At 41.0% G+C, this 144179-nt stretch overlaps 1 pseudogene across 1 annotated transcript; it reads right to left on the bottom strand.

The window, feature by feature from the left end:
- Nucleotides 1-13445: 13445 nt before the first annotated feature.
- Nucleotides 13446-118998, bottom strand: LOC307108487 (ferritin light chain-like; annotated as a pseudogene). The gene is made up of 7 exons (XR_013815274.1): nt 118667-118998; nt 71415-71537; nt 36059-36127; nt 25106-25237; nt 20188-20225; nt 17594-17701; nt 13446-15315 (listed from the first exon to the last, which is right to left on the bottom strand). The product of XR_013815274.1 is annotated as a ferritin light chain-like (transcript).
- Between the last annotated feature and the right edge of the window lie 25181 nt (nt 118999-144179).

A 144179-nucleotide genomic window follows, 5' to 3' on the forward strand; every position in this document is an offset into this window, starting at 1 on the left:
TAATGATAAAAAGCATGTTTTTACTTGAAAGTCTAAAACATAATCTTCTACCTGAACTATCTGCTATAGTTCATTATTTTATTGTGTTATATTAAACAAATTTAGGACTCTTTCAATTAGTGCTTCTAAATTATATGTTGACAAGTACAGATTAACCTTACAAGAACATTTTCTTCTCTGTTCTCAAAGCATCCAGGAAGAAAATTTATATTGCAGTTGTAAAATACAGATGAAATGGTAGATAATGCTATTTCCCATGAGGTCAGGCTTCGGTGGTCAGCCCCAGGTTAACAAAATGGAGTGTGGGCAAACATTTCAGAGAAGATAGCTCCCAGTTCTTTCATATATGATAAAAATGCAATGATCTGACAGACACTTCATGGAAATCATCAAAGTAATAATAACAAATCAATAATAGCAAACATTTATATGGCATTGACTGTGCCAAGTACTATTTCAAGGACTTTGCATATATTAACGCATTTGATCGTTAGGCAAACCTATGAAATAGAAACTATTATTATTACCCCCATTTTACAGATTAGGTATTTGAGGTACAGAAATAAATATTTTTATTTTCACTGCTCAGTTTGAGGGGGAGGAAGGATGGAGACAACTGCTGTATTTATTGTTTCACAGTCACTTCCTCTATCCAGAAACCCAAAGGACACAGTTCATATAGGGAGGGGCATGTAAAGGGGGAAGATCCTGACTAAAGTACCTAAAGATGCTATAAATAGTTCAGGTCCACCTGCAGAGCAAACTAAAATTAAATAACAGGTTCTGAGTATCTGTTGCTTATCATGCTAGGTATTATTGGGGGAATAAAGATTATAGGATAAGGTTCCTACTCTAAAGGAGTCTTCAAACTTATACATAAAAAGAGACATGTAACACAAGAGAGTATATCTTAGGTGTTTCATGGATCATACAGATTGTGTATAAATTAAGAAAAGGGGAGAGGAGGAAAAAATGGCAAGAGAGAGAGGGGAAGACCATTTAGATGTTTATCCTTTCCAGGGGCCCTTTATTGAAACATGCTTACCTGGTTAGCAGCAGTTGGAAGAGGATGCTTCAGCTAATAGGTATACAGAATACTGTCCAGCCAGGAAGCCAAAGTGGTGTGTGGGGGGTCTGATATGTGATCAGTTTAAACATCAGGGATTCTTCTAGCAAAGGCTCTGGACAACACCAAAGTCTGTGAGTTAAAAAAAGAAAAAAAAAGTTTGTGGATTTTTATTGGGCTGCTTGTGAACTTCTTTGTAGTGATATTAATGAGGCAAACATTGTTCTCTCCAAATTACATGCAGCTAGGAGGGTACTTCTTTGTGTCAGAGGTAGGAGTATAGTACATGTGGGCAACCAGATAATGGGCTAACTCGATAGATGGTCTATATAGAAACAAAGCCGTCTTGGTGGAGGGAGGTATGCATACAATAAGAATTTTCAAGATCAGGAGACCAAAATGCATTTTGATGTGAGTGAGGGTTAACGGAGACAGCATGTGGCCAAAAATGTATTCATCTGTCAACAAAGGTCAAATCAGCTAGAACAAAGAACACAGTCTAAAAAATGATTAGTCCAGGAAAACAGAAAGGCTTTAAATTGAGGGCCTCTACATTTTAGAAGAAAACCACTTTAGCTTGGATGATAGAATGGGTCCAGAGCCCCATGAGAAATTCCCAAGGACCCTCAAGTTTCAAGGTTGGTATAGTCACCAGTGGGCCGGAGGAGGACATAAAGGAGTGCACTGTAAAAGAATGAGAGGTGTGTAAAGCTGCAAGGAAAGAGCAAGAAAATGAGACTGCACCTTTGTTAAGTTGAGCACAGATAGTTCATGCCCAAGTGGCTGTATACCAGCAATGAGAGGATCTGTGCTGTCTTGAGAACCAATAGATCGATGCTAACACAAAAGAAATAAAGAACAGCCTAAAAAAGAAAAAGTTTGTATTCCCATGGGGGTGGTATAAATGATAGGAAGTCTTCTCATTGGGGACACTGGCCTCTTTATTAATTTAATGTGCATATAAGTCAATTACCCTAATATGGTCTTTCATTTTGCTCTTACTAGGGTGCTTCTGAAACTCTGAACTCCATATAAAACTTGGACCCATGTCTAGAAAGTTCCTACATATGCCACCTCATTTTGTGCATTATAGCTAAGATATATACTAGATCAGCAGTTTTCAACAGGTGTGCTGCAAGAATTTTTATTTATTATTCTATTATTATTTTTTTAACTTTTTACCTTTTTTAAAAATATATTTTTTTATTGATTTCAGAGAGGAAGGGAGAGGATGAGAGAGACAGGAACATCAATGATGAGAGAGAATCATCATGCCTACTGCATGCCCCTACTGGGGATCAAGCCTGCAACCCGGACATGTGCCTTTGACTGGAATTGAATTGGGGACCTTTCAGTCCTCAGGCTGAGGCTCTATCCACTGAGTCAAATTAGCTAGTGTGCCGCAAGAATTTTTAAAACATGCAATACCTGACTGTTTAGTCAGGGGCACTGGCCTCTTTTCCCTGAGACTGTCAAAAAAAAAAAAAAAGAGAGAGAGAGAGAGAGAGAGAGAGAGAAGAGAAGAGCCAACATAACAATAGCAATCTGTTGTGAATGCTCTGTCTTGACCATAAATATCCTATCTAATAAAACAGTAATATGCAAATTGACCATTACTCCAACACACAAGATGGCTGCCTTCATGTGGACACAAGATGGCCACCACAAGATGGCCAGCAGGGGAGGGCAGTTGGGAGGGTCCAGGCCTGCAAGGGTGGGCAGTTGGAGGTGATCAAGCCTTCAGGGGAGGGCAGTTAGTGGTGACCAGGCCAGCAGAGGAGGGAAGTTGGGGGCGATCAGGCCTGCAGGAAAGGGCAGTTGGGGGGGACCCAGGCCTGCAGGGGAGAACAGTTAGGGGTGACCAGGCCTGCAGGGGAGGGCAGTTAGGGGTGACCTGGCCTGCAGGGGAGGGCAGTTAGGGGCAATCAGGCTGGCAGGGGAGCAGTTAGGCATCAATCAGGATGGCAGAGGAGTGGTTAGGGGGTGATCAGGCTGGCAGGCAGAAGTGGTTAGGGGCAATCAGTTGGGAGCCAGCAGTCCTGGATTGTGAGAGGGATGTCTGACTACCAGTTTAGGCCCGATTTCTGTGGGCAGTTATCCCCCGAGGGGTCCCAGATTGGAGAGGGTGCAGGCTGAGCTGAGGGACACACACCCCTGTGCACGAATTTCATGCACTGGGCCTCTAGTATGTCATATAATAGAGTTGCATCTTATTGGTAATATTGCACAATAAGGTTGCGTCTTATTGGTTAATTCTTTGTACCAGAAATCCTTATATACAAGTATAGGCACCTGATTGTTTAAAAAGTCACTTTGGAGCAAAAAGATTAGGTAATTGCTATCATTATTATTATTATTATTATTATTATTATTGTAAATCAATCAAAATTATATCTATTTTTTGGGTCAGATCAGCACAAAGTGTATTTTTTTAGTGTGACACAGAATTTTAGTAATTAGTTTATGTGTGCCATGAGATGAAAAGGTTGAAAATCTTGGCCCTCGATTGTTTCTCTGGTGCTGGGGTCAGTGTGCTGGGAATTACTGTAACATGATAGAGAGAACACAGGTTTTAGTATCACAGAGTTGTATTTGAAGCCAGTACCACCAAGTACTAGTTGCAATGCTCTGGATACATTTCTGATCTTCACTGAGTAACTATTTCCTCTTCTGTAGAACAAAAATAGTGAAATAGTAATACTTATATAATAGTTGGTGGTTATTAGTGATAATTTATAAAAAGTGTTTAGGGTAGCGCCTGATACCTATATAATACTCAATAAGCATTAGTTTCTTTGGAATCTCATCAGTACTACAAAACTCATACTATCTTGTGGAAATCTGTCATTCTTCACATTTCTTTCTTCATTGAGTACAAGGTGATATTTCCAAGACAACTTATAATGAGTACACTTTACTGTTTTCATGGTATTCTTTTTAATTTAAAAAAATATTTTCATTGATTTCAGAGAAGAAGGGAGAGAGAGATAGGAATATCAATGATGATATTCCTGCACACCCCACACTGGAGATCAAGCCCACAACTCGGGCATGTGCCCTGACCAGGAATCAAACCATCACTTCCTAGTTCATAGGTTAAAGCTCAACCACTGAGCCACGCCAGTTGGGCAGTTTTTATGGTAATTTTTTTTTACTTCCCCTGGTATCACTGAAGTTGGCTGGATTTTCTAAATTTTTTATTTATTTACTTACTTATTTATATGTTTTTATTGATTTTTAGAGAGAGAGAGGAAGGGAGAGGGAGAAACACTGATGTGAGAATCATTGATCAGAACCCTCCTGTACGCATCCTGACAGGAGATCGAACCCACAGCCTGGGCATGTGCCCTGACCAGGAAGCAAACCAGCAGCCTTTTGTTGCATGGGACAACGCTAAACCAACTGAGCCACATGGGCCAGGACTTTTCATTTTTATTTTGAGCTTCTTTCTACCAAGCATGTAGGAGCAAATTTTACTCCCCCTGCCTGAATAGAAAAATAGACAACCAGTATTGTTCCACTAAGGACTATATCAAATTGTCCTTTAGGTTCATTTTTTATATAAAGTATAATGGAGTATAATGGCAGTGACAAAACGTATATAAGAATATCAATAGAAAAATTTCTCTTCCCTGCTCAAAGAGATCTCCTGACTATAAGAAATCTTAACCATCACTCTGGCCAGTGTGGCTCCTTTGATTGGAGAGTTGTCCCATGTACTGGAAGGTCACAGTTCAATTCCTGGTCAGGGCACATACTGGGTTGCAGGTTTGATCTCTGGTTGGGGCATGTGTAGGAGGCAACCAGTCAATATGTCTCTCTTGCGTTGATGTCTCTCTCCGCTTTCTCTCTTTTTAAAATATGTTTTTATTAATTTCAGAGAGGAAGGGAGAGGAAGAAAGATAAAGGAAGACCATGATGAGAGAGAATCATCAATCAGCTGCCTCCTGCATGCTCCACACTAAGGACTGAGCCCGCGACCCGGGCATGTGCACTGACTGGGCCACACTGGTCTGGTGCGCTCGCTCTCTCTCTCTCTCTCTCTCTCTCTCTCTCTCTCTCTCTCTCTCTCTCCTTCTCCCTCTCTAAAAAAAGAAAGAAATCTTAACCATCTAACTCTATTCAAATTTGTCAATCCCACTTGTCAAAGTAATATGTCGACTGTTTCCATTTAACTGTGTCCCTTCTTTGATCAAGTATTCCACTTTTAATATAGTGACTTGTGATACAATTTAATGATTTTAAAAATCGCTTCTTGGCTTCAAGAAAAGGACTGCCACTTTATGCTGGTCATATTTCCCTGTACTCGTCTTCAGTGATAGAATGATGGTTGCTGCTGAAAGAGAGTTGTTATTTTGAGTGCCTCATGCAGATTGCAATAATTCACTTGTGAAGTGTTTAAACAAGGCAGCTGATAAATCACAAAATTCTTCCCTTTCCCCCAGGGATTAGCTCTTGAAACTCACGAGGAAACAGAAGGGATTACTTTCTGCTATCTCTTGGAATTAGGTGGCATCATAAGGTGCTGTTCCTCATAGGAGAAAAACAAACAAAGCTCTACCTATTTTGTGGGGGAAAAGAGCAGAACCATGATCAGACTTCCATCTAGTTAAGAATACACCTTGATTTATCACCGTATATTCATACATATTTTAAAATTTTCATTGCACACATATCCAGTTGCCTGACATTGAAGGAGTTTTTCTAGTAGTCCATTTACTACACTTTGCAGGCCCCAATAACTTCACTTTGCTCCAAGCAGTCCCACAGAAGTGAACCAAATTAATTTGACACTGAGCAACCAAGTTATTTCTGCCTTCTGCCAAAGAGCTGCTGAAGAGTTTCCACGTCAGGGCTGAGTCTCTAACGGTGGTTAACGACTCTGCCCTAACTAGACGTGGCCGTGGGTTACTGCTGCTCGGAGAGCGAGAAGGAAACCATAAGTCATCTGATGTGGCTTTTTTGCTGAGGAGCATGTTAGCATTGACAAATGGCAAACCATTGTGCAAAATCCCAAGTAAGTTGCATGTAACTAGAGAGCCATCACTTCCTCTGACACGTAGTCCTTTTGCACTGTTGAATGCAGAGCATGACAGATGCTAAAAATTAGGAGGTGACTGATTTCTTTACAAATAGAAAATGTCACTGTACAAACCTCATAAACACACACACACACACACTACAGTTGAATCTGGCCGATATGATCACTTACATTAAAATTATAGCTACCATAACTCTTTATTCTGAATGCTTCCTAATTCATTCAGACGTATAGGCACACACACAAATAATATGTATTAAATCCAAACTATGTGTAAATTATTGGACAAGGAACTTTGCAGCGTTTAAAATGGGTATGTGTCCCAAACTCTCTCCTTCCACAGACAATAGTGGAGATACAAGATAATAAGAGCCTGGGTCACTGAATCACCATGTGGAAGATAGCCACCAACATATGTGGAAACCTGCAGTAGTCTATAACTACATAGTCTCAAACTTCTATTAATAAGCTACTGAAAATCTGAGGTTTATTTGTCATAGTACTTAGCATTAACTTGGCCTTAAGATGTTATAAGAAAGATTATTATATGAGTTTCCTAAGAGTGCTGTAACAAAGTGTCAGAAACTGGATGGTTTAAGACAATAGAAATTTATTTGCTCATAGTTGTGGAGTCCAGTCTGAAATAGAAGTGTCTGCGGGGCCATTCTGCTTCCAAAGGCTATAGGGAAGAATCCTTCCTTGCCTCTGCCTAAAATCTAGTGGTTGCCAGCAATCTGCGGTGTTCCCTGACTGGCAAATGCATCACTCCCATCCGTGCCTCCATTGTCACATGGCCTTCTTTTCTCCTATTTTCTCCTATTTTTCCTCTGTCTCTGTGTCTAAATCTTTCTCCTTTGTCCTATAAAAATACCAGTCATTCAAATGTTGGGCCTACATTAACACATTAAGCGCCCAGTCAGTCACCGGTGACTGACACTATACTTTCCGTCCAGGAGACAAAACAGGCTGGGCGCTTAACGTGTTAATCCAGTATGACCCCATCTTAACTAATGACACCTTCAGAGATTCTATCCTCAAGTAAGGTCATATTCTGAGGTTCCAGGTGGATTTTTAGGGGGGGGGGGCATTATTCAATTCAGTACAGTCATCTAGTACAAAATGTGGCTCTGCAGATACCACAGGCATATTAAGCATTATGATCTACATATTTAGAGAAGTAACCCCTAAGCCAAACATTAAGAGAGGCTTGCCTTGTGTGTTTGTGCAAGTTGAGCGCTATACATTGTAATCTATGTGAATCATGCTCCTGGGTCTTTTGCAGAACACAGTCTATACATCTGAACATGGTAACCCTGCTTAATAAGGGATAAGAAGTAGATGGAGAATGTGAAGCAGATGTGTGTGTGGCTGGGTGGCGGTGATGATAATGCTGAGCAAGAAGACAGACACTCAAGGTAGAGGGAACAAGACTCTGATGTGGGAAGGCGCTTCACCTTCCTAGCTACCTGACATGGGAGAAATTATCTAAACTCTCAAAACCTCAATTACTGTATTGATAAAACTGGGGATACACTGGCAGAGTTATTGTGAGACATCAATGCTCTGTGAGGAAGTGCAGAGCCCAGTGTAGAATAGTGTTCAGTCTCTGTGTTTCCTTCTCTTTTATTTCCTAGAAACATGGTGAGCTTGGGTCACCAGTGTGACATTAACAAATAGCAGTTATGTCATTCCCACCTCTACCACCAACACTCAGGCTTTAGGGCAACCAATGATGACTAAATAAGGCTTTCTTTCCAGGCAGCCTGTGTGAGAAAGGAAGGCAATATCTACTAGTAGACAAAATGAACAAGTTATTGTAGGCTCAAGATGGCCAAAAAGGGAACTGAAATTATGACACTACACCTCCCAACAGCGCAGGCCACACCCTCCCCCTCGCCCACAGGCATCTGATATCTCCGACCCAATCTGGCACTTTGATCTTTCAGGAGCAGATTATGCTGCTCTGTTTCTATGCCCCCACTCTATTTTTTTTCAACATTTTAATTTCCTTTTACTGTGGCAAAATACATATAACATGAAACTTGCAGTTTAAGCCATTTTTAAGTGTACATCAGTGCTACTAAGTACATTAACAATGTTGTGCGGCTATCACCACTATGCATTTCTAGAACGCTTTCATCATCCCAAACAGAAACTCTGACCCATTAAACACCAACTCCCACTACCCCCTCCCTCAGCCCCTGGTAACCTCTATTCTACTCTGTCTCTATGAATTTGCCTATTTTAAGTACCTCATATAAGTGGAATCACACAACATTTGTCTTTTTTGTGTTTGGCTTATTTCACTTATATAATGTCTTCAAGGTTCATCTATATTGTAGCCTGACTGAATAATATTAAATTGTGTATACATAGAACATTTTATTTACCCCACTCTCTTTGTACAGTTATCTTATTGTGATGCTGTTGTTTGTCTGTCCCCACTAGATTACGAGCACCTAGATGGTAGATGTAATAGATAGAATTTCTACAATGGACCCCTACAATGTCCTGGTCAAGTCCTGGTGATCTGTGAATATGATAAGCTATCACTCCTGACTTATGTTTTGTTTTATAGGAAAATTACACTGGATTAGCTGGGGCGGTTCAATGTAACAAACTACCACAAACTTAGTAGCTTAACCCAACATCCATTGACTAGCTCCCAACTCTGTGTCAGAAGTCCATCATGGCATGGCAGGAATCTCTGCCCAGGATCTCACACAGTCAGACCCAGGTGTCAGCCCGGCTGGGACTTCAGGGGAGGACAAGACCAGTTGCAAGTGTGTTTATGATTTTGGCAGAATTCAGTTTCTGGTAATTACATAAACCAGCAATTTTCAACTTTTTTCATCTCATGGCACACAAAACTAATTACTAAAATTCTGCAGCACACCAAAAAAATCTTTTTTTTTGCCGATCTGCCCCCAAAATAGGTATAAGTTTGATTGATTCACACTGCACGGCTATTGTAGTGTTGGCTGTTGTCATTTTTTTATTTGACAATCTATGGGAAAAGTACTTGCTCCTGACTAAATAGTCAGATATTGCATGTTTTAAAAATTCTTATGGCATACCAGCTAAAATCACTGACATAAACCCTTAAAAGTAGAGAGTTTTCTGAAGAGGAAGCAGAGATATAAAAAGCATGAGTGCTATTCAACACACTGTTGCTAGCTGGAAGATGGAGGAGCCCTTTGAAAATGAATGTGGGTGGCTTTAAGAGCTGAGAGAGGCCCCAGATGACAGTAAAGAAACCAGAACGTCAGATTTACAAGAAACAGAATTCTGCCAAAATCATGAATGGTCTTGCAACTGGACTTGTCCTCAGAAGCTGTCCCTGAAGTCCCAGCCTGGCTGACACCTGGGTCTGACTGTGTGAGATCCTGGGCAGAGATTCCTGCCATGCCATGATGGACTTCTGACACAGAGTTGGGAGCTAGTCCATGAATGTTGGGTTAAACTACTAAATTTGCTGTAGTTTGTTACTGAGCAATTGAAAAGTACTATAGCAGGCACTTTGCCTTTTCATCTTTAATCCCCAGTATTTAGTCCAGTGCCTGGAACCAATTAGCTTCCCAGTAAATACAAAGCAACTAATTGACTGAAGGAGGAGGTGGGAAGAGGGGACAATGGAAGGAAAAAGAAAAATGAAAACAGAAAATAGAGAGGGATTTTAAAAAGAGAGAGAGATCAAGAAGAGGGAAGAGCATTTGAAAGGGAATTTTCACTGAAAAGTACATCATGAAAATATGTCCAAAAAATATCTATATTATCTTTCAACTCCAGAAATTCAGATTTGTCAATGATCTTTTTATTTTCACTAGATGTTTTGATTATTTAATTGTGTAAATCAGCCATTTGCTTAGTTTCCTGTTGGCATGCCTCGTGGCTTGAATGAACAGAAATCATATACATGATTTTACTTTAATTAAGCACAGTTCAGATTTAAGGCCCAAACATTCATTTTCTGATCTCTTATGTGCCCAGATAGTAAAGAATGGCCTGCTGGTAAAAGTCTGTGAGGGCAGTAAGTCAAGGGGAATTGGGACATTAATGTGTCTGGATTTTGAAGGAACTTGGCAGAAGTAATTGTAAATTATTTTTGTGAAATTATGTACCTTGTTCTGCTCTAAGAAACAAAGAATGAGTTGATATCCTGCATTACCACATATCTGGATTTTTAATAATATAACAAGAGCACAACCTTCTGGTACCTAAAATGTCACATTTACATCTCCCCATATGAACAGGAGAATAATTTCCTTGACACAAACTATCTTCCTCATCTATACATATAGTCCTTGTAATTTCACCATTAGATAAGCAATTTTTTAGATTAAGTATTGGTGCTAACCCTTATGAAAAATGGTTATCTTACTGGAAGGAATAAAATGAAAGTTAATTAACCTTTAAACATTAAAATGTATCAGATTATTTTTCTCTCCCTTGCACATACCAAGCAATGAGAACCTGTATGGGAGCACGCTGAAGAGAAACTACATCAGAGAGTCAACTTTACTTTTTGGAATTCTCTGTAGCAAGAGCCATGGAAGAAAGATTGTAATTGAGTTCCAATTTAGATTTCACAACCTAATCTACTGCATGGTCAAGGGCATGTCCAAATGTCAAGGCAAGGAAGGTTGCTATAGAGCTTAGTTTCTTCCTTTATCTGATTAGAAACATAAGGTGAATATACTCATCAAATGTTTACTTAAAAAAAACACCACTTTATCATCAATACCATTCCTTTATTGCCTCATTAAAAAATTATAAATTATAGCCCAGCCTGTGTGGCTCAGTGGTTGAGTGATGACCCATGAACCAGGAGGTTGTGGTTTCATACCCTGTCAGGGCATATGCCTGGGTTGTAGGCTGGCAGCCAATCGATGGTTTTCTCTCATCAATGTTTCTATCTCTCTAACCCTCTCTCTTCCTCTTTCTCTAAAATCAATAAAAAAATATCAAAAAATTGTAAATTATATTTTCTCCCAGCTTTATTGAGGTACTAGAGGCCTGGTGCACGAATTCGTGCACGGATGGGGTCCCTCGGCCTGGCCGGTGATCAAGGCCTATCAGGGGGCGACTGGCTGGGTGGAGGGGCTGTGGGAGGTTGGCTGTGGGAGCGCACTGACCACAAGGGGGCAGTTGAGCAGCTGCCCCCTGGTGGTCAGTGTGCATCATAGCAACTGGTTGACTGGTCGTTCTGGATGTTCCGGTCGTATTGGTTGCTTAGGCTTTTATATATATAACTAGAGGCCCGGTGCACAAAATTCGTGCACAGAAGGGAGGTGTCCCTCAGGCCAGCCTGCACCCTCTCCAATCTGGGACCCCTTGAGGGATGTCCGACTGCCCTGGTGGGATCGGGCCTAAACGGGCAGTCGGACATCCCTCTCACAATCCAGGACTGTTGGCTTCCAACTGCTCGCCTGCCTGCCTTCCTGATTGCCCCTAACTGCTTCTGCCTGCCAGCCTGATCACCCCCTAACCACTCCGCTGCTAGCCTGATTGATGCCTAACTGCTCCCCTGCCAGCCTGTTTGCCCCCAACTTCCCTCCTCTGCTGGCCTGGTCACCCCTAACTGCCCTCCTCTGCAGGGTTGATCACCTCCAACTGCCCTCCCTTGCAGGCCTGGTCCCTTCCAACTGCCCTCCCCTGCTGGCCATCTTGTGTCCACATGGGGGCAGGATCTTTGACCACATGGGGGCAGCCATATTGTGTGTTGGAGTGATGGTCAATCTGCATATTACTCTTTTTTTTTCATATTACTCTTTTATTAGATAGGATAGAGGCCTGGTGCATGGGTGGGGGCCAGCTGGTTTGCCCTAAAGGGTGTCCCGGATCAGGGTGGAGGTTCCCTTGGGGTGTGGGGCAGCCTGGGTGAAGGGCCTGTGGTGGTTTGCAGGCCGGCCACGCCCCCTGGCGACCCAAGCAGAGGCCCTGGTATCTGGGATTTATGTATCTTCTACAATTGAAACTTTGTAGCGTGGAGCGGAGCCAAGCCTCCTGCTCGCTCCGTGGCCAGCAGCCATTTCTCTTGGGACTTATGTATCTTCTATAATTGAAACTTTGTAGCCTGGAGCGGAGGCCTAGGCCAGCCAGGGCTGCAGAAGCTTTGCTTCCTCCATTGCTGGGGCAACCCTTGCCTCCTGCTCTTTCCAGTTCCGTAGCTGCCGCCATTTCTGTTTAGATTTGCTTACCTTCTATAATTGAAACTTTGTAGCCTTGAATGGAGGCTTAGGCCAGTAAGGGCAGGCGGAAAGTGTGGCTTCCTCCGTTGCCTGGGAAACCTTGCTCTCTGTGGCTGTAGCCATCTTGGTTGGGTTTATTTGCATATTTGCTTCTGATGGGCTGGTGGGCGTGGCTGGTGGGTGTAGTGGAGTTAGGGTCAATTTGCATATTACTCTTTTATTAGGTAGGATTGACTAATAAGGTGATTCTTTTTCACAGTGACAGGATGACCACCTCATCTAGCTGAAGAAAATAGAAACCTTTGCGCATGTAGCTGAAGAGTCCAGAAGAGCGAAGACTTTAGAGCGAAGACATTTGGAGGATCAAATGGCAAATGTTCATTCAAACCTTGGTCTCTCTGGCTGTCTCTTTCTTCTACACTGTCTCTAAGTTTCTCTTTTCTCATTCTTTTTCCACTTTCTACCCACTCCAATCTCCTCTCTCTCTCTATGGCCCAAATTTGCTTTTTCCTGTGTTGGTTTTATTCTCTGAAAATTTCTTCTCCCTGGTAAATTACATGGCATCATATGGTGCCCAGGGATATATTCTGCTTTATAGCCTATATTTCCAGAGAGAAAGAATGCAGCACAAATCTTGGGAGTGATCCTGATGGGCTAAGGTTGGGTGTCTTTCCAATCCCCAAACATGGAGATTGGTTCTTCATATAAGAGAGAGGTTGTCTTACTAGAAGAAGTGTGTGTGTGTGTGTGTGGGGGGGGGGGGGGGGAGTAGGCATATGAATCTGTAGCTTCCACAATATAATTTCTGGGGTCTGATTACATTGGTGGGATTAATCAACACTTGGCTTTATTTCTTTTTTAAAAAAATGTTTTTATTGATTTTAAAGAGAGAGGAAGGAAGAGTGATAGAGAGATAGAAACATCAATGAGAGAGAAACATTGATCGGCTACCTCCTGCATACCCTTACTGGGGATCAAGCCCACAAGCTGGGCATGTGCCCTGACTGGAATTGAACTGTGACCTCTTGGCTCATGGGTTGATGTGTAACCACTGAGCCACGCCAGCTGGGCTGGTTTTCTTTCTCTCTCTCTCTCTCTCTCTCTCTCTCTCTCTCTCTCTCTCCCCCTCTCTCCTCTCTCTCTCTCTCTCTTTCCTTTCTTCCTTTCTTCCTCCTTTCCCTTCCCTCCCCTTCCCTCCCCTCCCCTCCCCTCCCCTCCCCTCCCCTTCCCTCCTTCCTTCCTTTGCAACAAGCTTTATTGTTTCATTTGGTCTGATGCATGAGAGAGGGCTTCAGGGTGGTTAAAAGAATGACTAATTTCAGGATGAGGCTCAGGTAAAAGCCAGAGACACCAAAGGAATGCAGAGTGGCCTCTGAAAAGCCTCTGGGCTCCAATGGCTCCTAGTCATGCTTGAGGGTGAGCCTTTCAAACAGATACTCGCCCAGCCCAGCCTGGAGGCCGGCCAGCCTGCGGATGTTAGTCAGGTGGTCGCCCATCTTCTTGATCAGTTTTACCCTCTCATCCAGGAAGTGGTCCTCCACAAAGTCACAGAGATGAGGGCCTGCATGAGTAGAACCCAAGGCATGCAGCTCCAAAAGGGCCTGGTTCAGGTTTTTCTCCCAGGCCAGGGCAGCTTCCAGGCATCCTGAGTTTTGCCCTACTCGTCTTGGGAAGGCTTCAGCACATCCTGGAAGAGAATACGGCCACTGTGCTTCTTTTGCAACTTGAAGAGATGCTCAGCGCCCTCATGCTTCTTCCCCGCCAACTTGCAGAAGTGGCCCACACCCTCGAGAGCCACATCATCATGGTCGAAATAGAAGCCCAGAGAGAGGTAGGTGTGGGGGCCCACAGATGGAGGTTGGCCAGGCAGTTGACTGCAGCCTCCACCTCGGTGCAATAATTCTGACGAATTTGGGAGCTCATGGCTGTTCAGCAATAAGGAGTTAAGGTAGAAAAAAACCCAGTGTGTTGGCTGGTCCCAGAGGTGGTTCTGAAGGTGGTGACTGGATGAGACACAGGAGGGTGGTCGGAGACTGGAAGAAGAGGCGTCCCTGGGTCTGTTTCATCCAAACACTGTTGAAGCAAGAAACCGATCAGGGACCACCAAGAGCACTGCCTGGTTTTATTACTTTACAACAGAGGGCAAAGTTTTTATTTGATATGGTATGCTTTCAACTTATGCAGCGGAAGTGGAAGAGGAATAAGAAGAGGAGGGGAAAGGAACACTGAAATTTTATTATCTCTTCTATGAATACAACTGCTAAAACACTGCGCTTCAAATTATGAAAAAATAATTTCAACACTAAATACATGCACTATTTTTGATGAAGTTGGAGATCCAAATTCTACTTGGACTATTGTATTCTTAGAGTTAAAAGTTAGTTATATCTGTCAAAAATTAAGTGCTGGAATAAGATTTTTAAAACAAAAGAAAGAATTCTAGGCTTGGGTCTGACTCTAATTCTTTAAGAAATCTTTATTGCATAGTATTTTTTTAATATATATATTTTTGTTGATTTCAGAGATGAAGGGAGAGGGAGAAAGAGATAGAAACATCAATGATGAAAGAGAATCATTGATCAGCTGCCTCCTATACGTTCCACACTGGGGATTGAGCAGTAATCCAGGCATGTGCCCTGACCGGGAATCGAACCCTGACCTCCTGGTTTGTAGATTGATGCTCAACCACTGAGCCATGCCGGCTGGGCTGCATACTCTTTTTTTTAAGATAAAAAAAATACATAATACATAAACATTAGTGATTAGTTATAGGATTAATGAAGATCAAATAAAACTAGCAACATAACATTTCTAAAGAAATATGGATTTGAATCTTATCTTTTTCAAGTTAGAAGTGTTTCTTGTAGCCGTCAAGGAACGTTTTCAGTGTACTCCTGGTGTTAGGTACCAATATGTAAGTGCAAGAAGGCTGAGCTGTTCCCAGAAAAGATGAAGTCAAGTCAAATCTTCCCAGAGAAGACACAGCAGAACTCTTCCCATCATACTTCCTCAATTATCTTTTTAAAAAAGAAGCCCCAATTAAAAAATTTTTAAACCCAACAGAGCTAAAATTACTGATAAAAGTTTTTAAATGCTTATTCTCGTGTACTTTAAGTAGTAGTACAAAGAGCCTTGCCCTCTAATTTTTTAAAATGTTTATTTTGAAAGAATTTTAAGCTTCTCAAAATTACAAAAATAGTACTGGTTTTCATATATCTTTCACCCAGCTTCTTCTAATGTTACCATCTTCCATAATCATAGTACAAGGATCAAAACTAAGAAATTGATGCTGGATATAAAGTACAAACTTCATTTCTATTTTCTCAGTGTTTCATCTAATGTCCTTTTTCTGTCCAGGATCCAACTGAGGATCCACATTTTACTGTCATGTCTCCTGAGCTCCTCCAATCTGTGATGGTTCTTCACACTTCCCCTGTCTTTCATGGTCTGGACTAATTTGAAGAGCACTGGTAAGTGATTTTGTATAATGCCCCTTGATTTGGGTTTATCTGATGTTTCCTCATGATGAGATTGGGGTTATGTAGTTTGGGGAAGAATACAACAGAAGGTTTCCCTCTCAGTGCATCATGTCAGGGGGCATGGGATGTCAGTATGTCTTAATTCTGGCAATGTTACCCTTAATTACCTGGTGAAGGTGGTATCTGCTGGGCCTCTTCACTATTTTTTTGTCCTTTACAATTAATAATAACTACCTTGGGGGAGATATTTGAAGACTGTTGCTCCTCCAATTTTGCTCACTAATCTGGCATTCATTGGAGGATCTTGTCTACAACAATTATTACGCATTATTGATTGGAATGCTTCTGTAAAGAAGAGCTGCCCTTCTTTATTTATTTATACACTCAATTATTTATTTGCACTTGCATGGACTAATGGGTATTTGTTTTATTGTGTGGGTTATGATCTAACACTCTCCTTATCTATTTTGTTGCTCAACCTGTGCCAGCCTTGGCCTTTGATTCTCTTTCTGGTTATCCTGTTCTTCACTGCTTGTGACTCGGAGTGAAGGAAAGGAAGGGGCCACATGTATTTTGAACACTAGAAAACTAACTGGTAAGCATTTAATAAAGGTTTGCTATGTTTCAGGCATTGTTGAGTATAAGATTATAAGTGGGGGGGTCTCAAAATTTTAACCACGTAACCAGTTTCTTTACTGTGAGGTTGATTAAATTATCTGAGCCAGTCCAAGCAGTAGCCAGGCAGCTGGAGTTCCAGGACCTGGGATACAATAGTCAATGTGTTATATCTGAAATTTGCATTATGGGGCTTTTTTGTATTTTTTCATATATTATCATCTCAGTTTATTTTCACAAAACCCTATGAGAAAGATATGACTATTATTCCCATTTGACAGATGAGAATGTTGCAACTGAAAGAGGTCAGGTGCCTTGCCCATGGACATAGATCAGTGTTGTTTTCAAAGCTAGCCCAGATGTGGCTCAATCGAGAGTAAAAGCAAATTTGTCAGGAGCCCAGCCTGAGATTATTATAAACATGGGCCCAAATTTAGGGGAAAGCCCTCTCTTACGTCCCTAAAGCCAGAATTTTAATTCAGGGCAGCCACAGGGGCCCAGAAATCAGTACTGAGATGGGAAGCTGTTAAATCCTTTGTTTTTGTCAAGAATGACCAAGGAAATGTGGCCTCGGACCCTTCAGGAAGGGAAGTCAGTGCCCCTGAGGGGAGTTAGAAAACAGACCTGAGAGAAATGAGAAGATTGATAAGTCCATCAGTGCTAAAGACATTTTAAACCAGAGAGACATTGTCAGAAATAAAACGACTCCATATATCACAGCCCTAAACTCTCCTGACAATGTTTTTGAGGATTCTTGACAACTGCCCAAATAAAATTGATACTTGATTGTACATAATCTTCGTAATAAAAATCTGTTTAAATTGTGACATTTTAAAAGTTCTTTCTAGTACCTCAAGTAGCTTAAAGGGAGTTTTCTTTTGTACTAGTATAGCTACATCACAATAATTGGTTGTAAACTGAATGAAACACACTGATTATCAATGGGAGTGATAAAAATGCAACACTTAGCTATTTGTTTTCAAGCTTTTTCTTTATTCCTGAGATTCCACATTTATTTCTATCAATCTAGTGATTAAAAAAACAAAGTTCTGGTAAATGAAGAAAATGCTATATGAGTAAGAGCTACGGGAGCGAAAATTGTACTGGGCCAAGTAATGATGCTCTGTTCATTTCAGTGTGTTTGTCAGCAAGTGCACACAGCAATTTTCATTGGGAGCTTTTACTAGAAATAAATACGAACCCAAATTTAGGGAAAAGCCATTGATGATTTCTTCCTCCGGGAACCCCATTTACTGCATCTTCCAATGTGGGACTTCCACATTCTGTTGACACTGTTGGAGCCAGCAACCTACAGAGTAATTAGTTGAGGTTTTGTCTACACAGCACCAACATAAGCAATTGGAAAGTGAAAAATTCAGCCAAATAAGTGGGCTTTGTGTGTGGAGGTTCCTACATGACTAAACAGCCAGTTAACTGTTTTTGTTGTTGTTGTTCAGTGAAAGGAAAATGCATTTGGACTAACTGGCTCTTTCTTCGCCATGTGGACCACATTATCAACAATTGGCCCAGGAGAGTTAAGTAGGTTAGAGTGTTTCTTTGTGATGGAAAAGGGAAGAGAAGGAGGCAAAAGGTTGCTGAAAAAAAGGTAAAGAACCAGCGGGTTAGCTGAGGAAGACCAGAGGGAGGGTAGGAATGAAGATTATAAAGGTGACAAGCAGGGTCTACTCAAGATTTCACGATGTGTTAGCAGAACTATCCTTAGTTCTCTTTAGTGTTTTACATTTGTATGTTTCCCCCTCATTGCACCAATAGAGCCATGGTTCTTGAACTTGAGTGTGTATTACAGCCAGCCCACCTCCATAGTGTCCCAGGCCATAGATCTGGGGTAGGACTCAAGAAGTTGCATTTCTAAAAGGTCTCAAGGTATGTCAATTGAAATACTGAGGTTCATCTCATTTACAAAAAAATAGAGAAATGATAGTAAATAAGACACCTACTTGATGAGATGATTACCAAGAAAAAAAAAGGCTCTATTATGGTTGATAGAGAAATAACTCTTAGTAGAGTCACATCTGTCTTAATGATACCTTCAAGAAGCCCAAAGGACCCTGCTTCACCTCTCTGACATTGTTGTGTTGGCTGTTGTCATTTTTTTACTTGACAAAGTGAAAAGAGGTCAGTGCCCCTGACTAAATAGCCAGGTATTGCATGCTTTAAAAATTCTTGCGGCACATGGGTTCAAAATCACTGTTCTAGTCTCTTTCTAGAGCTCCTCTAATGATGTTACAGGCTACCTATCTGCCACAATAAGCCCCCTGATTGACACTAAAGGGGAAGTGAATCTGTTACCTACCACTCAGAACCCAGAGCTCACTACACTTGCTGTTTCTCAGTATGTCAGCTGGATCTACTGTGTTATTCATGTAACCTTGGCAAATATTATTGGAAATTATACAACCAAGCTCATCAAGGCAATAAGCTTATTATATACGAGAGGCCCGGTGCACAAATTTGTGCACCAGTAGGGTCCCTTGGCCTGGCCTGCAGGATTAAGCTGAAACCGGCTCTCCAACATCCCCTGAGGGGTCCCAGATTGCAAGAAGGCGCAGGCCAGACCGGGGGACCCCCCTGGTGAATGATCAGGGTGGGGAGGGATGCGGGAGGTTGGCCAGCAGGGGAGGGACCGTGGGAGGGCTCCAGGGCATGTCCACCCCATCTTGCCCAGTCCCTATCTGCCGGACCCTAGCAGCAAGCTAACCAACCAGTCGGAGTGTCTGCCCCCTGGTGGTCAGTGCACGTCATAGTGAGCAGTTGAGTGGCCTTAGCATATCATTAGCATACTATGCTTTGATTGGTTGAACGGATGACTGGACACTTAGCATATTAGGCTTTTATTATATAGGATCTGGGCATCCAGTTTAGTGGTGTCAGTTTTTCTCTATTTTTTTAAAAATATATTTTATTGATTTTTTACAGAGAGGAAGAGAGAGGGATAGAGAGTTAGAAACATCGATGAGAGAGAAACATCGATCAGCTGCCTCCTGCACACCCCCTACTGGGGATGTGCCCGCAACCAAGGTACATGCCCTTGACCAGAATCGAACCTGGGACCTTTCAGTCCGCAGGCCGATGCTCTATCCACTGAGCCAAACCGGTTTTGGCAGTTTTTCTCTATTTTAGAATACAGTGCATAGTTTTTTGTTATTTTTGAACTTTATTCTAAAATAGATTATCAGAGGTACAGTTCAGGGAACTGATGGTTAAAGATGTCTGGAAAGGCAGAAGTTAATATACATTGGAGATAGAATAGAGAAGTATACACAGTAAAACCCTCTAACTCTAAAAGGTAAGGAATTAGTTACATGAAAAAATTCAAAATATCCAAATATTTTCCAGGTTTTAAAATTTTTTACATGATTTTTAAATCTTTCCTCATTAAATATATCCTCTTATAATAGCATTATTTATTTTATCTTTATTGTTGAGTGTTACAGATGTCCTCCCTCCTTTTTCATTGCCACCCTCTACCTGGTTCCTATCCCACCCCAGGCCTTCACCACCCTATTGTCTGTGTCCATGAGCAATACATATCTACACTAATAAAAGAGAAACATGAAAATTGACCATCACTCCGCTACACCCACCAGCCAATCAGGAGTGAGTATGCAAATTAACGCAACAAAGATGGCAGCGGCCACGGAGCTGGAGAGAGCAGGAGGCTTGGGTTGCTCCCGGTATTGGAGGAAGCCAAGCTTCCCACCTGCCCTGGCTGGCCCTGGCCTTCGCTCAAGGCTACAAAGTTTCAATTATAGAAGATAAATAAATCCCAGATACCTGCTTCCAGCCGGCCCTGGCCTCTGCTCAAGGAGGTGCTGAAAAAAAAAAAAAAAGAAAGAAAGAAAAAAAGGAGGGGCTGGGAGCTTGGGTCGCCGGGGGTGTGTCCAGCCTGCAAACAGCCATCAGCCCCTCACCCAAGCTGGCCAGACACCCCAGTGGGGACCCCCACCCTAAAGGGGGTGTGGCCAGCCTGAAAACAGCCCTCAGCCCCTCACCCAGGCTGGCCACACCCTCATGGCCCAATCCTTGTAAACGGGCAGTTGAACATCCCTCGAGGGGTCCCAGATTGGAGAGGGTGCAGGCTGGGCTGAGGGACACCTCCCCCCCCGCCCCGTGCACGAATTTCATGCACCAGGCCTCTAGTATACATATAAGTTCTTTGTTAAATCTTCCCCTGCCCTTCCCTCTGAGATTTATCAGTTTGTTCCATGTTTCTGGTTCTATTTTATTCATAAGTTTATTTTGTTCCTTAGATTTCACATATACTAGTAAGTGAGATCATGTGATATTTGTCTTTCTCTGACTGGCTTATTTCACTTAGCATAATACTCTCCAGATTCCTCCATGTTGTCTCAAAGGGCAATTGATCCTTCTTTTTTTACAGCTGCATAGTATTCCATCATGTATGTGTACCACAGCTTTTATTTTTATAGTTTATCACAAATCTTATTCCATGCCACTGCCAACTAGTTATACATAAATTGGGGATGTACATTATGAGATTAATATTGAGAGTTAATGTCTGAGAACTGTAAATCCTAAATACATTGATATCAGTAGCTCCTAAGAGCTGTCTAGATTTCTAATTTCTTATTGAATTTAAACACAAAGTAAACATGGAAAAAACAATATGTGCTCAACATTTAATAACCAATTTATAAAGATGATAAAGATTAGGTATGAGTATTAGTATAAAAACAAAAAGGAACAAATAGAAAACTTTATAGGATAAATAAAATAGAAAACTTTATTACATAATTCTAATTTATTTAAGAAATACAAGCTTAATAATGATAATATGGAAAGTATAGGGGCAGCTATAATTAACTCTGTGATATGTTTAATTCAGTATTTATTCTATAGTGTTATACATGTATCCTATATAATAAAAGCCTAATATGCTAAGTGTCCGGCCAATCGGTTGGCTGTTCAACCAATCAAAGTGTAATATGCTAATGATATGCTAAGGCCGCTCAACCGCTCACTATGATGTGCACTGACCACCAGGGGGCAGACACTCTGACCAGTAGGTTAGCTTGCTGCTGGGGTCCAGCCGATTGGGACTGGGTGAAATGGGCCGGACATGCTCTGGAGCCCTCCCGCAGTTCCTCTCTGGCTGGCCAACCTCCTGTGTCTCTACCCAGCCTCAATTGTGCACTGGTGGGGTCCCTCGGCCTGGCCTGCATCCTCTCGCAAACCAGGACCCTTTGGGGGATGTTGGACAGCCGGTTTCAACCCAATCCCGCAGGCCAGGCTGAGGGATCCCACTGGTGTACAAATTCGTGCACCGGGCCTCTAGTGTGTGTGTGTGTGTGTGTGTGTGTGTGTGTGTATACATATATGAACATGGAAATTCTATGAGCTATTTCTTTTACTTAGTTTTATAAGCATACTAGAAGCCCGTTGCACGAAGTTTCGTGCAATAGACTTTCCTTCACCTGGCTGCCAGCACCAGTTTTCCGCCAGCACCAGTTTTCCTCTAGCCACCTGCCGATCAGAGCCCCTCCAGCCAGCACGATTGGCCACCTGGCACCATTTCCTCTGGCCACCCGCCGATCGGAGCGCCTCCCGAAGGCTGGGGGTGGGACTCGGGGTGGCCAATGGCGCTGGCTGGAGGTGCTCCGATCGGCAGGTGGCCAGAGGAAAACTGCTGCTGGCAGAAAACTGATGCCGTCAGCCATGCAATGGGCCACCCCGAGTTCCGCCACCGGCGCCTTCTGCCGGCCCCATGGGTCCTCCCGTAGCGCCGGCCGTTTAGGCCTGTGAGAGGAGCGAGTCCCAGCCCCCCGCTCCTCCCGCCAGCCAATCGGCCACCCTGAGTCCTGCCTCCCGCGCCTCCAGCTGGCCCAATCGTGGGCGTAGCGGAGTGATGCAATTTGCATATTACCTTTTTATTATGTAGGATTGTTTTTATTTTTACACAAGTCATGTAATGTTCTGAGTTCATAATATCCCCAGTTATCATGCAATGGTTTAAGTTCTCTTATTAACTATTACCAAACTTTGGGTTGTTTCCAGTCTTAGAGTAATATAAATAATTGCATAACAAACATCTTTGTGCATGCAGCTGTGTTTCATATTTAGAATTCTTTCCTTAGGAGAGATTCACAGAACAGTAATTAGTGAATCTCTTGATTAAAATTAGCTAAGAGCTTTCTGAAATGAATATTCCAAATTATACTCCATTTGAGGTACCAGGTCTTTTGATTAAAAACCCCAAGGATCAAACCAAACCACTGGGCGCAAAATAGGGTGGTGGAGGGGCAATGGAATGGCTTTAATTTGAATTTTGTAATTACTAGCGAAATTGAACATTTTCCCATGTATTTGTTACCTACTTGAAGCTTCTCCTTACAAATTATACTCTTTATACATGTATTAATTGGGGTCTTGGTGATCTTTTTAAAAAAATTTTTATGGAGATGAAATTACAATATGTGGCCTTAGTCACGGTCACAGGTAGTGGAAGGACAGGAAGATCCCAGAGTCCAAGTAACAAGCAGAGACACTCATGCTAAATAAATGGAAGTCAGAGCAGCCACAGAGAGCAAACAAAGATACAAGGAACAAAGTCCGATGTCAAAAGCCAGCTTCCTGGTATTTGTGTGGCCTCATAAAAGAGTTAGTTGAATTAATTCATATTTTGGGATGCTTTATTTTGAAGTGGCAATGTAGTATGATGAAAAAAGTGTGAGTTTAAAGACTTAGTACCAGGTATATCTTTCAGTCAAGGATCTTTATATGTTCGATGTCACCAATAGCCACACATTCTTTCTGTCTCTATAATATACCCCTTTGTAATGTGCTTTTGCAGCCCTTTTCATCAGAGATAGAGCCTGTTTTTCTAATACTTGCATTTGTACTTTGTCATGAGACTTGCTTTGGCCAGTGGGCCAAACATTAGCAAACAAATACGGGCAGAGGGAAACATTGTATGTTTTTTAATGGAAGAGGGACACTTGAACTGTGATTTTTAAGGCAACTCTGATAGTGGTATAAATGAGGGATTACAGAGGGAGAGATTGGAGGCAGGGGGATGCATCCATCCATTGGAGGTATAGGTAAAAGATAAGGAGAGTCAGCAAATGGGAAGTGTGGGTGGCATTACCACTGAGGGAAGACAAGTTATTTTGGAGCTAGGATTGATTGGGACTTAGAAAGTGATTAGATATGTGGGGTTAAGGAGAGCACTGAGCCAAAGACAACAGTGGTTTCTATATAATGGCACTGGGAGGGGAGTGCTGCAGGACTGAGGTGCTGGCAGGTCATTCATCTATAATAATAAAAGCGTAATATGCTAATTAGACTGGGCATCCTTCTGGACTAAGCCAGGGCTGTGAGGGAAGCCTGGGTCCCAGGTGCCAGAGGGAAGCTGGTGCTGGCAGCCAGGGGAAGGAAGGCCTACTCTTGCACAAATTTCGTGCATCAAGCCTCTAGTCTGTAGATAATTAGGAGGCACGGAAGATGAAGCCCTGGACATATCTTAGCCCAAGTCACATAGCTGCTCATGTTTCAACTGCTATGCTTGATTTTGTTATGGGTCTACTCCATGAGTTTATTCTAGGATTCAAAATGCTCAAAGGACATTTGTGGGGAAAAAAGCTATCATAATTTGAACTTATATTTCAAAAGTATAGAATTACTTTGTTCTATGGTTCTGATGTTATAGCTGATTTATTTTCTTCATTACTGCATAACACTAATCACCATATTTCCTGTTCTAATGATTATATGGTACACTAGAATAAATAAAATTGTAGTTATGCTTTAGAATTTCTCTTCTTGCATTTTATTATTCATTGAGTACCCACAGAAAGGAAAGACAGTAACTAGTAAAGACCAAGGTTAAGGTTATCAGATTTAGCAAATCAGAATATGGGACACCAGTTAAATTTGAAATTCAGATTAAAAAATACAAATAATTGTTCTGTTTAAGTGTGCCCCGTATAATATTTGGTATATACTTAAGCTTTATAGTGTGTTTTTTTTTTAAATCTGAAATTCAAATTTAACCAGAAGACCTGCATTTTACTGGCAGTGCTACCTGAGATGTGTTTTATGCAACATGTTGATGCATATTAAACAGAAAAAAATTATTCTATGGATTAAAATATTAGGGAAATGCTGGAAAAAGCAAGGTGAAACAGATTTCCTTCCCTTTAGGACTTCTCAGAACCTTTAATCAGCTACTACATAAAATAAGTCTCCCACAGGAAGCCAGTTATGAACAATTCCTACCTTTTATTTGACCAGATATTTCCTTGATGCTTTGTAGAAATTGTGAGAATGGTGTTAATCTATTTGTGTTTCCACCAATATAAATAACAGGAGGTCAACATGGCATAAGATACAGATTCAAAAATCTAGGCTCAAGTCCCTGGCCCATCAATCGCTGAGTATTTGAAACTGATTGAGTCTCCAATGACTGAGCATCACTATTTCCTCTAGGGATAACACAACACCTAATTCACAGAATTCTTCTGGGGCTTAGAAGACGGCACATGGAGAGTCGTTTGTACACCAAAAAGCACAATAATATTATAACTAGAGGAGAGAAACAAAACGAAGAATCAGACCCAAGGAGGAAAATCCCAGCAGGGGCTGGAGCTGCTCAGTTGGCAGCACACCTGCTCCTGGGGCCCCCCAGCCCTAAGATTCTAATTCACAGCTGCCTGACTCACTGCATTGTACTCACCCGAAGTCTCGCTAGTGGCAGATAGTGCTGGGTGTTTGTTGTCTGGGGGGAGCTGCCATCTTGCGTGGTGCCTGGATGTTGCTCCCTGGGAGAGGTTTCACCCAGTTCTGTCCCTGAACACGAAGCTGCATCCTAGGAGGATGGATAAGAGCACAAAGGCAGCAGTTGGTCTGAAATCCAATTTAGCTAATTTACTTGTTTTCATTATTTATTTAGTTTCGGCTGACTGCTTTTCACTGTCATAGCTATGGTAGTTATTTCTGTAAAAAATACATCATGAAATTTTGAGGGATGTTCAGTTTGTCATGCCCCAGCTTCTTCCTGCAGCTGGGAAGTGATGGGGAGGTGGGTAATGAAAAAGGAGAAAGACGGAGAAGGGACACAGAGGGATTAGTTGATTATGAGGGATCCCTATGGAACTATATTTCACGAAATTATTTTTTTAAATTAATTTTTCAATTACACTTTACTTTCAGTATATTTTGTGTTGGTTTCAGGTGTATAGCATACTGGTTACACAATCAAACACTTTACAAAATGTTCCCCTAGATATTTCCAGTACCCACTTGGCACCATACATATTTATCGCAATACAGTATTATTGACTATGAAGAGTTTTCAGACCTAATACTGGTAAATCAGTCATCTGTTAATGGTTTTTAGGAAGCTCATCTACAACCAAACAGAAACATTAACAAAGATTGTTGAGGGTTCATGTTTTCTGTTTTGGGAAAGCCTTTGAGCCTTCCATTTTGGTTTTGTTGAAGCCAGAATAAAGTCCAGGGAGTCACCAGAGGAAGCTTCTTGGCACTGAGACAGAGCGAGCAACAGCAATTCATATGTATGTACATTCTTAACCTTCTATATCCTTAACCAACAAAATCAGGAAGGTGTCAAGGAAGCATTGGTTCCCAAGTACATTTCTAAAGAGAAAGGTGGGCCTTTCAGGCTTCTGATAAGGTTGATACTGCTTATTTCTTGAAACTTTTCACATGGTGACTCTACTGCCATCTCATCATTCAGTTTTGACTCCCAGATAATTTTGGTCTCTGGTTCACTGTCTGTGGAATGGGTTTTTTTGTTTTGTTTGATTGTTTGTTTTTAAACATATTTTTACTGATTTCATAGCGAGGAAAGGAGAGGGAGAGATATATAGAAACATCAATGATGAGAATCATTGATTGGCTGCCTCCTGCACACCCCACATTGGGGATTGAGCCCCCAACCTGGGCATGTGCCCTGGCGGGAAATTGAACTGGTGACCTCTAGGTGCATGGGAGGATGAGCCACAGCAGCAGGACTGTGGAATGGTTTTTAATGGTGATACTCAATGGGGCTTCCTATATCTGAATTCTACTAGGTGACCTAACAGCAAAGGGCATGGTTTAACTTGCCAGCTAAATGCATAACTGTAACAACGTGGAACAAATGAATAGAGCATATGCTACAAGCTGCTATGCATGTGACCTTTAACATTTCAGTGATATACGGCTGCTGTGAACATAACTGAACTATAATCAAGAGAAAATAATTTATCTTCTCTCTTCAAAGTACCATACTCCTAAAAGCATTCTCTCATCCAATTTGGTAACAGTAAGAGCTTACAACAGTAAGAACTTGAAAAAAGAAGACAGAATGAAAGAATTTCAATGTATTTTGCCAAAGGGAAATTTACCATCTGCCTGTCTCCATGAATCACATATGCTGAGAATAATATTTTAAAAGATACTGACAACAAGACACAGTAATTTGTAAATGAATATTACTGATGCTGCCCTTTTTAAAGCAATCTGCAGAATAAATCAGGACAGCAAGCTATAGGATTACAAGTCACAGACTTGAAATAAGAGAATAAACTATATTATTGGCTTTTTATAATTGTAATAAAGATCCAAAATCTTTAAAATGTAAATTACTTTGATTCAAATTTTACTGTTCCCATATGCATCTTTTAATTCTGCCCGAGATAGGTAGGATAGGAAAATACATCATTAAGCCAAGACTACAATAAAGTCTTATTGGCAAACATTGTCAGACTTGCAATTAACAATCACAGAGATAAGTCACTGACTGATCTGGTTTTCAGCAAACATTCATTCCCCATGGCACAAATCTTAAAGTGTTATCAGTGGAAAACTTCAATTTTCGATGTGTAGAGCTAACTCAAAAGAAATGATTTTGACTTAAAAAAAAAAAGCAAAATTTAATTTAAAATTATGGAAATTTAGTTAGGATTTTGGGAATAAACAAATATTTTCTAACAATTGTCTAATAATGTGTTTGCTTTATAAACCATAAATTTAGAATGGAAACTATTCACAGTTGATGAAAATTAGGAAATAGGTATCCCCTCTTAAAAACTGGCTTGGAAAGCCCTGGCTGGGTGGCTCAGTTGGTTGGAGTGCCATCCTGCACACCAAAAAGTTGCAGGTTTGATTCCCAGTCAGGGCACATACCTAAGATTATGGATTCTATCCCCAGTAGGGGCGCATTCGGGACACAACCGATGGATGCTTCTCTCTCACATTAATGTTTCTCTCTCAATTTCTCTTTAAAACATCAATTAAAAACATATCCTCAGGTGAGGATTTTGTAAAAAACTTGGTTTGGAAAGAGGGTTAAAGAAAAATGGAAGAAAAGAAGTGTTATATAGACTGATAATTCTTCTATCATAAATCAGGTGATTTAAGCCTGATTGTATGTGGGCTGAGAAACCAAATTTTAAACAATTTGCTCTTCCCTCACCATGTCAGTGGTGGTACTGATATTGCCTTACTTTCTTGTTGGCTAGTAAAGGGTCTTAAAGCAGCTTTCCTAATGATGGAGAGGGACAGGAAAAGCAAGTCTGTGGGCAGTGAGGAAGAGGACCTTGACAACTGCCATTTTCCAGAACAAGAAGTAAATATTTTTCTTCTCTGAAAATTGAGTAAGAAGAAAACTTCTGCATTTTAGCAATTTTAATTCATGCTTCTTCTTTTGTTTCATTCTTCCATCAGGCTAAGTTTTTGTTTTTGTTTTTTTCCACAAAGAGTAACAGTGTGTTACATATATATAATGGAATCTTTTAAAAAATATATATTTTATTGATTTTTTTTACAGAGAGGAAGGGAAAGGGCTAGAGAGTTAGAAACATTGATCAGCCACCTCCTGCACACTTCCCACTGGGGATGTGCCCGTAACCAAGGTACATGCCCTTGACCGGAATTGAACCTGGGACCCTTCAGTCTGCAGGCCGACACTCTATCCACTGAGCCAAACCAGTCAGGGCTATATAATGGAATCTTACTAAACCATAAAAAGAATGAAATCTGGCCATTTGCAAAAACATGGATAGACTTAGAAGAGGGTATTATGCTAAGTGAAATAAATCAGACAAAGAAAGACAAATACCATGTGATTTCACTTACATGTAGAATCTAAAAAACAAATGAACAAACAAAACAGAAACAAATTCACAGATACAGAGAACAAACTGATGGTTATCAGTTGGGAGGATGTGTGAAAAGGTGAAGGGATTAAAAAGTACATATGGCCAATTACAAAAATAGTCACGGGGATGTAAAGTACAGCATAGAGCAGTGATGGCGAACCTATGACACGCGTGTCAGCACTGACACGCGTAGCCATTTCTGATGACACGCGGCTGCATGCCGAGGATGAAACATTTGCTGCTCCTGAGGATGAAACATTTGCAACTAGAGTCTTGGAGTTAGTTTTTTCCTCAAAGTGACACACTACCCGAGTTATGCTCAGTTTTTTGGCGAAGTTTGACACACCAAGCTCAAAAGGTTGCCCATCACTGGCATAGAGAATACAGACAATAATCTACCAAATAAAAGAGTAACATGCTAATTGACCGTACCTTTGCGGCGCCCACCAGCCAATCAGGAGTGAGTATGCAAATTAACCCAACAAAGCTGGAGGGTTAATTTGCATATGCAGGCCCCTAGCGGCCGGGGACAGGGCGGGAAGCTTGCGTCGTTGCCATGGCGACAACACAGACATTTTGCACCACCCCAGCCGCTCCGGGCCTCTGGGCAGCGTGGGAAGGCAGAAAGGCAGCTCCAGGCCAAAGTGGAAAGGCTGCTCCTGCCAGAGCGAAGGCAATGCCAGCAGCCAGGGGAACGAAGGCCCATTCTTTCTTTCTTTCTTTCTTTATTTTTTATTGATTTCAGAGAGGAAAGGAGAGGAAAAAGAGAGAGAGAGAGAGAATCATTGATCCGCTGCCTCCTGCACACCCCGCACTGGGGATTGAGCCCACAACCCAGGCATGTGCCCTGACCAGGAATCGAACCGTGACCTCCTGGTTCATAGGTCGATGCTCAACCACTGAGCCACGCCGGTCTGGCCGAAGGCCCATTCTTGCATGAATCTTCATTCGTGCATCGGGCCACTAATATTATAATAACTATGTATGGTGATAGATGGGCATTAGGCTTATCGGGGAATGACTTTGTAAGTTATATAAATGTCTAACCACTATGATGTACATATGAAATGAATATAATATTGTATGTCAACTGTAACTGGAAAATAAATTAATTAAAGTATATTAGATAATATTGATCTTGTGGAAAAGTCCTGCAGTTTCATAATTATCACTATAACATATGGTAGTATATGTGTGTACAGTTATCATATATCACATATAATTATAGTTTCTTTCTGAAAATAACCATTTGTATCACAGTTAAGTTCATTTTGGGATATATATTCTGTTTTCTTAGTCCCTTGAGTATGTATAATTGCCAATGTTTAAAAAAAAGTACATTCTCATTTTAGTTCTATTTTCTTCAAAATTGTAACTTTAAGAAGAAAAGATACTTAATAGCAAATGGATGTGGAATTGAATGGATTAGAATTTCAAGCTGTTAGAAATTCCAAAAGGTGTCAAAGTGCTTGTGGAGGTTTTTTCTTTTTTCTGAGATATAAAAAGTACTATATGAATGTTTGGGAAGCTTCAAAAAAAGATTGGGGGTTGGGGTGGGGGAGCACTGTTCCCACAGGAGAGTGTAAGTCTCAAATTAGTGTCTAAGATTATACTTTTTTAAAAAAAATGTAGGAACAGAGTTGTAGGAAGAGATAACCCAAATATGTTACTAATTATTTTTCATTCTGCTTATTAGTGAATATGGAAATATGGTCACAAAATTTAAGAACAGGCTTTGCAAGCATATGTGAGTTGTAGACTAAATCCTCAGCCAGTGAATTATTTATACTTATCTAAATCAGCACTGACAAGGGTAAAGATTAAATACAGTAGAAATACTATTTGGGGATTAATCTGGCATACGACAAGTATAGGCAGAAAAGGTAAAGAAAGAACAATGTAAAAAAATTGTGACCAATATATTGTGGTAAATTACAAGCTACTTATGATTTTGACATTAGAAGGCATGACAAATTGTTCTATTTTAAACTTTAAAAAGATGCATAAGTGTTTCAGAGTAATAAAATTGGATTCTTATTTGAGTCCATGCAATAATAAACTCTGCTTTATCCAGCAGCACCACAGGACACAATATTTAAATTGTAAGCTAATAAATAAATAAATTGTAAGTTAAGCATAAAGTAATATTTTGATGAAGCCATAATAAAACTATGAGGAAAATTAAGTGAATGTGTGATTATTTTTATGACTTTGAAGGTGTCCAAGAGCACATAGAAGACAAAAATAGTATGACCAGAATATAGAGCCCAATCAGGCAGTAAAGAAATTTGAAGAATCTAAATAAGGCCGATAGGAAATTATCTGCAAACTGAATAAAAGTACAGAATTCTGTTAACAGATATAAGGTGCTAAATTAAAAGAGATTATGAATGAATGAATGACTGATGAATGCTATAAACACTCAGGAGGCAAAGTTTATTACAATCACTTCCAGCTATATGGTATCAACTTGGAGTCTCCTGTTAGCACAATGACCTTTAAAAACAGTGTGTTATAGCCCTGGCCAGTGTGGTTCGTGGGTTGGGCATCATCCTATGCACTGGAAGATTGCTGGTTTGATTCTTACGGGTTTGATTCCCTTGTAGGGGGTGTGCACGAGGCAGCTGATAGATGTTTCTCTCTCCCTCTTTCTTCCTCTCTAAAAACATCTATAAAAATATTTTTGTAAAAAAACAGTTCGTTGTATTCATGTGACTCAGATAAAAGCATCCTAAAATTAATCTTTGATCCCATGTGCCGGTCTTAAATTTTTCACTGAGGAGTAACTATAACTAACCTTCTCCATGTTCTATGGGAAATATGTTTTCTTAATTAAATGACCTTCTATTCAGAGAAGATAAATATGAATAGAGATAAAATAGAAAACTGTGTGACATCTTTGTATTAAAATCAAAAGAATCTGGGTGGTAATTCTCTGAAGACATTTTAAAAGTCTTATCTATTTGAAGCAAAGGGTGTAAGAGAATTTTATTAAGCATATAAGTAGAATCAGAATCTTTGAAATAACATGAAATTTTAATTTCTAAATTAAATGTATTACATTTATAAGAGGAAGGCTTGCTTTTAAAAAAAAATTATTTTAGAGAGAGAGGAAAGGGGAGAGAAACGTTGATTTGTTGTTCCACTTATCTATGCATTCATTGGTTGCTTCTTGTATGTGCCCTGACTGGGGATTGAACCTGCAACTTTGGTGTACTGGGACAACCCTCTAACCAACCAATTAACCTGGCCAGAGCAAGACCTAAATGTTAAGTTTTAAGTTTGTCTTATCAGATATCTGCAGTCCTTAAAAAGAAAATGGTCTAACTAAACACAGTTTAAAACATATAACTAATTTAATTAAGTTTAGAAATGGAGCTTATTATATAACTAGAGGCCCAGCACATGAAATTCAAGCGCGGGTATGGTCCCTAGGCCTGGCCTGTGATCAGGGCCATCTTCCTTGGCTACCCACAACTGCCCTACCCTCCACTGCCGCCATCCCCCACCCCCACCCCCCGGTTCCCCATTCACCATTGGGCGATCAGAGCCTGACGGCCAGGGGAAGGGACCGAGAGGTTGGCGTTCCCGCCCACTTACTGGCCCGCCCCTACCGTGGGTTGCCCTCTGTGTGTGGGGTGACCAGCAGGGCAGGGGCCTTGGCCTGGTGCCACCCATGTCCCCTGCCACCTGGCTCCCTGTTCGCCATTGGGTGATTGGAGCCTGCTGGCCAGAGAAAGGGACCAAGAGATGGTCAGTGTGCCTCATGGTGACTGGTTGATCAGTTGTTCTGGTTGTTCTGCCGTTAGAGTCAATTTGCATATTACCCTTTTATTATATAGGACTAGAGGCTCGGTGCATGAAATTCGTGCATGGAGGGGGGTTGTCCCTCAGCCCAGTCTGTACCCTCGCCAATCTGGGACATCCCTCTCACAATCCAGGACTGCTGGCTCCCAACTGCTCGCCTGCCTGCCTTCCTGATTGCCCCTAACTGCTTCTGCCTGCCAGCCTGATTGATACCTAACTGCTCCCCTGCCAGCCTGTTTGCCCCCAGCTTCTCTCCTCTGCCAGCCTGGTCACCCCTAACTGCCCTCCCCTGCAGGGTTGATCACCTCCAACTGCCCTCCCTTGCAGGCCGGGTGCCTCCTAACTGCCCTCTCCTGCTGGCCATCTTGTGTCCACATGAGGGCAGGATCTTTGACCACATGGGGGCAGCTATATTGTGTGTTGCAGTGATGATCAATCTGCATATTACTTTTTTATTAGATAGGATAGAGGCCTGGTACAGGGGTGGGGGCCAGCTGGTTTGACCTGAAGGGCATCCTGGATCAGGTGGGGGTTCCCTTGGGATGTGGGGCGGCCTGAGCGAGGGGCCTGTGGTGGTTTGCAGGCCGGCCACACCCCCTGGCAACCCAAGTGGAGGCCCTGGTATCTGAAATTTATTTTCCTTCTACAATTGAAACTTTGTAGCCTGGAGCGGAGCCAAGCCTGGGGCTCCCTCCGAGGCCGGCCTGTAGCCATTTGTGTTGGGGTTATAATTGAAACTTTGTTGCCTTAAGTGGGTGGGCCCGGCCAGGGTGTGCGGAAAGTTTTGCTTCCTCTGTTGCCGGCGGCAACCCTGGCCTGCTCTCTCAAGCTCCATTCTGCTGCCATTTGTTTGAATTTGTTTACCTTCTATAATTGAAACTTTGTAGCTTGAGTGGAGGCTTAGGCCTGGCAAGGGCAGGCAGAAAGCTTGGCTTCCTCTGTTACCTAGGAAACCTTGCTCTCTGTGGCTGCAGCCATGTTGGTTTGGGTTAATTTGCATACTCGCTCTGATGGGATGGTGGGCGTGGCTTGTGGGTGTGTCGGAGGTATAGTCAATTTGCATATTTGTCTATTATTAGATAGAATGGGATTTTGGTCTATTCAGTTTTAAGTAATCAAGCATTGATCAAAGAACCAGTGAAAGTAATTTTATGCAAAATTTTATATATAATTTTTTGTATTTCATCACATATAAACTAGTGAGAATGGGCAGACTAAGACATTTAGAAGAGTAAGATTTGTCCAAGGTGGTTGTGGCCAAATTAGACTTTTTTTTTCAATGTCAGTGACCAAAAAGAAAGCATGTCTGTGGAGCATATTCCAAAACACAGAAGGCAAGAGGAGAATGTATAAAGTCAATGCATTTAGCAGTAGTGAAGTAAATAAGAAAAATCACTAGGTGTATGTAGATGAGCTCATTATTAACACAGAATGTCCACATATTGCATTAGCGGAATTTCAGAAGCTACAGAGAGAATAAAGATTTGTTGCAGTTAGTATTTTAGTAGTGATACAGGAGAAAACTATCAATTAGAGTATCTGGAGGAGGCCATTATGATGATACAGAGGAAGATGGCTCAGTAAAAAATGGTAGAAGACTATTAAGACCAGGATAAATATTACTTGAACCATTCACTCATGGCTAAGAGCTATACTAATATGTAGAGAGGGACCTAAATGTAACCTCACTATCCTGCCATATTATATACTAGAGGCCCAATGCACCAATTCGTGCACAGGTGGGGTCCCTTGGAGTAGCCTGCAGGGATTGGGCCCCAGCTCACACCCTGAGCCTCCAGCCCCAGCTCATGCCCCCAGCCTTGCAGCCCCGCCTGGCACCCTGCTGTGGCCTGGTGCTGCCCCCTCACCTGCTCTACCATCCTGCCCGCGGGCGATTGATTGGGGCCGGGTCCCTGCCTGGCTCCCTCAGCACCTGGGAGCCCGGTGGCAGCCCCGCCTCCCACTACTGCTGCTGGTCACAGTCTGCAGGGCCATCGGGCCCCTGCTCACACCCGCCTTGGCCTGGAGCCACCCGCTCACCTGCTCCACCATCCTGCCGCGGCCCCGCTCTCATCGGGGCCCAAGGGGGCCTGCAGCATCTCCAGTGCCACGTCACTGACGCCTGCCATGTTCTGTGCTGCCCCCTGGTGGTCAGCACACATCATAGCGAACAGTTGAACTCCCCGTCGAACAATTTGCATATTAGGCTTTTATTATTTAGGATGACTGTAGCATAACTGTGTATAGTTTATTCAAAGTGTTGTTATTATTTTATTAGACCTTTATAGGCCTGTGTAAAAGAAAGCCTTTAAACACCTAGAGTTCATCACTCTTTTGTGATTGGACAGAGCTTAGATAAGACAGCATACAGTATTTCTTCTCTAACGGAATAATTTTGTTAGGGTGACTCAGAGGAACATCTTTAAAATCTCGATCAAATGAGATTTCACTTCAACCCCGATAAAACATTGGGGTTTAGATTTCAGGGTCCTGTTTTTGTTTTTTTAACTGTTTAGGGCAGTGGTTCTCAACCTTTCTAATGCCGTGACCCTTTAATACAGTTCCTCATGTTGTGGTGACCCCAACCGCAAAATTATTTTCGTTGCTACTTCGTAACTGTAATTTTGCTACTATTATGAATCGTAATGTAAATATCTGTGTTTTCCGATGGTCTTAGGCGACCCTTCTAGCGGTTCTCAACCTGTGGGAAACACAGATATTTACATTATGATTCATTAACAGTAGCAAAATTACAGTTATGAAGTAGCAACGAAAATAATTTTGCGGTTGGGGTCACCACAACATGAGGAACTGTATTAAAGGGTCGCGGCATTAGAAAGGTTGAGAACCACTGGTTTAGGGCATGCTGATTAACATTATCATCAATGTTTTCAATCTTGGGAAGAGAGAGACAAGGATCAGGATGATTAAGAGATTGTCTGAAACCCAGTTTTATGACCTTGGTCAAGTCAACTGTTTCTCTGAACATGAGCATCTACATTTATAAAATGAGAACAATAAAATTTCCTGCCTCATCAGATTACTATAATGACCAAATGGCCCAAGCCTTTTATTTTTAAAGTGTTTATTAAAATACCTGTGTACAGTAAATACTAAATATTTAGTCATTAAAAGAAAACAAAAGTATGCATTAGTAAATGTTTAGAGGACTCTTTATCATTGTATGTGCTAATTTGTATTTTTTTCACTTGTCTGATGCAATATGCATGTTAATTGTCCCTTCTTATTCTCAAAGGTATGAAAAGGAATACACTGGAATGTTATGGAACTGACCTAAACTATTGGTCCATCAATAGCTGGAGTAGGCTGGACTCCAAATCCAATATAACTGGTGTGTTTATGAGAAGACTGCCATTTGAAGACACAGAGACACATAGTGAGAACACTCTGTGATGATGGATTGAAAGGAGGATTGAAGTGATGCCTCTGCAAGCCAAGGAACACCTGGCATTACCAGAAGCCAGTAAGAGACAAGGAAGAACTCCCCTATAGATTTCAGATGCTGACACCTTAACTTCACACTTTTAGACTCCAGAACTGTCAGACAATACATTTCGGTTGTCTTAAGCCACCAAGTTTTTGGTACTTTGGTTCAGCAGCCCTCGAAAACTCATACAGTGACCTTGATCAACTTAGTTACTTTTCTGAGCCTCAAGTTTTCTCACCTTTAAAATAGGAATAACAAGCCAACTTACCTCATAGAGTTGAAGTGACCCATGCAAAAATCAAATGTGTTAGCTATTTTTAAAAAACTGGGTGTTGACCTACAAAAAAATTGAAATGAAAGTAAGAATATACTTTTGAGTACCAATATGATGTCCAAAGGCCTTAAGAGCTCTTAAAAGAATCTATAATAATAAAAGCATATTTGCTAATTAGACTGGACGTCCTTCTGGACTACCTTCCTGACAAAGCTGGGGCTGCAAGGGAAGCCTGGGTCCCAGTTGCCTGCCGGCGGCTGGAGAGAAGCCTGGGTCCCCGGTACCAGAGGGAAGCCGGTGCCGGCAGCCGGGGGAAGGAAGGCCTACTCCTGCATGAATTTTGTGCATCAGGCCTCTAGTATTGATAATAAAATCCCATGAATCTGCTAATTAGGATTTTATGCAATTGGTGATTGGCTTTCATTCTCTGCCTAGCTTGCATTCTCAAATTGGGATGGGTAAAGCAGGCAACTCAATCTTGGGAAATGGCAGGAAAAAGGACAGCCTTGCAACTCCAATATTTTTCTTGCCTAATGTACTCAATCATACAAATGAATGAGGCACCAGCCAAAGCTGAGATTCTCAGAATGAAGCTTGTGTACAGGAAGTCCCAGAATTGTTCCCATTGACATTTAAACCAGATTAGACAATCACCACCAGGTTAGTGGCACAAAATTAGAGGGAACCAGGAGTGTTGATTCATGTAGCTGGACCCATAGAACTCTGGACCAGCTAAGTGGGCAGGCTTGCCTATTCATTCCCTTGAAATAATGCAACTCTGAATTTTATGCAATTTAAACTTTTGGACTCCTTTTGCAATTTAATGTTTAGCATATCCATCAGTTTATTAAAATCTTTGAATAGATATTTGCAGTGTATTCATCATTTTGTCAAATAAATGTTTGCACCTTGTGTGAATCATTTAGCTGATAATCTTTTTATTTTGAAACCTATTATGTAGCTTAGGGAGGTGAATACCTGGATGTGTGCAGCTCTTTTCTTTAAATATCAACAGATATGCACATTGCACTCAAAATTAGAAAGACTGACATTGAACTTGTTTCCCCAAGGAAAATGAAATGCAAATAAATGGTCCATTAGCAGGCAGATTAATGCTTCTTATTCAAGCAGTGTTTCCACCTGCTTAGATATTGTGCTCTCTGAGATGAGTCTTCCAAAGAGTCGATATATTTCCTCCCTCTCCCCCAACTTATCCAGATGTTTGAACAGAACATGGACCTAGGCTTAAAAGAAGATGTTTGACTTGTAACTTAATTCTTGAACAAATTAGCCAGATTATATGTTGCTAAAATAAGAGAAGTTAAGAGTGGCTTGGATTTCCACCCAAGTGGCAGAATTAAAGGAGGAATAAATAAGTGACCAAACTATTCTAATTTCTATCTAATCAGTAGGGAGGTCTCTGTCCTCCTTTCTAATGCTCCTGGATTCCTTTTATTTTTTAGTTATAGAGATGAAAGGCACTTAGCACAAGTTTAGGAGTTCTAATTTTAGCCATTCGCTTGGTATTAGAATCCTAAAGACTGGGAGTCTATTCTCAAATGGTCGACAAATGGAAAGGATCCGCAAAGTAAATCACTTAACAACTGAGAACATCTCTGTGTGACTGCAGGTCTGGAATCTCATTGAGAGCATTCTTCGTAGAAGACTCAATTTGTTGAGCTTCACACTATAGCATTCTACTACCATACAAAGTGGTGTGTAAATTACATTTCACAGTAATGCCAAAGGCTTGAGCCTTCCCTTTGATATGCTAAGAGTCACAGCACATTCTTCAGGATTCACTGAGACACAAGTTAGACAGGGCAAGACTGAGCCCTGGTAGGTCTGTTTCTTCTAGCCTGCCACACAGCAAGCCAAAATGTTTACAAAGGCATGTGAAAAGAAATGTGGAGGATCATATTGTATCTTGATACACCATGTGACTTTTCACTTATCCCTACATTACTGCATTGGTTGTTGTAGTAACAGAACAAGACAATGGTGAATTCTTCTAACAGGAAATATATATCCACATGCATATTTCCAAGAGCATATATGGCTCTTCACCAAGCCCATAGCCTAAAATGTTACAGTTGATATGATGGTCTTTGGACAAAGGGGACACCTGGTCATCTATATATATAAAAAAGCAGTGACCATAATGACTGAAGGCTTGACTGAACACCAGAAGTCAGTCCTACAGTCAGTGCTGGGTTGCCATGGTTGAGGGGGCTGCGGATCAGGCCTGGAGAGAGGCCTGGAGAGAGAAGCAGGGTCTGATCCGTAGCCTCCGTGGCAGCTGTAGATCAACACTTGCCTCTTTCTCTCTAGGCCTGGCCAGCAGCACACCTCTCTTTCTCTCCAGGCCTCTGCGGGGGCTGCTGATCAGCCCTGCCTATCTGTTCAGGCCAGGAGGTAGGACCTGAGACACTGACTGGCATAGAAACCAACCAATCAGAACCAAATCTGGGTGAACTGTGAGAAGTTAATGGCTGCCTAGGAGGCAGAGCTTTTGACGCTGACTGGCAGAGAAACCGACCAATCAGAACCAAATCTAGGTAAACTATGAGGAGCCAATGGCTGCCTAGGAGATGGAACTTTTGACCCTGACTGGCATAGAAACCGATCAATCAGAACCAAATCTGGATGAACTGTGAGGAGCCAATGGCTGCCTAGGAAGCAGAGCTTTTGACGCTGACTGGCATAGAAACCGAACAATCAGAACCTAATCTGGGTGAAATGAGAAGGCAGAACCTGAGGTGGGGGCTGAGGAGGGGTTTTCAGGCAGTTGGGGGTGAGATCAGGCCAGCAGTGGAGGGCAGTTAGGGGTGATCAGGCAGGCAGGCAGAGGCAGTTAGGGGTGATCAGGTAGGCAGGCAGAGAGGTTAGGGGCGATCAGGCCGACAGGGGAGGGCAGTTAGGGGTGATCAGGCAGGCAGACAGAGGCAGTCAGGGGCAATCAGACAGGCAGGCAGAGAGGTTAGGGGCGATCGGGCAGGCAGGCAGAGGCAGTTAGTGGTGATCAGGCAGGCAGGCAGGTGAGCGGTTAGGAGCCAGTGGTCCCAGATTGTGAGAGGGATGTCCCCGATTGGAAAGGGTGCAGGCTTGGCTGAGGGAAATCCTCCTCTCCTCCCGTGCATGAATTTCATGCACCAGGCCACTAGTCTATATATAATGTGCTCAGATAGTCTACAATTTCATGATTTGAAAAAGCAATGTGAAGCTTTAACCATGTGAAATTGCTAGTGTCAACTGTGTTTTACCTAAAAAATGTTCTCTACCTCACACTGTTCAAAGGTTGGAGTAAAAAGAGAGGGAGGAGAGTGGGTAGTTTGTTTGGTGATTCTTTTTTTTTCTTTTCACTTTGAGAATAGATGAGCAACTTGAATTAAATGTTGTTTGTTTTGATTCAGAATCACCTTATTGATGCTAAACATGAAGGTGTTTATTCTCCCTCCCTTAGTTAAAGAGTTTGACAAACTTTATTCTGTTTCAGATGCATTTCTAATTCCTACCTAAGTAAACAAACCATAAACTTGACTTATAATGCGCGCCTTTTCAATCTTAGAATTGGTCATCTTTCCTTGTTTTAGAGGCTCCCAATCCACTAAACAAGGTACACAAAGAAATGATCCTCCACATTTCTTTTCACCAGGTAACAGATTAAAAAGAAAGAAAAGATAATCTGTGCTCTTCTTTCCTCTCTGTTACCCCTTTGGCCCTACCAGATGTAAAACTTATATTTTTCTCAACTTTTTAAAAACTCAGTAAGTGCCCTGTGGGTTAGCTTGGACAAAGGCTGGCTTCCCTTAGCATCATCTTGCTAAAGGAATTACAGAGCTCTTCTCCGGAGGTGATGTGCTTTGGGGTTAACACTCACATTAGTCATAAAAAAAAAAAAATGGTATCTGCTATTTAAAGGACTCCTGTTAAGAATACATTTCTGGATTAAAAATTAAATTCCATCTAATCTTTTAGTTAACTTCCTTCTCCCCAGAGACTGTCTTTGATAAAAAGTATTTGATTTGCTAAAGCTGTGCAGCATTTTCTTGCTGACAGTTAAAATTAGACCTTTCTGAAGTGAAGCAAACAGGAGCAAAAAAGGAGATAAAAATGTCAGACACCCTTTGGGAACGTGCTGCAATTTGTTGTAATCTATCAGATTTTTCTTTCTTTCTTTTTAAATCAACTGAACTCAGGATCTGCCATTTTAATAATATTATTTTGAACTAATTTTTGTTTCTTCTTGCCAAAGTGGAGACTCTGTTTATGGGAATACTAACTTTGAGATTTTCATTTGGAGCATTAGAAAAACAAAACTGAAATTTTAACTGGTTTGATACCTTTACCTTCCCCATAATTTAAAAAAATCTTATTATTACTCTCATGGATTTTTCTTTTTCAATTTGTACTCTGTTGAGAGTCTTTTATAGCATGGGATGGTGTTAAAATGATTAATAATTATTTTTTTTCTACTTACACAATATTAGTTCAAGGAGCTTAATGCACATTCTAGCTCATTTTGTTTGCAAGTAATAGTGTCTTTATTTGGATGACAGAAAATCACAGAGAAGTTAGGCATTTCAAATAGAATCATTGGTAGTTACAGAAATGGAATTTGGAAGGCAAATTATTCTAAAAGACTGTATGCCATCAAATACATTCATAGAATAATAGGATTCAAAGGCTCTTAACTGTTGCATGGTAAAAAGCCCAGATCAAATCAGCATTTTAATTTCTTCTATAACATCCTGATCTAGTATTTATTTTATCTCTTGATACATTTGCTTCTGTGGCAGCCTATTCCATAAAGTGAATCACAAAACAAAAGATCAAATCATTGTAATCACATATGCAAGTAATTGCACAAATGATTGTAAAAAAAAAAAAGTTTGCTGATACAAAATCTACATAGCGAGCTTAAGCAGAGGTCCTAAATTGGAGGTGAATTCCCTTTTTCAAAAAAAAATTTTGTAAAATGCAACATACCATAAAATTTACTATTTTAACTATTTTTAAGTGTTTCCTTAGTGGTATTAATTACATTTACATTATTGTGCAACCATCACCACCATCCATCCCCCTAAAGATTTCATCTTCCCAAACTGAAACTCTGTACCAATTAAACACTAACTCCTCTCCCTCTTCTCACCAGCTCCCAGTAGAACCACCTTCTACTTTCTGTCTCTATGAATTTGTCAATTTTGGTGGAGTCATACAATATTTGCCCTTTTATGCCTGGACTAGAGGCCTGGTGCATGAAATTTGTGCACGGGGGTGAGAGGGTCCCCTCGGCCCAGCCTGCACCCTCTCCAATCCAAGACCCCTCAGGGGATGTCCGACTGCCAGTTTAGGCCCTATCCCCGGGAACTGGCCTAAACCAGCAGACGGACATTCCTCTCACAATCCAGGACTGCTGGCTCCTAACCACTCACCTGCCTGCCTGCCTGATCACCCCTAACTGCCCCCCCCCCTGCCAGCCTGATCACCCCTAAGCACCTCTGCCTGCTGGCCTGATTGCCCCTAACTGGCCCACATGTTAGCTTATGTAATTACTTAAGCTTATAGGTATTTGAATTTGGAACCAATTTTTGAGCCAAAGAGTATCCTATCTAATAAAGAGGGAATATGCTAATTAACCATCATGCCCTCACAAGGATGGCGATGCCCACAGCCAATAAAGATGGAATATGCTAATTGACTGCCACGCCCCCACAATATGGCAGTGCTTATAGCCACGGAATGGTGGCACCCAATCCCCTCAGCCTCGCCTCATCCAGCTAGAGTTCCCCTCAGCCCCACCTCATCCAGCCTCAGTCCTCCAGTACCCTCAGTCCCGCAGGGTAAGGCAGTTGGGGATGATCATGCTGGCAGGAGAGCAGTTAGACGTCAATCAGGCCACCAGGGTAGTGGTTAGGGGGCTATCAGGCTGGCAGGCAGATTGGTTAGGGGCAATCAGGCAAGCAGGCAGGCAGGCAGGCGAGTGGTTAGAAGCCAGCAGTCCCGGATTGTGAGAGGGACGTCCGACTGCCGGTTTAGGCCTGATCCCTCCAAGGGGTCCCGGATTGAAGAGGGTGCAGGCTGGGCTGAGGGACACCCCCTCCCACGTGCACAAATTTCGTGCACCGGGCCTCTAGTTAATAATAAGATGGTACCTTGAAGTGTGAAATATAAAACATTGAGTAGGAGGCTTTTACTTTGGATTACTATCCTCAAGAATAAAGAATAGAATCTATTTGAAGGGACAGTTAGAAGATGACAGCAATATAAAAAGATATATACGTGATATGTTCAACATTCAATCAACACTATATATTTACTGATCATCTGTGATGTACCAGGTATTATTCTAAGCACTTGGAAAGATATTAGTGAACAAAATAAGTATAACCCATGCCCTGTTGTTGTAATATATATTCTAGTAGGAGGGGGGAGGGGATAATAAATTATTAAGTATAATTAAATAAGTGAATAAGCAAATTATATGTTACAATAATATAAGAAGCAGCCAGGTAGCTTATTTGGTTAGAGCATCATCCTGATATGCCAAGGTTGTGGGTTGGAGCCCTATCAGGGCACATACAAGAATCAATCAATGAATGCATAAATAAGTGGAACAACAATCAAGTTTTCTCTCTCTCCCCCTTCCTCTCTCTCTTTATTCAATAAATAAATTTTTTAAAAGGCAGGATACAATATCGTATTTAATTGTACCAGGTAAAAGTATGCCTATTTTAACAAAAAAAAGGAAATAGGCAAAATCTTAATACTTACATTAGAGTTTAAGATTTTTTATCTTGTTAATGTGTTTCGAATTTTCATTAATATTATTTAGTTATTTAAAAATAAATCCAGATTTTTAAAATGAATAAAGAAAAGTAGTCCACTCAGTTGTAGGGCATCAATTTTTTGATGAAAGGCTGAAAATAAGAACTTGTTGTTTGGCCACCTGGTGCCCCAAATTCAGAGGTAGAAATTTTGTTTAAGGACCCAAATATATATGTCTATGTCTATGTATTATATATGTACTAGAGGCCCGGTGCATGAAATTCATGCACGGGGGGTGTATGTGTCCCTCAGCCCAGCCTGAACCCTCTCCAATCTGGGACCCCTCAAGGGATGTCCAACTGCCTGTTTAGGCCCCATCCATGTAGGATCGGGCCTAAACAGGCAGTTGGACATCCCTTTCACAATCCAAGACTGCTGGCTCTCAACTGCTTGCCTGCTTGCCTTCTGATTGTCCCTAACCGCTTCTGCCTGCCAGCCTGGTCACCCCCTAATCACTCCCCTGACAGCCTGATTGATGCCTAACTGCTCCCCTGCCAGCCTGATTGCCCCTAACTGCCTTCCCCTGCAGGCCTTGTCACCTGTAACTGCCCTCCCCTGAAGGCCTGGTCACCCCTAACTGCCCTCCCCTGAAGGCCTGGTCCCTCCAACTGCTCTCCCCTGCAGGCCTGGGTCCCCCCCCCAACTGCCCTTCCCTGCAGGCCCAGTTGCCCCAACTTCCCTCCTCTGCCAGCCTGGTCACCCCTAACTGCCCTCCCCTGCAGGCTTGATTGCCCACAACTGCCCTCCCTTGCAGACCTGGTCCCTCTCAACTGCCCTCCTCTGCTGGCCATCTTGTCGCGGCCATCTTGTGTCCACATGGGGGCAGCCATCTTTGACCACATGGGGGCAGCCATCTTGTGTGTTGGAGTGATGGTCAATTTGCATATTACTGTTTTATTAGATAGGATATGTACATACCCACGACTTGATGAATTTTCACAAACTGAATGCTCTGTTTTTGGCATTTATACTATTGTTCTTTCTCATCCCTTAGATCCTGAATTAAATGTCATATCCTCAGAGAGACCTCCTCTAACCACCCAATCACTATATATTTATTGATCATCTATGATGTACCAGTATTATTTCCATCAGAGTGGCTCTCAAAGTACAGTCGGGGATTGCAAGGGTCCTCAAGATCTCTGCCAGGGGTCTATGAGGTCAAAACTGTTTTTGTAATCACACAAAGTCATCCTTTGTCTTTACATTCTCATTCCTTTATGAGTGTATAGTGGAGTTTTCCAGAGGTCACAACGTGAGTGATGACATCTCTCTGGTGGCTCTTAATAAAATGTGTGCTTGAGTGTTCTTATGTTTTAAATTTTTCAGTTTTTTATTTTTAATACAGTAAATATTGATAGATATTACCCACATTTGGGGACCTCAATAATTTTTAAGAATGTAAGGGTTCCTGAGACCAAAAACTTTAAGAACTCTGCTCTATTGCTTCATTATATTACCCCTGTTAAAGAAGTAGTCTGCATAGCCCTTTACCATCAGATTAATTTTAAAAAAATGTTTTTTGAGAGAGAGATCTATTTGCTGTTCTACTCATTTGTGCATTTATGCACTCATTGGTTGACTTTTTTTTTTTAAATCCTCACCTGAGGATATTTTTTTCCATTGCTTTTTAGAGAAAGTGAAAGACAGGGAGAGAGTGGGGAGGAAAGAAAGAGAGAGAGCCCTGACTGGTTTGGCTCAGTGGATAGAGCGTCGGCCTGCGGACTGAAGGGTCCCAGGTTCGATTCCGGTCAAGGGCATGTATCTTGATTGCGGGCACATCCCCAGTGGGAGATGTGTGGGAGGCAGCTGATTGATGTTTCTCTCTCATCAATGTTTCTAACTCTCTATCCCTCTCCCTTCCTCTCTGTAAAAAAACAATAAAATATTAAAAAAAAAAAGAAAAAGAAAGAGTGAGAAACAGTAATGTGAAAGAGAAAAATCGATTGGTTGACTCCTATATGCACCCTGTCAGGGCTGGAGATCAAACCTGCTACTCAGGTATGTGTCCATGTCCGGGAATTGAACCCGGGATCCTTTGGTGTGTGGCCCAATGCTCTAACCACTGAGAAACATTGGCCAGGTCCACTGGGTGATTCTTATATATGCCCTGGTCAGGGATTGAACTCTCAATCTTGGGGTATCGGGATGATGCTCTAACCAACTGAGCTACCTGGCCTGGACCAACCCATATACTAAATGCCTTTTCCCTACCCGTGGTCAGCAAACTGTGGCTTGCGAGCCACATGCGGCTCTTTGGCCCCTTGAGTGCCACATGCGGCTCTTTGGCCCCTTGAGTGTGGCTCTTCCACAAAATACCACGGCCTGGGCGAGTCTATTTTGAAGAAGTGGCGTTAGAAGTTTAAGTTAAAAAAATTTGGCTCCCAAAAGAAATTTCAATCGTTGTACTGTTGATATTTGACTCTGTTGACTAATGAGTTTGCCAACCACTGCCCTAGACCATCAGCATCATGAGAGCAGAGACCTGACTTATCTTGTCTACTGTGTATTTTAGAGTTGCAAATAGGGCCTGGCACATAATAGTTGCTCAATAAATATGTATTTAATAAATGAATAGGTGAATGGAAATGAGACAGGAAAGGAAAAAAACAAATTTTTTAAGTTAAAAACAATCCTAAAGATGTATAACAATGCTAAATGTTATTTGTAGCAAAAGAATATGAATTTAAAATAATATTATTAAAAATACTTAAATTATTAATAAAGATCTAAAAGTGACACTATATTCTTGCTGAAGGTCTGATGAGGCAGGGACTGTCATTTCCTGCTGATGGGAGTGTCTATTATTCCATTCTTTAAAAAGTAATTAAAGCCTTAAAAAAGCTTTACCCTTTCTCAAACTATATACTTCTGGTGACATTTTTAAAGGAAATAACTTGAAATACCAAATGTATTATTTATAGTAGTACAAAAATGAGAAAAAAACTAAATGTTCAAAAATGCTTGAATGGTTACATCAATTATAATATATCAATTTAATGAAAAATTTTTTTAAGGCTGCCAAAAATTTTAGCTGCCTCCCAAAAAAAAATTGGGAGAGAGAAAATGAAATATTTTGCAGCCATTGAAAATAAAACTTGCAATTCATGTTTAATAGCATGGAAACAGGATTATATTTATAATTTAAACAAAAAAGCATGATTAAAATGTATAAACTTACCTCAACTATATAAAATATGTACTGAAAAGTACAAAATGTGTCATGAAATACATAAGAAATTATAATAATAGTCATCTCTAGGTGGTAGGACTGTGGATTATTTTTATATCCTTTATATTTTTCAAATTTCTCACAATCAGCCTCCATTATTATAATAACAAGAAAGTTACTGTAAATCATAGTATAAATTCTAACAATTTAATGGACAAATAAGATGTTTAAAGTTACATCTCAATTGTTAAACCGTCAGAGATAAAACTGGAGCGACAAAATGGCATAAAAATCAGGACTGGAGTGTCATGAATTAATCTGTCTGAGTTTGACCTCTGTGCTAGCAACTCACTGAAACCCAAAATCTCAGTGTCTTTACCTACAAGGTGAGATAATAATAGTATATATCAACAAGGGTGGTTGTCAGGATTAAATTTGACATACATTTTATGTCTTTGCCCAGTACTAAATAAGCCAATATTAATCATTATTATTGTTATTACAGTACTTAACTACTTTTTAAAACTTTATTTTTATTTATTTTTTATTTCAGAGAGAAAGGGAAAGGAAGAGTGAGAGATCAAAACATCAATTAGGAGAGAGAATCACTGATCAGCTGCCTCCTGCATGCCCCACACTGGGCATGTGCCCTGACCAGAAATCAAACCGTGACCTCCTGGTTCATAGGTAGATACTCAACCACTGAGCAACACTGGCCTGGATAACTACTTCATCTAGGTATATTTCAGAAAAAGAAATTTAAGATCTCTTTCCTTCAAGATTGCTAAGCCAATCAACATACACTGACAAGATCAAAGAGGTCTGCTTTTCATAGCTCTAGAGTCCCCGTGTATTTTGAGAAAATAAACCAAAGACAAAAGGAATATTCAGAACACAAGTGTATGTGGAAATTGGTAAAAGCTAATAACACCAATGAGGTGTTACTAGCCTTTAAACTTTAAGGGTGGCTATAAAAGGCAGGGACAGTGACAAAAAGCTCTGGTTGTCAGAGACTCAGCTATGATTGGGGGCAGTTAGCAACTAGGGGCAAGTTTTCTCAATGCCCTCGCTGGGCGACAGTGATAATTCTGTCTTTGTATTCTGTATATAGCTCCTGTCTCCTCCAGTGCCAAGTGCTGGGGAAGCCCAAGTCATCAACTTGGGTGCCATCTTTGACACCTCTCTCTTCTTCTACAGTGTTCAATTATCTCTAAATCCTACTGTTTTGACCCCCTAACCATCTCTAATCTGTCCACTTCTCTCTCCTCATTGTCACACCCTAAAACTACAATCTCCTTGATTGTCTGCCTTCCGTCCTGCTCTTCAATCTATTTTCCCTGTAACAAGATCTTTCAAGAATTCAGTTTTATAAGGCCCCTTCTGTTTTGAAAGTCTTTTAATGGTTTGTCATTGCTATTGCTCTTTGATAAAGTCTACACTCCAGCTTACCTTGGGTACCCTCCCTATCTCTAATTAAATCATGTTCAAATCCTTGAAAGAAATAGGGCTCTCCATTCTATATTGTCTTCCTGCAACACTCTATGCTCAAACCCTATTCTGCTCCCACTTGTAAGTTATGAACTGAATGTTTGTGTCCCTCCAAAATTCTTATGTTGAAGTCTCAACCCTCAAGTGACTGAAATTGGAGATAGGGCTTTTAAGAGGTAATTAAGGTTAAATGAGATTATAAGAATGGGACTGTTATCCAATAGAATTAGTGTCCTTATGAGACACCAGAGCGCATACTCCCCTCTTCCTCTCCCTCCTCTTTTTTTTTTCCTGCTACCCCGCAAGCCCTCATGTGAGGATGTAACCAGACAATCAATGGGTTTGTGCTGCCTGTCACTACTTGAGCCAATTAAACAGAGACAGGGTTGAATCATATGAGTGTCTATTCTAATACTGCTGGCAGTATGGGAGAGCAGCAGGTCATCCACAAAAATCTGCTCTGCCCCCCACCATAAACCAGCTGCTTATATTGGGTAGAAGGACAAGGATTACATGGGGAAGTAGGCAAAAGGCATGCCAAATGGAGTTTACAGGTCTGGATATTTGCAAAGGTATGCAAAGGCTGGGGGGTCTTCAAAGTGCTTGTGACATGAAAAGGGCTAGGGGTCTTCAAAGGGCTGACGGCTCTGGTTTCTGCAACAAGGTTGCTAATCTTTCCATGATAACAGGCAGCTCCCTGATGGGGAGGATGGGCTACATTTCCTGGTGAGCTCCCAGGACTCACACACAACTCCCAGCCAGGCCTGAATGCGTCCTCTTTAATCAGAACAAAACAATCATGGTTAACAGAGCATGATTAATATTTCTTACAATTATAGCTGATCCCCAATATTCTATTTCTGCCCTTATCAAGGACACAGCAAGAAGTCAGCCATCTACAAGCCAGGAAGAGAGCTCTCATCAGAAACCAAATTGGCTGGCACCTTGATCTTGGACTTCTCAGCCTATAGAATTGTAAGAAATAAACTTCTGTTGCTTAAGCCATTCAGTCCATAGTGTTTTGTTATGGCAGCCCCAGCAGTCTGATATACCATATCCTGACCGCCACCACTTCTCTCCTCTCCTCTTTCAAAAGATCTCAACAGAGGCAATTCTTTTGTGTGTGTGTGTGAACGGTATGGTACCCATCCCCCAACCTCTGAGTATCATATGTCCACACCATCTTATCTTGCATCAAAATATTACCTCATGTTTCATATTTGGATTTCTCATTGGTCTAGACACTGTGCAGCCAAACAACCCCCCTCTGTGCAGCCTCAGGGTCTGGCACTGTGTCTGACAGTGATGTCTCCATGAATATTTTGTTAAATTGACTTGACCATTTGAAAGGGCAGGTTATGTTCACTCAGTCTCCCTTTCTCCTAGCCACAAAAAATCTGTATTGAACTTTTGGAAAAATATATTGAAGAAAAGACCAAGAAATAACAACTTTAAGGGCAATGAACTTGTTTATAAGAGAATGAATGGTCTTTTATATGATTTATAAATATCTATGTGACTAAAACCAAAGAAAGAAAGGAATTGCAAAAGGATTTATAAGTCCTTTATAAATCCTCTATGAGTCATATTACAGAGTGGCTAAGGGCAAGGGGTTTAGACTTGGGCTGCCTCCAGTGGAACCTGAGCTTGCCACTTACCAGGTGTGTGACTAACTTCTTTGTCATACATCTCCTCAGTTGCACACTGGGGATAATAAATAGTACCTGATTCTTAGATTTGTTGGGAAAATTGAATGAATAAACAGGTAAAAGTTCTTAGACTAATATTCAGCAGATACTAAGTACTTGATAAGTGTTAGCTATTTTAATTTTTTAAATTAGTAAAACAGGTTCAAGGAAAGGCAAGCTGTTGGTTTTATTACACAACAAGCCCCAGATTAAGGGCTGGGACTGTTAAGAATTATTGATTTCCTTAGCCTCTCTTTCTGAGGCTGCCATCTCAAACACACAATATTTTATTTTATTTATACCTCACTGTGTTCCAAAAAGGATTTCAGGAAGCTTACAGATGAACATAAAATACAACAAGTAACATGAGTTAAAGGCACAATGAAAGAAGAGAGAAAAACAAGAGTGAGGACAAAGTTGGGCTAGGAATAAATACGACATTACTAAAAATTATGAGTATGGGAAGGCTTAAGATGAAATACTAAATCAAAAGCTAGGATAGGAATGATATTTTAATTTCTCCTTCATCCCACCTGGTTTCCCCTCAAGATGATTTAAATGCTCTTTTAATATTTTAAAACCAAAATTATTTAAGTTACTTTGAGCCTCAAATAGTTATACACTAGTAGATGAATACTGATTTTTCATCTTTTGGTTCATGAAGCTATATTTAAATTTGCAAATAGATATGCATACAAATTAATGGGATGAAGAAGCTTAATATTGATTAAGGACCTATGACCTGCTGGATACCACCCCAACCTTTTACCCAAATTATTCCACAACCCTGTGAAGTAATTAGATTTTCATTGTACAGATGAAGTACAAAGAGGTAGAGTGATTTTCTCAACTTATCATAGTTATTAGTAGTTAAAACTCACACCTATGTCTCTCTCTGATGTCTGAACTGCTATCCCCATATCAGGGGTAGATTTGTAAGAGATAATACACACATTTGCCCAAAGACATCAGAGCAGTTCTAAAAGGTCCTTTAAATACTCAGCTTCTTGGTTTCATTTTCCTATTGAGAGATTTTCTTTGTAAGTGATGTGCATCATTACTTGGCTTTGTTTACATAATTATCCTTATAGGGAGTAGATGAGAAATTAGGGGTGGTTGGAAAAACAGTCTTAGCAAAGATATACAGGGCTACAGAAATCACTCAGAAGGTTCCAGATAATCTGTTCAAGTGTAAGAAAACCAGGTATCTGTGAAGCTAATGGATTTTAAGATCTAGGAGTAAATATGATGAAGTTAAAGCCTATGGCAGGATCAGAGATCTTTAGAAATGTGTTTGGAGCTAAGGGGGAAATGAAGATAAAGTCATGATGTTCATTTTACCCAGTTCTGAACACTAGGAAATGACAGTAATTGAGAAGTATGAATACCCATAGGTAACAAACTCAAAAAGTACAATGAAGGAAAAAGTTAAAATAGACATATCTGTCTACTCATTCCTTCTCATGACTGCCCCCTCCCAGTAAAATAGATTGTCATTAATTTATTAATGACACAGGAGCAGTTAGATTTAGCTTGTGAAACATCAGGTCTAACCATATTAACTAAGGTTAGTTCAATTCTCTGACTAGTCCGTGAATTAAAACTTTTTTTTTTCATGACTGTAACTTTGCACATGACTTCCAATATGTCTTCATTGTACTGTTCCTCTCTTGATGCACTATCCTAAAAAAATTCTTATATATCCTTTAAGTCTTAAAATTAAAAAACTGGTCATGTACTAAACCTGACACGCTCAGGGAAGGTCTGCATGGCGGGTCTTACAAACAAAGAGACAAAGTAACTATATAGGATGGTTTGAAATTAAAACTTCCAAACTAAAAATGACTTATGGAAGTAGTCATGTCCTTGGTGGGTATCTTCCTTGACAAAGGTCAATCTTTACTTAACTGAGCCTGTCTATAGTATTTTTGTATCTGTGATACCACCTTTGGAATATCAGTGTAATATCTTTTTTCCAATCCCCTCAGGGTATAATCTTCCACCAGAACAGGAGACCACAAAATCCCTCATTGTTACTGTTATCATCTTAATTGTTAATTATTAACTATCCTATACCCACCACTATAAAAGCATGTATTTATTCATTTTACTTTCTATCAATCTCAGAGATTTCCCTGCTTTGCCTTCTCCTGCCTCCCTAATCTACCAGCAATGGATTTCATGTAACCTCCTTATGTTTTTCCCTTTGACTCTGATGTATAAAATAAGTGGTAAAACTACCATTTTCCCAGAGCCTTTTCTCAATCTGTTGAGTTGTGCTTCCCAGCAACTGTCGTCAGTTTGGCTCAAATAACTCATAAAAATTCATATAGTTTTGGACGTTTCTTACATTGACATATTTTTAATTTAAAAATATTTTTAAAGATTCAGCTCAAATGCTATTTCATCTGTGAAGCCTTCTGTTATGGTCTGCTTCCTATATGTTTTCACGGAAGTGTTAGACTTTTCTATATTAGTAGTTACCATACTGCATGGTAATTATTGTTTCCATGTCTATCTCTCAGACAAGCCCATGAACTTCATAATAAGAGTCTTTTTTTTTTTTTTTAGGGGCTAACCCAGAACACAATGGATTTACTTATTCATCTCAATGGATTTACTTATTCTAGACATTTCATATGAATGGAATCATGTAGTATCTAGCCTTCTATGTCTGATTTCTTTCATTTAGCATTCTTTCAAGGCTCACCCATGTTATAGCATGTATTAGTACTTTATTCATTTTTTGGCTGAATATTGTTCCATTGCATGGATATAACACATTTTATTTATCCATTCATCAGCTGATGGATATTTGGGTTGATTCTACTTTTTGGCTATTATGAATAATGCTGCTTTGAATATTTGTGTATGAATTTTGTGTAGACACCTATTCTCAGTTCTTTTAGATATGTACATGGGCATGAAATTGCTGGGTCATATGGTAACTATGCTTAATTTTTTGAGAAACTGCCGAACTGTTTTTCAGTAACTATACCATATTACATTCTCAACTGCTATTTCTCTACATCCTAATCAACACTTGTTATTATTTGTCTTTTTTATTATAGCCATCCTGGTAGGTGTGAAGTAATCTCAATGTGGTTTCATTAATTGTTTTTTAAGATGGATAGGGAGAGAGATAGAGGTAGAGAGATCAATTTATTTATACAAGAATTCATTGGTTGATGCTTGTATGTGCCCTGACCAGGAATCAAACCTGTAAGCGTGGTGTATTGGGACAGTGTGCTAACCAACTGATCTACTGGGCTAGGGGGCCTCATTAATTTTTTAAGTATTAGTTTCCAAGTCTGCAAAAAACCAAAAGAACATACAAGTAAACAAACAAAATAATAATAATTGATCATCATAATTGTGGCCTCTGAAAATCTGGCAAATTGTCCTTAAAGCCATATGTGTACACATTCACTTCTATCAAATTCCCAGGGCTCAATCTGATGGATTTTGACAACACTCCTGTGGAGTAAGTTGGTAGGAAAATCATCATCTCCAAGAGCTGTAAGCTGAGAAAGGCTGCCAGCCAGAAATAAATCATCCTATTCAGTTCAGTGCTTTATCACCAGGTCACTCTGCCCATGGATAAGGAATGGGAGAAATAAGAGACACAGAAAAAGACTCACTGAATTGTACACTCCATTAGAATATCTAAATTTAAGGCAGAACCTGCACCTACAATATGTCTTTTTATGATTTGCCCCATTTTCTTTTAAAGCCAGGAAGGTGACAATAAAAAGACTCTGTATCATGTGAAATGACACATTTTATTTTTCATATTTGTTCCCCAAAGAAGTAGCATTGCAAAGAAATAGCATCTCTCTGAAAGCCAGAGTACTTCCATCATTTATGAACTCCCCATGGCACTGGCGAAGAAGCAAATATTTCAGTTCTCAAAAATCAAGACACATTTAACTGCTAACACAGTCTTGTTATAAATTGTGTATGTATATCTGTATATAGATCTGTTTTATATTCGATACCCCAGCTATAAGAAATCATTGTGTGCTGCTGTGTCAATCAGAATAAGACTGTAATATTTATATAAGAAGTTCTTTTTTTTAAAAAAATGTTTTTATTAATTTGAAAGAGAGAGGAAGAGAGATGGAAAGAAACATCCACTGGCTGTCTCCTGCATGCCCCCTACTGGGGATCAAACCTGCAAGCCAGGCATGGGCCCTGACCAGAAATCAAACCAGAGACCCTTTTGGTCCTTGGGACAACACTATCCAACTGAGCCACACTGACCAGGGCGAGAAGTTCCTTTTTGATAAAACAATGGGCAGAAGCAAAAGGACAACAAAGAAACGCACACCAGTTGAACCAAGTACCCACATTCTAACCCGTCATCTACTTGTTGCATAAATTACCTCTATGATACCCACTCTTGGAAATAAAGAAAGCAAATAAAGGAAAATCTTTTAAGTTGTTTAGATGCAACTCTTAAATGTATACTTTATTTTATCAAGAAGGTATTGCTAAATATTTTTTATTTTTTTTCCAAATCAATCTGTTCTCATGTCTATATACTGATTGAGCTTCTAGATTACTTGATACTTCTTTGAATACCCATTGTGTTAATTAGTTAATTGAATATATAGAGTATCTACTATGTGTACAGCACCAGGCAAGGCTAATAATCTCTTGTTGGTCTGAATAATGTCAGCAATGAAACCTTCTTGCCATCCAGAATGATCTGACAAGATAATTGCATAACCCAGTGGTCGGCAAACTGCGGCTCGCGAGCCACATACGGCTCTTTGGCCCCTTGAGTGTGGCTCTTCCACAAAATACCACGTGCAGGTGCGCACGTACAGTGCGAATAAAACTTCATGGTCCATGCAGAGAAGTCGGTTTTTGGCTCTCAAAAGAAATTTCAAATGTACTGTTGATATTTGGCTCTGTTGACTAATGAGTTTGCCAACCACTGGCATAACCTATCCCTCACCTATTTAAAATCTTTTTCCAAAGGCTACTTTATAGGTGAGGAACGAACTATCTAAATTTGAAAACATCCCTCCTACACCTCCATCTCAAACCATTCTCCTTCTCTTACTTTTCTTCAAAATACTTATTACTTTCTAATCTTATTTAATTTAGTTATTTTACTTATGTGTTTTCCCCACTATAATGCAAGCTGCAGCAGGCCAAGGATTTTTGTGTTTTCTTTACCCTCTATTATTTTATTTCCAGAGCCTGCATTGCCCATGTCACTTAATACTCAATAAATATTTTTTTAATTTAAATTCTTTATTGTTGAAAGTATTACATGGTCTCCTTCCCCCCCCCCCCCATTGACCTCTCAATAAATATTTCTTGAATAAGTGAATTAAAAGGGCCACTATTTATTGGGTCTTTCCAATCTTTGACTTCCCACATACCTTTGATTTTTTTTCTGCTTTATATTTTTAGTCCTCACCTGATATATATATATATATATATATATATATATATATATATGTAAACTAGAGGCCTGGTGCATGAAATTCGTGCACGGGGGTGGGGGGGATGCGTCCCTCAGCCCAGCCTGCACCCTCTCCAATCTGGGACCCCTCAACTCCCAACTGCTTGCTTCCAACTGCTCACCTGCCTGCCTTCCTGATTACCCCTAACCACTTCTGCCTGCCAGCCTGATCACCCCCTAACCACTCCCCTGCCAGCCTGATTGATGCCTAACTGCTCCCCTGCCAGCCTGATTGCCCTAACTGCCTTCCCCTGCAGGCCTGATCACCCCTAACTGCCCTCCCCTGCAGGCCTGGTCCTCCCCAAGTGCCCTCCCCTGCAGGCCCGGTTGCCCCCAACTTCCCTCCTCTGCTGGCCTGGTCACCCCTAACTGCCCTCCCCTGCAGGCCTGGTTCCTCCCAACTGCCTTCCCCTGCTGGCCATCTTGTGGAGGCCATCTTGTGTACACATGGGGGCAGTCATCTTTGACCACATGGGGGCAGCCACCTTGTGTGTTGGAGTGATGGTCAATTTGCATATTACTCTTTTATTAGATAGGATATATATATATATATATATATATATATATATATGTGTGTGTGTGTGTGTGTGTGTGTGTGTGTGTGTATTAGAAAGAGAGGAAGCCACATGTGGGCTGGACATGGGGGTCAATCATCTCTGAGGCTGGTGAAAGCAAGCCCCTGGCTTGGCATACTGGCCTGCCTCTAACAGCTGGGTCTCCATGTGCTTAGCAGCTGACCTGGCATTTCTAGCTAGGCCATGGTCTTCTCAGAATCTCCCAGAATTCTAATATCTAATAGGGTCACTCTTTGATTGTGATAACTTGACATCAAACACAACAAACTTTATCATCTTATCTAAACACAGACAAAAACAAGGTCACTGTGTAAACCACAGAAAAACCAAATGTCCCCTCTCCCAGCTAATGCGAGTGACTGTTGCTTCTGTAACAATTACAGTTTTAGCCTCATTCTAGTCTTCCCTTATTCTAGATATGATTTACGATAGCCAGTTACAGAATTACCCCTTCCCAAGAACATTCAATCCAGAGCAAATCCCTGCTTCCTTGAGCCATCCCCCAAACCTAACAACAGCTCAAATCCCATAAAAAGTTCTTTCTCACACTGTCTTAATGAGATGCATCCCAGTTCACTAGACCCAGTGGATCTAGCTCTAGTTTTGTTCACTATAGTCTTTGGTTGGGTGGGCATAGACCCTGGTATGGGAACTGTGCTCCATGTTTGATTGAACCAATCAAGCCACTTCTTCTTGGCAATATTAGATGCTGGGTAGGCGAAGGTAAGGTGGGTGACTCAAATTCAGGCCATAACTCAAATGCCTGAGGACATCTGATTTATGCAGTCTTGAGAATCCTAGTACCAGAGTGAATGTTTGGTTAGAGAAAATAAATTGCTTGCTACTTCAGATTCCCATGGACTACTGAAATAACCCTTAAAGTTTCAGATAACTTATGCCTTAAGGGAATGTATTCTAAAGTTGAAAAGAGAAAACAAAAAATACATTTCCAGAGTGGTCACATTGCTCTGAGCATATTTCTAGGCATTGCAGATATAGTAAACCAAATATACAAACTCTCCTTGTTCTCTTAGACTTATAATCTATCTATCTATCTATCTATCTATCTATATATATATATATATATATATATATATATATATATATATATATATAAAAGGCTAATATGCTAACTGTCTGACCTTCTGTGTAATGACGTCACATAGCAATGCCTGGCTTCCTCTCCCTAGCAACTAGCCTCCTTGCAGTTTCTTCAGCCCAGGAACACGACTTGCTTTATAGCCAGGTGGAAAGATTTTACACTTTAATCAAATGTCTGTGAAGTGTTTTCCCATGCCTCATCTCATTTGATCCTCACAGAAGTCCTGGAGTAGGTAGATGGGAAACAGTGGAATCCTATTTTCTTTTCATTAGCCAGAAAACGGAGATTTAGAAAGCTTAGAAATTTGACCCGACTGAAAAGAAGTAAAAAATGGTGAACCTTGCAAATGGCTTCAGGTTTTCTCACTGTGCAGAACATAGTCAAACACTGCTGCAGTTAAATATTTTACCCTTTGTTCTCCCTGCGTGATTTACAATAATAATCTGCTTCGTGTTGATATTTACTGCTGTGTTGCTGACAATTATCTGAAAGAGAAATTGGGGTGCTTCACTGAGCTGGAAAAAGTTTAGCTACATCAGAAAGCAGGTCTAATTAAGCAAGTTTATTCTATATCTATAAAAGGCTAAGTTGACTCACGCATGTGCAATACATATAAAGCTCTTGCTGGCACCAATTGCACACGTGTGTTTCCATCTGTCATTGTTAATCGTGAATTTGGTTGACACTTCTATTATAGGGAAAGGGTGAATAGCGATATTAAAATATTTCTTCTAATTACTCTCCTTTCAATGTGCACGAATTTGTATACTGGGCCACTAGTTGGGTATAAAAGACAGTAAAATTAAGTGTATAAGTCTGAAAAAAGGAAAACATCAGAAAGTAATAAGCAATATGAAGATTGTTAAATTAGGGAAAGTTAGTGTACGTCATGACAGTTCCTCTAGATTGGGTGATATCAGTAGAAGCCTATCTCAGGAGGTGATATTTAAATAGAGATCTGATATCAACAAAGAGCCAGCCATGCATATTGGTCAGAGAGAGAGAGAGAGAGTATTCTAGGCAGAATGACCAGAACCAAGGCTCTAAGGAACTATAAGGATTGTCTTGGTTTATTTGGGCTGCTGTAATTAAATACCACAGACTGGATAACTTACATTTATTTCTCACAGTTCTGGAGACTAGGAAGTCCAAGATTAAGGTACCAGCAGATCCTAGGTATTTCCCCTGATTATTAACTTTCAACATTAGAAACCTAAGCAATACAAGCATAGTACACAATAAAGACCCCTTTTTCTGGGAGCATGAATATGAAGTTATGTGCTAGTAATAAAGCTGATTTTCATAACAGTTTAAGGTATAAATACTTAATCTGTATAGGTTTCATTTTTTGGACTAACACATTTTGAATTGCAGACCAGGAAAATTCCACCTTTTCAGTCTTAAATTGTGTACTTTCCCTGGGATATTGACAATGATATTTCGGGCTGCCACTTAGGAGGCCAGCGCTCTCATAGTGGTTTTTGAATCTGTCCCAGCCTTGCTGATGCTAATGCTCAAACAGGAAAAAGGAATTTTAAGGCAATCAACCTAATTCTGGAATCAATAGCCCTATGTTTGTTCTACTTAAATCCCCAAATCCACTTTATCAGAATATATTACCTTCAGACTCCTCCAGGCCAAGGTTTGGATACTGCTATGTACTCAGTAAGCATACAAAAGTACCACCAACTATTTGTGTGAAAATATATGTGGTGCGTTACTGATCAATCAGAAGAGAACTGCATTAGTACTTAGATAATAGTAGTGAGCCAAACATGAAACTTATGTCTCTTTACCAGAGACATGTGTGTCTGCAGGGGGCAGGGGTTATCAATAGATATGGTCTGGTCTCTATAATGTCTCCCTCATGAGGTCATCAGCCTCAATCAAGACCAGTTATTCTAGAAAAAAAGCAAAATGAGTCCCTTAGTGAGAAACAAAAACCCCACAAATACCACCTGAAACTTGATTTTGTCTAAGTGTGTGACTTCCTAGAGGTTCTTAGGGTAATATGCAGACATTTGGACAGATAATCTAGAGATTGTGAGAAGATTTTCTGAGAAGACATTATAGTTTTGTAGGAGGAGATAAGAAACTCCCAGAAATGAACAACGGCATGACTATGTCTCTGTGGCATCACTCCTAGTGATCCACTAGGAAAATGCAGCCACCTGGCAATTTCTGAATGGCAAAATTACCAAAGCTGAGAAAACTGTGGTTATAGTCAGAGAAATTCCTTAGGACAAGGGTTCCTTAACCTGGCTGAATATCAGATTAGCTCAGGATCTTAAAAACAAATGAATTAATTTCATAAATACATTATGGCACATTGAATTACGGCTCCCCTCAAAGATATCCTAATGTCCACATCCAAATCCCCAACCATGCGATTATGTTACCTTAGGGTCTCTGCAGGTGTGATAAGGATCTTGAGATGGGGAGACTATCCTGGACTATCTGATGGACCACATGTGACCACAGGGTCCTTATAAGAGGGAGGCAGGAAGTCAGAGTGAGAGGAGATGAGACTGAAGCAGGGGTCCAAGTGACGTGGGGTCGTGAGCAGAGAAAGGTAGACAGTTTCTAAAAGCCGGATAAGGCAAAGAAACATTCTCCCCTAGAACCTCCAGAAGGAACCCAGTCCTGCCTACTCATTTAGACTTCTCTCACGACTAGAATGTAAGAGAATAAAATGTGTGCTGCTTCATGTCACTCACTTTGTAGTAATTTGTGACAGAAGCACTAGGAAATAAATAGATCCACTTCATTAGATTCCATTTCACAAATCATAAAGTTAACAAATTTACTGCCACAATGAGATAAAACAAAGATATAAAGAAAATAAGTAATCCTCACTTTCTCCATTCTGTACGCTAAACCTCATCTAACCACCTGAGTTTTTCTAAACACAATGATAGTTTAGTTAGCTGCTTTGAGTGTATATCAGTTCACTTTAAGTATTAAGGCCTTTTAATTAGCCAAACTGCCCTTCTAACATGTTCTCTCACTAAGAATGGCAGATTGAACAAATGGCCATGGATCATTCCCCTGCCTCTAACCAGGCCTCTTTGAAAACTGAATTGCAGCTGTGCCCCACACCAAAAGGTAGATTCTACTTCCCAAACTAACTCTGAGCTTGGCTAGGTGACTTGATTTGCCAATGAGAAAATAGCAAATATAACTAAAGTAGAGGCTGTTGAAAATTCTGCTATTATGTGAACTAAACCAGGGTGAAGCAAACCCAGACTAGAAGAAATCCCCACCTGACTCAGAGAATCATGACAAATAATGATGTAAGCCATTAAGTTTCCAGATGATTTGTTATAAAGTAAAAAGTAACTGACCCATTAATTGAAGCTTTTAACATCTCAAGTGCCAAAGGAATTTGATTTTTCTTACTGCGTCCTAATTTCTGAATAGGATGATGCACACATAACCCTTTTCAAACTGAGGTACTTATGGTCCAGTTTCAATTGGGAGTCACATTCAAAGATACAATGGTAAAACAAAGATCCAATAAATGGGTAGATTAAACTTAATAAAATAAAATCTTTCCTAAAGTTTCTTGAGAAAATGCCAAAGGGAAATTACATTAATAATGTACTGTGAAAACTTCTTAAAGTCTTCTGTTCCTGTTTTTCTCTTTCTCAATATATGCCAGCTGCCCCCAAATGCAAACTCTCTTTCCTATTCTAAAATCTCCAAAACTTTTTTCCTACCACATCCATGCCCATTTGTATACTTGGTTTCCTCCTTCTTTCTAGAGTAACTCCCTGCCTTTTCCAATATAAACTAGAGGCCCGATGCACGAAATTGATGCACGGGGGGCGGGGGGAAGTGTCCCTCGGCCCAGCCTGCACCCTCTCCAATCTGGGACCCCTCAAGGGATGTCCAACTGCCCGTTTAGGCCCGATCCCGGTAGGATCAGGTCTAAATGGGCAGTCGGACATCCCTCACACAATCCAGGACTGTTGGCTCCCAACTGCTCGCCTGCCTGCCTTCCTGATTGCCCCTAACCGCTTCTGCCTGCAGCCTGATCACCCCCTAACCACTCCCCTGACAGCCTGATTGATGCCTAACTGCTCCTCTACCAGCCTGATTGTCCCTAACTGCCCTCCACTGCAGGCCTGGTCATCCCTAACTGCCCTCCCCTGCAGGCCTGGTCACTCCCAACTGCCCTCCCCTGCAGGCTTGGTCCCCCCCAACTGCTCTCCCCTGCAGGCCTGGGTCCCCCCCAACTGCCCTTCCCTGCAGGCCCGGTCGCCACCAACTTCCCTCCTCTGCTGGCCTGGTCACCCCTAACTGCCCTTCTCTGCAGGCTTGATTGCCCCCAACTGCCCTCCCCTGCAGGCTTGATTGCCCCCAAATGCCCTCCCTTGCAGGCCTGGTTACCTCCCAACTGCCCTCCCCTGCTGGCCTGATCACCCACAACTGCCCTCCCTTGAAGACCTGGTCTCTCCCCTGCTGGCCATCTTGTGGCGGCCATCTGTGTCCACCTGGGGGCAGCCATCTTGTGTTGGAGTGACGGTCAATTTGCATATTACTCTTTTATTAGATAGAATGGAGGCCTGGTGCACGGGTGGGGGCTGGCTGGTTTGCCCTGAAGGGTGTACCGGATCAGGGTGGGGGTTCCCTTGGGGTGTGGGGTGGCTTGGGCGAGGGGCCTGTGGTGGTTTGCAGGCCAGCCATGCCTCCCGGCGACCCAAGCAGAGGCCCTTGTATCTGAGATTTATTTATCTTCTATAATTGAAACTTTGTAGCCTTGAGCTAGGCTTCCTCCATCGCCGGGGATACCCAAGCCTCTTGCTCGCTCAGTGGTCGCAGCCATTTTTGTTGGGATTTATTTATCTTCTATAATTAAAACTTTGTAGCCTTGAGTGGAGGCCTGAGCTAGCCAGGAAGTTTGGCTTCCTCCATCGCCAGGGAAACCCAAGCCTCCTGCTCTCTTCAGCTCCGTGACTGTTGCCATTTTTGTTGGGATTTATTTATCTTCTATAATTGAAACTTTGTAGTCTTGAGTGGAGTCCACGGCCGGCCAGGGTGTGTGGGAAGCTTGGCTTCCTCCATTGCCGGGGAAACCCAAGCCTCCTGTTCACTCTGTGGCCACAGCCATCTTGGTTGGGTTAATTTGCATACTCGCTCCTGATTGGCTGGTAGGCATGGCTTGTGGGTGTAGCGGAGGTACGGTCAATTTGCATATTACTCTTTTATTAGATAGGACAAGCAAGCTGACAAGCACTCCTCTACATTTTCAACTTGTCCATTATTCTATATCAACTCCATATTAACTGACATCAGGAATGAAGTTGGAAGGACGAAATAATCCTTTTATTTTTCATTTAAAATTTATTTTATTTTATTTTTATTTTTTAGAAATATTTTTTATTTATTTTAGAGAGAGAGGGAGAAACATCATCGATGGGCTGCCTCCTGCATGTCCCCTACTGGGAATAAGCTCACAACCTGGGCATGTGCCTTGATCAGGAATCAAAACAGCAATCTTTTGGTGCATGGGATGATGCTCAACCAATTGCGCTACCCCAGCCAGGGAGAAATAATCCTTTTAGAAGGGGGAAAGAGCCCAGGCAAGTCTGTGAATAGTCATATAATAATAACTTTTCTGCCTCTGTCTCCTAAGAATCTACAGTGAATAAAGACACCAGTAAAATTTATAGTTAAGTGTGAATAAAGCAGCTGAGTAGGTTACAGCAATTTAATTTAAAAGCTTTCTTTAAAAAAAATCTAGAACTAAAATTTCAGAGGATCTCAGCCGAACATGGGAATTGTTGGTGATTTTGGGTGAGGGATTAAAATGAGCCACTCTTGGGGGAGAGGTTATAAAGTAAGCCTTTATATTGATAGACAAAAATGTTTACATTGTTTTGTTAAAATTTTAGGATAAAATATAAGAAGAATAGAGTTACAAACATAATTTTGAAGCCACTAGAGCAGGAAAAACCTAAGATAATTTAGTTATTCCAGTTCAAGACAGAAACTATTTCAATTGGAATAACATTAACCTTATAAATCAATTTGGGATGAATTGATATCTTTATATGGTTCAGGATTTCATGCAGGCAAATCTTTCAAATCTCCCAAAAAAGGTTTGTAGTTTCCCTCCCATAAGTGCTGCACAATTTCTTTTATGCTTATTCCAGGTGTGTTGTTACACATTGTCATAAATATGAACATAATCTTAGTTTTCATATATTTTAAGGGAAACTTAAAATTCACAACATATTATTTTTTATGAAGGAATACATATCTCAATTCCTATAAAACTTGCTTTAAAATTATCTTTATTGCTGAAAGTATTACAGATGTCTGCTTTTTATTTCCCCATTGGCCCCCTCCACCCCACACCCGCCCTTCCCAAGCCTTTGCCACACTATTGTCTGTGTCCATGGGCTATGCATATATGCATATAAATTCCCTGAGTAATCTTTCCCCACACACTCACCTTCCCTCTGAAATTCATCAGTTTGTTCGTGGTTCTATGTCTCTGGATCTATTTTGTTCATCAGCTTATTTTGTTCATTAGATTCCACATATGAATGAGATCATGTAATACTTACCTTTCTCTGACTGGCTTATTTCGCTTAGCATAATACTCTCCAGGTCCATCCATGCTGTTGCAAATGGTAAGATTTCCTTCTTTTTTACCACCACATAGTATTCCATTGTGTAAATGTACCACAGTTTTTTAATTTACTCATCTGCTGATGAGCACTTGGGCTGTTTCCAAATCTTAGCTATTGTAAATTGCATTGCTATGAACATATGGGTGCATACATTCTTTCTGATTGTTGTGTCAAGTTTCTTAGGATATATTCCTAGAAATGGGATCGCTGTGGACATACAGAAGGCCAAGAGACATATGAAAAAATGCTCAAAGTCATAAATCATCTGAGATGCAAATTCAAATGACAATGAGGTATCACCTTATACCTGTCAGAGTGCCTATCATCAATAAATCAACAAATGACAATTGTTGGCCAGGATGTGGAGAAAAGGGAACCCTAGTACACTGCTGGTGGGAATGCAGACTAGTGCAGCCACTGTGGAAAACAGAATGGAGTTTCCACAAAAAAATTTAAAATGGAACTCCCATTTGACCCAGTTTATTATATTTTTAACATTTATTGAAAATAGAAATCATATAAATAGATTGCTTATTTTTCCATTACTTTAAATGAAATTCTTAATAATTCTAAGATTTTTCACTGGTTTCTAAGTATATAATTTTATTGACCAAAAATAATAATTAGCCCAGCCAGCATGGCTCAGTGATTGAGCATTGACTAGTATGAACCAGGAGGTTGAAATTTGATTCCTGGTCAGGGCACATGCCTGGATTGCGGGCTTGATCCCCAGTAGGGGGCATGCAGGAGGCAGCCAATCAGTGATTCTCTCTCATTGTTGATGTTTCTATCTCTCCCTTTCTCTCTGAAATCAATAAAAACATTAATTATAATAATAATTATTATTATTCTCCTTTTAATAGTTATGTCTCTTATTTCTATTTTATATTTCATGTTTTATAAACTGGCCAGAATATCCACAAAATTGCTATATAATATTTGAGGTAGCATACTTTTCTTTAAAAAACAATTTTAGTGAAAATGTCTGTGGCATTCACCATCATACATGATGTTGGCTTTTGACTAAAGAGAGAAACTCCTTATTCAAACAGAGGAATTATACTTTTTTGGTCAAAATTTAAAGAATTAAAAAAAATTATTGAGTATTAACTGATGAATTTACAACTATTCTGTAAAGCAACTAAAATACATTGAAACATATTTCCATATAATTTGAACAAGTCCAATTATAGGAATGTTTGTGTACTACTTACGAAAGAGTTTAAGTATAATTGGATACATTAGAATTATGTTTCAATCTATTTTATATACATATAAATTTATAATAAACGGCAATGTAAAAGTCTAACAAAAACCTTGTGTTCTTACTCTTTCTCTTTAAGCTTAAGTAATAACTCAAACCCATGCTTTTTAATATTATCCTTATTCAATTATTTTTGAGTTTCTGTCACAAATATTTCCCCCATGTAGGTTATAATACATCAGATTTGATTAATGCAGAAACCTCTGACAGATATTTTAGTGAGTTGATTTGTACCTCCTAATGTTTGAAATTTATATAGTTAGTTGACAGCCTGGCTAAGGCAATAAAATATGGAGAAATAAAAATACAAGCTTGTTCTTAGTTAACATATGTTTTCTGTATCAGCACCATAAAATTCTGCATCTTATAAATTTTGTTCATATGCTGTTTTGTTCATATGCAGTTTTATTGGAAGTAACACATTGTTGTAATATGAGTTTCTCTGAGTTAAAAAGTAATACTCTAAAGACCTCATTTTGTGTGGTTTGCTTCGCTTTTCTGTCTTCACCTTTTAAAAGCAAAGATCCTTTTAAAATAAATCTATTTTCAGTATCTTAATTTGAAGATATGTGTGTAATTACCTTTATAGAAAACTAGAAGCCTGGTGCACGAAATTCGTGCATGGGGGTGTGTGTCCCTCAGCCCAGCATGCACCCTCTCCAATCTGGGACCCCTCGAGGGATGTCCGACTGCCCGTTTAGGCCCGATCCTACCATGATCGGGCCTAAACGGGCAGTCAGACATCCCTCTCACAATCCAGGACTGCTGGCTCCCAACTGCTCGCCTGCCTGCCTTTCTGATTGCCCCTAACCGCTTCTGCCTGCAGCCTGATCACCCCCTAACCACTCCCTGCCAGCCTGATAGATGCCTAACTGCTCCCCTGACAGCCTGATTGCCCCTAACTGCCCTCCCCTGTAGGCCTGGTCACCCCTAACTGCGTCCCCTGCAGGCCTGGTCACCCCCAACTGCTCTCCCCTTGCAGCCTGGGTCCCCCCAAACTGCAGGCTTGATTGCCCCCAACTGCCCTCCCTTGCAGGCCTGGTTCCTCCCAACTGCCCTCCCCTTCTGGCCTGATCGCCCACAACTGCCCTCCCTTGCAGGCCTGGTCCCTCCCAACTGCCCTCCCCTGCTGGCCATCTTGTGGCAGCCATCTTGTGTCCACATGGAGGCAGGATCTTTGACCACATGGGGGCAGCCATCTTATGTGTTGGAGTGATGGTCAATTTGCATACTACTTTTATTAGATAGGATAGAGGCCTGGTGCATGGGTGGGTGACGGTTGGTTTGTCCTGAAGGGTGTCCCAGATCAGGGTGAGGGTTTCCTTGGGGCGTGGGGTGGCCTGTGCGAAGGACCTGTGGTGGTTTGCAGGCCAGCCACGCCCTCCCGGCGACCCAAGCAGAGGCCCTGGTATCTGGGATTTATTTATCTTCTATAATTGAAACTTTGTAGCCTTGAGCAGAGGCCTGGGCTGGCCAGGAAGTTTGGGGTATCGCCGGGGATACCCAAGCCTCCTGCTCGCTCAGTGGCCGCAGCCATTTTTGTTGGGATTTATTTATCTTCTATAATTGAAACTTTGTAGCCTTGAGTGGAGGCCAGGGCCGGCCAGAGCGGGCGGGATGCTTGGCTTCCTCCATTGCTGGGGAAACCCAAGCCTCTTGCTTGCTCCGTGGCCGGCTGCCATCTTGATTGGGTTAATTTGCACACTCGCTCCTGACTGGCTGGTGGGCGTGGCTTGTGGGTGTAGCAGAGTGGTGGTTAATTTGCATGTTTCTCTTTTATTAGTGTAGATGTGTAGATTCCCTCTACTCTTTGATTCATTTTTCACAGCACTTATTGAACACTTACTATGTGCTCTACATGCTTGAGATAATTCATGAATAAAATTTCTCTATGCTAGAGAAATTTATATTCTAGAAGACAATAACAAGGAACTAAACAAGTGAGTTATGTAGTATGTTAGATTCTATGTTAAGTGTTAAAGGGGTGTTGAGGCAGGGAAGAGAGCAGAATGCATTATTAAAAAAGTGCTCAGGCCCTAGCAGGTTTGGCTCAGTGGATAGAGCATTGGCCGGCGGACTAAAAGATCGGGGGTTTGATTCCAGTCAAGGGTACGTACTTTGGTTGCAGGTTCCTACCAAGTCCGTGCTCTGGTAGGATCGCACGCAGGAGCCAACCAATAGATGTGTTTCTTTTGCATTGATGTTTCTATCTGTCTTTCCCTCTCTCTTCCACTATCCCTAAAATTCAATGGAAAAATATCCTCTGGTGAGGATTAACAAACAAACAAAAAAAAAGTGCTCAGTATAGTACCTGTAGGTCTCATGAGAGTGAGCGTTGAGAAAAGACTTGACAAAGACCAGGGAATTAGGTAGGAAGATATTTAGGGGGAAGAAGATTCCTGAAAAAGAGAACAGCTAAAGTCAATACCCTAAGGCAGATGCTGGCTTGGCTCAAGGAACAGCAGAAAGACCACTATGGCTGGAACAAAGTGAGTGAGGGAAAGAGAAGAAGCCAGAAAGGTAAATGGAGGGTGACAAAGAATTACTGTAAAGACTGTGGTTTTCATAGGAGGGCTGGGGACATCAGAGAGTTTTGAACAAACATCTGACATAACATAACATGGACTCTGCAAAGATCACTCTGGTTGCAATGCTGAGAATAGTCTGTAAGGGGAGAAGCAGTGAGATCTGTTAGAAAATTATTTCAATATCTACTCCAGTGGGGATGGGTGTTCTGACCTTGGGAGAAGTATGGTACGAGTGGGGAAAAGTGGTCAGATTCTGGGTTTACTTTGAAGGTAGAGCCAACAAGATTTCCTAACCTATTGGATGAGGGTTTGAGAGAAAAGAGTCAAGGAGGATTCCAAAGGTTTTGGCCTGAGCAGATGAAAGAAGGGAGTTTGACACCACCTGAAATGGAAAAGGCTACAGGGAGAGTGGGCTGGGAGGAGAAGAAATCAGGAGTCCAACTTTAGACTCATTGAGCTCAAAAATTCCCTTACAGGTTTAAGTAGGAATGATGAATGGGGGGTTGCATAAAGATGAGTCTAGAACTAGATTTATAAATTTGTAGTCATCAGCTAATAAAAGGCATTTAAAACGATGTTAATAGGTACAGATTTTAGGGCACAAATTTAAAAGAATAAAAATGCCCAAGCTAAATAGATTCAGGAGTCTCCTCTGGCAGGGACCCTGAGGACACACTTGAAGAACTGTGCTGTGTGTGTGTACAAGCATCCCCTTCACATTGTAACATTAACACAAACATTATAATCCCACTAAAAAATCACAAAAATAAAAACTTGGATTATAATCCCACCCATAAGTCTCAATTGTCTTCATTTTTCATGTTGTTTCTCAGATCTTGTCCATTTATCTATTTTAATAAGATGCAATTTTTAACCTTTATTTTCATGTAACCTTGAATAACATTTTCTATATTATCTTTCAACTTTCCTAATTATCACTTTGGTGGCTGCATATTCCACTGAGTTGACATACCATAATTTCCTTATCTCAGAGCCATATACAAATGTGACTAAACAATGTTGTTACAATAATAACATAATAATGCAAAAGTGACAACCAGGCTTAGGGGGAAAGACAGAAAGAAAATGTACCAAATGTATTCCGTCAGCCTTCCTTTTGCAGCCTGGATGTCACACCCTCCAGGGAGTCTCCTTTGACGCTCCAACTGGGTTGGGTGCCCCTGCTATCTATGTCTAGCACCTTCCTGTCATGCTGTTTAGTGGTGGCCCACGGGGTTGTCTCCCACATGCTACTGACAACTCCGTGAATGAACGACAGCCATGTGTTCGTTCATCATTATCTACTTTTTGCTCAGTAAATCTGCACGACTGGACGAGTAGATGAAAGAACTGATGTTAGATGTTTTGCCAGCTCAAATTCTGTGTTCCTCTTTCCCATGTGTCCTTTAACATACATATTGTATACTATTTAAAACTGTTCTAGTGTGAACAAGAATATGCAAAAGAGCTTATCTTTTATAAAATGTAAATATTATCTGCGTAGCACTGGCAATGAGTAGGGTATACTGATTTCCTTCCAGCTTTCTGCTTAGTTGGGACCACATTTTCTGGCCCTCTTGTGGTGGGGTAGGAAAGGCCATGTTACTTGTTCTTACAAAAGGGAAGAAGCAACACATACAATGGAATACTACTCAGCCATAAAAAGAAATGAAATCTTACCATTTGTGGCAACATGGATGGACCTAGAAGGTATTATGTGGAGTGAAATAAATCAGACAGACAGAGAAAGACAAATACCACATTATTTCACTTAAATGTGTAATCTAAAAAATTAAATAAATGAACAAACAAAACAGAAACAGACTCATAGACACAGAGAACTGATGGTTGCCAGATGGGAGGGGGTTGGGGGGGAAGAATGAAAAAGATGAAGGGACTAACATGTACAAATTGGTAGTTGTAAAATAGTCATGGGGAAAGTACAGCATAGGGAATATAATCAATAATATTGTAATTATTATGTATGGTGCCAGGTACTAGATTTATTGGGGGGATCACTTCCTAAATTTTATAAATGTCTAACCACTATGCTGTACACCTAAAACTAATCCTATATAATAAAGAGGTAATATGCAAATTGACTGTCACACCCTCCCAAGATGGCTGCCTATGATCAGGCCGGCAGGGGGGTTAGTGAGGGACGAGCAAATGACTGAACAAGCAGGCTGTGTGGGGCAACCAGGCTGTCAGGGGGGTTAGTGAGGGATGACCAAATGACTGAATAAGTAGGCTGCATGGGGCGACCAGGCCGGCAGCAGGGGGGGGGGGGGGGTGGAGGAGGGGGCGCGTTAGGGGTGACTCAGGCAGGCAGGCGAGCGATTAGGAGTCAAAGGTCCAGAATTGTGAGAGGGATCCCAGATTGGAGAGGGTGCAGGCTGGGCTGAAGGGACCTCCTCCCCCATGCACGAATTTTGTGCAATGGGCCTCTAGTAAAAAATAACATTGAATGTCAACTGTAACTAAAAAAATAAAGTGACACATTGTCAGTTCCAACTTAGAGTATTGCTGGTGTGAGTCTCTGAAGAGCTCAATTCCCCTCAGACAGTGACCAGAATGTTCTAGATAGTAGCTGTTCTGTCAGCCAGGTCTCAGTGTGAGAACCACATAATACAGAATTCCCTGTTAATAAGGAATCCCCTGTTATGTGAGTGAGCAATTAAGCTTTGCAATGTGAAGTCACTGAGGGTGGGGATTGTCTGTTATTGAATTACTAGTGGCCCTGTGCACAGATTCATGCACATTGAAAGGAAATTAATTAGAAGAAATATTTTAATATTGCTCTTCGTCCTTTCTCTATAATAGAAGTGTCAACCGAATTCACAATCGACAATGACAGATTGAAACACATGCAAGTGATTGGCGCCAGCGAGAGCTTTATGTGTATGTGAGTCAATATTATTATTTAAAAAACATTTTTAATATATTTTTATTTATTTCAGAGAGGAAGGGGAGGGAAAGAGAGAGAGAAACATCAATGATGAGAGAGAATCATTGATCAGCTGCCTCCTGCATGCCCCCAGTGGGAACTGAACCTGCAACCTGGGCATGTGCCCTTGACTGGAATTGAACCCAGGACCCTTCAGTCCATAGGCCAATGCTCTAAGCACTAAGCCAAACCAGCCAGGGCTTAATGTTTATTTTTAAATTGCCAATGCAGGTCATATGTACCAGCCAGTTGGACGGACAGTCGGTCACTTAGCTTTTTATATACACTGAGTGGCCAGATTATTATGATCTCTGAACACATAATAATCTGGTCACTCAGTGTATATCCTATATAATAAAAGGCTAATATGCAAATTTTCCCCTTGACCAGGAGTTTGACCAGCAGGCAGGCTGGCCAACCGCCCATGTCCCCTCCCCTTGGCCAGGTTGGCCAGACCCCATCCATGCACGAATTCATGCACCAGGCCCCATACACACACACACACACACACACACACACACACTGAGTGGCCAGAGTATTATGCGTTCAGAGATAATAATAATCTGGCCACTCAGTGTATATAGATAACCTAGTTTATTGTGATTAATACTCTGTGGGGCAAACGTTGCTTCATATGCCCTGAAGACAGCCAGCCATAGAGTTCTAGAAACTTGAAGACAAGGCACAAGAAAATTAACCAATTCTCTCAAGACAGAGTAAAATTTAAATGCTGAAGATTAGAAGAGGAAGCACTTCTAATTTGCAACAGCAATACCAAAGTGGAAAACCTTACAGGCTTATCTCCCATGGCTTTTATTTTACTTAGAGCTAGTTAAACCAACAATTTTACCTAATAGGTTAGTAAATGGATGCAGTTCTTGACTGCAACATTGGGGTCATTTAGACATTTCTTATTTAAGTCCAGGTGTTGCAGTATTGACAAAAAAAGACAAGAAGGTGGCCCATCAGATTACTTCAGGGATTTTTCAACCTTAAACACCAGTAGCTAGATTGATACTTACCACTTTCTGAAGTACAGGCAGTAAAAATACAAGTTATAAATGTCAGTTTTTATGTCTGTGTTATGCCTTTGATCATCCCCAGTGGAGGAAACAAGCAGGCTCTTAGTATGGAAGTTCCCTGCCTTATTCAAAGCCCCACCAGGATTTGCATTAATTGTTAGCCTTTGGAAAATCTGTGGGAGGGAAGCAGCTCCAGGGTCATTGAAAAGTACTAAGCGCAGAGTCAGAAGACCTGGATCAGAGCATCAGTTCTCTCACTGTGAGTTACGATACCATATGAGCCAACTTTGAGAGCCTGGGCAAATTTCTTAACCTGAATCTCAACTGCTTCATTGATAAAATACCAAATTATGAGGATTCTTGTGAAAAGTGCACAAGATAAGGCATGTGAGAACTCAGAGCTATCGAGGCTCAGAGAGATAACTTTTTCACCCCTAGGGTTCATTCCATTGATCATGTTCCTGACTGGGACTGGCAGCAGTTGGAGATGCATCCAAAGAGACCTCACTGCTAAATTAATTTTTAAAAATCCAAAGGATGCATATCAAACATTGGTGTTAGTTCATGGATTTCTCCTACAAAGAAATGGAAACCGTCTATCACATAAGTGGCTTACCCACTGGTATCATGGTATTCATGGCCAAGCCTCAGAGTGTGTTCTGGTGATTTCTGCTATTCTGTGCAATGTGGGCAAATTCTCATCAGCATCTTTGTCCTTCCTTGTCTTCCTGCTGGGCACCTGCAGATAATGAAGAGCCCTGTTTACAACAGAAGCACTGCCATAGCGTAAATGCTCAGAAGAAAGATGCTAATGTTTTAGCTAAAACCTCTGGGTCTATCTGACAGCTCAAGTTCAGTCATTCACTCAGACGGGCCAACTAATGGTGGAGCCTTACTTTTGGAGCAGAAATCATTTTGAGGAGTGGACTTGGACTTAGCATCTTGGTACTGGCTGCAATTAGAACATGGTGATCAATTAAAGCATAGGTAATGGAGCCTGAGTCTTGAGTAGATATCACAATCTTCATAATTTAGTATTTATAGACGCTCCAAGAGATTATCTAAGAAACGGAATGACAGGAAAGGGATTTATGGTTGATTCTGCCCTCCTTCAGACCTCCTTCTCCCAAGGCTTTATTTATTGGGTGACTAAAAAATCTCTCCACGAAATTTTTGTTGATTTTCTTTTAAATTTGCTTCACCTAAAAATTCATATTCAAATATATTAAAGAAGGGGATTCATTTTAGGTTTTCTTCATATGTGTGGATCAAGATAAGGAGAATATAACTTGGAATTCTCAAAGTCCTTGGATAGAGAAGTCTAGCATTTAAATGGGAGTTTGCCTTTTATAACAATGCTCATTATACTATTTTCTCTCCTTTTGACCTTGAGATCCACAGTCATGTAAGGGAGTATTTCCCTCCCATAATACTGAAAACTTACTTAGCATATGCCCTCATATTTAAGACTCCCAAACAGCTCTGTGAGATAAGTACTTTAAGTACTTTATCCTCACCTTGCTGATAAGAAAAATGTAGCCCAGAGAGGTTAAGTACTATAGTTCCTCCTTATTTGTGGTTTTGCCTTCCATAGTTTCAGTTAACCATGGTCAACCATGGCTAGACAATATAAAATAGAACATTAGAAATAAACAATTTTGTAAGTTTTAAATTGCACGCCACCTGAGCAGCAGGATAAAATCTCGTGCTGTCCTGCTCAGTCCCACCCAAGAGGTGAGTCATCCCTTTGTCCAGTGTATCCTGGCTGTATATGCTACCTCTGCTCCCAGTCACACAGTAACAATCTAGGTTATCAGACTGGTTATCAGAGAGAAAGAGAGAGAGAGAGAGACCACATTTATATAACTTTTATTACAGTATATTATTATAATTGTTCTATTTTATTATTAGTTTTTGTTGTTAATCTCTTACTGTACTTAATTTATAAATTAAACTTTATCACAGGTATAATTACATAGGAAAAAACATTATATATGGTTCAGTACTATCCGAGGGCACATATCCACTAGGGGTCTTGGAATGTATTCCCACAGAAAAGGGGTGGAACTACTGAGCACCTAAAGTCACTCAGTTATAAATAGCAGAGTTGAGATTTGAACTCTGGCCCTTTCACTCCTGTGTTGGAGCTACTGTCTCTCAGTGATAAGAGACAGGTTCAAACATCCTGAAAAAATGGATCTGAGTAATTTTTCAGGAATGAGTAGAGAGAAAACTGAGGTTTTAAGAAGACTGTGAGATAAGAAAACTTGAGAATGATTTGAGGTATATCTGTACATATCAGAGGCTACAGGAATTTCCCTCTCTCCAGAAACATGGAATTGCCCATTGGTGGGAAATGGTTAAATGAAGAATGGTATATTCATATAATAGAATCCTACATAGCCCTTAGAAAGCAAAATGATTAAGAAGATATAGAGTGGCTGGCCAGTGTGTCTCAGTAGTTGAGCGTTGACCCATGAACCAAGAGGTCCTGGGTTTGATTCCTGGTTGGGGCACATGCCTGGGATGTGGGCTAGATCTTTAGTAGTGCAATCGATGTTTCTCTCCATCGATGTTTCTATCTCTCTATCCCTCTTCCTTCCTCTTTCTCTAAAATCAATAAAAACATATTATTAAAAAAAAAGATATGGGATCTGTGTGTTACCCAGTAGTTAGTCTATTTTATCTCCTACAAAATGAGGGAAATCATAGTACCTACTTCATAGGGATGGTGTGAGAATTAATGCAGTAAGTCAAGAAAATGCTTTGAAGGGTGTCCAGCCCATGGTAAACACTCAGGAGATATTATCTTTTATTATCTACATGACATGAAAAGATGTCTACGATATACTGACATGTGGATAGTACTGATTGTGAAACAGGGTGCACATTGTGATTCCATTTTTATAAATATGCCCACATGTATAAGAAATATCTGGAAGCATTGACATCATACCATTAAGAGATTAATCTCTGTGATTGTGCAATCATTATTTTCTTATAAATACTGGGGATTTTTGTAATCAGAAAAAATTTGTTTTCATTTTGACAAAAATAATAAAATGAAACCAACCAACCAACCCTTGGGAGGAAACCCCCCCCACACACACACAACTCTAGCTTCTTCCTTGGTTTCTGAGTTACAATGCAAGTTGAGTGGTGAAGAGGAAGATGACAAGATATAAGTCTCAGTTCTGTTACTTAGCCCAGTCATCTAACCTGGGTCTCAATATTGTGCAGGTTATTATGAAAACCAAATGAGCGAATATCTGAAAGCACCTAAACACTCATGAGGGATTGTTACTCATGGTCTCATTTGCAGGTTTTCAAAGGAGCATTTTGTTTCCAGGGCTTAGAATTGTGACACCAGAGTTTTGCAAATAATAAAAACAATAATGACAAAATACTGTCTAAACCTCAATGGCGCTTGCTTATTTTAAATAAACTGTATGTGCATGGATCTCAGTTTTTAAAATCCTGTTCTGAAAGGATAATATTATCTCCAACAATTGAGATGAATAGAGGTTCCCTACCCATGGTATCTGCATGAGGAAATACACTATGGTTCCTCCAATCCCCAATCACGTGTTCTAGGATTACCTATGCATCATTTGCACAATATATATTATTAAGCACACTAGTCAACATTAAAGCCGTACAGGAGTTATTTGGAATTACAGGAGACAGAGGTGAGTAAGGAAAGTAAGTCTCTCTCTCTCCTTACAAGGGCTTGTCACAAAGTCTCTGTGATTCAAAAATATTAATGTCCCAAGGCATCTCAAATAAAATAAATCTTACTTTATAACCAAGCATAAATATCACAATGGAAAAATTGCTTCTGAGGGCATACAAAAGGGCAAAAGTATGAATTGTTATCTTTTGGTGCTTTTCACTTAAAATGGTTAAAACCTTAGGCTTCTCAATCTCAAGTCATGACTTTATTTTGTTCAATTCCTACATGCAAAAAGTAATGTAATTTAAATAGATGTTTTATTTAAAATTCAATTGCAGCAATAAATTTATCTATTTCAAATCTGTTAGACTAAAAGCTGACTGCCCTCTGGTGGGCTGTTTCTAAAATATTTAGCACCTTTTAAACTGAATTGCTTTATAAAATATTGTACATTACCATGAGATTATTTTATAATTCAATTCATGTAAATAACAAAATTATTTGGAAAAAAAGAGAAAACTTTTAAAAAGTTAAGTATTCTTTATTAATAAGTAAAAGCAAATTATAACTTGAGTTTAGCTAATTTCTAATTTTCAAAACTTGTTTTTCCTTTAAATATAAGTTTATTTTAGTTTCAGGTTTCAATTAAAGTGATGGAAGCAAAGCAGACAATTTTTGGAACTTCATTTTCATTTTTGACATAGATATATTTGATAATTGTGTTCTTTTCAGTTGTTAAGCAATGGGAAAAATAAAATGTTTAGCACATTTTGGCTCTGTTCTTTGCCACTGTGTAAGTATAATTTTACTATTTGAAAAAAAAATGAGATAGTTATACTCTTGACAAAAAAAAAAGATAATATTGGTTCTGAAAAAAAAAAGGCTAAAAAATACCACATCAAAGTATAAGTGCTAAGATGGGTATAAATAGGAAAACTTATGTATTTAGGGCATATTGGTAAAACACTTTGGAATCTTAAAAAACTCTAGTGCACAACCAATCATGTGATACAATAGGATCTCATTCTCCTCTGTTTGCAGTTTCCCCCAATACAGAGGTTCCAATGAACTGAAATCTCAGGCATGCCAACTAACTGATTTTTTTTGCTTCATGTAGCTATTTGGATTGTGTCTATTAACAACCTCTGAGGCATCATTATCTCATTTTGTCAGACCATAATCACTGATAATTCCGACTCATGTTTTAAATTATTTCCTCAGCACAAATCTCATACTTATGCAAACAAATCTTATGAATAGCATTCCAATTCACGTTAACAAAGCTATTTCAAATAGATAAAATATTGGATACCCAGAAGTCAAGAAAAAAAAGTACTGAGCAATTTATCTGGTCAATTTAACCCATACCAATAAATGTACTTGGAAAATTCAATTCAACAGCTCCCCACCCCCCCCGAAACTCCACCTTTTCTTGGTAGTACTGTTTCTTGGCAATGCATAAAAATTAATTTATCAACACTCAATTTCATTTAGCATTTGCAAATGGAACCTTAAAAAGAAAACTCTCCCTTTATAACAATGGAACTGAAGACTGCAATCAAATTTCCACTTAGGTTAATTTTGTGGTTGCAAATACTCAGGTTTAAGTACAAGAGCAGTTAGGTGAGCATCTAAAAGTACACAGTTCCCCAAAATTCAACCTCTTAGGAAGAAAACATTCGAAACACACAACAGCAACTAGAGTGTTTTTCTTCAAAACAGTCAGGAAAGGCACACAATTAAAAATATTACCTGAAATCATTTTGGTAAAAGTTAACATTTTTTTCATGTTTGCTTTTTACTGATTACCATTTGAAATTGCTTTAAAATGTAAAGACATTACTTCTGTGAGGTCTGATTCTCCCCACTTCCAATACAAAGTAAATGGAAATATAGAAGTGAAGAGGTGAGTACTCATCAGGGAATGGCTGCTTTGAAATTGTAATAAAATTTACTGTTTTATAAAGGCTCAACCTGGTAGGCTGTCCGTGTTTTTGTTGCCCTGCAGAGACAGCCTGGAGCTACAGGCTGCTCTCAGCTGTTTTGCTTTCTGTCCGCCCACCCCCACCCTCCTTGAACCTGAGGGAATTAGAAATCTCTGTGTTCAGTTTAGTTTTAGAGTTTTTCATGTAACAAATTACTTAAATGATAGATCCTGAGCATTTAGCATCATTATTCATGCTAAGTCTTCAATTTGGGTTCCAGAAATATTTGAATGGAAATAACATGCGTGTATAAGTGAATCTGTAACCACACAGAGTAAAAAGTCGTCTTACCTGACATTTCCAGGTATGTATAACTAGCATTTGTGTTTGTGTGTAAATATATATAATCCTACAATTGCCTTTGAACCAGCAACAGTCTGAACTCCATCGATAACCATTCAATCAATATTTTTATGGTTTTAAATGTAGTTTTTACATCACAAATGTGTACTGGCTAATTGCAGCTTTGCCACTTCTGATGAGAAAGCTGTGTCCTGCGCTGTGCATTCCCTTTTCCATCAACAGAGGGCACTCTGTCGTTTGCCAAGGAACTCGGCTATGCGAAGGGCTGCGGGCTGGGTGTGCAGCATCTGACAGCCGAGCCTTGCACAGTTTGCTCCAATAACAGGCAGAAGTTCTTCCAAGTGGTCAGTGTATAATTTATTGGAAATGCTACTGATCATTGAACAACACACCTGAATGAAAGAGCCCCGTGATTTACAAAAGTCGGAAGCAAGTGACTTTTAAGTCCGTGGTGTGTTATTTTGAGTGTCACCCTAAGAGTTAGCATGGGCAATCATCATATGCATAAAACCCAGATGCATGCTCAAATACCAGCTCACCGAGGAGCGATAGCTTTATTTATGTCACCTGCCCTCACACTGTGTGTGGGAATGTCTTTAATGTACTTGCTTCAGTACAACGTTAATATATTAGAGCTGTTTTATATTTGATCCAAGAAAAATAAAATAATTTCTCATATGGTAATTTATGTGGGTCATAATTGACACATTAGAGAGGTTCTAGCCTTTTTCTCAGGAGCAGGTTATATAGAAATTTTCAGGTGCGGGTGCTATTAATTTTTCAACAGTTAAAGGCAGTAAATTTAACTGAAAACTTGAAAGAATGAAAAAAGACGCACTTCAAGAAAATTAAGATTTTCTCGGGATATTTGTCCAAGATCTACATTTACTGATATGTAATATATTAGACGCTTCAACACAATAAAGTAATCACAGCCAGGTAGTACAAGGATTGCATTTTACGCTCAGAGGCAGAAAGTTTTACAAATGCCTTAAGGCCATTGTAAAAGCAACAGTGAGGAATCCTAATGGACACCAGAATCAACACATTTGACAGAAGCATGTGCATTATCGTGGCCCATTATTTTAAATGAGGGTATTCTATCTCAATAACTGAGATGATACCACAAATAACAGAGTACATGGGAATGGAAAAGTCAAACAGAAACTACTCAGATTTGAGAAAGGATCTTTTGTAGGGTACAGATGTGTTCTAAAAATCCTCATATGAGAAAATGAGTTCCATTATCACAGAAGGAAAGAAATGCAAGGTTTTCTTATGTTAAATGCATGTTTACGACATAGTAAGGATGATGAAACAAATATTTAACAGCTAGGACACTGCATCCGGTTAACAGTTCCTTTGTCACTGACCCGACTAGAATTTAAGTGCCATTTTCCTCCTTCTGCAAATATATTTGCCAGCAGCTGTTTCAACATTTATAAAGACCATTTCCCCTGATTGCCAAATAACCATAAATTCATTTATGCATATTTTTTAGTTGGAGGCATAAAAATAATTACATGTCTGATTAAATTCACTCATGCCTTCTTGTCTTACTAAATCTATAATAGATATGAATTGTTACCATGTATTCCATCTAAGTGCATAAATAACACAATGCAGATGTAGAACCCAGCTTTCCAACAAGAGAATGTGCTAGAATAATTTATACAAATACAGTTGGGCTACATTATTAAAAATATTGTATTTTTGAAATTTCTATGGATTGTCTGACACATAAATGTAGGAGCAGCTAGAAAACTGAAGAAATGGTTCTTGTTTATCATTGTCTAACTATCCTGAAATATGTATTACATAATTATTTGAATAAGCTTGTCACTAGAGGAGAATAATTAAACTGAAAACTCCATTTCCTAACATGCAAACTACAAAAAATCATATATATACTTCCAACTTGGCTGAATTCTTGAGGAATATTAGTTGCTTCTCCCACCAACCTATTCTCTCACCCCCACCCCATCACTCCATCCACCTCCACCCACTTCCTCTGCCACTTAGAACGAAGGTAATTTAAATGATTATAGTATTTGGAGAAAGGCTTTAAGGGACTGTTCAAAGTTAAGACTCACAATGCTTAGAAACAACAGTTTGATTCCACTCTTATCTCCCTGCAATGGAGATGGAATTTTGCTCTCTTTTGATTGGAACTCAGCTTATAATAACTTTAATCACATAATATTTAACCATATTTGTTATACCACAACACTTGGTAACACTTCATTTTGAGTGTCCCAGCATTATTAATTCATTTGGTATTCACTGTAATAGCACAGATCATAATGAACTCATTTGGTATTCATGTGAATGTCATAAGTACTTCCATAGGAATTCTATTGCATTTCAGCATTAATTAATCAAGCACACTCCCTAATTTTCTTAGGAAAATATACTATATATTTTTAAGTACTGTGTCTTTCAGTAGCACATACACTGGGACGATTATCAAGTCATACTTAGAATTATCTGTATATATCTTTATGAACATATCATTTTATATACAAAACAGCCAGCAAATGAAAATCAGTGTCAAGATTCTTATAGATTATAAAATATTCTCTTAATACCAGCATTTATTGAATCTAGAGAAAAGTGATATTTGCAATCACATTTCTTATGCAAAGAAGAAAACAACCCTATATTAATTCCCAGAATCTCACAGACAGATACCGTCTTTCCTTAAAAACAAATACACAAACACTCAGAATGAAGGCCCTGGAACCAGAGCGAGCTCTGCGTGCTCCTGCTCCTTCCCCTGCCTTCCCAGGTTCCCGAGGTGCCCACGCTCCTTGGACACTGCCCTTAGACCTGGTATGTGGTATGCCACCTGTGTGACGTCATTTACTCAGCCCCCTTAGCATCCTGAGATGCCAAAATGAACTGGATTATCAAAGAATAATATCAAACCATTTTAAAGAGAGATCTCTTAAAATGTACAAACGTGTAATCACATCAATGTTTCTAAATGTACACAAGCTTTCCATGTGTTCATAGAGGAGCTGATTCCCTTCTCTTTTCCGCTGGCAGAGATCACATTTCCCAGCCCTATCTTACTTAACCCTTATATGAGAGGAAAATAATGATACCAGACTTGAGGTGTGTGAGATACTGTCATGAGTTTCAGCTTCAAGCATCGGGGGTTCCTATGTTAACATGAGGGAGGACTTTTTTTTTTTTTTTTGAGGGAGGACTTTTATTTGCTTTTTGGGGGATGCGGATGGCTTACTTCTTCTCTGGAAACTGAAATCAGGTGGCAATATTGGGAAGTGAATCTTACAGGATTTAAGTTTTAATTAGACTTATAGGAAGTAAATCTAATTTTTCCCTTACTTAATTCTACAATTTCAAGGTGAGGTAGGGGTGGGGGGATTATTTGACATTTAAGGGATCTGAAGTTGTCTTAAAAGGGGGAATCTCTGGATATCAAATCTTTGGATATCAAAAGCCTCAGCATTATTTGTTCATTATTTCTCAGTTATGATGTGAATAGAAAAGCACAGCTTAAAGAAGGACACCTTTACCAGTGAAAAGACTCTCTCAGTGGTGTAGTAGACTCAGACTTGCAATAGTTCCAACACCTTCTGTAAAAATTATAGTTTTAAAAATACTTTAAAATAAACCAGAGTCACCTGATAATGAAAAGGAGGAACATACAGTTAATGAAGATAACTACTTTTCCAGTACATTTACAGAAAATGCAGCTATTTTCAATGCAACCCCATGCAGTGAGAATAGAAAATTCTGTTCACAATTCTGATGGAATAGAGGAGACAGATCTGTTTTTGCTTGTTAAGGTTGGTAAATCCTGTTACACTGAATAGGAACTGTACATCAAGGTGTGGGGAGAGAAAGCGGATTTTTGTTCTGGAGCTTAGAGAATTACTGACTATTCAGAATCTCCCTGATATCTGGATACAAGGGGACAGGTTAAAAACGTTGCTTCCTACAAATTCTAGGCTTTTGTTCATCTCAACATGCAAGGCAGACCTCTCATACACAAAAGGGACTTCAAAAGTATGCATTTATTTTTGTTTAGGTTTTAGTTCTTTCTTTGAGAATAGTTCTTATTAATCTTTGCACCGAAATATTCTTAGTATGCCAATGCCAGTTACCTTGATGTTGCCTGTTTAATAATGGCAGCTTCTGTTTTGCCACCGGTGGCAAACAATTTAATTAGGAGGACAAAATTGCTGCTTGCTTTATTTTACCCCTGCAAGCTCTGCTCCTTGTCTATGGAGAAGAAACTACCACTATAAAAACCTCTTTCTTTGAGCAGTCTCTAATGAAACTTCCAGATTCCACTTGTTTCCCTGGGCTTGCTCTGCAACAATTTATTCTTTCTTTCTAAACAGACCTTTAGGTATGCTAGACCGTTTGTAAATTACATGGTGCCGGCAATATCATGAAATATCATGACTGCAGTTTATGGGCAGATGAAGGGGGATGAGTTGTAACAAGAATAAATTACACAAAATACATTGGGGGAGAAATGGGACAGTGCTGGTACCAGCAAAATGATGAAACTTTAGAGTGGTACTTAATGAGGACACTAAGTCTAGTGACCTTATGAATGGATGGGCATAGCAAATGGGATTCTCAGGGAATCATCTTCCATTTTCTTACAAAGAAATAGGGGCACACAGTATCACAGGCCAAGATCAGAGAAGTAAGGTGATGTATTTAGTAAAGAGAGCAGTTCACTGAAAACAACTATTCCTTTAAAATCCTCCTGAACGTACTACATAAAATCACTTACTGGGGAAAAGAATGTAATTTATGGTTTGGGGCCATACATTTTATATCTAATTTTTCCTTTTTACAAATGTGTCTGGCCAAGCATATAAAAGCTTACATTGTCTCTGTAATTAACATAAAGTTATGAAAAATATTGGGAACTAGTGAATCTGTCCTGTGCTATGGATTTCTCTACCTTACTTATCTGCCTGTGAAATGGGGTGGTAATTCTGAGTGACCTATAGAAACAAGTGAGGAATCGCAAATATATGGTTGAATATAAATTAGAAAATATAGACATATGTATATGTATATGAGTATCTAAATATATAAAGGCTAAGTGACTGACCGTCCATCCGTCCGAGTGACCAACCGGCACATATGATGCGCACTGGCAATTTAAAAGTAAGCTTTGACTCGCGCATGCGCGATACATGTAAAGCTCTCACTGGTGCCAATCGCACATAATGCCAGAATGTATCTGAAGATCAACTATTGGCACAACGTACCTCCAAAGGTGAAAAATCTATTAAGATTTCTCTTCTACTGAGAAATCTTAATAGTAAATGGGGTCTTTGTCATGGTACTAGATTTATTATCAAAATATTTCGACCTAACATAATTGAAGCTAAAGTATTAACAGGATCTGCAGAAGGAAAGGTTGTTCTGATTCCAAGAATTGATTTGTCCCCGTATGACACTGGCTTCCCAGTTAAATTAATTCAAAGACAGTTTCCCGTGATGCCAGCATTTGCGATGACTATTAATAAATCACAAGGACAAACTCTAGACATAGTAGGAATATTCCTACCTGAACCCATTTTTTGGACATGATCAGTTATATGTTGCTTTCTCTCGAGTTCGAAGAGCGTGTGACGTTAAAGTTAAAGTTGTAAATACTTCATCATAAGGGAAATTAATCAAGCTCTCTGAAAGAGTTTTTACTCTTAATGTGGTGTACAGGGAGATATTAGAATAAGTTTAATCAATTTATCAGACATTGCTTTTATCAATGTTTTTATATGTTTTTATATCATGTCTTTGTTTTTATATTGTCTTTGTTGTTGTTATATCATGTTGTTTATTAATCAAATAGAAGCCCGGTGCACGAAATTCATGCACGGAGGGGGGTTGTCCCTCAGCCCAGCCTGTACCCTCTCCAATCTGGGACCCCCGGAGGGATGTCCGACTGCCCATTTAGGCCCGATCCTGGGATTGGGCCTAAATGGGCAGTCGGACATCCCTCTCACAATCCAGGACTGTTGGCTCCCAACTGCTCGCCTGCCTGCCTTCCTGATTGCCCCTAACCGCTTCTGCCTGCCAGCCTGATCACCCCCTAACCACTCTGCTGCCAGCCTGGTTGATGCTTAACTGCTCCCCTGCCAGCCTGTTTGCCCCCAACTTCCCTCCTCTGCTGGCCTGGTCACCCCTAACTGCCCTCTCCTGCAGGGTTGATCACCTCCAACTGCCCTCCCTTGCAGGCCGGGTGCCTCCCAACTGCCCTCTCCTGCTGGCCATCTTGTGGTGGCCATCTTGTGTCCACATGGGGGCAGGATCTTTGACCACATGGGGGCAGACATATTGTGTGTTGGAGTGATGGTCAATCTGCATATTACTCTTTTATTAGATAGGATAGAGGCCTGGTGCACGGGTCGGGGCCAGCTGGTTTGCCCTGAATGGTGTCCTGGATCAGGTGGGGGTTCCCTTGGGGCGTGGGGCGGCCTGAGCCAGGGGCCTGTGGTGGTTTGCAGGCCAGCCACGCCCCCCTGGCAACCCAAGTGGAGGCCCTCGTATCTGGAATTTATTTTCCTTCTACAATTGAAACTTTGTAGCCTGGAGCGGAGCCAAGCCTGCTGCTCCCTCCATGGCCGGCAGCCATTTCTGTTGCAGTTAATTCACCTTCTATAATTGAAACTTTGTAGCCTTAAGCGGGTGGGCCCAGACAGGGTGTACAGAAAGCTTTGCTTCCCCTGTTGCCGCTGGCAACCCTGGCTTGCTCTCTCAAGCTCCGTTCTGCCACCATTTCTGTTTGAATTTGTTTACCTTCTATAATTGAAACTTTGTAGCTTGAGTGGAGGCTTAGGCCTGGCAAGGGCAGGCGGAAAGCTTGGCTTGCTCTGTTACCTGGGAAACCTTGCTCTCTGTGGCTGTAGCCATCTTGGTTGGGTTTATTTGAATACTTGCTCTGATTGGCTTGTGGGCGTGGCTTGTGGGTGTGTCGCAGGTACAGTCAATTTGCATATTACCTTTTTATTAGGTAGGATTTATCAATCATTGATTTTATCAATGTTGTTTTTATATGTTTTTGTTATTTATCATGTCTTTGTTTTTATATCATGTTGTTATTGTTTGTTAATCAATTTATGTATTATTTTCATATACATTTTACTAATTTTCTTTCATCTCTGACACTTCTATTATAGAGAAAGGGTGAACAGCAATATTAAAATATTTTGTATTTTAATTTTATAATACTATATTATATATACTATTTTGACATGCATTTTTTTGCAGTAATGTAATTACCGCACAAATCTTTCTTCTAATTAATTTCCTTTCAATATGCACGAATCCATGCACTGGGCCACAAGTGTGTATATAGTTTGCTCACAGTTACCTTTTTATTGAGGTAGAATTAATATGCAGTAAAATGCACAAATCTTATATTATTTTTTGCATATATCACACACACACACACACACACACACACACACACACACACACCCCTGTAACCACTATCCAGATCCATATTTCTATTGCCCTAGAAAGTTCCCTCCTTCCCTATCTAGTCCATAATCCCCCAGAGCTAACCACTCTCCTGACCTGTTACCCAAGATTACTTTAGATTGTTCTTGAACTTCATATATATATATATGAAATCCTAGATATATACTCTTTTGTGTCTGTGAGCTTTCAAACTCAGTGCAATTTTTTACCCTGTCACCATCCTCCATTATTGGGATTTAAAGGCTTGGGGGGAAACAGGATAAGTAACCCTGAAAGCATCAAACAGCCTCCTCTCCTTTTTCTTCTCTTCTGCTCTGTTCTACGTCATTATCGCTCAGTGGTTAAGAGGTGGGGTCTGCCATCTCTCAGGCTTGGAATTAATTTTAGCCCCATCACTACCACTCGTATAAACTTGGGTAACTTACCTAAAATTCCTAACTCTTGGTTTTCGAATTAGAAAAATGAGATTAATAACTACCTCATGTGGAAGTTGTAAGGGCTAAATAAAATAAGCCACATCAAGTACAATTATAGTTCCTGGCCCCTATATGATAATATTAAGACCAGTATGGAATATTCTAAGTCAGTGATTTTTGACCCGTGTGCTGCAAGACTTTGTAAAACATGCAATATACCCAACTATTTAATCAGAGGCATTGACCTCTTTTCCCTTAGATTGTCAAATAAAAAAATAACAACAGCCAACAAAACAGTAACTGGTGTGAATGAATCAAAATTATACCTTTTTTTTGCTAAATCAGCAAAAAATATATTTTTTGGTATGCTGCAGAATTTTAGTAATTAGTTTATGTATGCCATGGGATGAAGAAGGTTGAAAATCACTATTCTAAGTAAAAAATGATGAGTTCTTGTTGGACTACTCATGAGGACAGTAGGGAGAAGGATCAATACCTCCAGACTCTGAAAACAATTGTTCTAGTTTAAAAAAATCAGCTTTGCCCTGGCTGGGTGGCTCAGTTGGTTGGAGCATTGTCTCCTATACCAAAAGGTTGTGGATTCGATTCCCAGTCAGGATATGTACCTAGATTTTGAGTTCAGTCCCTGGTTGGGGCACGTAAGGGAGGCAACCAATCAATGTTTCTCTCTCTCTCTCTCTCTCTCCCCCCCCCCCACTTCCTCTGTCTCTAAAATCAACAAATACATCCTCAATGAGGATTTAAAAAAGAAAATCAGCCCTAAACCAGTCTTACCACATTCCAGCAAGGCAAACCAGGTAGCTGATACATGTTCTTTGCTAGGTACATCTGCCTGAGTCATTGTTAATCATTTTTGAATAAGAAAACCCAACTGGTAAAAATGTATTTACATAGACTTCACGAGTACCATACTAATGCATACTTATTTTGAGACAACTGTCAGTAGGAATGGATAGATTTTAGAACTAGAAGGAAAATTATAAATCGTTCAGTTTATTCTAATTTTACAGATGAGGAAACTGAGGCAAGTCAGGTCATTTGCTTAAGGTCAATGAAAAAGCCAAAATTTCTGCCTCCTAGTCCAGGGCAATGGTCCACAAGCAGCTGCAGCCTCCCTGATGGTAGTGGAACTCAGAGATGCACATTTTCAGGCCACACCCAAAGCCTACTAAATCAGAAACTCTGGGGATAGGGCCCAGCAATCTGTGCTCTCGGTGGAGGAGTTGGGGTAAAATCTTGGCTTTTCTGGACCTTCTCCATAATACCATGAGAAACCAGCTCCCTACGCCCCTGGATAAACTCTACAGCAGGCGTCCTCAAACTACGGCCCGCGGGCCACATGCGGGTGTTTTTGCCGTTTTGTTTTTTTACTTCAAAATAAGATATGTGCAGTGTGCATAGGAATTTGTTCATAGTTTTTTTTAAACTATAGTCCGGCCCTCCAACGGTCTGAGGGACAGTGAACTGGCCCCCTGTTTAAAAAGTTTGAGGACCCCTGCTCTATAGCAATTATCTAAACCAGGATCTGCTTACACCAATTTTAATTTAATTTACAGAAATCATAAAGAGTCTAAGGATGTTCATGGGTATGATATCTTGAGTATTACCACTGATAATTTTGAAAGGAGAGATTAATGGCAGCACCAGGGCAATAAGCCAGGCCAGTGCTTCTCAAACTACCTGAGGTGAAGGACTATCTCCCCCACCTAATCTGTTATATACCAATACTTTTGTAACATACAATAAATTAATAGAAAAATGAATTTAAAAGACACAAAAATACAAACCAACTTTAGAAAAGATTCAACAGATGTAAAATTACATTGTCAAGTTACTACAAAAATTTTAAATGCTTACTCTTTATTTCTGTACTTATAGATGAGTAACAAACAGTTGGTATTGTTCTGGGAGTACACTTTAAGTAGTAAGAAACTAGGCAGTCTGTAAGTTAAAAGTGAGGGTTAGTCCAGACCCATTTTCAGCTACTATAACATAGGTCAAGTGAACTCTATAGCTCCTTATTTCCATCACTAGAAAGGTATAAAAGGCCACTGATACTTTCTCCAGAGTTAGCCCTAGGAAAATTAGTACCATTTCATTTTTTGGTTCATTTTTCATTCATTCATCCAATCAACATTTAATGATAATTGGTTATGTACTAGATTCTTAGGATACAAACCTGATTAAGACATGGTCCCTACTCACATGGTAGTGGATAATGGTTTCCTTTTTGCATATTATAGATCTCTCTCTCCATCCATACATCTATATGCTCCCTCTTAAAATAATTTGAAGTGGCTTATGCTAAAGTATAATGAGACAGACATAAAACTATTAAAAGTTTTATATTTTACTGCATTTCATTAGCTTCTCATTCTAATCTTGACTTTCACACTACCTGCGTTCTAATTAGGATAGGTGTTATTGTGTCCATTTTAAAGATGAGAAAACAGGCTTAGAGGAATTGCCTCATGTGCTCAAAATCATGCAGAGCAAAGCAGGGAATCAAATTTAGGATGGTGCCTCCAAGTCCAGTGCTGTTCACAGTACCCTAACCTTGGTTGTTTTTCTTGCATAATTCTTTATCCACTGTCATCCTTGGCTTCCCTCTGGATACCTGGTTCATCCCCAAGGATCATGACCTCATGACCCTCCTGGAGGACATAGCTCTCACCTGGTCTTCTACCTATATTTCTTTAGAGCTAAAGGTCTTTTACTCTTCTCTTTTTCAAATTCAGATTTAACTAACTTATGTCATATTCACTCTTGAGCTTACTCTATGCTGGATGACAGCACACCTAAAAAATCTGAATATATGTCTCCATTTAATGGTATCCAATGGCCAATTATTTCCTATCTGAGGGAAGTCCTAGTTAAGACTGTGAGATAGACCAGTTTGTCTTCATTACTTCTTCTCTCTTGGTACTGTGTCTTCATGCCCAAATCAGTGACCTATACATGGTTACTCTTTTTTTCTTCATTTCTTTAGTAAAGCAGTCTCTCAGAACATTCACTCATGTCAAGGTGTAATGGCAGTTAGCAACACAAAGCATTGACTACCTAGAGGTATGTTTGCATTTTGTTCTCTCCACTATTGTGTTGTCATAGCCCAGCATCATGTCTCTCACATGTTAAGTGCTCAGTAAATATTTATTGAATGACTGTTAAATGAGTTTGTAATTTGGTAGAAAGAAATCTTTTTCCTAAAGGGCTGACAGGAACAAAAACCTATATAGGTAAAATTCCATCATTTGCCTGGCACCATATTCAGTGATCGCATTCATGCTTTTTATTTAATTTATGCCTACCTCATGCATCTACGTGCCTCTGGTCTCCCTTCCAATCTATCCTCTGAATATCTGTCTGAATAATGGCTCTGTAATTCATATTTGATCATGTCACTTCCTTGCCTTACATGCTTTCTGCATATTTCTATTGTCTTCAGTATATAATCCAAAAACTTCATCAGTGATACTTAAGGCAGTAGCAGTGGAAACAGAAGTAGATATTTGGGTACAGAATATAAAATTGATAGGAACAGGGATCCAACTGGATGAGGGGTTGAGAGGAAGGAAGACATTGGTGGTAATGTTAAAGATGGGGCTGGTGAGGAAGGTACTGGAAAAAGGCACATTTTGAAAATGCCTGCTTATTTCTCTGATCCTGTTTTACCCCCTTTCTCTGCCTTCTCTCAAAATGTACAAAGTCTAGAGAACCCACCCCCTTAGACTCATCTTGCAATATGGTAAGAAATTAATGGATGATAAAACATAATTATATATATCCTATCTAATAATAGACAAATATGCAAATTGACCATACCTCCAACACACCTACAAGCCATGCCCACCATCCAATCAGAGCGAGTATGCAAATTAACCCAAACCAAGATGGCTACAGCCACAGAGAGCAAGGTTTCCTAGGTAACAGAGGAAGCCAAGCTTTCCGCCTGCCCTTGCCAGGCCTAACCCTCCACTCAAGCTACAAAGTTTCAATTATAGAAGGTAAACAAATTCAAACAAATGGTGGCAGAATGGAGCTTGAGAGAGCAGGCCAGGGTTGCTGCCAGCAACAGGGGAAGCAAAGCTTTCTGCACACCCTGGCCAGGCCCACCCACTTAAGGCAACAAAGTTTCAATTATAACCCCAACACAAATGGCTACCAGCCTCGGAGGGAGCCCCAGGCTTGGCTCCGCTCCAGGCTACAAAATTTCAATTGTAGAGGGAAAATAAATTCCAGATACCAGGGCCTCCGCTTGGGTTGCCAGGGGGCGTGGCTGGCCTGCAGACCACCACAAGCCCCTCGCTCAGGCCACCTACACCCCAAGGGAACCCCCACCTGATCCGGGACACCCTTCAGGGCAAACCAGCTGGCCCCCACCCGTGCACCAGGCCTCTATCCTATCTAATAAAAGAGTAATATGCAGATTGATCATCACTGCAACACACAATATAGCTGCCCCCATGTGGACACAAGATGGCCACCACAAGATGGCCAGCAGGAGAGGGCAGTTGGGAGGCACCCAGCCTGCAAGGGAGGGCAGTTAAGAAGGACCAGGCCTGCAAGGGAAGGCAGTTGGAGGTGATCAACCCTGCAGGAGAGGGCAGTTAGGGGTAACCAGGCCGGCAGAGGAGGGAAGTTGGGGGCAAACAGGCTGGCAGCAGAGTGGTTAGGGGGTGATCAGGCTGGCAGGCAGAAGCGGTTAGGGGCAATCAGGAAGGCAGGCAGGCAAGCAGTTGGGAGCCAGCAGTCCTGGATTATGAGAGTGATGTCCGACTGGTGGGATTGGGCCTAAACAGGCAGTCGGACATCCCTCCGGGGGTCCCAGATTGGAGAGGGTACAGGCTGGGCTGAGGGACAACCCCCCTCCGTGCACGAATTTCGTGCACCGGGCCTCTAGTATATATATATATTTTAAAGGATGCTACACCTTTCTATGTTTGCTAGTTTTAGGTATCTGGTTTTCCCATTGTGAGGGCAACAAAATGCTTAAAACGATATACTCTCCATACTTATTTCCTGGGTAAGAAGAGGAATGGGTAGTGAGAAAAGGTTATTTAAATCAGTGTTCACCATCCTTTCAGACCTCATGGACCACCAGTGGTATGCAGACGACCAGTTGGCGACTGCTGATTTAGATGATGTTTCACTTCTTTGTGGATGTTAGCTGTGAACAAAATCCCAGAATAGAATGGTGTTGGAAGATACCAAAAAGAGAAGAAAGGTCTTTGCAGATTCTCTGGGGCCAAGTAAAGGCATAGGGAGGCAGAGGCTGTGAGAATTAATGGCAAAAGACCTGGCATCAGAACTAGCTAGGTCTTCTCTACCACATACTTATTAACTGGATGATTTTGGACAAGATACTCTTTAAGTTAGTTTCACCATCTATAAAATGAGAATTATAATAGCACCTACCTCATGGGTTAAATAAGATTTTTCACAATACAATGCTCAGACTCCTTGAATGCTCAATAAATACTAATGATTATTGTAATAATTGCAGATTTAATAACAGAAAAACCATGGTGGTCCTATGGTGTGTGAAGAGGGTACTTAAATTTCCAAAATGCTTTGCCATCTATCTTCTAAAATTTCCATGTGGAATTTATGTTTATTGTGGTCTTTGCCTCAAAATGATATAATTAAGAGAAAATAGAAACTAATTTTTTTTAAATAGCAGAAAAAGCCTTTTCACCCCCACTAAAATAATGAGCACAGATTTCTGAGGCACTGAGAAACCAAAATTAATTTATGAACTGTGCTTTTTCAAGATATCCCATAGAATAGGGAGTTTCCTTCTGCTCCAGATAGCAAGCCAATCTTATACCACTAGGTCATGGATGCAGAGTTTATGGGAAACGAGAGGACTTCTCCGAGGCACTCTGATTCTGGTAGGTATTTTTCTGAGGCTGTGGTCCCACAGCTTCACTCTACAGAACAGTGGGGTCCAGACTTGAACCTGTATTAGAATCACTGGAGAACTTATAAAATGCAGATTTCTGGACCTCAACCCACAGTGCCTGATTCATAGGTCTGAGATGGGCCAATGTTTTGCTTTTTTAACAAATGATGCTGGGACCATACTTCAAGAATCACTGCTTTACAACTTCAGGCCATTCCCCAACTAAAAAGACTTCCAAATGACAGGTTCTTGTGAGTGAGTTAGTATTATTTAGGAAATGTTCTGCTCTTCTCAGAACACCCTCTGTTCATGGGCCCTGACTTTTCAACCCACATTATCAACATGTCCCCTTGTCCTTTTCCCTTCTTGGCAATTTAGTTTCTTCAACTTCTCTTGAATCACCAGTCTCCTTCCAGAAATCTTGCCAACACATACTTGGTTAGTGCTTTGGATGTTCTGTATAGCTTCCCTATTATATTTCTATCGTAAGTTTTGCTTATTTTATAACGAGTTTTTCTTTTGCTCTCACCTTTGGCCCAAGAGTTCCCTGCAAAATCCTTGCCTCTTTTCTTGTATACAGAACATAAATCTAACTAATAGAGCTAACTGCAATAGTATATACTACCATCAGAATATGCTTACCACCCAGCACACGTTATTTTTCTCCAAAAGCATAACTAAAACCAAAATACCAGCACTTGCCTTTGATGCTGTAGGTTATGTATAATGAATTGACGACTTTATCAACTGCATTAAAGATTTCACTACTGAATTTGCTTAAAATAAGGGATACTGGTGCTGAAACCCTACTGAAACATTTAAAACTTAAAAAAATTTTGTTTTGGTTTTATTGTAAACCTTAATTTAGACTCTGTTATAGCCAAATTGAAGGGTGTCCAAAATGGGAGGGGAGTTTCACCACATTCTCTTTGGGCCTTTTGAGTTTTATACTCAGAGTATCTATTTCCCATTTTAAATGAATTTAAAAAACTTAAATCCCCTGGAACCTCATACAACAAATAAACCTGAAAATGGATAAACCTAACTTATTTCAGTAACCTACAACTTAGAACCTAAATCATTGACTTTTAGGTGTAGTTACACTTATTTTATCCTAGGTCATGCAAACCTAGGGCCAGAAAATTATTTCTTTTTAGCAATGCATTTGTAAAACTAAAATGGACCCATTCTTTTCCTTTCCTAACAAGCTCAGCAAGTCTAAAGCCTGTCTCTGTAAGATAAAATAAAGGAAGCTTTGTAGCTATCTTTAAATGTCTTCACTGTAAGATTTATTGCCATAATTGTGATGGAGCAAATGATTTTTTTCCCTGGCAGCAAAAATAGTCTTAAAAAGAAACTAGGTATTGTTTTTTCTTTTCCAAGCAAAGTGTAGATACCCCCAAAATTACATGGTGTCACAGAGCATGCCATAGTTAAAAAAAAAAATGATGCACTGCCTTTTCAGCCTTATTAAGAAAATTACACAGTTAACTCTTTGTACCTTTGAAGAATGTCTCTGTCTGACAAACTTTGTTATTAGAACAACATTCAGCTGGAAACTGTGTATCAAAACTAACGTTAAAGTAGTTTCTAAAGTAAAACAGAAATGTCACAGCAATAGATATAAATTCTGTAACTGTGGATGAACATTCCAACGTTTATAATGTATCTATTGGTGGAGGGAACAATAAAAAATGTATAGGATCTAGACTCTACCAGATGATTGACAAGTGGGTTGTTAATGTACTAAAGGAAGAGACCATGTCATTTTCTGCACAGACTAATGTCATGGGGTTCATACTCTTACTCCCTCTCATTTTCTTTTTTCATTTGGCCAATCAGTCACCAGTCACTGGTCTCATTGCAAAAGAGGTAGCCAAAAACCAAAACCAAAATACAAAGACACATAACACTGTTCTATCTTCATTCAGAGGATTACCTAGGAGTCAAGGCATTATTCATGAGCAGAGTAAAGCTTCTTTTAAAAATAAATCATATCTAGTTAAATGCACAGACAAATGGGTACTAAAACCTCCAAATTCTACTTCTATCTAGACTTGGCTGCAACAATTTTAGCATGTCAGTCTTTTTTTTTTTTAAATATATTTTATTGATTTTTTTTTTTTTTTTTTTTACAGAGAGGAAGAGAGAGGGATAGAGAGCTAGAAACATCAATAAGAGAGAAACATCGATTAGCCGCCTCTTGCACACCCCACACTGGGGATGTGCCCGCAAGCAATATACGTGCCCTTGACCGGAATCGAACCCGGGACCCTTCAGTCTGCAGGTTGACACTCTATCCACTGAGCCAAACCGGTTTCGGCCAGCATGTCAGTCTTTAAGGCAGGTATACTCAATTACTCAGCTGTTGTCCCAACACCAGCTCGATAAAATATTCAGAATTTCCTGTTGTGTTTTCTAAAAAACTGTTGCCTAAATAAGTACAAAGCAACTAAATAAGTCAATTATTAAATGTAAATTAAAACTTGGGGAATCTTATAAAAATAATTTTTTAGCTTTAAACTAATTGAGACGCATCTGGAGAAATGATCAGACTGGAGAGCCAGGCGTCTGTTATGATGCACTTTGATCATGACAATGACATTACATCATTTGTATATTTAAAGATTCTTCTCCTTTTTGTCTGGAGGAGATTCTTTCCAAAGCATATCGGACAACAGCTGAAATAGCCTTTTTTAAATCTTTGAAGGGCCTTTAAGGTTCTTTTCCTCCCTTTTAATTTAGGATTCTCCTATGGGATTGGGCTAATGAACAAACAGCAAATTAAAAAAAAAAGTCAGAAATATTACAAAAACCTACTGGTTGTATTATTAACCTCTAAGTATTTATAGAATTTCTGGTTTTGTGTTCCTGGGTACACTTTCCCCAGAAAGATTCCAAGATCATTTGTCAAAAAGTTTTGTTTCCTCCCAAAAATGCCTGGAAATGTCTGTCAATAGGCAGAATTGATTCTGCTGGAGATTAGAGGCCTGGGTAATCCTGCCTGGAACAGGCCAGTGGGAAAATCATCCTATGGGCTCTACTCCACAGTAAAAAAAAACAACCCAAAAAGATAAATAGACAGACAGATAAGAAAGGATAAAATGAGTTTCATTGTGTGACTTAAAGGTAAAAAGAAATCTTCAAGGACACTGCACAGCCCCCGGGGCAGCGGCGATGAGGTTAGCTTGATGGAGTACCACCCTCCTCCACCGGTAGCTTCCCCTCTAGAGCTAACAGCAGAGGGGCAGTTTCCCCCAGATGGGAGCCTAAGCTATTTCCCTACCAGGGCTTTCAATTTGCACCTTCAGGAAATCATTGACTACATATTACCACAATAATTCCACTATTGCCGTCCTCATAATCAACAAAAAACTATTTGTTTCCCCCAGCAGAATTGTGTGTGTGTGTGTGTGTGTGTGTGTGTGTGTGTGTGTTAAAGAATATAATACTCAGCAAATTTTTTATGCCTTTTCAAGTGTCAGTGCAAAATATGGTAAAAGGAATCCAAATACAATCTAATTATCCCTTTGTCTCACCAAAAGACAGACTGTTCTGGTGTGGACCTGACCCCTGCAACAAATCAGAATAAAACGGTGCACTTTAAGGAGAATCTCCTTGGCTGGGAACACGTAAGCCTGGCAGTGCTTGGAGGGGCCAAGGAGGGGCTACAGCCAAGGGAATGCTCCCATATCCATAGATGCTGCTGCTTAAGGATGTATTTCAACATTGTGAACGCCATTCCTATTATGTGACAAGATGACAAATACTATCCAATGAACCACAGCACATAAAAGGGGAAAATAACATTTTCTCACCATGGGAGGGCTAGAGAGGTCCATGTAGCTGCAGAGCCTGCTTATATTATTTTGCCAAGAAGGTTTCAACCCAGAGATGGGTTCAAAGAGCAGGATTTTAACTAAGAAGGAGGTTGAGAAAAAAATATGGGTTTCACAGGAAGGCAGTCTGGGCAACACAAGATGGACTTTGATGAAACATTCTGAACCTAACTTCCTAAAGAGGCCTCTGATCTCCCTTTTTTATGTCTATATTTGAATAGGGGGACATGATTTCCACAATCAAAGCAGAATCTTTAAAAATCCTAGAAGGTGAAGGAGTGCTCTAACAAGCACAGGCCTTCAGACATCTGGTTCTCAGCCGTAACCCTACCTGGCTATCACTTATAAGCAGATAATTTTTTTCTTGTTTCTCTATGCTGTGACTAGATGAAAACGTATCATCTATATGATCAATAGTCATTTTGTAAGTCAGCACCACTTACGGGTGCAGGCTAGCTCAGGAAATCTGTGTCAGTCAATTGAACTGTCCCCCTTTAAACATGCAGGTTTGACTGAGAAATTTTATTTCTCACAGGCTGATCAAACAAATACCATCCAGGATGGCTAATTTCTCCCACTCCGGGTTGTTTATTTAAGTTCAACAAGTGTCAGGGGAATTTAATGGACCATGTGATAGCAAAATCAACTCAGTGAATGATTCTTTCTTTGATGCCCCTATTCTTACAAGGGGATAATATGGAGTATTTGTAGACTTCAGAATAAATTTGGGGTGACAAGGCTGGTCAAATTGTTTTCTGGTACAAACTTGGTACTATTTAGGATTTGTGATTTTTAAAACAAACTACCTCTACTTCTGAAAATAATTTATAGCAGAACAATACTCATATTTGTGGAATGATTATATTTTGTCTGTTTTGAGGGACAAGGGATTGAAAAGGAGTTCTGGAGGACCCATTTTGTGATCCCATGAGTAAAAGGAAGTTTATAAAGGAGGTAAGAACAAAGGTTAACATTTCAGAACATCAGGTTTTGTCTATATAATTGCAGAACATTCATTTATCTTCAGAGCTTCCTGCACATATAGGTCTTATACTGTTTGTTCTGTATTACCTATATGTGATAGGTGATTAAAACCTATAAAATAGTTTGGAACTCCAAAACTAGAAATAAAAGGCATGGAGAAGTACTAATTAAGTGCTCATGCTCCCGTATTGTCAAGTTTGTATCTTGAATCTGCTCATCACCTATTAGCTGTTTGACCTTGAATAAGCAACTTAACCCCTCTGAACTTCAGTGTTTGCAGCTGTGAAAAGGGGACAAAACAGTGATACCTTAGAGCAGTGGTCGCCAATCAGTGGTCCACGAACCACTGGTGGTCGGTGAGGTCTGAAAGCTTGGCAACTACTGCCTTAGAGGACTGATGTGAGGATTAATTGAACTAATGCATGTACAGCATTTAACAGTGCCTATCACATTGTGGCCACTCTGTAAATAACGACCATTTTGAGATGTGCCCAAAGTATCTTTGGAAATGTATCACTTGCTGAAGAGGTGCTTCATTCATGTGTATTAAGTAAACCCATCTTGATTAAGGGTCTAATTATCTGATTTCCACATATTCTCTTCCTTGCTTTCTTTCCTTTAATATTTTACTAATTTATCCTTGCATAACTCTCAACACAACTCAGTGCAGGACAATTCTGTTAGAGCAGTGGTCGGCAAACTCATTAGTCAACAGAGCCAAATATCAACAGTACAACGATTGAAATTTCTTTTGAGAGCCAAAATTTTTAAACTTAAACTTCTTCTAATGCCACTTCTTCAAAAGAGACTCGCCCAGGCCGTGGTATTTTGTGGAAGAGCCACACTCAAGGGGCCAAAGAGCCGCATGTGGCTCGCGAGCCGCAGTTTGCCGACCACGGTGTTAGGGGACAGGCAGAGAAGAGTGGGAAGGTGCAGAGCTCCTCATGAAGATCAGTAGAGGGAAGAAGTAAATAAAAAGAAACCTGTCATCTGGAACTGGCCTAAGTTGCTTGAAATGCATGTGTATATTCTGTGAGATATCAATTATCATTATTTTCTTGGCCATAATTAGTACAGAATATCAAGAAGTGAAGAGAGCCCAGCCCGTTTGGCTCAGTGGAGAGAGAGAGCATCAGCCTGCAGACCAAAGGGTCCCAGATTCAATTCCAGTCAAGGACACGTACTCAGTTGCGGGCTCCTTCCCTGCCCAGGCCCCTGTCAGGGCTCTTGCAGGAGGCAACCAATGGATGTGTTTCTCTCACTTCAATATTTCTGTCTTTCCCTCTCTCTTCCACTCTCTTTAAAAATCAATGGAATCCTCTGGTGAGGATTGAAAAAAAAAAAAAAAAAAAGCCTGCTTAAAAAAAAAAAAGGTGAAGAGAGGCACATGTGTGCATGTATTTTATTCTCCATGCATGCACAAGCATGTCTGTGTATACATACAGACATTTCCTTCTGACATTAGTCTTCTTACATTTATAATAAATTCTGCATGACATTGCTGGCAAAAGCACACAGTTACTAGATAAGTATTTGGGGCACTGGCAACAGCCCCTGGACTTAAACATTGATTTGCTGGTGTTCTGCCATCTTCCATGAAGTAAAGATCATGTTTTCTGCATCAGTGATAGAGAAATCTTCAAAGAAGGGCTTGGTTAAACATGCATTTTAGTACAAAAAATACTTGCTATTCCTCTGTCACTGCCTGAGATATGAAGATGTGGAGTCAATTTAGTGAGCTTCAATTGCAGCTGACTTTGCAAGGAATAATATACTCGTCTCTTTGGATGCTCTCGCTTGAGGGCTACGATTTTGCGGACTGCCACATGATCATACTTCCAAACACAGAATATTCCCTTTAAACAGAGAGAGATAAATCCTGAGATCTTGGAAGACCAGTGAGTTAAGTGCCTCCCAATTCATTTCTAAAACATATGTAGGAGGTTCTCTATCATCATAATTTTCTTGTGAAGGCTATCACCAGGAAGAGGTATGAGAAGGGCTAAGCTTTATAGGTAGGCCAGGTGGGGCACCTGCCTTTGCAGGTAGATTTCAGAGGTGTAAGAAAGAAAGGCCTTTGGTCCTTTATACCCTATACACTCCTACTCAAATGCCAAAAATGCCACCATAAAACCTGCACACTAGAGTTATTTTCTTTGAACCCACAACTTTCGTAGGAAGGAATTAAGTAGCTGAGGTGGGGAGTAGCTGGAAAAGAAATATGTTGACAAATGTCTTCCTCTTCACTGTTGTGTGCAGAGCTGGCTTTGGAGGGGGTGGCAGTGAGTGACCTTCAGGGAATGAGACTATAATGACCCACAGAGTGGGCTGAATTAAAATGAGCACAAAATTGAAAAGAAGCAGCATGGCTGAAAGTGAATTTAGTTGGCTCTATTATATGGGAGACCTTTGGAGAAACAGCCCAGCTGTGACCTGGGACCCTGACACTACCCTATAGTGACTTTTCCTTCTCAAAGGAAGTACATAAAATAAACAGACTGCAAATATATCAAGCAGGGTATCCCAAGGCCTCTTCCATGAGAGGATCTGTTTGCAAGAAGAGAGAATATGTGACATCACTAAATGCCCTGATAACGACTCCTCTTCTCCCTGAAATCACATATTTTGCCTTTTATCCTATCCTATATAATAAAGAGGTAATGTGCAAATTGACCATCACACCCTCGCACAAGATGGCCGGCAGGGGAGGGCAGTTGGGGGCGGCCAGGCCTGCAGAGGAGGGCAGTTGGGGACAACCAGGCCTGCAGGGGAGGGCAGTTGGGGGCGACCGGGCTGGCAGGGGTGGGCAGTTGGAGGCAATCGGGCTGGCAGGGGAGCAGTTAGGCATTGATCAGGCTGGCAGGGAGTGCTTAGGGGGTGATCAGGCTGGCAGGCAGAAGCGGTTAGGGGCAATCAGGCAGGCAGGTAGGCAAGTGGTTGGGAGCCAGCAGTCCTGAATTGTGAGAGGGATGTCCTGTGGGATTGGGCCTAAATCGGCAGTCAGACATCCCCCGAGGGGTCCCAGATTGGAGAGGGTGCAGGCTGGACTGAGGGACATCCCCCAGCAGTCAGACATCCCCCGAGGGATCCCAGATTGGAGAGGGTACAGGCTGGACTGAGGGACACCCTCCCCCCAAGTGCACAAATTTCATGCACCGGGCCTCTAGTGTTTCTATAAGAGAATAGGCAGACACTGTCCATACACTCTCTAAGTGAAGCATAAGAACACTGTGCTTGGCTGTCACCATGGTCTTTATTCCTGCCTTGAGTTAGACAAAAAAAAAAAAAAAGAGAGAGAAAATGTTTCTTTCCTTTGGAATGATTATCCAGCAGTGACAACAGGGGCTTGGCTGTAGGCCTTGAGCAAAACGCTTTGGGACTCAGCATGAAGGTCAAAGGTCCTGCATTGGCATTGATGCCTGCTACTGTTCACATGGTTGCAGAACCCCACTTCCAGGCATAGTAAAAGGTTTTGGGAACATGTGGCTTTGCAACTGATAAGGCACAAGGAGAGCATAAAACCCTCGAACTAGTCTCTGTTTCTTGGCCTCATGATATTACTAAGTGGCATGGCTAATTGAATCTACCATGCACATATAAAGGAGAAATGGTGAAAATTTCACGCTGGGAACATGATACATGAGAGAGAACAGCCAGCAGGATACTTCAAAAGGTAGGATAACGCTCACCACGGTTAAGCACTGGTATGTGGATGCCACAGGACTCCACTGCTTTCAAAGTTCCCCCATCTGTGACCAGGTGAATGCAGTTTCATGTTTCCTGAACTTGGAGGGGAAGGTTCTCAAGAACAGAGAACTTGGAAGAATTTTTAAAGTTTGTATTTCCAAATACATATTCAATAAGTATTTATTTAGAGCCCAGCTATATGCCAGGCACTGTCCAAGTGCAAGGAGTTCCGTGGTGAGAAAGAAAAGCTTTTTCTCTGCTCTCAGAGAGCTGACATTCTAGAGGATGCAGTAGGCATCCTACCTAATAAAAGGGTAATATGCAAATAACCATCACTCCGCTACACCCACGATTGGGCAGCGGGAGGCTGGGGGGCGGGACTTGGGGTGGCATATCCAGCCATTGAGAGGCGCGGGGGCGGGACTCCCGCCCCCCACGCCTCTCAACGGCCGGATTGGTGGCTGCTGAGGGGGGCTGCCTCGGACACCCCGGACACCCGGCTCCCCTGCCATCAGAGGCGGGGAGCCAGGTGTCACGCGTGCACCCAGCTCCCCTGCCATCGGAGGCGGGGAGCCGGTTGTCCGTGCCTCTGCAGGAAGCTTTTGGCCTGGTGTACGCGTGTGCACCCGGATCCCCTGCTGTGCTCCCCTTCGTCAGCACCTCAAGCCCCAGCAGCAGCGGCAGCGGCTGGGGATGAGCTGGTGATCCCAACAGCCTGGCAGCTCAGTGGCGGCGGCGGAGGCAGCATTGGGCCTGGGGACTGGCGAACAGGCAGAAGATGGCCCTGATCGCAGGAGGGTAGGCCTAGGGACCCTACCTGCACGATTTAATCGTGCGCTGGGCCTCTAGTTAATAATCATACAAATAAATGTAAAATTCCATCCTTGGTCAGTGCTAGAACAGAGAAGAATATTGTGTTGTGAGAGTAGATGTGGGTGGTTGACATAGTCTGGAAGGTAAGGAAAGTTAACTTGGAAGAAACACAGACCCAGATGAAATCTGAACCATGAGTTGGATCATTTGGGTAAAGAACTGGGGAGGAAGAGAATTCCTGGCAGGTGAAACAGTATATGCAAATGCCCTGTGACAGGAAGGATCATGGAACATTTGAGGAATTGAAAGAGGCTTGGGGTGTGGGGAGTAGGTGCACATAGGGGAAATATGGCTGGCGAGGTAGGTCTGGATCATATTAGGGCTTTGTAGGCCATTTCATTTTAATTATTTTGTCCTAATATTAACAGAGAGCCTAGAAATACTGGTTTTTAAAAGCTGGGAGTGCCATAAAACAACAGGACATTCTTACATATTTTAATGGGCAGGACTCCAAGTGTCTGGAAAACGGGGTTTGTCTCAGGGCTGTCATATGGCCCCCTGGGTTGGCTATGTGCTGCATATTCACGTCTGACTCTGCTGGAACTGCATAGGTTTCTGGAGCTGTGGGATGGGGCAACCTTGGGTAGACGTCCTCTGATCAGCAGACAGGATTGTTTTCTCTAAATGGAGAATCAAAGGACACACTTGAAATTGAAAGTTGTGTGAAAGGAATCTAAATTGGTTAAATGTCAGCTACATCCATGATTTATGTCTCCTTTACATCTTACTGCTGATAAAGCTAACACTGTTCTATTAGTTGGCTGTGTGTGTGTGTGTGTGTGTGTGTGTGTGTGTGTGTGTGTGTGTGTGTGTTTATAGGAAAAAAAATTTTCCAAGGCAAGGCAACTTGGGTCCCTTGCCTTATTTTCTCCTGGTACAATGATAAGGTCAGGGAAATATCTGACTTAGGATAAATACAAATTTCATGTTTGCACTAAGCAAAGTCCCTATTAATTAATTTCTTTTATTTCACAAGATGTTTATACTCATTGTAGAAAAAGTAGAAAATTTGTACAACAAAAAAGAAAGTTGAAAACTCCCAATTTAACTAGCATTTTTGGAATATATATTGCCAGATATTTTTCCTATGAATGAGTGTGTGTATCTTTACAATTTCTAATCTATACTAATAAAAGCCTTGTGGGCGATCAGGCCAGCAGGGGAGGGCAGTTGGGGGCAATCAGGCTGGCAGGCAGAAGTGGTTAGGGGCAATCAGGCAGGAAGGCAGGTAAGTGATTAGGAGCCAGCGGTCCCAGATTGTGAGAGGGTTCAGACCAGGCTGAGGGACACTCCCCATCCCCCGTGCATGAATTTCATGCACCAGGCCACTAGTATAACCATAATATTCAATGAGTTACATACTCATTTTTTATAGAAAAACCAGGTCCCGCCGAAACCGGTTTGGCTCAGTGGATAGAGCGTCGGCCTGCGGACTCAAGGGTCCCGGGTTCGATTCCGGTCAAGGGCATGTACCTTGGTTGCGGGCACATCCCCAGTAGCGGGTGTGCAAGAGGCAGCTGATCGATGTTTCTAACTCTCTATCTCTCTCTCTTCCTCTCTGTAAAAAATCAATAAAATATACTTTAAAAAAAAAAGAAAAGAAAAAGAAAAACCAGGTCCCATTCACAATGGAAATTAAACTGGGAGAAACTGGAGATGGAATTGTCACAGCCTCTATCCTGAGGGAATGTGAAAACTCAAATTCCACAACAAAAAATTCTGGCTCCCAAATTTCAACGTAATTATTTTCTTTCAAGCTGTTAGTAATTTTAGGCAATGATGGGGATAAATAAAAACATATTATGAGAAAAGGCAAGTCAATGTCTTTAGAGTTTTGATAATCAAAAAGAATTCTCCAGATACCCATGTGAGTTTTCTTACCTATGTTTCTGGAGGCATGGGAAGTCCTGGGTTAAGTTGACTCTTTTTATGTCAGAAAATGATCTGAAGTATGTGCATTTTACGAATTTATACATACTATATATATTCATTTCCTGGGTGGCTCAAAAAAAAAAAAAAAAGAAAAGAAATTCATTCTCTTATACTTTAGGAGTTCAGAAGTCCAAAATTAAGGTGTCAATAGGATTGGTTCCTTCCAGAAGCTCTAAAAAGAGACACTTTCTTCTAGCTTCTGGTGGTTGCCAGCAATGCTTGGTGTTCCTTGGTTTATAACTATCCTCTACTCTCTGCCTTCACTGACCCCTGGACTTCTTCCCGGTGTGTGTCTTCTGTGTAACTGCATCCAAGTCTCCCTTGCCTTTCTTTTTCTTTTAATCCTCACCCAAGGATAGAGTTTTTGTTTGTTTTATTTTTGAGAGAGAGGGAGAGAGAAAAAAAAAATAGATGTGAGAGAGAAGCATGCCCTAACCAGGGATTGAACCTGCAACGTAGGTATGTGTCCTGACCGGAAATGGAACCCGCAAACCTTTTGGTGTATGGGAAGATGCTCCAACCAACTGAGCCACCCAGCCATGGCTCCCTCTCCTTTCTCTTATAAAGACACCAGTCATTGGATTGAGAACCTACCCCAATCCAGCATGGCTTCATCTTGACTGGACTACATGTGTAAAGACCCTATTTATAATTAAGGTCACATTCACAGGTACCTGGGATTAGGACTTGAACATATCTTTTTGGGGGACACAATTCAACCCACCATATGCAGTAATATAATCCAGTGTATAATAATTTATCTCATTCATTACCAGCAGCATTATGGAAAAGTGAAGCAGTTTATTTTCATTAACAATAAAAGGATCCTACCTGAAATTCCCCACCCCATACCAAAAATATTAAATAATCAGAACAAAACAAAACAAATTTTTTTCCTTTAGCACAAAGTGGCAAGACCCAACATTAAATCAAATCTGGGAAATAGAATGGGTTTTGAGCAGATTTGTGAGTCTTTAGAATATTAAGGATTTATTAATATTAATTTAAGGATAAAATGCAGATAAGAGTATCTTAGAGTGAATGAGATTTCATTCTTAGTATTAGAAATACTGTTGTACACATAAAAATAAAGCAAAACCAATGTGAGTTACTTTATAATTTTAATAGAATTGGGACAGTCTATTTGATAAATAGGGTATGAATAGGCTAAGCTTCTTTCTTGGCAGGATGTTTTGATATAAAATCTGGGTGTGTGTTTTTCTGAGACTCTGGGATATAGTATACTGTTATGAGCACAAATCCAAGAAATTATAGTAAGATTTGTCTTAATCCACACTGAATTTGTCTTACTCCACACTGAATTCCCATATTATTTTCTATAATTTTTACATTAAGTATTTTTAGAAATGAAAAACTTTCTATAAAACAGAGTTCTGCAAATTCAACATCTGCCCCCCAGATTTACACTGTTTGATGTAAAATGCTCTATTATGACAACTGTCATTACAAAGGGGCGTGGAATAAGGGGTGGAAGGACCTGTGCTCTCAGTGAAATCTCCTTAATGGCTTTGCTTCTCCAGCCTCCTTCCTGTGATCTGATCCATCTTTTCTACCCCAGCCTAGACCCCATGTCCTTTGCAGCAGATATAATCCTGTTGGGTGAACCATTTCTGCAAAAACCTAATCAGCTCTTTGAACCTAGACTCCTGGTGTTGGAAAGTGCTGAGGTGCCGGGGGGAGGGGGGGAGGGATCACAAATATATGGCTATATGGCCCACGGGTTCATGGTTTCCACCCTCATCTGAGATTCCTGTGTGGGCCTGGGATGCCTCTGAATGGTCTGGGCCAGGGTTCTCACTTATTCTAACCCTGTGTCTAGTGGAAGTAGCCACTTCCTACAACACAGAATTTCAGAAGGATACACTCGAGGGTCTGCAGAACCCCTTCTCTAATTCAGGTGATATTAAAATGGCCAAAAAGGCTTTAGAGCTTACATTCAGTGATTTTAATCATTAAAAATATTCCATTTGGGGAACACTAGTAACAACAGCAGAGGAAAAGAGCTGGCCAATTCTGTAACCAATATAATATAGTAAAATGACAATTCTCTTCTTAATCTGCTATCATGAATTGTATATTAAAATGGACAGTATCTGTTTACTGACGTTTAAAGGTTATCTCTGATTTAGACTTGAAGTTTGTTTTGAGGCCTTACTGTTGTTTGTCTTTATAAACAGTGATGTGTAAAATAAAGTGAATGCAATGGACCTGCTTAAACACAGACACTCTAGGTTCCTTTCTTTTTACTGATGGGCAACAAAGAAAATTACTTCTATTGCTAGCAGTGGAGGTTTCATGGAAGTGTCCCCCCCACCCCCCAACCATTAATAATTTTTTGTTAGATTGCATAATTTATACTATCAGTTTTGAATGCATAATGTAATACTGTATACTGAAGGGTAGTTAGTCTTTCTTCAAATAGGTTACCGAAAGTGAAATAAATACCTAGATTAAATTTCCATACTAGGAGGAGAGAATGAAATAATTTGCTGAGTTGCAAAAATATGTAATAGACATTGTGAAGATAATCTAAATTCTAAAAAAAAAAAAATTACTTCCTTGTTCTATTGATCGCAGATGGCTTCACTCTAAAAGCAATTCCTAAGAAAAATGTTGCTGCTATAGTTGCATAAAAATAAGTATTTCTAAATAAAATTAGTTAAAATAATCTCTATCTAAATATCAAGAAAATGAGGTAAAATTAGTTTAGAAATATATTGTAATATTAAAAAGTGATCATATTTATTTTAGTGTCTCTGATTTTTGTGAATGGAAGTTACAGAACCTTTAATATATGACATTGTAAGCAAGAGCTGGAAAATTTTTGCTTATCTTTATATTTGGCCCTAAATTTTATTCTAAGAAATATATTACTAGAGCATTACTTATATTTCTAGAAACTTGTTTGGTGTTACTAGATGTAAATTTTCTGTGGTTGTAAGAAATACAATTAATGTTTCATATTAAGAGGCATCTACTAAAATGACTATATATTTTTGCCAAACTACCACCTGATCCTTTCTTGTGTCTTCTATAAATCAATAATATTATTTAGTCATATTTTCATGAATCCAAATCCATTAATTTACTAAGCTTTTGTCTTCCTGAGAAACTATCAAACTTCAACTGAGGGATTAGTAGTAGACCCTGTGGGAATCCCAAATAGAATTTTAATTTTCTCTTCACATTGAGCACCATTTGTTGTTTATTCCTCCGAAATGGTATTATTTTCATTAAGATAATAGGATTATGTTAATCAGGACATGTGTTATGTTCCTTACTGCAAGCTCACTTTTTCCCCTTGGCAAGGAACACAGTAGTAAAAGGAAAATAGGGAAAGATTATGTACAGACAGTGGTGAAGTTAAATGACTGATTAATGATTCTTAGGTGCTTTTAAAGTAAGCATATATCAAAATCACTGGGGAATCTGATTTGTAAAAATAACAAGTTTTGGTAATATATATGAATGAACTGCTCCATAAAATTCTTCTGTTTAGAGCTACTTATAATCTTTTGCAGTTGTTTCCCATACATATATATTTTTACTTTTAAAATGTACTTTGCACATAAGAAATGTTTTGATACTTCCTTTTAGTTAGTTAGATGCTCTTAAACATACAGGACAATTTTGTTTACTTAATGGGACTTGTAAAAACTGTAGATCATAAATTATTTGGTAGCTTAACATTTTCCCTATTCTGAAGTTCTCTGTAAATATCATCATCATAATAATTAATACCTTTTAAGATGGAACTCTAGGGGAAAAATTAAATGCTGATTTCATCTAACTTTTTACTCTTCCTAAATGTCAGGTTGATTTACAAAAGCTTTGTAAATTTGCTGTTTGTCCATGTCTATAAATTCACATTTCTAAATTTAGAAATTCTTTGCTATCACGATTAAAATTATTTCCTAATTTGTTCCCCTAATCTTGTTTGGGTTGTGCACAAAATAAAGGGACTCACACACTCAAGCCAGAGAAATCATATATAACCTTGAGAAGTTCCATAATGCTAATGCTGTTTTGATAGAAAAAACCCCACAAGTAATGCAAATAGCAGCCTTTACTCTCCAGTACAGGTGTGCAATAAGCACATATAATTAAGCTGAAGATACATAATGGTTTGTTGTTGGATACGCATTTACAACAGCTGACTACACTCTTAATGTTTGGTTCAGGAGTTAGGTAATTTTCTTATGTCTCCACTCCTTGAACAGAATATTCCTCATAGACTCATATACAAAACTATTCTGGGCCTTTTACACAGTAGATTCCCACTGCTGCCTGTAATTTAGCATCTTTGCCATATCAATATTACCTAAGGATGATTAAAAAGAGCATGTAAATTCACAAACAAGTCATTTTATTCTTCAACTTAAATAATTTAGAAATGCCCCCCAAAAGGAAACTTATCAAAATGTAAGCCTTTTGACATGGTTTCCATCTTAGTGAAATATACCAACTGTGCATTTAATCTCTGTTATGCATAAAATATGGTTTATGGCTCTGCTCTATATATCACATAAGCTTCTTTGTATATTATGAAATCTGAGTCCTTTTATAAAGCAAATATGAAAAACTAGTAAGGATTTTTAAAAATCAGTATAGAAATAAGCAGCAGTTTATAAACTATTTTCAGTTATTTTTAATTATATACTCTCACTGGGATCTTTTTTATATATAATTCAACACACATTTACATAGCCTTTGGATTGTGAATTGGGTAAGCGAAAGATAAGAATGAGTCTATATAAAGAGTACGTAAATTTCTTTTATTTTACACACTTTTCATTCTTTTTCCCTTTCCATTATGACACTGTAAAATATCATGATACTGTAAGAAAATCCATAAAAGCACAACAAGATGATACAAAGTGCCTCTTACCAGGACTGGTCAAAAGTATCTGTCTACTAAAGTTTATAATATGGAGAAAAATAGATAATGTACATTTTTAAGGTGATATCTTACACAGGTATTGAACGATAGTGTGTGGTAAAAATGGTCATGATAATATCCAAGCTCAATAGGATTTTCCCATAAATTACTGAGTAGGTATCATTAATCACTATATTCAAGTGCTGTGTATCACCTGTTTAATTCAGTTGGTTCTGATTTACACACCATTTCAAAGAATGCAAAGAAAACAGAAATTAAAAAGTTTTACTTTTCACATTAGCTATACAGCTCATCCCATTCTAGTCCTATCTCAGGACAGAAACTCAATAACCTGAATTCCTTGGTTGACTTTCAAAGCCTTGTTTGCAACTAATTTTAGGCCAAAACTTTGAGTCTTTAGCATGGATTTTAAGGAATGGAATTCAGTCCCGATGCAGTCATAGCTATTCTTATTGGCGTTGTCATTATTTGGTTCCTCATGAAATAGTTATTTCCCCTCTAGCTTCTTTTTTATGACCTTAAATATGTTGGTGTGTGTGTTGAAGGGAGAAGTACGTCCTCAGCCTGTGTATTTGGTTAATATAAAAGACTGAGGGTATCAAGTTTCTCTTTGCAAAATCGTACGTCATCCAAAGGAACTCCCTTCACCTTCCCATCACCATGTAAAACCTACCTGTTTCCAACCTCTGTTCCTCCTGTTTTCAAAGACCAGTGAGTCCAGATGTGCTCTGATTCTGCTCCCTTCCCTTTCTCAGAAACCTCACACCACTGGTTACTCTCCTACTCTCAATATCTCTGTCCCACACTGCTTCCCATCTTTCCTTTATTGAAGGATTCTTCCCATCAGCACTCAAACATGTCCTCTTCTTGGTCAAATTATGAAAACCCACTGGACTCTAAAGCTCTCTCCAGGCCTCTGGTACTTTTCTTTTGCTACCAACATTTTCTACACAAGGAGATTCTACTTCGTCACATACCAATTACCTGTCAGGTAGCTCTAATCTTGCTCCAGCCCCTAACCATGACACCGCACTACTCAGTTGGAGTGTCTCTAGAAACATGGATCGGTTGTCTCCCGTACATGCCCTGACTGGGGATCGAACCTGCAACTTTTTGGTGTATGGGATGATGTTCCAACTGAGCCACCCAGCCAGGGCTGTGTTTTATAACTTTTATTAGAAAATGTTTCAAATGTATTCCCAGAGATTTCTGTATCTTCCTTGCCTTGCCATGTCAAACACTGTAAAAGACAAACTGGCTGATTTGAATTTCTCTATGCTGAATCCTATTGTTGGAACTATATCCTGAGCTTGAGAATTTGAAGGTTTAAGTTTGTTAATAATTATTGTTTTGCCATTATCATCCAGCCCAAGGCCAAGCAACCCTGAAAGTCTGTCTAGCAATCCTGTAAGGTGATTCAAATATTTACAAACTAGCTGGTCTTGGAGGTTAGTCCTGCAGGCCCAGGAGCTGGTGAGGACAAGAATAGATGCATTAGTTCCTATCTGTCTCTGGGGATAGGAATCTGGTGCGGGCATCTTGCAGCCTTTTCCTCTCTGTGCCTCCTGAGCAAAGCTGCCTCTACAAGTTGGGTGAACTGGTAAGCTCTGTCTCAACCCCTGCGTCAATCACTGGGTGTGTGGCTTCCCCTAGCAATCAGAGGTTCTTCTGATCCCAAAGCCACACTTCCTCCGAGGTAATAACGAGTCAGTTGCTATCCTCTTGCTTACTGGATTGAAGAGTTTGGGAATGCCACACAGAGGGGTATTAAAGAAGATTGGGAGTACAGGTGAACTACTGCTTTCTTGCAAGGAGTCAGTAAGTTAGTTGAAAAGTGTATCTGAACACACATTTTTAAAAAGAATACCACTAGAAAACTTTATGTGAAGTATAATGCAAAGTATTTTTTCTTTTTGTTTCTGCTATTTCTCCCTTGGCTCAAGTGCTCCATGAGAAAGGATATAGAATGTTACATAGAGTACACACAAAAATATCTACACTACAAGTGACATATTTTAAAGCAATATGTAGATAAAAGATACTTTGTCAAACAGTGGTAGAGGTTGGCTCCATTGTGGTTGGCCCCATGTGAAGTTGAAGGCTTAAACAAAGCAAATAAATGGCTTTGGGATATTTATTATTATTAGATATTATGTGTACACATAAATATACTGAAATATGCAATGGTACTCACACTTGCCAATGTATATTTTAAATTTCTATATGTCTTATACATACTATTGAAAATAACTAAGTGTGGTCACAATGTTACAGTTAAGAAACCTGGGATTGAGGAGCAACAGTAAGAATGCCACAACACTGAAGTACTTCAGGTCATCTGGTTTACTGATCAGCCTCTGCATATGCAAATCCTTGAATCCCTCAAAGAGTTAATTTCCTGATCTTGCAGACCTCTATAAATGAATGATGTCAAGGACTCCTTTGGCAGACTAATAGGATACCTCTAACTCTTCCCGTATGCTGAGGGGGTTTGGGAAGAAAAGTCATGGAGACATGACAATTTTATTTCAGTGCCGTTTCTCTCCCCTTTTAAAGACATTTGAAATAGCTCTCCTTATTCTCTAAAGGCAACTCTCCATAATTAAAAGTTAATTGAGAATTGTGTAAGTTCAAAGTTAGAGTACTAGTGAATTGTACTTCCTTTATTGACACACAGAAGTACCACTTTTAGCAAGTAAACAAGCCTTTATCAGAATTAGTCTTAGTTTTAGTGAATTTTAAATATGCAAGGTCCTCAGAAATGCATTCCTTACCAAAAAAATGGCACTTTCCTTGGTCTGAAGTGCTGTCACTGGAGGAATATTAGGTCTATTGGGCATTGCTCTACAGACCAGGCTGTGAGCAGTGGACACAAGTCATAAGAAGGCATATTTTGCTATCTGGGGAAAGACTTACAATTAAAGCTGTTCAAAAATAAAATGGGCTGTCCAAAAATCTAGCGACTTCGCAGTCTCTGGAACTGTCCAAGCAAAGATAGAATGATCATGCACTGAGGGTGTTGGGAGAGTGCTCACTGGTTAAAAGGTTGGGTGGACGCCACTTATGGTACCTTCCACTCTAAGGTTATGACTCAATGGCTCAAGTACTTTCATCTTTTCTGATGAGAGCTTTCTATCTTATATTTCTTCAATAATCTTGGTTGTCACTTGTAATTTTTTCCAAATTACTTACATATATTATGGATTTTAAATATATAAATGGCACTGATAAGCACCTTTTCTCTATCTATCTACATCTGTGCATACTATATTTTAAATCGAAGACTTAAAATATTTGACAAAGGTCCAAGAATACTCAATGGAGAAAAGACAGTCTGTTCAATAAAAAGTGCTCAGATAATTGGATATTCCCATGTTAAATAATGAAACTAGACTATCTTAAGACACTAATAAAAATTAACTCAAAACTGATTAAAGTCTTGAATGTAAGACTAGAAATCATAAAATTCCTGGAAGAAAACAGAAAAAAAATGCTTCTTGGCAATGATTTTTTGGATATGATACCTAAACCACACGCAAAAAAATTAAAAAAAAAAAGAGTGGGACACTGTCAAACTAAAAAGCTTCCACAACAAAAGAAATGATCAACAAAGTGAAAAGAAGATATATGTATGAATAATCAGGTACATGAAAAGGTGCTCAACATCACTAATCATTAGGGAAATGAAAATCAAAACCATGATATCGCCCCACACTTGTTAGCATGGCTATCATAAAAAAGACAAGATAACAAATACTGGCAAAAAAAAAAAAAAAAAAGAACCCTTGTGCACTGTTGGTGGAATTGTGAATTGGTACAGCCACTGTGGAAAACAGTATGAAGGTTCCTCAAAAAATTAAAAATAGAATTACCATGTGGTCCAGGAATTCCACTTCTGGGAATACATCCAAAGAAATGAAAACAGAAACACTCCATCAAAGAGATATCTGCACCCCCACATTCAATGCAGCATTATTTACAATAACCAAGACATGGAAACAAACTAAGTGTCCACAGATGGGTAAATGGATAAAAAATGTGATATGTATGTAGATATCTATGGAAGATTATTCAGCCATAATAAAAATAGAATAATCCTGCCAGTGCAATAACATGGATAAATCTGGAGGGCATTATGCTATGTGAAATAAATCAGACAAAGAAAAGACAAATACTGTATGATCTCACTTACATGTGGAATATAAAAAAACCCCACCTGAATTCACAGAAAAAGAAATCAGATTTCTGGTTACCAATGGCAGGGGTATGTGTTGGGGAAATTGGATGAAGGTGGTCAAAGGTACACACTTCTAGTTATAAGATAAATAAGTGCTAGGGATGGAATGTACAACATAAGAATTATAGTTAACACTGCTATCTGGTACATTTGAAAGTTGAGAGAGTAAATCCTAAGAATTCTCATCACAAAGAAAAAACTTATTCTCTTTTTAAATATTTATACTAGTAGCCCTGCGCACGAATCCGCGTGCCAGTAGCTCTCTGTGGGGCCTGGCCGCTCCGTGCCCGCTGCCCATAGGCTCTCCGCGGCCCAGAGGCCCATCCGCAGCTGGGCGTGGAATGCTTGCCTCGTCACTGCGGTGATGAAGCAAGCATTCTGCCAGGCTGCTCATGCTGCCCGCTCTCAGCAGCCACCCCCTTGGGACTGGGGGACTCCTGCGGGGCTGAGAGGACTGGGCACCACCATCTTGTGGCTATGGGCGCTGCCATCTTTGTGACAGAGTGACGGTTAATTTGCATATTACCCTTTTACTAATAGGATGAGATAACAGAGGTTAATTAAACTTATTGTGGTAATCATTTCACAATACATCTAAGTTAAATCATTATGTTGCATGTCTTAAACTAACACAGTGCTGTATGTCAATTTATATATAGCTCAATAAAACTGAAAAAAAAAAAAAAACACAAAAACTACAGGCCAGTGGGAAAACACATACCGTTAATAAATATAATTTGGGTCTGTCCATGAAACACCAAAAATCTGCCTAAAAAGTAAAATATTTAGCCAAACAATTACTGATTTTCTCTGCATAAGACTAAATGAATTATTCTTTTTCATTATTTTCTAGTTTCCCAGGGACCTATAATATAAACCTGGACATCACTTTTGATTTCTCTTTTCTTCCTATTCCACATCTGTTTCTAAAGCCCAATGCTGACAGTTCTGCAATACATTTTCAGTACATCTCTTCTTGCCCATTTGCATTGCTGCCTCCCTAATTCCTCCCTTGATATTGCTCATCCAGACTATGACGACTGTTCCCTGTCTGTTCTGCCTACATTCATTCATTCTCTCAACAAATACTATCTAATAAAAGAGTAATATGCAAATTAACCATCACTCCACTACACCCACAAGCCACACCCACCACCCAATCAGAGCAAGTATGCAAATTAACCCAACCAAGATGGCTGTGGCCACGGAGCCAGCAGGAGGCTTGCGTTTCCCCAGCAATGGAGGAAGCCAAGCTTTCAGGACACCCTGGCCAGCCCAGGCCTCCACTCAAGGTTACAAAGATTCAGTTCTAGAAGATAAATAAATCCCAACAAAAATGGCGGCAGCCACTGAGCTGGAGAGAGCAGGAGGCTTGAGTTGCCCCCAGCAATGGAGGAAGCCAAACTCCTGCAGCCCTGGCCTGCCTTGGCCTTCACTCAAGGCTACAAAGTTTCAATTATAGAAGATAAATAAACCCCAGATACCAGGGCCTCCGCTTGGGTCGCTGGGGGGCGTGGCCGGCCTGCAAATCACCACAGGCCCCTCGCCCAGGCCACCCCACACCCTAAGGGACCCCATCCTGATCCAGGACACCCTTCAGGGCAAACCAGCTGGCCCCACCCATGCACCAGGCCTCTATCCTATCTAATAAAAGAGTAATATGCAAATTGACCATCACTCCAACACACAAGATGGCTGCCCCCATATGGACACAAGATGGCCACCACAAGATGGCCAGCAGGGGAGGGCAGTTGGGAGGGACCAGGCCTGTAAGGGAGAGCAGTTGTGGGTGATCAGGCCAGCAGGGGAGGGCAGTTGGGAGGGACCAGGCCTGCAGGGGAGGGCAGTTATGGGGAACCAGGTCTGCAGGGGAGGGCAGTTAGGGGTGACCAGGCCTGCAGGGGAGGGCAGTTAGGGACAATCAGGCCTGCAGGGGAGCAGTTAGGCATCAATCAGGCTGGCAGGGGAGTGGTTAGAGGGTGATCAGGCTGGCAGGCAGAAGTGGTTAGGGGCAATCAGGAAGGCAGGCAGGCGAGCAGTTGGGAGCCAGCAGTCCTGGATTGTGAGAGGGATGTCTCATATTGGAGAGGGTGCAGGCTGGGTTGAGGGACACTCCCTCCCCCCCAATGCACGAATATCGTGCACCAGGCCTCTAGTGTGTAATAAATGCCCACTATGTTCTACTTGGAGCTATGGCAGTGAACAGCAGGAGACCCTTTCCTTAAGAGTCCATCATATGACTGGATCAGAAAACTGTGGTACATCTACACAATGGAATACTATGCTGCCATAAAAAAGAAGGAATTCTCATCATTTGCAGCAACCTGGATGGAATTGGAGAATATTATACTAAGTGAAATAAGCCAGTCAATGAAAGAAAAATACCACATGATCTCACTCATTTATGGACAATAAAGAACATTATAAACTGATGAACAAAAAGATAGATACAGAGACAGTAAAGCAACAAACAGACTTTCAAATTACAGGGGGAAAGTTAGGGAGAGGTGGGGGAGATAAGAAATCAAACGAAGGACTTGTATGCATGCATATAAGCATAAACAATGGACGCAAAACTCTGGGGGGTGAGGGCATGTATGGGTGTGGGGTGGGGGGGGGTAATGGTAAGATATGTACACATATAATACCTCAATAAAAAAAAAGTAAAAAAAAAAAAAAAAAGAGTCCCTCATAGACTAAACAGCCCCTTTTCTCTCAATCTAGCCTGCACACCAGATACATTTTCCTAAAAATTATGCTGGTAATTGTCACCATTTAAAATTCTTTGGTGAGTTTGTACTCTGAAACTTAAGATTCTACACAGACTTAATCTAAAATCCCTTTCTAGGCCAATATTCCTCAACTACCTCCATTTTTTCATTTGGATGAGAACTCCAACACATTACCAGTTCACAAATATCCCTAGTGTTTTCTGCCCACCCTTTATCTCAAAAGCTAGTCTTCCTACAGTGCAATGCCTTGTAGTCCCCAGGGTTCTCCTCTCTGGTATATATACTTTGTATCATCCTTTTCCTTGGAGCATGAATAAAACCTATGAATTTTAAGGGATGTCACTCCTGGGTTTAGGTTGCTAATCTGTTGACTTTGAGTTAATCAAAAGGGGGACTGGGTCCTTCTTAAAATCAGATAGATTAATCCTGCTAGTGTTGAAGGAGCAAGCTCATATTGTGGAGGAAGCCATATGACAGGGAACAGTAAGTGGCCTCTAGGAGCTGAGAACGACCTCCGCTTGCAGCCAGTGAGAGAGTGGGAACTTAGTCTTACAGCTGCAAGGAATTGAATTCTGCCAACAACCTGCATGAGCTTAAATGAGGAAACTGACTTTCAGATGTGACCACAGCCCTGGCTGACACCTTGATTCCAGCCTAGTAAGATCCTGAGCAAAGGACTTAGCTAACCCAGTTCTTGACCCACAGAAACTCACATGTGAGGTAATAAAGTGGTCATGTAAGCAGCTAAGTTTATGGTAATTTGTTAGACAGCTACAGAAAACTAATAAAAGCCACTCATCAATCTTACCCGGAAATATTCTACGCTCACTAAGATCCACTTTAAATGTTTATCTCTTTCACATTTGTCCTGATTTCCCTAACCAAAAGTGGTCTTTCTCTAAATTTCTATAGGACACTGTTTCCCTCTTATGGCACACCCTACTATTACCAGCTCCCAGATAGCAGAGGTGGCCTTGCCTATGTACATATGCATATGTTTTATAAAATCACTGAACCAAGTAAATAGTTCTCAGGGATCTAAGAATTAAAGCTTCACACTCATTTTCTTGTGCTTGTGTCAGCTTCTCTCACTTAGCACAAGTACAGAATTTTGTGAACTGACCCTCCCTAAAAGGCTACTTCCTTTATCAAAGAGTAAACAATATGTAAGCTCAACATATTTAAGCCCTGAAGTTGAAGGTCATTAAAACAGATTTAAGAGTTAGGAAATTTGCAGATAAGCAAGTTAGCATTCGGAGCCACTGAGGACACAGTGATGGTTGGTGTACTGATGCGAGGTGTGTTGACAGCGGTTGCCCTCCACAAGTGTCCCTTCCTTTTTCCCAACACTGCAGTTTCGCTCACCTGTGTGTGCATAGGTAAGTTTAAATAAGTAACGAGGAACCAGGCTTGGAAAAGAGCTTCCCCAGCAGTGGAAGCATTACGGCCAGAGTTGGTTAATTGAAATCATGCATCGAACTAAGTTGCCACTGATGCGATCTGACAAAAATGATCATAGGATAAAATTGCCTCTCGCTGATCCCCACCTATCTTACATTTCAACTTGCAGCAAGATTGAAGCAAACTGCTCCAATTTACTGCTCCCGACCTGCTGATAATGGACACTTTGCTGTGCACTCTCCCTTCATTACTGCTCAGGTCAGGGCTGTTAACAGGGAATCTTGCCACTTTTGACAGATAGTCACTACCAAGATGAATGGCGGTAGCCACATGACCACTTAGGACCAGGCCTTCCCTCTCTGGCACCTTCAAAATGCCTTTTTTTTTAAAAATAAAAAATAAAAAAAAGACCACACTTCACTGTTTAACTCTTTATTAACTAGGAGAATCAATAGAAACCAGGCAACTGTAACCTCGTGATTCCTTTACTGTAGAGCTGCAATTATTTCAAAGAAACCACTTAACAGCATTTTCAAAAGAAACTTTCCAGTGAAGCTGCCTTTATATGTTGTGTTGTATTGGGGAGTGGAAACTGGGCTGTAAACGGAATTATTTGGGGGAGGGGGCGGTGATTAGCCCAAATCTCAGCTATGCTAAATCTTATGAAGTGGCTTTCTGAGTTAAAATGCACTTAATTAAGAATGGTAAAAATTATTTGAGATAATTCATTAGGCTATTTTTAATACCACAGGATGAATAGATCGTGAAAGCCTAGTCCTCGATCATTTCAATTATTCACAAGCCTTCATGAAGAAGTTTTTAACACCAACATTTCTAAGCCATTCTACTTATATTTAGAAAGAAAAACATAACAGGAGAGAAAAATTCATGTACCATTCTGTGCTATGTTATTTAATAACAGACACATCATAGTTTAGATAGCAAGTTTAATGAATAAGTTTTAAGAGCATGTTGAAGGGGAATAGTACATGTTTTCTGTTCCACAAGGCTTCTAAGTTAATTCTGTATATAAACAAAATATAGTTTGTATAGAATGCTTTTGTTTTTATCCAGTTCCTGATAAGCTCATTTATTTTTGCATTTCACAGTCAAATGAGCTCTCACAACTCCTATTAGATTTACATTGCATTGTCTGATTCACTTTGCCTCATGAAATCAGATGAACTATTAAATACCATAATCTGTTATCCACCATTAAAATTAATTGATTTTCATGTCACTCTAGAACTAAAGAATTATCTAGAGATGGTGTCATAAACTACAAAGCATAGTAGGAAAGCTTTTATTCCCCACCGTTTCTAGTAAGGTTGAACAGTCATTGACTTTGCTAGTTTTTCCCTCAGGACAAATCACAAAAACCTAGCTATATTCAATAATTACACTTCATAGAGAGGAGCTACATTTATGAGGAAGGTTTTGAAGATGTGGATGATGCTTAACATAACTCCAGAAGAGGTTTGTCATATGGTAGGATATTTCCAAATACAGTATGGTGTTGGCACCAGGGTAATATAATTTGAATGAACATGCTACTAAAAATGACTACCAAATAGTAACAGTCATAAAAGTAAATATAAGGGTAGCATTTTATTTTGTTGCCTGAAAATATCTTATCTGATATTTTGGTGCAAAGATTGCATAGCTATATATAACAACTTCTGGTAATGGAAATTTTATTATGTGCCAGGTACTGCGTCAAACAATTTTAACATGCACTGTTTCATTTGATCCTCAAGTACTCCTGTGATGTGGGCTTTATTTTTAACCTCATCTCACAGGTGGGGAAACTGAGGCTTAGCAAGATGAAGAAACAAAGGAGCTGGAATGTGAACCAAAGCAGTCTTACCCCGCCCCCCCCCCCCCCCCCCCCGACACACACACACCCCAAAGTCAAACTCCTAATTGTTATACCTTACTGCCTCTTACTTCTGTAACATCACTTGGTGTGGATGGTGTGAGCAGCTTTAATTGTTCACAATTTTTATCCATTCAATGTTTATTAAGAATTAATCCTTTCACTTGCAAATTGGTTCAGTCATGGAAAATTTATTCTTGCTTTTTAAAAGTATCTCCCAGTATTAATAAAATTGCTCTATTTAAACTTTAGCCAGACTCTGTGTTAATGGCATTTCCTCCCCACTGTGACATTAAAAGTGGGCAGGAGTTACTCTGTGTATCTGATACATGTACTGAAAGCAAGTGAGAGGGAAGGAGAAAGAAGACCCCAAACCATCTCTGGCTGAGGGAGGGGAACCACAAGTTCTGGTTTGCCTGGGACTGCCCTGGTTTTTGCTAGTGGTCCTGACATAATTAACAGAGCCCCCCGTTATTCTCAATATTGTTTGGATAAGAAATTAGAGAGTTACCTTAATTTTAAGGGAGCAGTGATTCTGTCCATTAGTAAGCTCAGCTGAAAAGCAGCTCTAGCAACCTTATGGAAAGGTGCGGGCTGCTACTTGCGTGAGCTTTCAGTATTTAAACGTGCAAGCGGGACCTGCCACCCCTGACTCCTTACTCACCCTTTCCTATTGTTTCCACTTTCCCGTTTGTCACTCTGACGGTCTTTTTTGATGTGTCGACTTGGCTGGGCTACAGCCCTCCGTTTCTCAAAGGAACACTAATCTAGGTGCTGCAGTGAAGGTGATTTGTAAATGTGATTCAAGTCCATAATCAGCTGATTTTGGGGGGAGATGATCCTAGAAAACCTGGGGGAGGGCCATCCCTCAACCAGCTGAAATGCCCTCAGAGCAGCACGGAGGCTTCTCGGAACAGGCCCTGCGGACAGCAGCGCCCACCTGTGCCCACGAATTCCAGCCCGACCACCTGCCCTCTGGGGTTCACACTGGCCTAGCCGGCCTCACAATCCGAAAGCCAGTCCCCTGGGACACATCTCTGACCGTATTTCTCCTGTGGGCTCTGCTTCTCTCCTCGAACCCTGACCGCTCCAGTCCCTAAAGCCTGCTGAGCCTCGCTTCCGATCCTCCCCCGGGCCCCTGGGCCTGGACAAGGCCCATGGCCCCCGGCCCGCCCTCTCGCCTCCTTCCCCGCCTCCAAAACCAGACAAAAGCTCCCAGAGCACCGCTCTCCCAATCGAGCAGCGTCCTTGGTAAGGGCTCCTCTGCCCCGAGCACCCTGCCAGACACCCAAGATACACGGACGAACAAAGTGTAGTCCCTGTTGGCTGCGCCTCACCATGTCCCTCCCAGCACAACCCCCGCGGAGGCCCCTCCAGGGCCGGGAGGGCCAGGCAACGCCGGCGCCGCTGATGGGAACCAGCCTCAAGGCCTCAGATCCCCCCAGAACCTGAGGCACGAGCACCGCTGTCCCCTTCACCGCTGCCAACGTGGCAGACATGTCGTTGCGTGCCCTGTGTTTCGCGTTTTAGAGTCAATGTTTTGCGGCAGGGAGCAAACGCGGCCTATTTAGAGCAGAATGGGGCTCCGAGAATAAGTTACTTACATCACTGCTGGGAGGGCTGGAGACGTGGGCCCCTGACCGTCCCGCAGGCGCAGCTCTGAGACTCGCACCGGCAAACCGGGGCGTGGAGGCCGCAGCTCCGCCACGGGCACGGGGTTCGCTGACGGAAACGCTGACCTCAGGGTCAGGAAGCTCTGACCTGCCGCCACGACCACCGGCCTCTGAGCGCCCATGAAGCTAATGGCGGGTCGAGGAGAAACGGCTACAGAAAAGCCAACATCTCCTGGACAAACGCCCGCAGAAAACGGGGTTGTCGCAGGAGGTTGCTTCTGCTTTATGGTCTGTCCGCCTTCTACGAGTCTCGCCAGCCTCGCAAGTCTCGCCAGCCTCGCAAGTCTCGCCAGCCTCGCAAGTCTCGCCAGCCTCGCAAGTCTCGCCAGCCTCCCAAGTCTCGCCAGCCTCCCAAGTCTCGCCAGCCTCCCAAGTCTCGCCAGCCTCCCAAGTCTCGCGTGAGTGCACCTGCTTGGCATTCAGAACTCCCTCTCAAGAGATTTGGACAACAAGGCGTGTAGCTTTCCAGCTGCTTGTAATACAGAGAGTTCAGCAAAAGGTGTTTAAAAAGGGCGCTCAGGGCCATCCCACATTTCCCATCACAGCTGGTTTTTATCCACCCTGGAACATTTTCATCCTTATTTTATTCAAGTAAGGATGATTTACTTAATAATTGGCCCTAAGGCCCCTAGCACTGACTGAAATGTCTAGCACATGGAGGCGTTGGAAAGAGTGAAACAATTATGATTTATTCTATATCGACACAATCACAAATTATGATTTGTCTTAAGTACAAGTTTTCCAACAAATAATAGGAACTATATCCCATGTAGTGTCCACTATAATACTTGCAAGTGAAAGGCACTAATAATATTTCTTGAGTGGGTGGATGAATACAGTGCTATTAGGCAATAGGGTCTGATATGCATACCTCAAGTAGACCTGCATAATCAACATGAGTGTTTCTCTAAGATACTAAGTCATTGGACTAGAGGGTGATATTTAATTTTCCATATTATAGAAGCCCATGATATAAATATTGCCTCCATGTTAATATGTTTTGTCTCCTAGGAATTATTTTTATTGGGTACCTCCTTCTAAAATTGCAGTCTAGTGAGAATTCCTTACAAATATGATATAATTTTCTGAACAAATAATACACTTCATTTTAAAAGACTAATGATAAAGGAGATTTATAAATATCATGCTCCAGATTATATATGTTTGCAGTGAGCAGAAAGGCAGATACGACCAAACTGAGAGAAGTTGAGGGGCAAAATTTGATGTTATTATGGTGTTACGGTCTAAATGTTTGTGCTTCTCCTCCATTTCATATGTTGAAAACCTAATGCCCAATTTGATAGTCTTTGGAGGTGGGGGCTTTGGGAGGTGCTTAGGTCACGAATAGGATTATTGTTCTTATAAAAGAGGCCCCATAGAGCTCGCAGGTTCCTCACCGATCATGCTGGCACCCTGATCTCAGACATCCAGCTTCCAGAACTGTGAGCAATAAATTTCTGTCTTTTATAAGCCACCTAGACTGAGTTGTTTTGTTATAGCAGCACAAACAAACAAAGACACATGGCAAAAATAAAAAATAAAAAACTTCCAGAAAGAATAAAAAGGTGGCATCTGCACAGATAGGATGAAATTCTACAAGAGAGAATTATTGTTAGAATGCATTTCATCCCTCTGAAATCTGTCCCTACACAGGTGGAGTACTTGTTATGCACTCTGTGCCTCTCAAGCAACTTTCAGCAAACTGAAAGGAGAATGCTGCAGGACTGGATAATTTGATTACTGTAGACACTGTAATAGATCACATGATGAGCTGCCCACAGGAGAGCCAGCTGTTCTTCATACACACTGTACTTTAAAATGCCTCAGGTGTCTCTATGGGCTGGTGAATTGTTCCTGGAGAGGCTAGCTTACTGTGTTATTCTTCATATTAAATTAGGGTATCATGATGCTTTCAAGAAGTCTTCCAACCATTTCTTTAGAAACCCTCATTAATTAAAATTAATTTTAAAATTATATACTTCTTTGTTATTCAAGTGTAAGGTGACTCAAAATACTGATTTTTTTTTTCATTATTTTAGAAAGAGAAATCTGAGGGGCCTGGCACCCACCTCCAGCCTCTGTTTTTCTGCACTAGATTACTATAAACTATGGAGATCATATAGTTATGAACTATTTGAAATTTATAGTTCAATATTTAACCAAAGTTTTATTAAACTTTCTTCATTTTGACCCAAAGCTGAGCTCAGTGTAGTGAGGGTCAGTCAATCTCTCAGGCTTACATAAGAAGAAACCACCACAGAGCTTGACTGAGACTTGACCTTTTTTTCTAATAGAAGAGACGTGCATTTAAGTTGTATTGTCATCACCATTGCTTCTCTAGCTCCTGAAATAAAGACTTGAGTGGGGTGAGGGGTGGAGGGTCTGTCTGTCTGTCATACAGCGTTTACAAATGTCTAGTAGGCCCGATCATTTGACTGACCTTAGGGATAGGGCTGTTTGAGTGAGGCTTTCCCTAATGTCACTTGGGCAAATTCCACATTGCTCATGGTTTCATGACAGTGTTCTTGGTGGATCCAGCTAAGCTCTTCTGACTTGGCATCCTCTACTTTTGGCCCCATCCCAATCTCTTTACATTTTTGCTTTTTACTCACAGAGAAGACCTCACCTAGGGCATCTCTGTATCTTCCTTTTAACCCTTTGCACTCGCTTGCTTTTTTCTCGATTGCTTTATTCTCGGGATTTAATTTTTTAAATACCCCAGATTTTACAAAGCGCGGCAGTAGAATAAAAAACGGGAGTTTCTTTTCATACAAACGTATTTACTTGGATTTTTTTATATTTCAAATTATTGATACATTCAAAGAGTAATTTTAATCTCAACATCCAAGTGCAAAAGGTTAAAACATGTGCCTCTGTAGTTTAAAAACATTTCCTAAAGTTTTTTAAAAAATCCATTCTCAGCGATATGCCACATGAATACAAGGAACCTGTATTTTTTTTTAATCCTTCCCAAGCTAAAGTGGGGCTCAGCACCATAAACATTTCATAATTGCTTCCTGAGAGCATGGTCACTGAGGTGAGGACAGAATCAACCAGGGGTTACTACTATTTCCTTTGCTTGTACCACTAGAAAAGCCTGCCATAGCACACTGACCCCTGGGAGTACCGAACCACTTCCTTTGCAGCACCTACAAAAGCAAGAAGTTCATTCCTGTATGCTCCCTGAGCTAGGCTGAAGCAATCCATGATTTTCTGGATTCCCCAGGGTTCCCAGGCAGTGGCTCATCTCCCAGTAAATCCTTGACCTCTGCAATAATGCCCACATTCTCCTGGGTGCAAGTGGCCTGTTCCATGACTCAGCATGCACTGCATCCAGCTCTGCTCAGCAAATATCCCAGGGAGTTCCTGAAAGCATCAGGTAACAGAGCAAGCCCTGAAGGAGGCTAAGTCAACAGTGAAGCACTTCCATCCCACATCACATGAGCAAAGCCACCTGTTATTCTGTCATGGACCCCTTGCTGTGGATTGTCTGCATAGAAGAATGCAAGGGATTGTGCTTGTCTTTAAACTCATCTAGTTATCTAAGGAACCATGAAGCTAAGCATGGATCCGTAGGAAAATGAAGCTGTAGATGAATAAAATTACACACACACCTGCCACTTACTGTTTTGTGCTTTCAGGGCCTGAGCTATAACAGATTCAGAAAGAGCAAAGTCCCACATTAACATTCTGCTACCTTTATACGATAAGACCAAGTTGATATAAAAATGTCTTTGCAAATTCCAGTAATAAAAAACAAAACAGTTTTATGTTCAGATTGGCTACAGTGCATTAGAAACAAGGGAGTCATAATCCTTTACGGCCTCCTATGCCAAAGGACTTCCGAGTTGAGAGGAGTCATGAGAAATGACCCCTGTGAGGCAGAAAACAGGTGGATTTTAGTGAGTTGGGGAATCACCTCTGTTGCTTTTTGCACGGGTTTGAGTGTTCCTGACCTAGGAGCAATATTGGGAAGTGAAACACCTTCAAACTCCTTTCAACTAAATCCTTCTCGGATGGGCTCTTAACAGGAACCAGATACCATGGCAACCCATGGCTTTTTTTATACTTGACATCTGGGAGACTCCTCTCCCTGATTCCTTTATGGGAGCAAATTCTTAGGTAAACCTGGCAAGGAATTCCTTTAACAAGTATTTATTGGCACCTATTAAGTTCTAGGTATTAGAAATATAGCACTGAACAAAACAGACCCAATCTATCCTCATGGAGTTTACATGCTACATAAGATCCAATGATTTGAGATCTTACTATGAGCCAGGTAAGTTTTAAGCACTTTACTTGTATTATCTCATTCCTTACCACAACTGTATAATGTAAATACTATAATTATCCCCATTTTGTAGGTGCAGAAACTGAGGCTCAGTGAATTGAATAACTTGCCCTTAGTTCTAGAGACAGCCATCCCAACCACTCACTCTCTTATTGTTCAGACTAGAGGCCTGGTGCACAAACTCATGCATGGGTGGGGTCCCTCGGCCTGGCCAGCAATTGGGCTGATCAGGGCCGTCTCATGGAAGGGCCGTCCTACCAGGGGGAGGGACCACGGGAAGTTGGCTGTGGGAGTGCACTGACCACCAGGGGGCAGCTCCTGTGTTGAGTGTCTACCCTCTGGTGGTCAGTGTGCGCTACCGGCCAGTCATCCGGTCATAACAGTCACTTAGGCTTTTATATATATAGATGAGAGGATGGCCTTAAATAGCAGGAGGAATTATGATGGCAAGGCGAGTTGTTGGATTTGAGTTTGGAGACTTCGGTGCCAATGGTTAATGCCTAAATGCATCCCTTTAATGTAGCAGTAAGATGGACATCTTCTCATGCGTGCTGTGACGAGGCCAAGATAGAGAACAAGCTCCCTTGTTCTATCTTGATCCAGCCAGGCTGCGCTTGTTCTGCTTATGTAACTTAGTTCCTGTGAAACTCTTTACCAGGGAATCTGATCTGTTCACCCAGTGTTCAGGAAGCCAGGCTTTTGTTCCTGAAGCCCAGGCTCACTCAAGACTCCCTCCACCAGAGAACCTGTTTATCAGGAAGAAGGAGCATGGGGGCCCATGAACTTTTAGGTCACGCAGCTCACAGTGGAAGAGTCCCCGAGTGAACATCCCTCGGTAAACAATGTGAAGAGTTGCAGTGACAGGATGATAAAAAGAGAATCCCAGAGGCAAAAACGTAGCCACCCGAGCATATATACACACACACTTACCCAATAACAACAAAAAATGGCCACACACAGCAAGAGGCATAAGTTCTCAGTGAGAACAAAGGCAGCTATAAATATTCCGAGGAGCCAATAAAAAGAAGATGAAGAAGAAGGAAAAAACCAGGAGTGGTTAGCTCTCCACTGCAATGGGCTCTATAAAAGCTTTTATTGTTAAGAGAGTTACTTTACTAAGAGCTCTGTGAAGAAAGCTGAATGAATGTGAAAAAATTGCATGCAATAACCTGAGCTGAAAGATGATTATCGTCCTCTGAGTCCTGTATTTTGGTGTAAGTCAGTGCTGCTATTAGAAGATTGCCATTGTAGTTAAAGAAAAGCTTGTTTTGTGCTTTTTCTCTCCCTTCTGGGTAAACAGAAAGTCAATATAGGTTTCTTCACGGTGCTAGTCCATTTATTTGAACAATTATTTTAAAGATGTAACCCAATCTCACTGTCCTTCCAAAAGTATAACTCTTGTGAACTTCCCCAGCTGAGTTCGGCACACACAACTTGCTAGCCCAAGAACTGAGATATTTTTAGCACGTATTCTTCCCTTCCCATCTGCCTTTCACCCCCCTCCCCACCCCATTCTTTAGCCATCTGTTTGTTTTGTTGTTGGCTATTAACAAGAGAGTGGGTGATATTTAAGGGAATTGACCCATCTGCACTTCAACTATTCAAAGGCTAGCCAACTAGAATTGTACAAAAATGGAAAACTGGAATTTGGGGGAGGGGGGACATTATTCTCTTAGGCTATTAGTGCAGTTTTCCTGTATTCTCAGTTTGAAGGACCCTGCTCTGTCCTTTTTGTGTGTGGATGGAGATAGAACAACTTTCCAAAAGGTCAATGTCAGGGGGGAAAAGTGGCAATGTAGAAGATAGTATTGTTGAGCAGATGTTAATGGTTGATGCTTTTGAAATTCTATTTTATGCCGTTAATATAATCAAGAATAATACTTGACTTATTATTGCCCTGAGTTTACACTGATGGACAGTTTCCAAAGTTCCAGTTACATATGTAGGACATGTAATGATATGGTATAAACTATTTGGAAGGTCCAAATAAAATCAGGACTAAACTCATTTGATCAAATATCAGGACTATGATTTGAGTGCCTTTTAAAAACTCTCCTAAGTATGTCAAAAATATTTAGGTAATACATATGACAACTTTCTTTTTACAGATTATATAATCAGCAAATTAAATTTTCATAAGTGGCACCTTGACTTAACCTTGGAAGTGGCAACCTGGCCTCTCCCGCTTCCCCATCTGGAACACTCTAGGACTCCCTGTCATTTCCAGGACTTCCCTGAGCCTGAGCAAATGAGGGACTCTGAAGCTTAAGGTTCAGTAGCTCCATGGGAAGTCCACCTTTGATTCTTTGCCTTGTGTTGCATGAACTAGGAAAATGGTAAAAATGAAGAATTCATATACACCTTCCATGTGGTTGTAAGTCTGTGGGAGGGAGAGATACTGATGAAGATTATCCATGCTGTGGATTTCTTTTTCAGACAAGCACTTAAGAGGACATGTGAGTGGAGTCTGCTATAGAGTGAAGCAGACAAGACTCTTGTTTACCACAAGGGCTAAGGCCACTGGGTGAGGGACAGAGGAGGGGAGGAGAGCTGCAAGCAATTCTGACTAGATTAGTGAGATCTATTGGGAAGCAAAACTCCATTTTCCTCCTTCGTGGATCTAATCCACACATCTTGTGCAAGGGCCCTATGTAAATATTGTGAGTATCCTGGATATGTTTGGAAGGTAAGAATCAATAGCATTTACTAACAGTTTGAGTATATGGCATGAGGGAAAGAGCAGAGTCAAAGATGACTAAGACATTTTTGACCTGAGCATCTAGAAAAATACAACCTTCTTAGTTGCTATTTACTGAGAGGGGAACGCTGGGGGAGAATGAATGGGTTGGGAGAGAGTTCGGTTTTGGACATGTTTGAGCTCCAAAGGGAGACAGATATCCAGTAGGCAGTTGAACACACAAATCTGGAGTTTAGGGGGAGAGGTCAGGAAAAATGGTGGGCTAATAAATGTGTAACAACTAGCTCTCTGCGGGGAGCAGAGGGGAAAGAGGCCCAATAACGAATATTTGCCAGTTTCTTTGGTGTAAATACCTCACCGTGGCTGATTTCTAGTTACCAACGTGAAGTCACTGTCATTGAATACACAGTTGAGAAGAAATGGGACCTTGTGGGACCAGGCGAACTGCCTCAGGCACATCTCTGGGAACAGACATAAATTTGAGAGTTCTCAGCATGTTAAAAATCCATGGGACTGAATGATGGCACTTCGGAAATGAGCATAGATAAGGAAAAGATATAAAAAAACTGAGCTGTAGTCAGATGTTAAGAGTTTAGAAGGTGATGAAGAATCAAAAGAGAGGAAACAAAGAAACTAAGAAAGGGTTTCAAGGAGGGAGTGGTCATCTGTCAAAAGCTCCCGATGGGCCAGATGAGGAGTTAAAATAGGCCGCTGGTTTGGCTCTGTGACCGTGATAGCAGCAGCTTCGGTGGAGCGAGGGAACAAAAGCCTAAGATGCCTTATCCTCACCATCTTCTCCAAAATAGAAGGAGGCCGGGTGGCTTTGGCAGCTGAACCCTGTATTAAAATCTTTAAAATGCACCTTGGACCTTTGATTTAGAGTAGATTTCAAAACCGCGTGATGTCAGGACTGGAAAAAAAAAAATCTGATAGATCTTTTGGCTCAAAGTGGCTCAAAGCCCTTGGAAGAAAGAGAGGAGCGGGCCAGTCTATGTTCAATCATTTGAAAAGGTATTTTGAAATCTATGCAAACCTCTAATCACTGTAATCGCATATTGTCTTATGTGAGTCTGTGAATAACATCAGGGCAGCTCATCCAGGTTCACTGACCAGCACCTCATTTCTTTAACACCACAGAGGCACATGTTTAGGAGGACATCTTTTTCTCAGAGTCTCAGCGGGTGTTTCTAGCTCCTGCTTGACTCTCGTTGTTTCCTGTTCGTGCTCTGTGTCCAGTGTTTAGTACAACCATGATGGGACATCTGGGATACGCAGTATTCACAGGTGAATAGCAGCATTTCCACGGAATTGCTACAGGAACAACTGCAGATGCAAAGGAAAAATCTTTGCGTTTAGCACATACATTTTATTTTATTTTGTAAAATAAAGCTAGTGGGATGTAGCAGTTCCATTTCTTCTTGTTGTTTTTTTAGTTAAGTGAGGAAGAACTCTATGTTTGGGGACTGCTGGGGAGATCTTGAGCATCCCTGAGGCTGAGCCCTGTGGCCCAGCAAGAACAGCAGGAAGGTGGAGGCCCGCCCTCTGCCATCGCAATGAGCTGGTGAAGGGCAGTGTCCATTGGGTCAGCTGGGCGTGCTGGGTATCCCCATCCTTTGTCCCCCAGAGCACATATGTTGACCTCTGCCCTCAGGAACTATGAGCAGTGGAAGTAGGTATGAAAAAAACAGTAGAGTAGAAACAAAGTCTCCTCCTTTACCTTCTCTCTGTGCCAGACCCAGGAACATGGGTGATAATGCATCTATCTTTTGAGAGAGAGTTCAGGCTTAAATATGCCGTTATTTTAGGGTAAGTGCTCCTTTCTTTAGAGAATAGGATGCCCAGGGCAGTGGCTTACAAAGCACTTGAGGAGCCTGTCCTAAAGGGATATTCCTGGCCATGTCCCCAGAGGTTTTCACACCAGTGGGTCAGTTTCCCCGCCTCCCTGGTAGGACCCTGACATAAGGACACATCTTCAAGTAAATTATGAACACATTGCCTTAGAGAGGAGAATAGCTCTAAAAGTCACTGTCTCTTTAATTGGATGAGTATCAACCCCCTGGTTTCATAAGCAGGCTTCGACCTTGCTCGGTGTGTGTGAGTGTGTGTTTCTGGGGAGAGGTGTCAGAGAAGGAAAGAGAAAAGGGAAAAGAGAATCTGAATCTAGACTCAGTCCCAAAGTGAGAAGGGGAGAAGGAGCGCTGCCCACTTGGACGGCCCTGGCGAGGCGACCCAGCATCCCAACAGCTGAGATGGGATTTCAGAGAAAAGCAGCTTCCCCGAGGTTTATGCTGATTCATATGCTTTATTGTGCTCCAAAGATTAGAGAAATAAGAGAAATACAGCTTGATAATTAGCAAATAGTCAGGAACCTTGACAATATATGACAGAGAAGTAGATTTATTAAAGCAATCGAGACGTGCCTATATTTTAGAGTTCAGTGTTTCGTCAGCAGAATATAAAATAAAGAAAAAAAAATCCAAGATTTATTTTCACATTTCACGTGTTTGGTTGAAATGAGAATACTTCATAACCAAGCAGCTTCTGTGTCTCCTGGCTGTGGGGAAGTGTGTGCTGAAAGAGCTATGGGATACCAGAACACATTTCATTTCTCCCCCCTTAATATTCCAGGCTCCAAGCCAACACAAAAAGACATGGCAAGGTACTGAAGCAAGGGATTCAGGTGAGCAACAATCCCAGGTAAAACATAAGAATAGATTTATTTTCTAATCTTTCTAACTTAGTTTTTCTTTGAACTTTTTTTCTCCAACCCTCATTAGATATCTAGAACCCTCTGCTTCCTCCTTTTCTTTATGAGAGGGGGGATTGTACTAATTTATACTCAGGTGTGAATGACTGCCAATGTCTAATTTCTGACAAGAGTTCACTCTTGGACAGAGTTCAGGACAATTTGAACCAAATGGAAAAAGAAGATAAGCATGAAATTAAAAATCATTGACCTGGTGGGGGAAATATTTTCTTAGGCCCTAGCATCACCCCCTCTCTTCTTTCTTTAGTGAAGCAGTTTATTTCAGCTCTCTGCTCACTGACTCTCTCATTTAACTCATTCACAAAATACCACTCTGCCAAGAAGAGATACTCTGAACTCTTTCTAGCACACGGGTTTTCTTTGCCATGTCTTTAAGGAAAATGAGAGTTACACAAAATGAAACAAAGAGATAGTCAGAAAAGAATTATGACCAAGAAACGAAAACTTGAATGGAGTTGCTCAATAACACTGAGTGGGAAAACTTCATACAAACCTGGAGCCCTCATTAGGCAGGAAGGCAGAGGCTCCCTCGTGTAGGACTACACAGGTCATTGTGGAAGGGCCACAGAATATTTTGTTCATAAAGAGACCTTATTGGGTTTGGTTGCTGTAAGCCTGTTGGCTTCTAATTATGGTGTTTAGAAGACAATGGAGACAGCTTAAAATAATAAGAATGCTGCTAAAACTATAAGATTGCTGCGGTGTTACAAAGTGAAGTGTTGGCTCTCTGTGTATAGTATACATTTAACCTGTCAGCAAACACAGAGCGTTTTACAGGTAAAATGTAAAGGGATGCATTTAGGAGCCATCACAGGAATGATGAGGTTTTACGTTTTGCTTTCCAAACGAGCTGCTTAAGTTATAATACTGGTGTAATATAAATTAGAGTTTCTCCTTTTGAAACCACTTGCAATTTGCTGCTGTTAGGCCTCAGGTCATTATGATGCAAAGTTAAAGGTTCCTGGGACAGAATGTGATTCAGGCCTGCATTCTTGTTGCCATGTCCAATTCAGCTGAAAATGAGAATTATTGTGAGAGCATTTCCTGGTCTTTGACCCTTCGTGTGAGCTTTTTAAAGCAGGGTTTATGCAGAACACTAACCTCATTCTCAGACATCCAGTCCCTACTAATATTAGCTGTGTTAAAAGTCTTAAGTAAATTGAAAAAACTGTTTAAAAATACCTCACTCCAAGTTTAAAAACAATGGGCACTTACCTTCCAATTTTCTTCCTTAATATACAAAAAGATTTGCCTGTGAAATGGATGATATGTCAGTGTTTAAAAGGGTCTCTTGCTTTTCTCGCTCTGCCACAAATGTAGTCAGGCAACACAAAAGACAGTGGTTTTAAAATCTGCGGCTGTAACTGACTGGGGTCAGATAACAACAATAATAGGAAACTAATATATAACATGTAAGTATGATTTCTAGGCCAAGCTTTGTTGCAAGGTCTTCAAAATAAATGAATATACTTAATCTTGATAATAACCCTACTATAAGGATCCTCATTTTGTAGATGAGGACACTGAGGAACAGAGAGGTTGAGTAACTTGCCCAAGGGCACAAGGCCAGTGACTGGCAGAGGGAAGATGTGAACTCAAGAAATCTGGGTTCTGCACTTTTAACCCCTGCCTTTCAGGATGGTAGATGATCTGAGAGGACCATACCTGGACTCCTGGGGGGGTTTATATGGCACAGAAAAAAACACTTCTATATATAGGTTTTTGGAAAGCCACCCTCCCAAAATACATACAAATGAAAAATTCAGGAAACAAACAAGAAGTCTAAGCCTTTTCTTTTTTTAAAATCCTCACTCGATATGTTTATTCGTTTGAGAGAAAGAGGGAGGGAGGGAGGGAAGGAGGGAGGGAGGGAGAGAGAGAGAGAGAGAGAGAGAGAGACAGAGAGAGAGACAGAGAGAGAGACAGACATCGATTGGTTGCCTCCTGTACGCTCCCAGATGAGGAATCAAACCTACAACCTAGGTATGTGCCCTGACTGGGAATCAAGCCCACAGCCTTTTGCTGTACAGGATAATGCTCCAACCAACTGAGCCACCTGGCCAGGGCACCTTTTTTTTTCTTTCTATTAAAGGTCATTTAGAGTTCAATGAGATTTGATAAAATACCACACATATGTACACTGTACTCCAGGTCAGAGTAGGATATTTTCCCAGACCATAATACTGCCTTGGGGCCCAGGAGAGACCACAGGACCAGCTGTGAGTGCCTTCGCTGGCTGGTCTACCTCAGTGACAAGGGGGACAACAATAAGGGGCCATATGGCCACAGACAACTGCCTCTGCTCTTTCCACACGTTTCCAACCTGCGTGCACTTTCTGGGGAAACACCTTTTGCAGGAAGACATGCGTGGATTGAAACCATCAGGAGGCAGGTGGATCTGGAACTCTGTGTTCCAGCATTTTGTCAACAGCATATAAAGAACAGAAAAAAGGAAAACATTAAGGCTGAAAAACAAAACACAGTAGCTACAAATCTTTGGCTCCCCAAACACCTGTCCTGAGGCTGCTCAAAAAAGCTAATTGGTATGAGCCATGCTTGCCAATCAGTCCAGAGGATTTGCAGGGCGAGTGGAAATCCCCTGCGGCCTCAGAGCACGGAGGCAAAGAATAGATCCGCAGAGGCTTTTCATTTCTGTGTGTAAAAAACATTTCCACCTCCAGCCACTGCTGGACTAACCCCAATGACGGTGGGTCCCTGGGGATACCCAGGGGCATGGTAAAGGTGGTGAAGAGACCCAAGAACATTGTAACAGTTGTACAGAATGATTGGGTGTCCCAACTGCCCCATGCTTTTACAGTTAATTAGCTTGAGAGACTCTTGCCCTCTGCAAGCCAAGAAGATTGGGGCAGTGGCTCTGATGAACTTCTGCTGTAAGAGAAGAATGAGGGGTCTAGAACAGAGGGTCAGTGACGCATCGCCAGAGCACCAGATACATTCCTTGGCCCCATGTCCTTCTGGGCTGCTCTGCAGAGAAACAAAGAACGAGGGCAAGGAGGTCTCAAGGGGCCAAAGTACTAATGTCCCAGGGAGCCTGTGTGTTTCCTGCCCCGTCTCTCATTGCTGTTGTAAAGAAAGCATTGCAGACCGGAGGTGGTGGGGCTGGGAAAAGCAAGTTTGGGGGAGGGGCAAAGACGAACAACTGAGGAAATAGAAAGGAATGGGGGAAGGTGGGGCAATAAGGAGTTGTAGTCTCAGGGGAAACTTTCCTAGGATGGCCATGTAGGAACACCTTTACAACTCTCACTAATGCGCCCGTAAGAGGCTTGGACCAGGAGTCAGGAATTGGGTTTCTGCCTCGGGTCCAGCCCTTCTCTGAAAGTCTCCACTTTTCTGAGCTCCCGTTTGTGGAGAACACAGTGATGACTGGCAGCAGCGCTGGGAAATGATGACGTATTATGTGAAGATATAAGTGCCTGAGGTCGGGTTCTGGGAAACAGACTGGGAGTTTACCAACAGGACGTTTGCCAGATCTCTCGGGATCAATACTTTTGGGGATGTGACGAGCACAGGGTTGTGCGGAGGGAGTGGAACTGCCACCCAGGTGCAGGAGAGGCCGCGGTCAGCCCCACTGGAGCCGGGGGCCTGGGGTGGCCCTTCAGTTGCCCCACTCTGAGGCAAGGGGCCCAGCCTGGGAGGGGAGAGGAGGGAGCAGGTGTCTGGGGAAGATAAAGGCTGGTGAGATGAGGTTGATGAGCTTAAACCTAATCCCAAACCCTTGACCTTTACGGGCACAGGCAACCCTAACCCCATCCCTTCCCATGCTCGGAAGTCCCTTCCTTCTACCAAAATTCAACTCCAACTTGGCTCCCCCGCTTCTGTTGCCAGGCCACCAGCACTCCCCCTCCGCTACTGGACTGTGCAGAAAATGAAATGAGAAACCTGAGATGAGAAATGAGGAAAACAATAAAACTCTTCTGGAGACACGGCCAGAGAGCTAGCTCCATGTTCTGGTGGCGGCAGTGAGCTCTCCGGGACCCTACTGCCATGCAGCAGAGCATCCTGAGAAACAGGATGAGTCCTGTGTGACGAACCCGATCCCCTGTCGCCGCAGCTGGCTCTTCCCATTGACAGCAAATGGACATTTGAGAACTGCCCGCTGCCGGCTCTCCGGCATCTTCATTTCTGATGGGGCCTGGTAATCTGTGACAAATGAACTTCAATTGCTTTTTTCTGCGAGTGCTAAAAAGTTACCTTTACATCACTGAAGGGCCCTGGCAAAGCACGAGTCAAGGACCGGTGGGTCAGTGGGGCTGAAATAGCGGCTGTGAAATGAACACTTGATACTGTATATAAATTGAATGATCAGCTGGGTGATTTTAGAACTACCTGGGTGGAATTTATGTGTCTTCTGGATGAGATGATGGCTCTAGGCCCCTGGGAGTACCTCTGACACACAGGACAGTAATCAGTGCAAGGTAGGAGGAGAGCTGGGCGGGAAGAGGAGGGTGAGTGGCTTGACCTTGGCCTTGTTCTTTTCCACCCCTCTCTGCTGACTTCTCCTAAGCATGAATGCTGACACTGGCAGAGCAGCCTAGGAGATGGCTCAGCGTTTGCTGTCTGTGATGGCCAAGTGCTTCTTGACACCAGGTTCCTGGTAGATTCTGAGAGTGAGCTTATGAATTCACAGCTATTTCTTAGAAAATCAAATCATTACAGATTATAATGTTAAAATTTTCTAACATGCATATACTCAACTTTGATTTTTTTAATTTACATCCTGGGGTTTCAGAGCGAGAGAGACAGAGAGTGAACAGACATGGAGAAACATGCAGAGTGGGGGAGTCGGAGAATGTGAGATGGAGATACACCTTCAGAAGAGTGGAGAGAGATGGAGGAGAGAAGGAGAGAGATGGAGGAGAGAAGGAGAGAGATGGAGGAGAGAAGGAGAGAGATGGAGGAGAGAAGGAGAGAGATGGAGGAGAGAAGGAGAGAGATGGAGGAGAGAAGGAGATGGAGGAGAGGAGGGAGGGAGACAGAAGAAAGAGGAAACAGCAGAGAGACAAAGAAGGACTTAGTGAAGGTTTACTTTGTGCTGTTATTCAAATGGCAACTTTCGTGTTAAAACACTCAAGACTTCTTTAATTTCCCAGTTATCTTTTCTAATCAGCATTAGCTTGTCTCTTGATGAGTGTAGCATAATTCTTTTCTTGGTTTCCAAGTTATATTCACCACTTATGACAGCAATCACAACTGGAATTCCATTAAGATGGACAAGTTACTTTTAAGGTAGCATCAGAAAAAAACGAAAAGGGAAAAGAAGAAAGGACAGAGCACCCAGGAAGCCGGGAGGACTCCAACATCAGTGTTCACAGCTTGGCGATGGCCTGGAGGTGACTAATCTGACTTCTCCCGGGATGTTTAGATGTTCTTAACATTAGCATTCAAACATACCCAGAGAAAACTGATTCCCTGGTAACATCCTAGAGGATCATGAGTAGAAATGGGGGAAATGCAAATTAGGGAAGGGGTTGAAGACCCCACCTTAGTCTATGAAGCTTCAAAGTTGTTTCCAGAGCAAGGATGGGAACACACTTTTATTGAGCATCTTCCATTTTCTGCACTGGTCCTCTATGCTTCCTGTCCATTGTGTCACCTCAAGTCCCCACATCACCTCTGCGGGCCTGGTGCCTAGCTCAGTGGTCGGCAAACTGCGGCTCGCGAGCCACATGCGGCTCTTTGGCCCCTTGAGTGTGGCTCTTCCACAAAATACCACGTGCGGGCGCACACATACAGAACGATTGAAACTTCGTGGCCCATGTGCAGAAGTCGGTTTTCGGCTCTCAAAAGAAATTTCAATCGTTGTACTGTTGATATTTGGCTCTGTTGACTAATGAGTTTGCCGACCACTGGCCTAGCTAATTGAAGAAGGCGAGGGCTCACGGATGCCCTCCCTGATCTGCTGCCAGTCTCTGCCCTACAATGCAGCATGAGCTCCATGCTCGTTTATCAGGTAATTTAACAGGTAGAATGTAGGAACAAAACATACATAACCTTTAGTTCAGACTCGGATAGTGCATTCCATGCATCAGAGAAGAAATTATTGAAGCATATTAATAAATTGCTAATTTCCAAGTACAGGTAAGAGACAAAAAGGTAATTGTGCTCCAAAGGGGTCTGCTCTATTTTGGTAGATGGAGATTCTCGGAATGTCTCAGTAGGCTAACCAGAAATGCTCAACTTCAAAACAGCTTCAGACTCGTGGGGAACATTTGCGCTGCCCCAAATTGGCACATGCAAACTGGCATTTGCTGGCATAAAGCTGGTACTCATAAAGCTCATAATTACTTGATTTGCATGAACTAAAAATACTTCATTGCACCGTCTTACCAGGCACAGGCAAAAGCTGTGGATCTTGGGAAATCACACTCCCGTGCTTTGAGCTCAAAGTGGACCTTTTCTACTTTACACAAGTAACAAATTGAAATCTTCGGATGACTTAGTTAGGTGCATTGCCTGGATATGTTTTCCCAAAGGAAGACTATACATCCAGATTTTGGGTTGCATGGGCAGGCTGCTGCTATGCCTCACTTAGCTAGAATAATCTGCATTAGAGCGGAAATTAGTTCATTTGTTAATTATCCATATTCTGTTGCATCACACGTTAGCATCAAGTACACAAACAGCAATAGCAATTCTGAAGTTGAATTGGTCCCCCCCAACCCCCATGTGTTTCAGGTATCTATTTCATAATTGGGGAAAATAAGGCGCTTTTCACGAGGGCTGTGGCAGTAAGCAAATTCTGAACAGCTGAATGAGCAAAACGATGAAGACATTTAAACCGGAAGTGCCATATCTCTTGCTCTAAAACAGATAGGACTCAACCCCAAGATAGCTTTCCCAATTACCATAGAAACCAAAGGGATGTGGATGTAAGGAACAAGGAAGCAGGAGTTTATAAATACGCCAAACTGGGGCCTGCATTTTAAAGGTTTCCTTTCTAGAGGACGAAGCCGAATTCCGGCCTAGGCTAAGGACCTCAAACAATCGCCTCGCGTCGCCTTCGTGGCCTGTTTGCCAGATGAGAGGGGACCAAGCATGGCAGACTTGCACGTTTTCATCTGGCGCCGGTGCCAGCTCAGAACCTGCGCTCGGAGATGCCAGCCTGTTTCCCGTGCGCCTTCCCAATACGGTGTGGCTCCGTGCTTGCCAACAAGTACGGGTAAAAAAAAAAAAAATTAAAAATAAAAAAAATTAAAAAGAAATCATTGGCTGTAAAAACAAAACCAGATCATTGATTGCTACAAAGGCCGAAATGCCCGCAAGAGGGGAAAGGCTCAGCGCAGCGCCCTGCTCCCCCAGGAGCGGCCCTCGGGCCTCGGATGCTTTTCTCTGAAGAGCTCTGCAAAGCTGACGGCGCTCAGCCGGGCTCCCCGCCCCCCGCCCCCCCCCCCCCCGAACCCCGTCTGTAATGAACATACAACGCGGACGGATCGCAGCGCTGTACATACCTTTCTCCGAGCAATTTTAACTTTTCCCATGTCCATTAGGCCTTACAGCCTAATCTCGCTCTGCCAATTGTTCCCATGGTGAGATCATTAAGGAAATTATTTTAAGATCAAACACCCCGCAGTGACAATAGCGTCCCGTGTAAGGTAAATGCTTCAAAGGCCCCCCTTTCAAATTACAGCTCTCCGGAGTTATTCATCACCTCTCCGGAGGGCTGGCCTCGCCGCGGCTTGGCTTTCTGCCGCAGGCGAAGGTAGCGCGGCTAATTGGCCTCTGTAACAAAACTGACCTGCGGACAGGATCCAACTTGTTTGGAGCTTAGAGACAAAAATTATTCAAGGTTAAAAACGCATGAATGCCCCAGCTACGAGAGAGAGAGAGAGAGAGAGAGAGAGAGAGAGAGAGAGAGAGAGAGAGAGAGAGAAGAGAGAGAGAGAGAGAGAGAGAGAGAGAGAGAGAGAATATGAATGTGTTCCCCTGCGGTTCTGAATGTGGAAGAATGTGCTCCTGGGTCGGACAAAAGCGCCCGCAGGTACGGAGCGCGCGCCTCGGGTCCTGCTCTCCTCGGGTCTGCGCCCCCCGCTCCTCTCCTCGCTCCGCGTCGCCGGCCTCTTCTTTTTAAACTCCAAGACAAGGCACCCCATCCTTTGCTTTGGTTCTGGGGGGAGGGGGGGGCGGGGGAGGCCCTCCCGGGGAGGGCCTTTGATCTCCCGGGATAATGGCAGAGGGGACAATTTAACTGCTCCGTACAGGTGCAGAGTTTACTTGACAGGTTGGAGCTTTCATTCCTAGCACATTAGCCAAATGGGTGTGTGACAGACTCCAGCAGGTAAACCAGCACCGAGGCTCCGCCAAAGCGCGGTCCCACCTGCCAGGACGGCAGGGTTTGAGAAATGCTGCCTACATTAAAGGCAGGTAGACCCTCCAGGCTCCCTGCGGAGTGGCTTTTTTTTTTTTTTTTTTTAAACAACCTGCGAATGTGGGGTAGGGGACTGAATCTCCAACGAGTAAACAACAAAAACGCCTTGAAGTCCTCCAGCTCAAAAGAAGCAGGGCTCAGGCAGGGTGATTTCAAATCAGCACTCGCGGCTTGAGGCCGGTAACACTTCATTGATATTCACCGACTGCTAAAGAGAAATGGAAAATAAAGGCCGTGACAGTATTTCCCTTTTTGCTTCCTCTAAGGTTGACACCCCCCGCCCCCCAACTTGCCTGGTCCCCATTATTCCTCCCTCCTCAGGTGAAAGATTGTGATAAGCAAGTTGTGCCTACCTGATGACAGAGCTTTTCCATTGAGAAAACTTTGGTATCACATTCTAGGATAGTCAATATCCCTCGATATTGACTGCTTTAGGAAAGTTGCTGGGGATGCTTTAAGCATATATTTATAGAAATATATATATATAGTAATTGTTCAGTTAGCCCTGTTTCTCCAGAAAAGTGTCATGTAGAATTTTTTTTTCTACTCTTCCAACTTGAGTACATCAATAATGTTCTTACTCCAAAAGTATTCCAGGGCATTCCTTTTAGGAAGTGGCAGCTGAGGAAATCTAAAAGTTGCATCAAATTATGTTGTTTAGCGATACTTTTCCCTTATCTTCTTATTTAACCTACGTGTTTGTGATCATTTTCTCTCTGCTTTCCTTTTAGCATTTCCAGTTTTGTTTAACAGTTTCAAGGGCTTTACCATGCGAACTTTTCCCAGTTTCAATAATCAGAATAGGCATTGCAGTCAAGACTTTACAGTTTCTTGGGAGGGGAGAAAAATCCTTCCTTCACAGTGCTTCCAGCCCAGTTAAGATTCAACCTTTCTTTTCTTCGCCTTGCTTCCCACTAATGAAACGGAAGTGCCCGTATTTAGAGACAGTATTGGCAAAATGGGGCAGATCTTATCCAATCTAACGAAGGTGCTGCCTTGGAAAGTCAGCATTTACGTTGTCTCCCTGAGCAGATTTTGTACCTAGAATTTGCCAGTTCCTCTTCCATAGAAACCAGTGTTGACCCGATGTTACCTAGAATCATAAGATTTCAGAGAACACGTAAGCCACTCCTCAGCTTTTATGGAGGAACTGTAAGTAAGGATGAGACGCTGGGGGCCAGATATAGAAAGCATTTTCTTCAGGGCAGTTTACGTTTGTTTGCCCAGTCAACAAATTCCTCCAACATTGCTGAGTGCCACTATGTAGAAGGCACTAGGGGGCATGCAAGGGTGAATAAGACAATCAGAATGAGGCCCAAGAAGCCCTGTCTCTCATAGAGGGTTTTTTGTTTTTTGTTTTTTTGGAGTGGGGAGCAGGAGGGGAAGGATAAGTGGACACACACACATGTGTACATTAAGGATTATGGGTAAATGAATAATTAGCATATGATGTATTAAGCACTAAAAGTTTGCTGTATAGAGTGCTACAGGAGCAGAGAAGGATGAGTAACTGGCTCTCATAGGGGAGGTAGGGACAACTTCCCATAGGAAGTGATTTTTGAACAATTCAAGACTAAAAGACAAAAGAGTTCAAACTGTTTAGAAAATAAGTACAAAAAAATGTATGGGTGTATTTATTATAGGGTATGTTGGAGGAGGCCCCAAGAATGAGCCTGGGGTGAAGGTCCCCCCTGGTATACTGCAGTTGTAGGTGAGGCCAAGTTCTGCCGCGTACTCATTCTCACAAATGGCCAGCTAATGCTGTCGTAAAAATGGGATAAGTATGATTATAAGGTAAAGGTCATTCACTGTTTGAGCAAGTATATGAGAGCTTTTTAATCTACACCAATGTCTCTGAACATCTTTGGTATTGCTTTTAAGCTACCTAACATAGTTTAAGAACCTCCTCGATGATGACCCATCTCTATTTTGAAAGTGATTTTGACTCTAGAAAATAGGGAAAACTAATTTGGAACTAAGCCTGGTGAATAAGAGAAGCATTACGTCTTTGTTGGGTGGTGTTGTGTTTGGAGAAAAATTGAGCTGTAACCATGAAACAATAAGTCAGATAGGCATTATTATGTGATATATAAATTGTTTCTAAGAGGCAGCGACAAAAGAGAAGATCCTGAAATATCTGGAACAATAATAATTTCTAAGAGTAAATACTTTCAAGGGTAACAAGTAAACACATTTGTATGTAAAAAACAATCAGTTCTATTTCTTTAAAATGTATTTGTCTTACTTTATAGTCACACTTTGGTATGTCCACGTTATAGATTGTACCCCAAAATGGGTTGTTCCATCATAAATTATGGTTGAGGTTATCAGTAGTCCCTACATTCTTCTGTCCTTTCATATACTAAAATAGCAATTGCTAAGTGTTATGATTGTGTGACTAAGTTCTGGCCTATGAAATAGGAGTGGGAGTGATGTATACAATTTCTAGCTTGAGCCCGTGAGAAGGAGGGATCTGCTATCTGCTTCCTTTGTCTCCTTCCTACTAACTGGAATGGCCTCATGATGGTAATGAGTCATGTTGTACTGTGCAGATGGGCCCACTGTCCAAGGATGATACACAAAATAGAGGAATCCTGGGTCTGAAACTATGGAACCCCCCACCATACCAGTCCTGGAGTACTAATTCCAAGACAGTTTCATAAGGGAGAGATACATTTCTATATTATTTATGTCCCTGCAGACTGGGACTCTGTTATAGCAACTTGAATCTATGTCTTAACTATTAAACGGCAGTGGAATGAATAAGCTCATGGGAAATGCTCAGGACAACCCTTACCAACACCAGAAATGTAATGAAAAGTATCTAGTCTAATAATGGTGGGTTGCTGGCATCTTTGTAAACTACTGTAAGCACCGGTAACTCTCTTGTTAACTCCGATGGGTCTTGATCCGGCATCTAGAAGGGTTCTGAATCTGGAGAAGGGCTGTGCGTAAATTAAATAAGAGTCCAGAGACGAAACATAATTTTGAAAGGCATATTGGGGGAGCAGAGGAGTTTGGCTAAAGAAACCAAGTTCTCCTTGTCTCAGGACCCCTTGCTTTTTATTAACACAAATTGTCCTAAGGCAAGGTGGAGATATACACATCAAAGGGTAGGGTTTGGCACAGAATCCATTGTCAGATTGGGGAATTGCCTTTGGCTGTTCAGGTGTTTGGCCAACAGGAGGCAATAACATGTAGATTAAGATGCCCTGAGCTGTCTGGCAGCAAACAATCATCCTTTTCAGGTTTGGGGAAATGCCGTTAGCCATTCCCAGCAGGTGATAACATATGTGACTCAGCCCTTGTTGAGTCCCCAAGTTCCATCAACATTTGGATGAAACTCTTGCAATTATGACATGCTGGAACTGGCTTCCGGCATCTTGTCATACAAGGGTTCTCGTATTGCAAAACATCTCAGCAACACCCCAAATTTTTCACTAAAAGAAGTTGTCCTGTGCCTGGGGTTGTGGTTTTAGAAGTTATGAAGGTGTGCTATGAGAGAGGCATCTTAGGCAGAGCATCAACTAGATCAAAACCCAGAATTTCAGGGTAAGTTAAGCCTTTACCTGAGGAAGGAAAGGGAGGGAGATAGTTCCATAGACTAAGCTGGACACTGGGTGAGAATTAACTGATCACAGCAGATGCTCTAGCTCTGCTTTGCACGGGAAGATGTTAAAGTGCAGAGAATTGAACAGCTTGAACAAGACAAAGATTTTAAGCAATTTGTTCAAGATCACATGTGTTGAAAGTGGTCAAGCTAGAATTCAAACCTATTCTGCTCCAGACTGAATGTTTGTGTCCCCCAGGAATTCATGTTAAAATCCTAACCTTCAATGTAATAGTAGAGATGAAGCCTTTAGGGGGTGATTCGGTCATGATTCTGAATTGTATTGATTAACATGGAGAGATAGCTATAAATATTAGCTTTAAAACTAAGGAACAAAGTGGCATGTTCTTTAGAATCTCATTTTATTTTTACACATATGTATGTTTCATTGTGGTAAAATATATGTAAGATTTCAGTGGCATTAAGTACATTCGCATACTGTTGTGCAAACATCATCACTATCTAAAATGTATTTTTAGTTAAATTCAAGCATATTTCATTACATTCAATATATATCAGATATAATAAATTTTATGCATAAATATAAATCTCAAAAGATAGACACAGGAGTTTAAATGTGATTATATTTCATCCTTTTGTTTATATGAATGTTCTACTTTTGTGTAGGTAATGTTACTTTCATAGTAGAAATAGCTTTATTATAAAATTCAGTAGGATAGAATATACATTGTCCTCCATATACTTCAACATTTATACTTCTGTCTTGATTACTCAGAATTTAGCTTACTATGGCACATCTTTGGGCCCAATCCACCAGCTTCATTTCTGAGAAGAATAAGAACTTCAGAGTCTCACCTTTAAGGTGTGTGGCCCCTTGGAGGGATCTTAGGACAGCTTTGCCAAAGACTCGGTCCTAGTGGGCACTGCCATCTGGGAATCCACTGAGGGGAAACCAGATAAGGAACTGCTTTGCCAAAATTACCACATTTGGTAAAACATGGAGCTATGCTTTTAAATCCAAATGGTTGGGCTAAAATCTGGGCAGAAAACTTCTAAGAATTGTACTGTGTCTATCACACTGGTCCTGATCCTGTAAAACATAACCAGATACTAGGTTACCTCCTTCAAATAGGAAAGATAGAGTCTGTTCGAATACTCCCTGAGTTTGAATGTGGGGACTGTTTAAGAATGCATCCAAGCGTCTATTCATTAGGCTTGCATGCTGAGGAATAAAATATGCCTCTTCTGGCCATATTTCTGTTAGTGCTCCTACAGGTTTATGGGAGTGCTAAAATGGTGCAGCAAACATGGAAATTATTGTCAGCATCTTACAAGATTGTATAGATCGCTCTTATTTTTGGAAAACATATGAGGGTTATTTGGCTCTTTCGGCTAAGTAGGTTTGTTTTTCAAAATTTAAATTCCTGTCAAAGCCAGAGCCAATCCGTCCACCTGCTTTTCCACAGCCCCTTTCAGAGACAAACACCGTGAAGCACTTTAGAAATATCAGATTAACATTAATACCCAATGGATTAGAAACCAGACAAAAGTGGGTTTAGCAAAACACTGCACGTGGAGGTAAGACGACATCAGATCTCTTTCCTCCAGGGCTCGGCTCTCAGAAATGCGAAGGGCAGCAGGAGGCCCACTAAAAAATATTTGCCATTTTGATGAGCCTTGGGGCATCCAAAGCATCTGAGGAAAAATCAAATGGCTTGCCTAGGACAGCTGAGAAGCCTTGACTGAGAGAGGGGCTCAGGGCCAGCATTCCAAAGGGAAAATTTCCTCTTTTCTTTCCTTTGACCTTCTCAACCCCACTTCCCTTCGCGCTCCCCTCCCCCACATTTAATCTGGTTATGGATAGGGCTGCTGCTCTATAATGCAATGGAAAAATCCCTCTGCCATTGCTCCAAAAATTGCTAAAATCGTTATGCACTGACAGGACAATGATTTTGGCTTATAGGTGTGAGGAAAAAAGAGCCCATCACATCAGCTATTTAACACAAATGGATGCAAGGTGAAAAGGCAGACAATTCTCACGCTTACCTCAGGTGTCATTTGGTGTGTGAGTTTATGACTTCCAACAGCCTGAGGCATATGTAGATAATAAAATTGCAACCACAAAGATGGCTGGATACTATTTACTCGTGTATAAAAATTCCCCCAAGGAGTGTTCATCTTGCTTTCTTTGAAAGTTTCTCTGTCCAGACTCCTCTGAGGCACAAGGGACTCAATTCTTAGCATGGATGATAGGTTCTTTGCTGCAGAATCTAAATTTGCTTAAAGCACATCTCATCGAACACCTTTTATATATGCAGTCTTGGTTTTTTGTTTGTTTTTTAAAGCTCGCGGCTCTTACTAGAATTTTGATAATTACAACTCTCAGATCATTATTCCTGTATTCTATAAGACTGTTCAAATCAATGGCACATTCTTTTCATTTCCAATAGTTAAGAGTCTATGGGCTTTTAGAAATAGAAAGTGTAATCATTCATGATTCTGAGGTAGAAATTAATGATGTAGTTGTTTATTGCCCTAAACACTGATATGTGAGCTGTGGTTATTCTCTAAGTCATCACTCTTCTGTAGCGATGAAAATGCTCATGAGGAAGGCTGTATAACTGGTCATCCTTTCCCCCCCTTGCCATAAAGAAAAGAAAAAAGACTTGGCTAATTTCTTGGTAATATTATGTCATTGATCCTTACAAAGTATGATTTTATGGTTTTCTTTACCTTGTTTTCCTTCATTATTTTAGTGACCTTCCTCACCAGGGATTTATTGTGAGAAGACAACATGCTTTCATGGCAAAATCAAGAGGGGAGAAGTCAGGGTGCTGAATTGCAGCTTGATTTCACTGCAGAAGGGAGTGAATCCGTTCATCACTCTGGCCATCAATGCCCTGCCAGCGACGCTAAGTCTGGCTGTACCACACTCAGGCCCTGCTCAGTTATTCAATCAGCTGTTCTCACTGTGAATCCCAAATCCAGGCACTGAAGTGTGATTATTTTACGAATAATGATTCCTCAGTCAAGTGTATCTCTGTTTTTAAACACTACTCTAACAAGCTGGGATGTCAGCTTTACAGGCCTATAGCAGATTCAAAGCCACATAATAGGTGCTCCATCAATAATTGTTGATTAAATAAACTGAATTGAGGAGAGAGGAAGGGAGAAGGCTGCTGGAAGTAGTAACAGTAATAGTAATAGTAACAAGTAAGAGAAAAGAAAAAAAAAACTGCTAAAGAAGGTATAAGGGAAAAAAATAGAGTTACCTATTTTAAACAATAAAGGATAAGATCCTAAACTCTTCTAACCCTTGAAGGGTCCATGTTTTATAGAATATATAATGATCTGGACATGCAATAGACTCCCTCCACCTTTTATCATAAAGATTTTCCTCAATGAGGGTTTAACACAAAAGGCTTTGTGGTCCTTAGTTACTTGAAAAATTAAATGAATGACAGTCATTATTTTTAACAGGCACCTGGGAGACATGAAAACGCCCATGTTAAATATGTATCAGACTCTGAACTCTAAGCATAAGTGAAGGGAGCAGTTGGTGGAATCAGCTATGCTTTGATCCTCAGATCCTGCCCTCTTCATTTAGTCAGTTCATGCATTTGTTCAAGCACCTGAGTCAGTACCTATTTCAAACAATAAAGGATAAAAATCGAACACTAGGTAATGTCACATGCTAGACTGTGCAGGATGGAAAGATTCAGAAGAAACTT

Source organism: Cnephaeus nilssonii (genome assembly GCF_951640355.1).
Source record: "Cnephaeus nilssonii genome assembly, chromosome: 12".
Taxonomy (NCBI): Eukaryota; Metazoa; Chordata; class Mammalia; order Chiroptera; family Vespertilionidae; genus Cnephaeus; species Cnephaeus nilssonii.